General features: G+C 42.2%; 1 protein-coding gene across 3 annotated transcripts; it reads left to right on the top strand.

Annotated features, from left to right (window-relative positions):
- The first annotated feature begins 15720 nt into the window (after positions 1–15720).
- On the top strand, positions 15721–87824 carry LOC124019374 (gamma-aminobutyric acid receptor subunit gamma-2-like). Of its 3 annotated transcripts, none has more exons than XM_046334688.1 (10): positions 15722–16314; positions 23374–23516; positions 27404–27471; positions 38515–38735; positions 39351–39433; positions 41160–41297; positions 71734–71886; positions 77834–78039; positions 82780–82803; positions 85409–87824. In XM_046334688.1, exons 1-10 carry the CDS (start codon positions 16199–16201, stop codon positions 85688–85690), a joined length of 1434 nt encoding a protein of 477 aa, XP_046190644.1. In that variant the 5' UTR covers positions 15722–16198; the 3' UTR covers positions 85691–87824. The 3 variants fall into 3 exon arrangements, with proteins under 3 accessions (XP_046190646.1, XP_046190644.1, XP_046190645.1); XM_046334689.1 differs by having other exon boundaries at positions 15725–16314; positions 85412–87824; XM_046334690.1 differs by lacking the exon at positions 82780–82803 and having other exon boundaries at positions 15721–16314; positions 85412–87824.
- Positions 87825–136870: the final 49046 nt, after the last annotated feature.

The raw sequence follows: 136870 nt of genomic DNA, 5'->3' as shown, positions 1-136870 counted from the left end.
CCTTTGTGATCCGTTCCTGTTCCATCGGTTCCTTGTTTTGTATTCCATGCTGTAATTGCGTTTCGCCCTGTCCTGTCGTGTTTTTGCCGTGATTGTGTATCACCCTGTCCTGTCGTGTTTTGTGCCTTCTTCAGACGCTGCGTGTGAGCAGGTGTCTCAGTTGACTACGGCCTGCGCCTACCCGAAGCGACCTGCAGTCTGTGGCCGCTTCTCCAGTTGTTTTCCCTCTACTATCTAGAGGATTTCAGTTATTCGGTTTTGAGCATTAATAAACTCTGTTTCTGTTAAGTCGCGTTTGGGTCCTCCTTCATCTGCATAACAGAAGGAACCGATCAAAGAATGGACCCAGCGACTTCTGACGCTCGTTACACTGCCGTCGAGATCCAAGGAGCCATGCTCGGCAGACACGAGCAGGAATTGTCCGCTGCTCGCCAGGCCGTGGAAAACCTGGCTGCTCAGGTTTCCGACCTCTCTGGACAGTTCCAGAGTCTACGTCTCGTGCCACCTGTTACTTCCTGGCCTGCCGAGCCTCCAGAACCTAGGGTTAATAACCCACCTTGCTACTCCGGGCAGCCCACTGAGTGCCGCTCCTTTCTCACGCAGTGTGAGATTGTGTTCTCTCTCAACCCAACACATACTCTAGAGAGAGCTCGGGTTGCTTACGTCATCTCACTCCTCACTGGCCGGGCTCGAGAATGGGGCACAGCTATCTGGGAGGCAAGGGCTGTTTGCTCTAACGATTTCCAGAACTTTAAAGAGGAGATGATTCGGGTTTTTGACCGTTCAGTTTTTGGTGGGGAGGCTTCTAGGGCCCTGGCTTCCTTATGCCAAGGTGAACGGTCCATAACGGATTATTCCATTGAGTTTCGCACTCTTGCTGCCTCTAGTGAGTGGAACGAGCCGGCGCTGCTCGCTCGTTTTCTGGAGGGACTCCACGCTGTGGTTAAGGATGAGATTCTCTCCCGGGAGGTTCCTTCAGATGTGGACTCTTTGATTGCTCTCGCCATCCGCATAGAACGACGGGTAGATCTTCGTCACCGGGCTCGTGGAAGAGAGCTCGCATCAACGGTGTTTCCCTGCTCCGCATCGCAGCCATCTCCCCCTCTGGCTTTGAGACTGAGCCCATGCAGCTGGGAGGATTCGCATCTCGAATAAGGAGAGGGAACGGAGGATCACCAACCGCCTGTGCCTCTATTGTGGAGTTGCTGGACATTTCGTTAATTCATGTCCAGTAAAAGCCAGAGCTCATCTGTAAGCGGAGGGCTACAGGTGAGCGCAACTACTCAAGTCTCTCCATCAAAGTCCTGTACTACTTTGTCGGTCCACCTACGCTGGACCGGTTCGGGCGCTACATGTAGTGCCTTGATAGACTCTGGGGCTGAGGGTTGTTTCATGGACGAAGCATGGGTTCGAAACATGACATTCCTTTCAGAGAGTTAGATAAGCCTACGCCCATGTTCGCCTTAGATGGTAGTCATCTTCCCAGTATCAGATTTGAGACACTACCTTTAACCCTCACAGTATCTGGTAACCACAGTGAGACTATTTCTTTTTGATTTTCCGTTCACCGTTTACACCTGTTGTTTTGGGTCATCCCTGGCTAGTATGTCATAATCCTTCTATTAATTGGTCTAGTAATTCTATCCTATCCTGGAACGTTTCTTGTCATGTGAAGTGTTTAATGTCTGCCATCCCTCCCGTTTCTTCTGTCCCTACTTCTCAGGAGGAACCTGGCGATTTGACAGGAGTGCCGGAGGAATATCATGATCTGCGCACGGTCTTCAGTCGGTCCCGAGCCAACTCCCTTCCTCCTCACCGGTCGTATGATTGTAGTATTGATCTCCTTCCGGGGGACCACTCCTCCTCGAGGTAGACTATACTCTCTGTCGGCTCCCGAACGTAAGGCTCTCGAGGATTATTTGTCTGTGTCTCTTGACGCCGGTACCATAGTGCCTTCTTCCTCTCCGGCCGGGGCGGGGTTCTTTTTTGTTAAGAAGAAGGACGGTACTCTGCGCCCCTGCGTGGATTATCGAGGGCTGAATGACATAACGGTTAAGAATCGTTATCCGCTTCCCCTTATGTCATCAGCCTTCGAGATTCTGCAGGGAGCCAGGTGCTTTACTAAGTTGGACCTTCGTAACGCTTACCATCTCGTGCGCATCAGAGAGGGGGACGAGTGGAAAACGGCGTTTAATACTCCGTTAGGGCATTTTGAGTACCGGGTTCTGCCGTTCGGTCTCGCCAATGCGCCAGCTGTTTTTCAGGCATTAGTTAATGATGTTCTGAGAGACATGCTGAACATTTTCGTTTTTGTCTATCTTGACGATATCCTGATTTTTTCTCCGTCACTCGAGATTCATGTTCAGCACGTTCGACGTGTTCTACAGCGCCTTTTAGAGAATTGTCTCTATGTAAAGGCTGAGAAGTGCTCTTTTCATGTCTCCGCCGTTACTTTTCTCGGTTCCGTTATTTCCGCTGAAGGCATTCAGATGGATTCCGCTAAGGTCCAAGCTGTCAGTGATTGGCCCGTTCCAAGGTCACGTGTCGAGTTGCAGCGCTTTTTAGGTTTCGCTAATTTCTATCGGCGTTTCATTCGTAATTTCGGTCAAGTTGCTGCCCCTCTCACAGCTCTTACTTCTGTCAAGACGTGTTTTAAGTGGTCCGGTTCCGCCCAGGGAGCTTTTGATCTTCTAAAAGAACGTTTTACGTCCGCTCCTATCCTCGTTACTCCTGACGTCACTAGACAATTCATTGTCGAGGTTGACGCTTCAGAGGTAGGCGTGGGAGCCATTCTATCCCAGCGCTTCCAGTCTGACGATAAGGTTCATCCTTGCGCTTATTTTTCTCATCGCCTGTCGCCATCTGAGCGCAACTATGATGTGGGTAACCGTGAACTGCTCGCCATCCGCTTAGCCCTAGGCGAATGGCGACAGTGGTTGGAGGGGGCGACCGTTCCTTTTGTCGTTTGGACAGACCATAAGAACCTTGAGTACATCCGTTCTGCCAAACGACTTAATGCCCGTCAAGCTCGTTGGGCGTTGTTTTTCGCTCGTTTCGAGTTTGTGATTTCTTACCGTCCGGGTAGCAAGAACACCAAGCCTGATGCCTTATCCCGTCTGTTTAGTTCTTCTGTGGCTTCTACTGATCCCGAGGGGATTCTTCCTTATGGGCGTGTTGTCGGGTTAACAGTCTGGGGAATTGAAAGACAGGTTAAGCAAGCACTCACGCACACTGCGTCGCCGCGCTTGTCCTAGTAACCTCCTTTTCGTTCCTGTTTCCACTCGTCTGGCTGTTCTTCAGTGGGCTCACTCTGCCAAGTTAGCGGGTCATCCCGGTGTTCGAGGCACTCTTGCGTCTATTCGCCAGCGCTTTTGGTGGCCGACTCAGGAGCGTGACACGCGCCGTTTCGTGGCTGCCTGTTCGGACTGCGCGCAGACTAAGTCGGGTAACTCTCCTCCTGCCGGTCGTCTCAGACCGCTCCCCATTCCTTCTCGACCATGGTCTCACATTGCCTTAGACTTCATTACCGGTCTGCCTTTGTCTGCGGGGAAGACTGTGATTCTGACGGTTGTCGATAGGTTCTCTAAGGCGGCACATTTCATTCCCCTCGCTAAACTTCCTTCCGCTAAGGAGACGGCACAAATCATTATTGAGAATGTATTCAGAATTCATGGCCTCCCGTTAGACGCCGTTTCAGACAGAGGTCCGCAATTCACGTCACAGTTTTGGAGGGAGTTCTGTCGTTTGATTGGTGCGTCCGTCAGTCTCTCTTCCGGGTTTCATCCCCAGTCTAACGGTCAAGCAGAGGGCCAATCAGACGATTGGTCGCATACTACGCAGCCTTTCTTTCAGGAACCCTGCGTCTTGGGCAGAACAGCTCCCCTGGGCAGAATACGCTCACAATTCGCTTCCTTCGTCTGCTACCGGGTTATCTCCGTTTCAGAGTAGTCTGGGTTACCAGCCTCCTCTGTTCTCATCCCAGCTTGCCGAGTCCAGCGTTCCCTCCGCTCAAGCGTTTGTCCAACGTTGTGAGCGCACCTGGAGGAGGGTGAGGTCTGCACTTTGCCGTTACAGGGCACAGACGGTGAGAGCCGCCAATAAACGCAGGATTAAGAGTCCAAGGTATTGTTGCGGCCAGAGAGTGTGGCTTTCCACTCGCAACCTTCCTCTTACGACAGCTTCTCGTAAGTTGACTCCGCGGTTCATTGGTCCGTTCCGTGTCTCCCAGGTCGTCAATCCTGTCGCTGTGCGACTGCTTCTTCCGCGACATCTTCGTCGCGTCCATCCTGTCTTCCATGTCTCCTGTGTTAAGCCCTTTCTTCGCACCCCGTTCGTCTTCCCTCCCCCCTCCCGTCCTTGTCGAGAGCGCACCTATTTACAAGGTACATAAAATTATGGACATGCGTTCTCGGGGACGGGGTCACCAATACCTAGTGGATTGGGAGGGTTACGGTCCTGAGGAGAGGAGTTGGGTTCCGTCTCGGGACGTGCTGGACCGTTCGCTCATCGATGATTTCCTCCGTTGCCGCCAGGATTCCTCCTCGAGTGCGCCAGGAGGCGCTCGGTGAGTGGGGGTACTGTCATGTTTGTCATTTATTGTCATGTCTTGTCCCTGTGCTCCCCATGCTATTCGTTTCCCTCTGCTGGTCTTGTTTGGTTCTATCCCTCTCTCTCCCCCTCCCCTTTCACTCTCTCGCTCTCTCTTCTCTCTGTCGTTCCGTTCCTGCTCCCAGCTGTTCCTATTCCCCTAATCATCATTTAGTCTTCCCACACCTGTTCCCGATCCTTTCCCCTGATTAGACTCCCTATTTATTCCTTTGTGATCCGTTCCTGTTCCATCGGTTCCTTGTTTTGTATTCCATGCTGTAATTGCGTTTCGCCCTGTCCTGTCGTGTTTTTTGCCGTGATTGTGTATCACCCTGTCCTGTCGTGTTTTGTGCCTTCTTCAGACGCTGCGTGTGAGCAGGTGTCTCAGTTGACTACGGCCTGCGCCTACCCGAAGCGACCTGCAGTCTGTGGCCGCTTCTCCAGTTGTTTTCCCCTCTACTATCTAGAGGATTTCAGTTATTCGGTTTTGAGCATTAATAAACTCTGTTTCTGTTAAGTCGCGTTTGGGTCCTCCTTCATCTGCATAACAGTGTGCCCACAGATCAGCCATGTTGGTCATGCATGTCAATTTGGATAAATATTGCTGCAGAATTATTTCCCTGTTTGGAGACATGCCGTGTTTTTTTCGAAGATACTGTATTGCATCAGCTCAACCCAGGGACAGCAGTGATCTGCTGACCGTTTTGTGGTGTTCTGAACTTCTATGAAGGACACATTTTATTGTTATTAATTAAATGAGACACAAACAATTGCAGGCGCTACAAATTGAATTCCTTACTGTTATCTCAATGGCTTTGATGGCACATTCTGTCTTTGTACTGATTGTGGTAACATTTCAGGGCTAAATGACTGTATGATTGTCCCTCATGCATTTCCAGGCATTGGGCTCCATTTGTCATTAAGATCCAAAGCAGATGACAGTGAATGTGGCTAAATGTTCCCTGGCTATAAAAACTCAGTTACTGGCATGGGTCAAATTCATCCGCACTATTACATAAACATTAGGAAAGATCAGGGACTCATTATTTCATTTTGGTGTCATCCTACAGAATGGTGCGAAGGGTTGGAGATCATGGATTCACCAGCCAAGAGAAATCTAACTTTTCAATTATTTTTGATGGCAGGATGAGATGTGTGAACAGGAACAAACTGTTATCGTTTCTGGAATAAATAATAGTCATTTCCGAGAGCCTTCGATATCATCCTGCCCCACTGTCAGAGGGGGTCAAGAGGTTAGTGGAGGCATGGGAGAAGAGTGGGGAAAACTAAATAATTCACCATCACTTGGCAGAGAAATACCATCTCAGAGATTGCTGCTCCAAGAAACCTGAAATGAGTCACGCTGCTCTCGAGAACTACTCTGCTGTTTTGTCGTGAATAACAACTAGGCCATACATACATGGGCACCTCATGTTCACCTCAAGAAACAGAAACATAATTATTTGACTTTAAATCAAATCAAATCAAATTTATTTATATAGCCCTTCGTACATCAGCTGATATCTCAAAGTGCTGTACAGAAACCCAGCCTAAAACCCCAAACAGCAAGCAATGCAGGTGTTGAAGCACGGTGGCTAGGAAAAACTCCCTAGAAAGGCCAAAACCTAGGAAGAAACCTAGAGAGGAACCAGGCTATGTGGGGTGGCCAGTCCTCTTCTGGCTGTGCCGGGTGGAGATTATAACAGAACATGGCCAAGATGTTCAAATGTTCATAAATGACCAGCATGGTCGAATAATAGTAAGGCAGAACAGTTGAAACTGGAGCAGCAGCATGGCCAGGTGGACTGGGGACAGCAAGGAGTCATCATGTCAGGTAGTCCTGGGGCATGGTCCTAGGGCTCAGGTCCTCCGAGAGAGAGAAAGAAAGAAGGAGAGAATTAGAGAACGCACACTTAGATTCACACTGGACACCGAATAGGACAGGAGAAGTACTCCAGATATAACAAACTGACCCTAGCCCCCCCACACTCCATTGGTACTGCAGCATAAATACTGGAGGCTGAGACAGGAGGGGACAGGAGACACTGTGGCCCCATCCGAGGACACCCCCAGACAGGGCCAAACAGGAAGGATTTAGTTAGTTGATTAGAGACATTGACAGGGAAATGACCCTAAACCTCACTGGAACATGGCTAATTGTCTTCCATAGTAAACAGAAGTTGAAGTTATATTAATTATTTTGGGCTCTCGAACCTGAGAGCAGAAAGAGAGCAGAAATGACATTGTACTGCCAAAGTCACTGTTTTGTGTTGTTCTTGGGTATAGTTTCTATTTAAATCTGGTTTTTTTTCTATTAGGTCTAATTGGCCCAGTCTCAGTACTTGAATGAAGCAAATACTGTACGTGGATATGAAGTATCCACTCCACCCTCTCCGAGTTGGGCATCTCCGGCGCGGCCCACACTTGGATTGCGTCCTACCTGACAGGTCGCTCCTACCAGGTGGCGTGGCGAGAATCTGTCTCCTCACCACGCGCTCTCACCACTGGTGTCCCCCAGGGCTCTGTTCTAGGCCCTCTCCTATTCTCGCTATACACCAAGTCACTTGGCTCTGTCATAACCTCACATGGTCTCTCCTATCATTGCTATGCAGACGACACACAATTAATCTTCTCCTTTCCCCCTTCTGATGACCAGGTGGCGAATCGCATCTCTGCATGTCTGGCAGACATATCAGTGTGGATGACGGATCACCACCTCAAGCTGAACTTCGGCAAGACGGAGCTGCTCTTCCTCCCGGGGAAGGACTGCCCGTTCCATGATCTCGCCATCACGGTTGACAACTCCATTGTGTCCTTCTCCCAGAGCGCTAAGAACCTTGGCGTGATCCTGGACAACACCCTGTCGTTCTCAACTAACATCAAGGCGGTGGCCCGTTCCTGTAGGTTCATGCTCTACAACATCCGCAGAGTACGACCCTGCCTCACACAGGAAGCGGCGCAGGTCCTAATCCAGGCACTTGTCATCTCCCGTCTGGATTACTGCAACTCGCTGTTGGCTGGGCTCCCTGCCTGTGCCATTAAACCCCTACAACTCATCCAGAACGCCGCGCAGCCCGTCTGGTGTTCAACCTTCCCAAGTTCTCTCACGTCACCCCGCTCCTCCGCTCTCTCCACTGGCTTCCAGTTGAAGCTCGCATCCGCTATAAGACCATGGTGCTTGCCTACGGAGCTGTGAGGGGAACGGCACCTCAGTACCTCCAGGCTCTGATCAGGCCCTACACCCAAACAAGGGCACTGCGTTCATCCACCTCTGGCCTGCTCGCCTCCCTACCACTGAGGAAGTACAGTTCCCGCTCAGCCCAGTCAAAACTGTTCGCTGCACTGGCCCCCCAATGGTGGAACAAACTCCCTCACGACGCCAGGACAGCGGAGTCAATCACCACCTTCCGGAGACACCTGAAACCCCACCTCTTTAAGGAATACCTAGGATAGGATAAGTAATCCTTCTCACCCCCCCCCCTTTAAGATTTAGATGCACTATTGTAAAGTGACTGTTCTACTGGATGTCATAAGGTGAATGCACCAATTTGTAAGTCGCTCTGGATAAGAGCGTCTGCTAAACGATTTAAATGTAAATGTTAAATGTAAGTTATACCTCACATTTTCTCACTTGGTAAAGGAGTGTTGATCTTTGCAATAATCACGTATTCTTGGCAGGGGAAGTCATTTTTTTTCCAAATATCAACAGACTCCTATTTTTTACCATTTGATTAGTAACTCTTCTCATTTACATATTTATCCACATCAAACATATCTTGCTGCATGTGATGAAAGGGCAATTTAGTTCAGAGGATTATTTAGTATTATTTATGGAGGCGTAAATACTTTTGGATGACAATTCAAATAAAAGATTCATGCTGGCATCTTATTAGAAAATTAGATTGGCGTTTCATCAAGCAAACAGTTTAGTTTATGTTCCGTAATTTAGGAGAGAGTGTGGATAAAAACAAGAACAAGAGGAGTTGAAGATTTAAACTCGTAATCAGAGAAATCCATAGGGTGTCGAGGAGTTTGCAATCTGCCGGAGGATATGCTAATCTTGATTATACAGACCAGGAATGATCAGGAGGGAAAAAGCGCTTTGACGACATCCTGAAGCAACATCACTAAAGCAACATCCTAAAGCAACATCCTAAAGCAACATCCTAAAGTAGCTGAATCTTTTGACAACAGAATGACATGCTGTGTGTGTGTGTTGATATTACTTATACTGTATATCAGATTCCATCTTTGATTAATTAAGGGTTGGTGTAGGACTGAAAAGGCCTGCTATAGACACAGTTCTTTTTTTGTTTATAATACTCTAGTCTACGTTAACGTGGCTAATCACCTATTCCCCATCTGTAATTTCCTTTTGGGTATAGCTAAAAAGCCTCACATACAAGGCAATATTTATGATGTCTATTTGAATTGCTACCACCCTACAGAGATGCCCCGCACATAATATCTAAGCCGGAAGGAGAAACTCAACATGATCTACCTTTAGGGAGGAGAGATTATACCTGCTTAATTTAAGCAGCACAAATACTGTATCAGAGGAGCAATTAAATCATCCTGCTGACGTCTCACATAATCACAGCAAAGAAAGAGAGAGAGAGAGGTTAGAAATAGCGACGCAGGCGCCCCCACTGCTCACAGTCCAAAAGGAAGAGATGCCAGCCTTGCAGAAAGAGACATAACGTAGCTTTAGTGTGCTAACAAGATGTGCAATTTTTCATTCGACTCCAGTTTAGGAACTTTTTTGGTCATCAACCTCTCATGGCATGATTGTGTTCTTATGACTACAGTACTATCCTTGTTGTGATAGGCTACTTGGCAAATGACCTCGTGGCCTCAATTTTATAAATGAACAGTAAAAAATGATATTATATTATTTTGAAAATTGTGTGTTTATTTTACCTTTATTTAACTAGGCAAGTCAGTTAAGAACAAATTCTTATTTTCAATGGCGGCCTAGGAACAGTAGGTTAACTGACTTGTTCAGGGGCAGAACGACAAGATTTGTACCTTGTCAGCTTGGGGATTTGAACTTGCAACCTTTCGGTTACTAGTCCAGCTCGAACCACTAGGCTACCCTGCTGCCCCAGGGTTTATGTCAAATGGCTTTTATTTTATTTCAGTCTATAAAATGCAACATTAGGATGCAAACTCAAAATGGAATACATTTCACCTCTGAAATGTATATCTTATTTTTTTTAAGCCAATAACCATGTTTGTGAGGTGTATACTTTCATTTCAAAGTAGATCTGTTTAAGACTGTCAAGAAACACTCTGTGTGACCCTGATTCAGCCCACTGCAGTAAAAGGTTAAGTGTTAAATGTATCTGCATCACTATACTACAGATGTGTGTGATGTCAGCACACTCAGGTGGAGGAGATGCATTGAATTTATTTAGTTTGGATAGGTTGGACCAGAGCAATACATCAACCTAGATATAGGGTGGTGTAAATATACTTCCTGGGTATCATGATATGGGTTAACAGTCTTGGGAGCAGGTTTGTTTGTGTGGTCACTGCCAAACTACTCTAGGTGCAGAGACTTAAAACTGTAGCCCAGTTTGCTGTCTATGCCCTAAACAGGCAGACCTCTGTGTCAGAAAAACAAATGGAATATGTACTTTTTTCCTGATGGTTAGGAAACAAGTACATATTCCTCTTGATTTTATCTCAAATTTTAGTGCCTCCATTGTCGGCCCAAAAAACATAAATAGTAAAAAAACATAAATAACATAAAAAATGTGACATGTCGTGATCTGCAATTTTAAAGGCGGTTGATATGTTCAGAGATGAGTTTTCATAACCCGGACTGCTCAAATATTTTGAGGTAAACTCTGTCTGACAGACACTGCATGGTCTAGTATCTCTAATGGTCCCATAAGTCAATGTACATAAGAAAGCACTCACTGGAGACAAATATGTCTGCTCCTCTCTTACCAATGTTAATTCTGGCGTTACCCTACTTTTTAAAACAATGCTCTGACTTGAACAAACTTAGTTGTGTATACAGTGCTTTCGGAAAGAATTCAGACCCCTTTACTTTCCCCACATTTTGTTATTACAGCCTTATTCTAAAAGGGTTTGAATTCATTCACCAATCTACACACAATACCCCATAATTACAAAACGAAAACTGTTTTTTTAGACAATTATGCAAAAAATACCTTAGTTACATAAATATTCAGACCCTTTCCAATGAGACTCGAAATTGAGCTCAGGTGCATCCTGTTTCCATTGATCATCCTTGAGATGTTTCTATAACTTAGTTGGAGTCCATCTGTGGTAAATTCAATAGATTGGACATGATTTGGAAAGGCAAACACCTGTCTATATAAGGTCCCACAGTTGACTGTGCATGTTGGAGCAAAAACCAAGCCATGAGGTCGAAGCTCCGAGACAGGATTGTGTGCCACAGATCTGGGGAAGTTTACCTAAAATGTCTGCAGTATTGAAGGTCCCCAAGAACACAGTGGCCTCCATCGTTCTTAAATGGAAGAAGTTTGGAACCACCAAACTACAGAGTAAATGATTCAGAACCGATTACCCTCATTACAATGATCTAAGTATATCCGCCTGAAAGGCTAGTGGTGTAACCTAAGTGTGGCATCTTCGCAATGTATTCAAACTGCACAGTCTCCAAAATGGCAGCCTATCAAAGATGCATAAGAATCCCTTTAAAAGAATGCCCTTAAAAATACACGATACAAGAAAGATTTTTTTTTTTTGTAAATATTGGTGATGCACTTAACGCTATGACTGGTGTTCAAAGATGCACATTGAACAGGAACAAGAACCTAACACAACAATTTACCAATTCCTTCAGTTAATCTAGTCAATAGACTGTGAAGGGGTGGCGTAGCTAAGAGGAGGCTGAAATGTAAAGTGGTTGTTGCTGAGGTGCATATCCAGGTGAGTATTAGGGAGAGAGTACAGGGAGGCACTCTTCGGAGGGAGCCCAGGGAGAGAATCCAGGGAGGCAGTACAGCACAGGTGTATGCGTGACAGGACAGATGAATGCGTGTGGAGGGAGCATTTCCTGAATCTCTTTCACCATGCAACCTGCCTCTCTTAAAATCCTAAATAACCTGTGCTTGACTTGACTGAGTGCCCAGACAGTGTTATGAGGTAAATCCTATCTTGGTCCATCTTCAATGGTTATTGTGTATTGAGCAACTGCAGTTGGCCTGTTTAAACCACTACAATCACTCGTATTCATTGAAAGGACACAGTTACAGTTGTGTGCATTGATTTTCATACACATATACACACGTGCAGTGCTACCTAAAAGGTAGCTGTCAAAGTGCATAAGAGGTTACTTTACCCTAAATATTGAATGAATTAAAATGAGCAGCAATGACCGCTGGAAAATAAGCATCTAATCAACATCCAACCAAATCAATATCTCTGTACCATCTTTGGGGATTAGCAGTGACCTGAGCAGTGTCCATGACAGTACCAATGACATGGTGGCCTGCCTGGGAGTGTGATGCTGATGCATCAGTCCCTGGGGTACGTGCTATTATGGATGTTTTCAGATGAACAACAGACTATAGAGACTAGGTCCATTTGAGCAGTCAGCCAGGCTCACATTAGCATACTGGTGCCTTATTATCTTGCGTTTAATGATGACAAATAGAGAGGGCTCTGACGACCTCAGAACATGGAGGCTGGGTATGGGAAGGAGTGGTTGAGACTGTACTAATACTTTTTAGACAAAGACCACAGTGGAAGTGAGTTATGCCGTGGCTGATTCTACCGAAGCTGATAAAGAATTAAGCCTATCAGTGATCTGTACAAAGGATTTTTCCCCCACTATGCAATTTAAACAAATGTTCCTATTTATACATTCATGTATAAATAGGGCCCATGTAGATAATTAATTAATCCCTCTGATATATGAAAATGCAAACAATGTATGTGACCAACTATTGGAATTCGTGCTCCACCAGTATAGTACACAGATTAGTTGACAGAAAATTGACACAAAGCCCTAGAATCTGTAAGTAAATCCAGCAATCATTCCAAGCTGTTGTAAAGCTCTTTGTTCATCATGTCTGTCCATGTGAGGTGACCAGGAGAGCTGTGTCATTTATATAACACCGAACTAAACAAGAAGAGTTGAATTAATCTGCAGACAACTGATTGATAAAGCCCTCAACCTGGGTTGTGTACTCAGGTTGTGTAATCTGCCTCCCCTCAAGAAATAACATAAAATAATACACAGGCTCATACCGGTATTATCTGGTTCGTTCTGTTGTTCCAGGTGACATTAAATGCTTATGGACTTTACACCCACTAGTTGTAAATGTATTATAATTAGCCTCCAACAAAAGTTTTATTCTACACAGGTTCAAAGCTAAGTATAGACTTCTTCACTCTCCATTGGATGTCAGTGGGGTCATTGCGAGAATATAAAGTAACAACGACAGTAGGAGATGAATAATAATGCTGTCCTCTGTCTCCTTTGCCCTTGTAGATCAAACCAAGACCTCCCCTCTGCACATCGCGGAGCTCTTTCACTGTACCACATATCATCTACAAAGGCCTCTTTTTCCAGATGTAACTATGTATTTTGCCCCAAAAACAAATGGAACAATGAAGAATTATATTGGGGTTATGATATGTAAAAAGTCATTGAATAGAAACACAATGGAATGTTTAGGAACAAAACAGATCCAGTGACGCTATATGGCCGGCGTTGCTGGGGAACATGAGGCCTGCCTGAGACTAGATTCTGTATTTAATTAAATCCCAATTATTTTCCAGGTCAGTGCAAAAAGCACACGTTTGCAGGGTTATATAAACATGGGCATGTGAGGTTTTTGTTATCATCACTCCAAATGTAGTTCCTCATCAGTGTAGATATGTGGGTGGCGATGAGACTGAAAGGTCTAGCTTTTCCGCATGTCGCATGCAGTACATTGCTTGTGAATCTGATAACTTAAGCATCAGGTGTAGCTGAGAAATTGGGTTCGAAACCATTCATGTGGCGCTAAAATAATAGGACAGCATACTCTCTTTCTTTTCAATAAAGGTGCTTGTTGAAGATATTATTGTAGACCTGGTGAACCAGCATTCACATTTCCCACAGATAATTATATCACTCCAAGCTTCAATTGTTACAAACGAGTACATGGTTTTGATTATTAAACCAAGGCACCTCACTATCTATGCATGACACAGGAAGCTGGTAAGGCTAGCCATTCAATGGGATGAATTTTAACCACTGATTTGTCATTGCTAATATGCATATGGGTTGATGCAAGGAGACTGGATCCTGATGTGTATCTGAATGAAATAGTATTTACTATGCAACGTGGAATTGATACATGCAAACAGTTAATCACCGCTATCCTCATAGGACCCTCAGCGATGCGTGTCTGTTGTTGTGTATACGTGTGGGCTAAGTGTTCAGAGGGATTTTGGCAAGCATCCCATTAAAAGATGTAGACTACTGGATACATGTGTGCCTGTTGAATTCAGATGAGAAATGTTATATTTTTTGTGACAAAGATTTTCTGACAATGTTTGTTTTCAATTCAGCATATTTTCTTATTTGGAAACACTGAGCATGTTAGTGCTGGGCAAAAGTATTTGATTTGTGAAGGGAAAACATAAGACAAACCCTAGAACAGCACATGACATCAGGGTCAAATGGCATGTGTTGTCTCATGGTGTAGGCTATGAATTTGGTTGATTTAAATATATACCTTGTACTTTAATTGAAGCAATTTCCCATGGAATACATTCTAGAAATCTATGATACTGGATATGCTGCTTAGATGTGCCAATGTTCCACAAATTAATTTATGCATATAGTGTACTGTACATATTCTTCCAGGGAGCACAATGCTGCTTTAGATCAGAGCCAAAGTGGCAACGCTCAAAGGACTGCTAAGCACATGTGATGCCTTTGATGACATCACAAACTTGCAGACACTTCTCAAACACATTTTTAAAACTTTTGTTTTTTTGGGGGGGATCTTCCCCCAGGTGAGAGTAAATGGGGAATGACCATTTAGGTATATCTGTCTCCCATCAGATAATTTGTCAGACAAATGATATTATCTGATTTTATGTTATAGTAAATTACCCAAGGTGACCTCAGAATGAATTACAGCAAATAAGAATAAGAACATTAATCCCTGTGTTAAACACATTTGGAGACTCTAAAAGAGACCAGTGGACACCACAGTGTTCATACATTACAGCGAACAAGACAGTTGTTAAAATAGCACTGAGCTACAAACCTCCAAGACAAAATACACTATTTGAAAAAAGGGTTCCAAAAAGGTTATTTGGCTGTTCCCATAGGAAAACCCTTTTTGGTTCCAGGTAAAACCCTTTTTGGTTCTAATAAGAAGCATTTTGGGTTCAATGTAGAACATGGACTCCAAAAGGGTTCTACTTGGAACCAAAAGGGCTCTACTAGGAACCAACACGGGTTATTCAAGAGGGTTCTCATTAAGGGACAGCCTTCTGTAGCTCAGCTGGTAGAGCATGGCGCTTGTAACGCCAGGGTAGTGGTTTCGATCCCCGGGACCAGCCATACGTAGAATGTATGCACACATGACTGTAATCGCTTTGGATAAAAGCGTCTGCTAAATGGCATATGTTATAAGAACACTTTTAGGTTCGACATAGCACCTTTTTTTTCTAAATGTGTAACCTGTATCAAGCACCTTGACAACTAAAACGTGTCATACATTTTCTTACCTATGGAAATATACCCATTTGCCAAAAAACAATGTCGTAGTCTAGCTTCCATTTTGAAGATTAATAAAATAAAATAAAATCTTCATTTCACAACCATCGTAACGTAATTCTTGATAATAGGTTTGCAATCGCAAGCGGAAACCTGGGGGGGGGGGAGCTGTCCGGGGTGCTGAAAGCAAAACCGTAGGGGATCTGTACATGGTGGCAACTAGTCGCGTAGGCTATAGCCTAGATTACATTTTCAGCTCAGTGAAATACATATTGTGACCATTGTTTACTATGTGAAATATTTAGCTATAGCATACTTCTTACCGCCATATCAGCTGTTTGCTGGATCTATTTAGTACCACCCAATTGAATACACGTCTGTCGGACGCTCAAACCTGCCAAACCAACTCTCTCTCAACATTTTATGCGGCATTTCTAGTCTAGCAAAATAGCAACCAAAACGATTTAGGGTGCATATTTTAAGGATAGTAGCAAGCTAAGGTGTATGTTCATCTCTCCACATATCTGCTTCCGCGCGATGAAACCACGCATGTGTTGATCTGTGCTGCAGCAACGTGCATCCGTTCCTCTTTGACCCCAGAGTTAATCTGCATTCAGACTGACGATCCAATATATTTCTCAGATTTGGGATATTAGGGAATTCCGGAACCGTTGTATTTATGTAGTTTTTACTATTATTTCGTATGATCGGTCAAGCTTGCTTCGATTCAATCAGTTTTGTGACCGTTTTCCTCAACGCTGCAGCAGGGCTACATTTTCCCAAACCGAATGCTAACGCGAGCCGCTTATGCTATTCGCGTAATGTATCACCGTGAGGATAGACAGTAAATAAGGGGACCCGTCCATCTGCAATAAAGAGGAAAAGAAGATGGTGATAATGGCTCCTACAAATTTAGCATCTAAATGCTCGACAGCGATGGCGAATGCTTCCTTCCCTGTGAAGCTATTTCTCTGGGTGTTTTTATTCGCTCATCTTCCAACAAGGTAAGGCTTTTATTAAAATGCCGACACCAGATACATGTATGGCCGGTCGAATATGTTTTTTTTGCTTCCTAGAATGAGAGCCCAGCCCAGTTATTTCAACATGTTATGTTTTCTCGAATCTTCGTCTTATGCTTTCTCTCAGACACGATCATACACTGTCGCTTATTATAGGGGCTTGTTACAGAACCAGAACTCGTTTAGTTAGGCTACGTGTCAACCATTGTTTTCACACATTGTAACGATATGTTAACACGTTGGTTAGGTAGTGTTGACCCCGCCATACGAGTTCACTGTAATGTTTAACGTGATTCCAATAGTGCCGTTTTTTTCCACGGGTGTATTCGCTGTAGAAGGAATATAATCACGGTTCTGTGGGCTACCGGGCAATGCTATTCAGATCTGAATAATATTTAAAGCCATTACCATGGACAAATATGTATAAAATAGCATACCATATCTATATATTGAACAATTGTAAATGTAAGCTACTTTTTGCATGTACTGTATACCCTAATTGCACATGTGAAGACCTGGTGAAGGCATCGTCTATTGATGTATGTTCCTTATGTTCCAAGATCCAAAGCATCACCATTCCCAGCATGTTTTTAAGGTGATGGACTGTGACTACGACCACCCTGATGTCTTAACGTTTGAGAATATTATACTGATTCACTGCCAACTCCTGAATCTGTGGAAAGAAAATGCTCAGTTGACTTGTCACGGAAAGGCAGCCATTTGCACCAAGAGAATATGAACACTTGAGAAGGAAGCAGATGGTTTAAGGGCTCACATCGCTTCTGTCTTGTGTGCTCCTTGAGGGTGAGAAATGGAGGGTGATAGATCAGTGTTCATTCAATCACCATCGTGGAAAATGTGACCATGGAGCTCTCTGGCCCAGATTAAAATGTCTGCACTGTGTGCGCAATTGTATTCACACATATTTCGGCCTTTATTAACGTGATTCAACCCTAATTTAAAAGGATTCTGTGGTTAAGAGTTCCGAAATGTACAGTAGGATCTGTATATGCATATGGGTACTTTGGTTACGTCATATCACAGATCACATGAGCATGTTAATTAGATGCGTGACATGTAATGAACACCTTGGTTGCGGCTCATGTTTATCAAAGAAAGACACCGTAAAGATGCATTCTAGTTAGTAAATTCTAGGAGGAATACTTACATGATACATACATAGACACCTGTGAAAGAGAAACACTGTATTGGCTGTCAAGGCTAGGTACAACATAAGGTTTGGCCTGTCCCTACAAAAGGCATAGGGATTTTATTTTGACACATTTATTTGAAGGGTATAGTTGTCACTACAATTTCCTTACTAGCTATTTGAATTTCAATACTGAGTATGACCTATGAAACCACTGTGAGGAACAATAAGATATTCATAACAATAAGATAGTCATAACAATAACAAACTTCCACTCCAACTATTTGGTTTACAGTATACTGGGCCATGCTTCACGACCACCCATAGTTCACTGTTGGTAGCGTCGGCACCCAGGGGAAACAAATGCCCTCTGATGTAATCCCCAGGAAGTATCTGTAAACCCAGGAAGTGCCAAGGCCTTGCCAGCACGAAGTAGTGTCACAATGAGAGACTACCTGTAGCCTAGTGGCCCTCCCTTGGACCCCACCACACCCAGGCATTTTGTGTTGTGATGTCTCTGATTTCAAAAGGCCAATAGATCATCACAGGTCAGGTAATCTGTGTTGAGTGGATTATCACAATATGATTATTAAGCCATGCCCTGACAGTGCTGGATTAAGGTGGGCCCTAGGCCAGAGGCATAGAAAACAATAGGTGTATTAAGCTGTATCACATTGGTGTGCCTTATCAAATAAATGTGTCATGTTTGATACATTATGCAACCATTTCAGGCAATCACACTGTACCCACACCATGTACTAACTAGATGGTCAAGTCAGAGCTCCAGTACAGCAAAAACTCAGCATGGCGATACTGTCAAAATATCTATTGTTAATTTGCTCCTCTCAATGTGTCCTCTCGCTGTTTTATCTCACTTGACATAGTCAACAATGTTGGATGTATGTTGGACAGGTTGAATTGCCTTTTGTTAAAGATGACAACAATACACAACTACAGTATGGCATATGGAGGACATTTGTCAACGGGCTTATAGGAACCAAGGGCTTAAGTCAAGTAAGTCACTGTATGGGCATGCCAGAAGCAATGCCCTGGGTTGGAGCCCATGTTGCCCATTGGGTTAAACTGGCCCTGATCATATCATCTGTTGCTATTACACAACTTATATGGCAGACAAACTGCATCTATAGTGTGATCCCTCAGAATGTCTATGTTATAATGACCTACAGGTGTCTCACGTCTCTACAGGGCAAAACTTCAATGAAGTGGCTGGCTCTTTCTGTTTTCTTTGATGGGAGGAATTGGAGATAGAAAGGCCTGTAGGTTTGGCCATGCACATCTATTTATGTGCTTTGGGTATGTCTGCCTTATTTTCCGAACACATTTTTTACAATTGTTCACAACATATGAAGAGATTAATCTTCTCTCTCCCTGGTTGAAAGCATTTATATGTGAAGAATGTAATGTCATATATAGGTAATGTAATGTATAGGTAATGTCATGTAATATATAGGTAATGTCATGTAATATATAGGTAATGTCATGTAATGTATAGGTAATGTAATGTATAGGTAATGTCATGTAATATATAGGTAATGTCATGTAATATATAGGTAATGTCATGTAATGTATAGGTAATGTAATGTAATATATAGGTAATGTCATGTAATGTATATGTAATGTCATGTAATATATAGGTAATGTCATGTAATATATAGGTAATGTCATGTAATGTATAGGTAATGTAATGTAATATATAGGTAATGTCATGTAATGTATAGGTAATGTAATGTAATATATAGGTAATGTCATGTAATATATAGGTAATGTCATGTAATGTATAGGTAATGTCATGTAATATATAGGTAATGTCATGTAATATATAGGTAATGTCATGTAATATATAGGTAATGTCATGTAATATATAGGTAATGTCATGTAATATATAGGTAATGTCATGTAATATATAGGTAATGTCATGTAATGTATAGGTAAAACCTTTACTTCTCCGCCATGACTCAGAGTTTGTTCTCTCAGATACCCATGGGGGAAATGTGAGGACAATTTTAGATTCTGGGATACGACTGTGATTTGGGTCTCAGTATTGAACTGATAACACATGTAGCCAGGACCTTCCAGTCGGTATTACAATAATCCTGAAGTGGGACCCTATGGGTTTATATATGCTTTTACATTAGACACTTCATTTTTCTGATGCATAATATACCGCTGACTGTGAGGTATCTCAGGATGGTCACTGCTGTTTTAGCCTGCGGGTAGTGTTTTACAATGATCCTGAAAGACACTGAATAGGGCCTATTCTTAATCCTAAAAAGCAAGTTTATGTTCAAAGGGCACAGGGCATAAACCTACTGTAGTGGGTAAACTGAGGATGATACTGTGAAAAAGCATTTATATAACCTACTTCCTTAAATTCCCACCTGCATGACTCTTAATGTGTAGGGAATTACAGTAGGCCTACGTAGTCCCATCTTTCAATTGAACTGTTTTGTTTTAACCTATCAGCTTTCAGGCCTTCCAGGATTCTGCTATCACTTTCGTTTTGTTTCAGAATTCCCTGCATGTTATGGGAGGGCTTGCACATTATACCCGAACACTGTACTATTTCCACATACAAAAGTCTGTTAGTCACAATATTATCGCAGAAAACTGACCCATCACCGCAGTACAAAAATAAAAGCTTGCAATTTCAACCAATCGCCGCACATTTACAGCAGAACATGGTTCAATCAAGCGACTCGTCAACAAAACGTTTTCCTTCATCAACGCATTTTTTTGCGACAAATTGGACAAAACCATTGCATATCTCCATGCAAAAATGTCAGAATTGCTGCAGCAAAAACATTTTTGCCTGCAAATATCACAAAAAATCCCAGAGAAATCCTGGAGGGACTGAGCTTCAGTGTGTCAATCGTTGTCCCTGATTGAGAACCATACTTAGGTAGTGGTTTCACTTTTGAGTTGTGCGTGATTATTTCCTGTTTAGCGTTTATGTCATTCACCTTACGGGACTGTTTGTTTGTTATTTATTGTTTTGTTCAGTGTTCTAGTACTTAATTAAAAGCTATGCACACTTACCACGCTGCGCATTGGTCCTCCGATCCTTCCTACTACTCCTCTTCGTCAGTTCCCTCACAAACCTGTGTATAGGCCTTCTGGTCCCTTTTTCTTATCTGAACTGTTTATACAAATGAAACCAAGCGTCTTGTGCCTCTCAAATTGGCCTAATCTGCCCTAGGTTTTATATCATCATTGTTTATTTAGTTATCTAACCTTTATTTTTCCAGGTTAGTCTCATTGAGAACATCTCTTTTTCATTTTTTTTTATTGTTGGAAAAAAAATCCTCATGTTTCTAATTGGTCTGATTCCATTTAGTTAGGATCATCTGAGTCCACGAATATCGCTGCTGCAAGAGGTGAGCTAATCAGGGCAGGCCACCACAGGTCAGTTGATCTATCACTAATAGCTCTGTGTCCTCAGGACAGGGCACCGGGAGGGAAGCCATTTTACAAAATCTCTGCTAAACTGCAATCTCACTCTCCATGAAATGAACCAACATAGGCATTTTCACCTTGTTCCACCAGGGATATCCTAGTACCTTCACTATAGCAATAACACGGAAAGTGGTATGAGGACCTCCAGTAAGGCAGTTTGTGTTATTGTATTTCATTGTATTTCATTAAGATTGTGCTAGCTAGCATAATGAGTCTTCATTAGGTGTAATGATTGTAAGAATGGTGACTAGTGATTGCCTAGTGTCTTGTGTGTGGTTGGCTGCATGGGAAGAGAGTTCGGAGGGTCGTGCCAGCATTAGCCACAGTCACAAACACAGGGAAATGATAGCTTACGGAAATGTGACATACTATCAACAGGGAGGCAGGGATTTTTCAACATGATAATATTATGCTCAAGAGACCATTTCAAGTATACATCGAAATTACCACCGCCTTTTTTGTGACATTTGAAAGTATGATTTAGTCACTGATTTGGGTGTCTTAAATGTGTATTGGTATTTGATTCATTATTGGTTCTTGATAAACATTTAATCAGGCAGCATATTTAACAGAACTCAAGTAACCTGCATTTTCAAATACATCCTAAATGGTTTCACGAAGACCGTGTTTCACATGCTGACATTTGAGTTCTCTTTTCATCTGATAGCAGTTTTCACATGAGGTGCAACCACCGTAAAGGACAATTTAACCATTTGAGTATACAACAGGAAACAGCCCTCTTGTGGTTAGCTAGGTAGCTACAATAACATTAGTGCACTCCACTGCACTCCAGCATCACACTCTAGCTTGGACATATTGATGGGCCTCCCTTTACCAAATGAACCACTGATACTTCAAATCTGTCTGAGGTACATGCACAGATTTCTCTTTCACCCAGCCACTTCTGGAGGACTTCCATTGACAGCACAGAGTTCTGTTAAAACCCAGCAACAGCACCTGAACGCCATTGGCTCAACTCTGTAGTAGATTAAAACCCACAGATCTAAAATGTTCATTCTATTTCAACGTACATTCTAGTTCGATGATTTGAATCAGATCCATTTACAGTGTCCAAGATAGCCCAAAAAGTTCCAAGCCGTCCTGAGTCCATCTATGAAGTTTTAATGTGAGGGTGGTGACGCCATATAGGAATATTGAGCACTTAACGCTGCCTGAGGAAGACTGGTAGTCAAAACACGATATCCTGCACCATACCTAAGTGCATGAAAAAGCCATTAGAGAGATATGTGATGTGTGTCTTTTGTTTTTGCACCATGGAAACATTTTTTCCAAGCTCAAAAGCCTCTCTGCTCAAAGGGCTTCCGGTGGCTGGCTGTTCTCAAGGTTGTTTTATTATATATCCCTCAGATTCCATGGTTACTGAGTTGGGGTGAGCTCTGGAGCTGTGAGTTTTGATACAATCTATATCCTTCATATTCCATCCTATTGTGCCATTGGCAGTAACAACCTCCCAGAACCCACGATCTGTGTTTGTTAGGCTGATCACACACTTCATGGCAGTTTGTTGCCGTTAGCACTTCTAGATCAAGCTCATCTGTGGTGTACTCCAATGCACCATTATTAGCCTATGCATGTCTCCAGCCTCCGTTTCCCAGACCCATTGCAAAACACCTTTTTATTCTGCATGCAATTCAGTTAGCTGACTCTTGGCTGAGTGAAGCAAACGTTTCTGAGGATTGTTGAGACATCTTAATGCATTGAGATGTTTTACAGATGTGAGCCAAGTCACAAGACTGACCCTTCTGCTTGAGCACTGAAAAGAGTGCCGAAAACCAAATAATCCTTTTACAAAATCTCGCAAATGGAACACTGTCTGTACCTTGCATTTCTTCAGGGTTCTGGAAGGGTTTTGATAATGGAGTTATCTCTCCCCAAACTGGGTTTTTGGGGACTACGGGCACTCTTGGTTGTCTTTACAAAATCTCAGAAATGGAACAGCAGATCAAATTTTTGCTCCTTGCATTTATTCAATGTTTTTTGAAAGGGTTTTTGGTAACGGAACGTTCTCACGTCCAGTTTTTCTCACAACTGTGTTTTTGGGGACTATGGCACTATTCATTGCCGTCATCCTCAGTTCCAGCTGCGCTGTGGGACTGGTGTCAGTTTGTAAGGACGTTCATGTAGGGCAACACATAGAGATCAGTGGCGATCAGCAGGAGTTCTGCCCTTTTATCCCATTTCTGGCTTGTCCTTTGATTTCAACCAGAGGGAAGTGCACATTTATAAGAACAGAGCCTAAACGCATAGCAAGCTTAGCCTAGCGTGATGTCGTGGTCTTTGCTGTGCTGATGTTGTAGAAAGTTGATGATTTTCCCTCTTTTCATTTGACCTCGCTGCTTATAGTGCTGGTGGAAAAATAATTTATTCATATTTCCTCTGTTCCCATTTTCTCTCCTCAGCTCCATCCAGACTGAAAACGACGATGATGAAGTGACAAACAAAACTTGGGTGTTGACTCCCAAAGTGTACGAGAGCGATGTCACCAACATCCTAAACAGCCTACTAGATGGCTACGATAACAAACTGCGACCAGATATAGGAGGTAGGTGTCATATCAACGCACATTGATTGGCTGCTTCTGCTGCTATGGCCGCCCTCCCCGTTACCAATCTCCATTCTCATCAACATCGTCAACACAAGCTAATGAGGGAAGAACAGACACCATCATCACTGATAGCATCGTCAAAGACAGCCCTCTCATTTCAAAGAGCCTATTCAGACTACAGACCATAGGCCCACCACAGTATGACTCATGTAGCATTGTTATGCAGAGGCAGCGTCAGCTGTGAAACCTGGACGGGCTGGTAATGCATCATAGGCCTATTAGCATTGTCCGTCACTGCACTGCTGTGGGCCAAGTATAGAGCCAGTGAAGTAGCTTTCTCTCCCTTCACTTTGACTGGCAGCTGGGCTCAGCTTCCATGTTCAGACAGAGAATGCATATATACGGGTGTAAGATCTTAATTTTACCCGTATCGTCGCAGGAAAATTATTCTGCATCGACAGGATTTGAATGTTTAGTCCATAATGTTGCATGATCAGTGGTTAGGCTACTAGCTGACCAAAATTAGGCTACGAGAAAAGTGAAATAATGTGAATGTAACCGTGCGTTAGTGCAGGTGTTCAGTGAATTTGTGTATATCATTAAGCTCATCTGCATTTCCTGCGGTGCAGGAACATTCTCAGCAACAACAGAGTGATCAATTAAGATCCTACATCTGTAGCTGCAGTATATCTACACTCTTAGAAAAAAAGGGTTCCAAAAGGTTTCTTCGGCTGTCCCCATAGCAGAAACCGTTTTGGTTCCATGTAGAACCCTTTTTGGTTCAAGTTATAACCTTTTTGGGTTCCATGTAGAACCCTCTGTAGAAAGGGTGGATCCCAAAAGTGTTTTACCTGGAACCATAAAGGGTTATTCAAAGGGTGCCCTTAAAAGTTCTAGATAGCACTTTTGTGTACTGAGGCAGCCACCACCATCTTACCATCAAACATGATCTGATTTTGCACCCTGTCATGTTCTCCCATACTGTCAGAGTTACACAGATACAGTGGTGGAAAAAGTAACCCATTTTCATACTTAAGTACAAGTAAAGATACCTTAATAGAAAATGACTCAAGTAAAAGTGAAAGTCACCATTAAAATACTACTTGAGTAAAAGTACAAAATTATTTGATTTAAAATAATACACGTATCAAAAGTAAACGTATAAATCATTTCAAATTCCTTATGTTAAGCAAACAAACCAAACGGCACAATTTTCTTTTTTTTGTTTTATTTACGGCGAGCCAGGGGGAAATTTACAACAAAGCCTGTGTGTTTAGTGTGTCCGCCAGATCAGAGGCAGTTGGAATGCTAGCACATACCCATAGACTTCCAGTCATTGTGCTTACACTAGTTAGTCATTTCTCTAGCGCTAGTCAGCAACTTCCTTCAAACTGCACACGGAGACATAAAAATGGTCTCCACCAGTTCATCTGACTCTGGGGAAGTAGATAAAGGGCTTCATTGCCAAAATCCCGAAGTATCCCTTTAAGTACTTGAAACCACTTTACAGATACAGTGGGTTATAATTAGCTAACAACAACCAAGAGCGCTTTTTCTCCTCCAAGCACTGAACACTGGGATTTGGATTCATTGCAGATTGTGCCACAGTTCTTTTGAAGTCCATTTTGCAGCTCAGTCCATTTGAATGCTGCTGCAGTCTATGTATAGCAATAGAGCAAACAAGAGAGGTGGACTTGGAAAGACATTTTCCTTTCCTCGATTTATGATATCACAAGGGCACAGGCTGGATTGTCGTTATGGGTGAAAATAAATGGTGTAGTTCATAGAGTGCAGCTATAAACAAGATATAATATGGAGCCATCCTGGAGTGAAATGAAATCGGACATCCAAATGGGCGTACTGATAGTTTGCTTCATTTATTGTTTTGCTTTTCAGGCTTTACACGTCATTGCACCTTTGATGAGTATTCCCAGGATGTAGAAGTAGAAGTTTGTTTCTATAACCGCATTAATGTTATCATTCTAAAAAGTGGTGGGCAATGTCTTTTTTAAATTTAGTGTGCCACCATATTTTGAGTGTTTTTCAAAGACTCTCTCTTTCTCTATATATATATACACTGCTCAAAAAAATAAAAGGGAACACTAAAATAACACATCCAAGATCTGAATGAATGAAATCACACAAAAATTATCAATGGAAATCAAATGTATCAACCCATGGAGGTCTGGATTTGGAGTCACACTCAAAATTAAAGTGGAAAACGACACTACAGGCTGATCCAACTTTGATGTAATGTCCTTAAAACAAGTCAAAATGAGGCTCAGTAGTGTGTGTGGCCTCCACGTGCCTGTATGACAATGCCTGGGCATGCTCCTGATAAGGTGGCGGATGGTCTCCTGAGGGATCTCCTCCCAGACCTGGACTAAAGCATCCGCCGACTCCTGGACAGTCTGTGGTGCAACCACAGTGGATGGAGCGAGACATGATGTCCCAGATGTGCTCAATTGGATTCAGGTCTGGGGAACGGGCGGGCCAGTCCATAGCATCAATGCCTTCCTCTTGCAGGAACTGCTGACGCACTCCAGTCACATGAGGTCGAGCATTGTCTTGCATTAGGTGGAACCCAGCACCAACCGCACCAGCATATGGTCTCACAAGGGGTCTGAGGATCTCATCTCGGTACCTAATGGCAGTCAGGCTACCTCTGGCGAGCACATGGAGGGCTGTGCGGCCCCCCAAAGAATGCCACCCCACACCATGACTGACCGACCGCCAAACCGGTCATGCTGGAGGATGTTGCAGGCAGCAAAACGTTCTCCACAGAGTCTCCAGACTCTGTCACATCTGTCACATGCTCAGTGTGAACCTGCTTTCATCTGTGAAGAGCACAGGGCGCCAGTGGCAAATTTGCCAATTTTGATGTTCTCTGGCAAATGCCAAATGTCCTGCACGGTGTTGGGCTGTAAGCACAACCCCCACCTGTGGACGTCGGGTCCTCATACCACCCTCATGGAGTCTGTTTCTGACCGTTTGAGCAGACACATGCACATTTGTGGCCTGCTGGAGGTCATTTTGCAGGGCTCTGGCAGTGCTCCTCCTGCTCCTCCTTGCACAAAGGCGGAGGGAGCGGTCATGCTGATGGGTTGTTGCCCTCCTAGGGCCTCCTCCACGTCTCCTGATGTACTGGTCTGTCTCCTGGTAGCGCTGGACACTACGCTGACAGACACAGCAAACCTTCTTGCCACAGCTCGCATTGATGTGCCATCCTGGATAAGCTGCACTACCTAAGCCACTGGTGTGGGTTGTAGACTCCGTCTCATGCTACCACTAGAGTGAAAGCACCGCCAGCATTCAAAAGTGACCAAAACATCAGCCAGGAAGCATAGGAACTGAGAAGTGGTCTGTGGTCACCACATGCAGAACCACTCCTTTATTGGGGGTGTCTTGCTAATTGCCTATAATTTCCACCTGTCTATTCCATTTGCACAACAGCATGTGAAATGAATTGTTTAATTTCACAGAAGTGTGATTGAATTGGAGTTACATTGTGTTGTTTAAGTGTTCCCTTTATTTTTTGAGCAGTGTATATAAGAGAGTGAGAGTGAGAGTGAGAGAGAGAGAGAGAAGGTAGGTAAGTAGGTAGGTAGGTAGGTAGGTAGGTAGGTAGGTAGGTAGGTAGGTAGGTAGGTAGGTAGAGAGAGAGAGCATTCAGTTCAGGGTATGGTAAAGTTTATTTTCAGCACCATGGGCAGCTAACACCATACCATAATTTCACACTCATACACACTAACTGCTACAGCACCACAAGCTATATAGCCTTGGCGTAAGATAGACAGAAAGATAGACATCAACAACACCTAAACACAGAAAACCCGTATCGTTCATCGAATGTGCATCATTACACTTGTTTTTTCTTCTTTCAGTCAAACCAACCGTGATCCACACGGACATGTTTGTGAACAGTATCGGCCCAGTAAACGCTATCAATATGGTGAGTATACTCGTCCTCTCTCTCAAATTGCACTCTGATGCTACAGTAATATTTTATCTCGGTAGCTGGTGAATTGTTTTTTGTTTATCGTCTCATCATTGCACTTGTTCGGTACATTTGGTGTCATAGGTACATTTGAAGTTGTAATGTTGATTAATTGCGTTATGTAATGAATTACATAATTGTGTTGTCCGTGTGTTGCTTTCATGTCATGACATGAGGTGTGGCATCCGTCAAACTTGAGATAATATGTCCTCATTCCTGCTCAAGGTAATATCATGGCTTTTGTTGCATTTCCTTGGCTATGGTTGTCGGATAAACATATAGAATTAAATGGAGTAGGCCCATACAAACTTGACAGAATAAGCTATTTGTTGCTATTTGTACAGGCATTAAGCTGGGCAGTAAAAATAGGGCAGGATGGGTATGGCTTGAAGAGCTTGTACTCTAACTGAAATCCCTGCTGAGGATGATATTTCATTGTAATTCTGCACAACAATTCGGTGCGGCAGGGTAGCCTCCCCGAATTGGACTAGTAACCGGAAGGTTACTAGTAACCAGAAGGTGGCAAGTTCAAATCAGCGAGCTGACAAGGTACAAATCTGTCGTTCTGCCCCTGAACAGGCAGTTAACCCACAGTTCCTAGGCCGTCATTGAAAATAAGAATTTGTTCTAAACTGACTTGCCTAGTTAAATAAAGGTTAAATAAAAAAATAAAAAAACTCTCATCTCCATCATCGGCGAGCACCAAGCCACAGAAAGCCTTAACACAAGTGTCTCTTTTACTCTCATCACAGGGTTAAGAGACAGTCAATGTCTTGATCTCCTGTTAATCACCATGAGGCTGTGTATGTGTGCGTTGTGTGTTTGTCTGCATGTGAGCGTGCCTATGTGTGTGTGCATGCACATGCATGTGTGAAGACCACATTGATTACTGTACATTTAGAGGTAATCAGTGCTGTAGGTACGTTCACATTAAATCACATGGCTGTTGTTGAGGAAATTGTGGTGAGGATACAAGCTTTTCTAAAGAGAAGAGGATTATGGGTCAACTGATGATGCAGGCTTGTCTCAAAGCATGAACATAATGGTGAATAGTATGGTATGCACTAGGACTACTCACTCTGCCAGAGCTCTTAGGATCGTCCGTTTGGAGCAAGGCCTGCTTGGGTGGGTCGTCAGTTGAAATGTCCTGTGCAAAGATAGTTTCAAAGTTCTTGTTGTCATATGAATGCTTTCTTCCAGGTTCATTCTCGACAATGCAACAACAATAATAAATAATAAAATAAGAATATCAACATAAAGCAAATGGCTAGTAGAATAGACATTTTAGCACAAGTATAATTACAGGAAGACACCATTTATAGTCCAATATTTACACGTGTCAGGGAAGGGGGGATTGGGTGAAAAAGGTTTAAATTGTACAGTATTAGTAAGAGTAAATAAGAGTCTGGTGGCTGTAGTTGTGATGTGTGTGTAACATGCATGTATATATGGGTGTGTGCGTGAGTGAGTGCATGTGTGCTAAGGTGCAGGTGGTCAGTCCAGTTCAAGTGTTTAGCAGTCTGATGGCTTGTAGATAGAAACTGTCTCTCAGCCTGTTGGTATCAGACCTCATGCTCCAATATCATCTGATTGGTGGTAAGGGAGTGAAGAGCTCATGGCTGGGGTGTGTCGGGTCTTTGATGACGTTGGGGGACTTCCCAGCACACTGTTTCGAGTAGATGTCCTGAATGGGTTAGAACACAGCCCCAGTGATGTACAGGACCATCTTCACCACCCATACCAGACCGTGATGCAACCGGTCAGGACGCTCTCCATGGTGCAGCAGTAGTATTTGGAGAGGACCAGTGGCGGCATGCCAAATTTCTTCAGCTGTCTTAGGAAGTAGAGGCGCTGTTGCGCTATGAGAGAAAAATGACAAGATTGTTATAATCATTGAATAGCTACGACGAGTACTCTCTCACCTGTGTCTATGGGACTGAGTTGGGCCTCTGGGGGCTTGAGCTGACAATTGAGTTACAGCCTGCATTCCATAGACAAGATGTGATGGGTATAACCGAGATTGCGATAGCCTAGGAGCAGAACAATCCCTCATTGTTCCTATTCATTCTTGTATTTGGGAAACTAAACCGGATGGGGTTAAAACAACACCATGTGCAGATAAGCATGAGATGAACCCAAAGTGGCATATGATGCCCCATGATCTGCATGGGAGGGGTGGAACCAGCCATGACTAAGCATTCTTAGTGTCAGCTATATAAGAACCCGGATTCCTCTGTAAAGTTTAAGCTCTCTGCAACACACACTTTGGAGTGTGTGGTCGACCAGCTACATTATTGCAATAATTAATCAATATTAAATAAAGAGTACAGCAGAGGATGATTTTTTAAAGAATTGACAAAGTCTCAGTATACATGACGTTCCACGCCTTTGCCCTCTTGACAAAAGTGGTGGTGTTGTTGGTCCATGTTAAGTGGATGCAGAGGAACTTAAAACTGCTGACTCTCTCTACTGCAGTCCCGGATCGGGGCGTGTTCCCTCGTCTGCTTCCTGATGTCAACAATCAACTCCTTTGTTTAGCTGATGTTGAAGGAGAGGTTATTGTCCTGGCACCAAAAGCCACTTACCTCCCCCCTATAGGCTGACTCGTCGTTATTGGTTATCAGAACTACAACCATGTTGTCGTCAGCAACCTTGATGATGGAGTTAGCTTTGTGCAAAGCCACACAGTCATGGGTGAACAGGGAGTACAGCAGAGGGCTGAGGACACACCCCTGGGGGGCCCCTGTGTAAAGAGTTAGTGTGGAGGAGGTGTTTTTGCCAATCCTCACAGCCTGTTGTGTTCCCATCAGGAAGATCCAGTTGCAGTCCCAGGGGTCAGAGCTTGGTGTGGAGCTTAGACAGAAGAATAGTGTTACATGTCGAACTGTAGTCATTGAACAGCATTCTCACTTAGGTGTTCGTCTTCTCCAGATGTGTTAGGGCTGTGTGAATAGCAATGGAAATGGCATCGTCCATGGATCTGTTGGAGCAGTGGGCAAATTGGAGTGGGTCCAGTGTGCCTGGCATGCTGGCCCTGATGTGGGCCATGACCAGCCTATCAAAACACTTTATGGTGACAGCGGTAAGTGCGACGGGGCGATAGTCATTTAGGCATGTCACCTTGGTTTTATTGGGCACTGGAACAGGGGCAGGTTTAAGATGTCCGAGAAGACGCCAGCCAGCTGGTCATCACACACTTTGAAGATGCGGCAAAGGATACCATCTGGGCTGGAGGCTTTGTGAATATTTACTCTTTTGAGAGTGAAAGCACCTTGTTGTCCAGAGCAGTGAGAGTCTTCCTGGATTGCTCAATATTGTCTGCCTCAAAGAGAGCATAGAATGTGATAAACGTGTCTGGGAGGGAAGCTCTGGTGGGCACCACACAGCTGGGTTTGCCTTTGTAATCCGTGATAGCCTGTAGTCCTTGCCACATGCGTCGTGAGTCTGACTTGTCGGACATCGATTCAAGTTTGAGTTTGTATTTTTTTTTTTCATCTTTAATGGATTTGTTGAGCTCGTACCTGGTTGCCTTGTACATTTTGCGTGCCAGCGAGTCATCAGGGTTCGTTCTGCTGACATTGAATGCTGCCTTACGGGCTCTCAGCATGGTACGGATTTCTCTGTTCATCCAGGGTTTTTGGTTGGGGTATGTCCGGATTATTGCGAGTACAACATCATCAACACATTCCCTAATGAAGCCTGTGACTGATTATGTACTGTATATTCCTCAATGTTGGTAGATGAGTCCTGGGTGGATGAATCTTACAATTAGTATTCTCAAAACAGTCCTGCAGCATTGAGTCTGCCTTCTCCGTCCAGCATCTCACTATTCTTCGTGTTGGTGACTAATACTTGAGTTGCTACTTGTAGGCGGGGAATAGGAACAGAGAGACGTGACCTGATTGGCCAAATGGGGGTGGGGGATGGCTTTGTACACATCACGCATGTTTGCGTACACATGGTCCAGCACATTGTTTCCTCTCAAAGGGCAGGATACAGTTGGTGATACTTTGGAAACATTTGTTTTAAATTTGCTTGGTTAAAATCTCCCGTGGCAATAAAGACTGCTTCCAGGTTATACATCAATGTATAGTTCATGTACATGAATAATCAATTCATTTACTTACTGTTTCACCTTAGCCACGGAATCCCTTGTTTGATATGAGACGGACATATTTTTTAAGCTGTAGGCAGACGTTTTTCCAACCTAAGTGTCATATGGAATCTGGGCAAGCCCCTTGCCATTTGATTGACAGCCAGCAAGCAGCACCAGAAGCGGTGTGTTTTCCCTTTACGAGACAGACAGGCTACAGTATTCAACCTAATAACTATCAGTAGTTAAAACAGATATTTTCAAGAAAGAAACATGTCAGCCGAACAGGGAACGTAGAGGTTATGCATAATACACCACATTACCAAAAGTATGTTTGTCAAACATCTCTTCCCAAAATCATGGGCATTAATACGACTTTGGACCAACCATTTGCTGCTATAACAGCCTCTACTCTACTGGGCAGGCTTTCCAATAGATGTTGGAACATTGCTGCAGGGACTTGCTTCCATTCAGCCACAAGAGCATTAGTGAAGTCGGGCACTGATGTTGGGCGATTAGGCCTGGCTCGCAGTCGGCGTTCCAATTCATCCCAAAGGTGTTCGATGGGTTTGAGGTCAGGGCTCTTTGCAGGCCAGTCAAGTTCTTCCACACCAATCTCGACAAACCCTTTCTCTATGGACCTTGCTTTGTTCACGGGGGCATTGTCATGCTGAGACAGGAAAGGGCCTTCCGCAAACGGTTGACACAAATGTGGAACCACAGAATCGTCTACTGCCAATGTTTGTCGATGGAGATTGCATTGCTGTCTGCTCGATGTTATATACAGGTCAGCAATGGGTGTGGATGAAATATCTGAATTTGAAAGGGGTCCACATACTTTTGTATATATAGTCTATGTTTTCATTCCAAATGTAGAGTATTGTTAATGAACACATATATACATATTGACGTATATTTTATAACAACAATTGTTGCGTATAGAATGCTTCTTTGCTAAATAAAGTAGCTTATTCTTTAAAAAAAGAAATGCTACAAAGTATGTGATGTAGAAGTTATACTGATGTACAGGATCAGCAATGCAGGATGGACTGGATTGATTTCTGAGGCTTCATGTACAGTAGGCCTCAATATCCTGACTGTTTGATTACACTTGTTTTTTTAGACTGTGAAAGACCATTAGCTCTGAGACATAGATCAGGCTGGAGTGGAATAGGATGGACCCCCCTACTGTGTTGAGAGACAGAGGTGGGAAAGGGAGCAAATTTGAGCTCCCTCTTGGCAAGGCTCAAATGAAAAGGCATGAGAGCCATGTCATTGGCTTTGGGCTGTCTGTTGATTTATATATTTTTTCATATAGCCTATTGAATTGGCATACGTGTGTTTTGGGTAACAGAGTTGCTTTTTATCTCATTTATGACTCTTTGGTGTGGATTTTGGGCTTTATTGTTGGGCTAAGCTTTGTAGAAAATGTAATGCCGCTATGCCCTCTCACACACACACAAGTCCCCAGATTTTTCTCTACCCGCACATCACTTTTGAACCTCAGGGCTCTACCGTTCCATAAAACATAATGAAAAAAATAAAACTGTCAAATATTAATCAAATAAGATACCCCCTCTCTGCCCATCTCTATATTCTCTCTTTCGCTTTCCCTCTTTTTCTGCCTTTCTCTCTCTCCTTAAGCTCATCTCTCTCTCTCTCTCTCTCTCTCTCTCTCTCTCTCTCTCTCTCTCTCTCTCTCTCTCTCTCTCTCTCTCTCTCTCTCTCTCTCTCTCTCTCTCTCTCTCTCTCTCTCTCTCTCTCTCTCTCTCTCTCTCTCTCTCTCTCTCTCACTCAAACACACACACGACTACACACACACACACACACACACACACACACACACACACACACACACACACACACACACACACACACACACACACACACACACACACACACACACACACACACACACACACACACACACACACACACACACACACACACACACACACACACACACACACACACACACACACACACACACACACTGCTCTCCCCTTTCTTCAGTGCCCCTTTCTTCAGTAATACCCTTCATATACACTACATATTCACACCCCTTGATTTTATCCACATTTGGCTGTGTATGAATTTTAAATGGATACAATTTAGATTTTTTTGTCACAAGTTTACACATAATACTCCAAAAAGTCATAGTGAATTGTGATTTTAGAGTTTTTTTTTTTTTTTTTTTTTTACAAATTAACAAAAAATGAAAAGCTGAAATGTCTTGAGTCAATAAGTATGCAGGAGTAAAAATAGCTTAACCAGTCACGTAATATGTTGCGTGGACTCTGTGTGCAATATAGTGTTCAACATGATTTTTGAATGACTACCTCATCTCTGTACCCCACACATACAATTATCTGTAAGGTCCATCAGCCGAGCAGTGAATTTCAAACACAGATTCAACCACAAAGACAAGGGAAGTTTTCCAATGCCTCTCAAAGAAGGGCTCCTGTTGGTAGATGGGTTAAAAAAAGCAGACATTGAATATCCCTTTGAGCATGGGGAAGTTATAAATTACACTTTGGATTGTGTATCCGTACACCCAGTCACTACAAAGATACAGTCATCATTCCTAACCCAGTTGCCAGAGAGGAAGAAACCCTCTGAGGGACTTGACCATGAGGCCAAAGGTGACTTTAAAACAGTTACAGAGTTTAATGGCTGTGCTAAGAGAAAATTGAGGATGGATCAACAACATTGTAGTAACTCCACAATACTAACCTAAATTACAGAGTGAAAAGATGGAAGCCTGTGCAGAATGAAAATGTTCAAAAACATGCATGCAACAAGGCACCAAAGTAATACTACAACAAATGTGGCAAAGCAATTCACTTTTAGTCCTGAATAAAAACGTGTTATGTTTGGGGCACATCCAATACAATACATTACTGAGTACCACTCCATATTTTCAAGCATAGTGGTGGCTGCATCATGTTATGGGTATACTTATAATTGTTAAGGACTGGGGTGTATTCCAGGGTAAAACAAATCTATTGAATGGAGCTAAGCACAGGCAAAAAGAATCCTAGAGGAAAACTGGTACAATATACTTTCCACCAGACACTGGGAGATGAATTCACCTTTCAGCAGGACAACAATCTAAAACACTAGGCCAAATCAACACTGGAGTTTCTTACTCAGAAGACGGTGAATGTTGCTGAGTGGCCGAGTTACAGTTTTGACTTAAATCTGCCTGAAATTGGTTGTCTAGCAATGATCAACAACCAATATCACATTGCTTGAAGAATATTGAAAAGAATAACGGCAAATGTTGCAAAATCCAGGTGTGGAAAGCTCTTAGAGACTTACCCAGAAAGAAACACAGCTGTAATTGTTGCCAAAGGTGCTTCTAAAAAAAAGTATTGACACAGGGGTGTGAATACTTACGGTACCAGTCAAAAGTTTGGACACACCTACTTAATACAGCGTTTCTTTTTTTCATGTGTAAAGGCTCTACAACGCATCTTTTTAATGATTCATGAACACTTTCCTAAACCTAATAATCATATATTTTATGTACTAATTGGTGCTGAAACGGAGACGAATATGCATACAGTACCAGTCAAAAGTTTGAACACACCTACTCATTCAAGGGTTTTTCTTTTTCAAAATATTTTCTACATTGTAGAATAATAGTGAAGACATCAAAACTATGAAATAACACATATGGAATCCTGCAGTAACCAAAAAAAAGTCTTAGACAAATCAAAATATTTATATATAAATATAATATTTGAGATTCTTCAAAGAAGCCACCCTCTGCCTTGATGACAGCTTTGCACACTCTTGGCATTCTCTCAACCAGCTTCATGAGGTACTCACCTAGAAAGCATTTCAATTAACAGGCGCGCCTTGTTAAGTTAATTTGTGGAATTTCTTTCCTTCTTAATGCGTTTGAGCCAATCAGTAGTGTTGTGACAAGTTAGGGGTGGTATACAAAAGACAGCCTTATTTGGTAAAAGACCAAGTCCAGATTATGGCAAGAACAGCTCAAATAAGCAAAGAGAAATGACAGTCCATCATTACTTTAAGACATGAAGGTCAGTCAATACAGAACCTTTCAAGAACTTTTACATTTTCTTCAAGTGCACTTGCAAAAACCATCAAGTGCTATGATGTAGCTGGCTCTCATGAGGACCACCACAGGAAAGGAATACCCAGACCCTGCTGCAGAGGATACGTTCATTCGAGTTAACTGCACCTCAGTTTGCAGCTCAAAAGAAACCACTCCTAAAGGACACCAATAAGAAGAATAGACTTGTTTAGGCCAAGAAACACAAGCAATGGACATTCGGCCGGTGGAAATCTGTCCTTTTGTCTGATGAGTACGAATTAGAGATTTTTGGTTCTAGCTGCCGTGTCTTTGTGAGACGCAGAGTAGGTGAACAGATGATCTCAGCATGTGTGGTTCCCACCGGGAAGCATGGAGGAGGTAGTGTGATGGTGTGGTCGTGCTTTGCTGGTGACACTCTGTGATTTATTTAGAATTCGAGGCACACTTAACCAGCATGGCTACCACAGCATTCTGCAGCGATACGCCATCCCATCTGGTTTGTACTTAGTGGGACTATAATTTATTTTTCAACAGGACAATGACAAAAAACACACATCCAGGCGGTGTAAGGGCTATCTTACCAAGAAGGATGGAGTGCTGCATCAGATGACCTGGCCTCCACAGTCACCTGACCTCAACCCAATTGAGATGATTTGGGATGAGTTGGATCACAGAGTGAAGGAAAATTTGCCAACAGCTGCTCAGCATATGTAGGAACTTCTTCAAGACTGTTGGAAAAGCATTCCTCTTGAAGCTGCTTGAGAGAATGCCAAGTGTGTGCAAAACTGTCATCAAGGCAAAGGGTGGCTACTTTGAAGAATCTCATTTATAAAATAGATTTTTATTTGTTTAACACTTTTGCTTACTACATGATTCCATATGTGTTATTTCATAGTTTTGATGTCTTCACTATTTGTCTACAATGTCAAAATAAAGAAAAACCCTTGAATGAGTAGGTGTGTCCAAACGTTTGACTGGTCCTGTATGCACATTAGATATTTCTATAGATATGTTACATTTCCAAAATGCATGGGATATTATGGGATTTTGTGTGTAAATGGGTGATAACAGAAATCTGTTAAATCCATTTTTGAATTCAGGCTGTATCAAAACAAAATGTTGAATAAGTCAAAGGGTATGATTACTTTCTGAAGGCCCTGCATGGATGGAACTGACAAAATAAAGGAAACACTTGTGTAAATTAGGGATTCAATGTACATTGAAAGCAGGTGCTTCCACACAGGTATGGTTCCTGAGTTAATTAGGCAATTAACATCCCATCATGCTTAGGATCATGAAGAGTTCTCAGTGACTTTGAAAGAGGGGTCTCAAAGGAGCATAGGGGTGTTCAAGGGTGTGTGTGTGTGTGTGTGTGTGTGTGTGTGTGTGTGTGTGTGTGTGTGTGTGTGTGTGTGTGTGTGTGTGTGTGTGTGTGTGTGTGTGTGTGTGTGTGTGTGTGTGTGTGTGTGTGTGTGTGTGTGTGTGTGTGTGTGTGTGTGTGTCTCGGTCACCAGATCTCAACCCAATTGTGCATCTGAGACAGACTTTTTCCCCAAACATCAACAAAACATAAAATGATGGAATTTCTCATTGAAGAATGGTGTCGCATCCCTCCAATAGATTTCCAGACACGTGTAGAAACTATGCCAAGGCGCATTGATGCTGTCCTGGCAGCTTGTGGTGGCCCCAAGCCAGGAGGACGAGAATGAGGGGAGGAGGAGAGAGAAGGACTGGAGGAATTGTGAGAAGCGGACAAAGTTACCTGTATATACCAGCCCTGTTGAATGGGAGACACTGCAGAAAACACTTTTCAGGGAGGTTATGACGCTAGATAATGTTACTGCATTACAATGGAAAGTTAAGATCACTTTATTTGTCAATTGCACACAAGATCCAACCGAAATGTGACTTTCACTTTTAAACCAACCCCTCCGAAAGACACACACAGGTTTTGGAGAGATCCAGTGGGCTGGCACACTGGGCACCCAGGGAGCTGTTATTGTGGGGGGTTAAGCGCCTTACTCAAGGACACAACAGCAGGCAATGACTTCTAGGATTTGATTCCCTCTGGTTGCCAGCTCACTTCCCAACAGATTTTTTCCTGTCAGACTCAGAATTCGAACTGGCAAGCCTCCAGTTGCTGGCTCGCTAAGCTACCTGCCGCCCCAGGGAAGCCATTCTTTGCCCCGTTAAACATTTCAATTTCAGGTTGAGATGGTCCAGTTCAGCACCACTATTTCATCAGGACAAAGGACTCATGGCCTGAAAGGAAGCCATTTTTCTTAGAGAAAGTGCTCTTCCAACATATGGCAGGCAGCATTACGCTTCAATGTCGTTGTAAAACTGCCCTCAAAATAAACGGTTTTGGTGGAACCTGGAGAGTGATTTGTAGTAACAGTTCTGGATGACTCTCGTTCCTGTTCAGGGACTCTGGGCACTCTAGTTAAGGATCCCAGGGTGCTCAATGGTAATGTTTTTATTTCAACACAGACTTTAACATGTAGATAAAGGATGACTGTGGATGGAATTCATTCAAAACTGCCATAGTGATTGGCTTTGTGTCTTTTGGCACAAAGCCCAATAGTTTATGAACACGTAGTTCTTATTCTAGCTGCCGTTATTATCTTATTGCCTGTGCATGTAGTTCTTATTCTGAAATGGGATACATCTACCTGTGAGGATTGTCTACATTGTAGTAGCAGCAGGTTGTTACAGTAGCAAAAACATTCTCTGATCTCATTTGGCATTAGGAGAAATAACTACTGAGTAATACCGCAATGCCGGTTTGATTGAATCGAGCCTGTGTTGTTTGTTTTGTTTTTGTTTTTGTTTTCCGCAGGAGTACACCATCGACATCTTTTTTGCCCAGACGTGGTATGACCGGAGATTGAAGTTCAACAGTACCATGAAGGTCCTGCGTCTCAACAGCAACATGGTGGGCAAGATCTGGATCCCCGACACCTTCTTTCGCAACTCCAAGAAGGCCGACGCCCACTGGATCACCACGCCCAATCGCATGCTTCGGATCTGGAACGATGGACGGATACTCTACACACTGCGGTGAGATTTCCAATGAAGAATCAGTGATGGATGACCCTGACACAAATGAGGGAACAGAGACTGTTTCCAGTTGACTGTATCTGACAGGCGGTAGTTCTCTATCGGCACTGGTTGAGCTTTGGACCACGTTAATTATCCTAATTTGGTGCCCCCGGTTAAGGAAGGAGAGTAGCTTCAGCCTGGCAGTACTGATGTGGTCTAGTCTAGAGAATGCAGTGGTCTAGGATGAACGGTATCTACTATCTAGCTAGATAACTCTCTCTCTCATACTGTCTAATTAGTGGAGGAATTATGCTGGACTGTACTCCTCAACCCAGCTGTGATTGATGTTCTCCCAGAATGCAACCACAGTTCATTAATTCGTTAGGGAACTTCAACCTCACCAATGGCTAATTGTATCGTCCTAATGCTGAATAGAATGATACATGACAAAAGTGGTGGGATGAGTAATGTCATTATTGCCCATTTTGTCATTTAGAAGGTTTAATGAGTCTGACTTTCAAATCCACTGAATGATAGAAATCAGACAGGATTTGTTACAAAACAGAGGTATGTTTAGACGCTTTGTTGACAACCCCAACCAGCACAGTAAGTGGTGTGTCTTTCTGTTTGCAGGTTGACTATTGATGCCGAGTGCCAGCTTAAACTGAACAACTTTCCAATGGATGAGCACTCCTGTCCCCTGGAGTTTTCAAGCTGTGAGTCTGGCCATATGCTCTCCACTACCCCACCGTCTCGCTCACTCTCTCTCTTACTCACACACACTCTATATATCTCTCTGCATGGCGTCCACATGCCCGCTTCCAACTGCAACAGCAGTGGCAGCCAAGAACAAGCACCCTGCCATGCTGATGAAGACATCAGCACAGTGGACATGATGCTCCCATGTTTTTTCCCACCTTTTTACTATTGTGAGATAGGGGAAAAGGAAAGAGACAGCAGTACATTTTGAGAAGGGAGAAGCGATACGTTTTTACATTGACCTCCAAACCGTAGAAGTTTAGATCCAGTACAGTAGCAGTGGTGGAAAAATTATTCAATTGTTGTACTTGAGTAAAAGTAAAGATACCTTAATAGAAAATGACTCAAGTAAAAGTGAAAGTCACCCAGTAAAAAACTGCTTGAGTAAAAGTGTAAAAGTATTTGGTTTTAAATATACTTAAGTATCAAAAGTAAAAGTATAAATCATTTCTTATTCCTTATATCAAGTCAACCAGACGACACAATTTTCTTGTTTTTTACATTTATGTATAGCCAAGGGCACACTCCAAGGGCACACTCGGACATCATTTGCAAATGAAACATTTGTCTTTAGTGAGTCCGCCAGATCAGAGGCAGTGGGGATGACCAGGGATGTTCTCTTGATAAGTCTGTGAATTGGAACATTTCCCTGTGCTGCTAAGCATTCAACATGTAACAAGTACTTTTGGGTGTCAGGGAAAATGTATGGAGTAAAAAGTACATACTTTTCTTTAGGAATGTAGTGAAGTAAAAGTAAAAGTTGTCAAAAATATGAATGGTAAAGTACAGATACTCAAAAAAACAGCTTAAGTAGTACTTTAAAGTATTTTTACTTACGTACTTTACACCTCTATTCAGTAGCCAGGCAGGCAGGGTTGGTGAGACAGACCACAGCCAGAGAAATCAGTGTTCCTCATGAGGAGCTGGTGGGGATGGGGTTCGTGGTAATGAGCCTGTAAGTGAGCTACAGATGCACCATGGGACGGTCTTCGGAGAGAGAGAGAGAGAGAGAGGTTCCTAAATAGCTCCAGGGCAACAAGAAAGAGAAATGAGAGTTGAAGCCCTAAAAACAGAAGAGAAAAACACATTTAAAATTGATGAAAGCCACAGATGATTCCAGTGGCTGAAATCAGTTTGAAGTGCATTAGCTTCCCTCAGTTGCAGCACACGATGCAGCATATTTTCTTTCAGCACGCACTGAGAAAGAGTGCCACAACCATTTTGTAATGTATCCTGAAAGCATAGCCATGGAAGCATCTTTGGAAGGATAGAATGGCCTTAATGTGGACAGCAGATAAAGACTACAACCTTCAAACCTATGTGTTTAAAAATGTACAAACCCACTACAGCTTGCACTTGGGAAAGTTGAGATGCATTAAATCACCCCATGTAGCATGATGTAAGCATTGTTGTTTTCTTCTCTGGACAGAAATCAACAAAGACTTGACTCAAGGTCAGTCGCTATTAGTGTCCAGTCACTATTTAGGATTGCACCATATGATGTTACTGAATATTCATTGTCCACTGTACATTACAGTGGCCTTAAACCTAATAACCATTGGAGTGCTACAGAAGTACATAGTGTAACACATCACCTGTGCAACACATTTTAATATGGGATGAATGCAGTCATAGACCACCAGGTAGTAATGTCCAGAGCTAATGGTCAACCCCCCCGTTCAGATGGCTACCCCAGAGAGGAGATAGTGTACAAGTGGAAGAGGAGCTCCGTGGAGGTGGGAGACATCCGCTCCTGGAGGCTCTACCAGTTCTCCTTTGTTGGCCTGAGGAACACCTCCGAGATCGTCAGGACCGTGTCAGGTAATGGTCTCGTTCTTTTTCTCTTTCTCTTTCACTCTGTCTCTCTGAGCTTCCCTGTTCTGAATGTGCTGTGGTTTACTCAAGGAGCACCCCTTTCTGGCGCATGCAGCGTGCATGATATGTGCACCCTGGTGAATTACTAGGCACCGAGTATTTTAACAGAGGAAAACATACGCATTATTTGAGGAGACGATCTGATCCAGAGCGACTCACAGCAGTGATTGCATACATATTCGTATTCTGTTTGTGTTGGTCCCCCATGGGAATCAAACCCACGACGTTGGCTCTGCAAGTGCCACGCTCTACCTACTGAGCCACACAGGACATTTTGCATGCACACATTGTCTGTTGGCGCATTCCGTGAGAAACAAAGCAGGAAATGAATTAACCTGAGGAAAATGGCTCCTCGGCAGCTAAAGTTTACCAGATGCTGTTTTTAGTTGTTGAATGCTTGATATAAGTGGCGGTGTGTTAAGAGGCTTGTATAGAAATGCGTGGATTAGTTGGGTAGTCACTGTGATATTCTTTGGTGTACAGCCTGACAGGGAGCTTTACCTTTGGCCCACACAAAATGGATGACGAGTTTCCTCTAAAAGGCCAAACCTAAATAGTGACAGTCATGAAGATATAATGCCATTTTAGCAGTTATTTCCCCTAAATGGCAGCTACAGAAGAAGAAGTGATAACCAGAGGAAACTAAATCTGTTACAATTATCATGAAACATGGCAAGAGTCTTTTTGGCTTCTGGGGGGAGGGAATGGAAATGAAGAAAGATCTTAAAAAGATACTCCATTTATTTAGATGTTTCGCTTAAATGGATATTGATCACGCAGAATGGATCTATATTTCATCTGTTTAGGACTATCTCCCTGGCCTAAAGAAACAGACGTGATTGTATCAGACATGCTTTAGTAGAGCAATTAGGTCTTACATTTTCTCCAGATTACATCTCTGTATATTTAGGCAATTGTTGTTGTACTGAAAGGTACACATTTTGCTATGTTCTAACCCACTTCCGGTTAGTTTTCCATTTACTGCAAAGGGGACATGAAGTACGACTTTAACTACACATATGATTGTTAGGCCACACTCTTAGAAACCTAAAAGGGTTCTTCGGCTGTCCCCATAGGATAACCTTTTGAATAACCTTTTTTTTGGCTCAAAAAGGGTTCTCCTATGGGGACAGCCGAAGAACCCTTTTGGAAACCCTTTTTTCTAAGAGTGTACAGATGTCAGATGGCCTATTCATTTCTCAAAAACTCTGTGTCGTGGTCCTAACTAGTATTGTGAAAGATGAACTCAATGTCTTTGATGGCAACAGATCCAACTCCTTTTCGGCATGTAGCCGTTATCAGGGAGTTATGTTTGAGGTGCTCTTTTAAGTAGCCTGTATATCATGTCAACTATTGCATGTATAGATAGTGAAATGTAACCTGAACTGTTGAAAGTGTAAAGCGGTGTATGGAGGAGATAAACGGAATGGGCAGCCACAGTCATTCAGACCTGTCAGTGTCTGCACGCAGTGTGACAACCTGGCACACCTCATTTCCGTAGATTAAAAACAAATAATAAATGACAAAGCAGCGCTCTATATCTACCATGCGCAGCTGCTCCGACAGCTGTTGCCTTTTATATTCACATGCTAGCCTCAGATCCCTGGGATAACACTTTCTCTGAAGTCAGTGAACAAAACAGAGGTACGACACAATGTCTTGGAAAGTCACTCACTGTCGACGCAACCGAGAGGTAATTACATTGATTGGAAATAGTTTACTATAATCAGACTGATTTTACTTTCAAGCAATAGATGCTGTGCGGGGGAGTACTAAGTGGAAAGTATTTGTCTATTCTTTTGACATATTGGTTAGGTAAACAAAATAGGTGTTCTGTTACATAACAAGGGAAAGTGAATGCCCCTGTTGTAATGGTGTTGTCCATTGTGGAGTTTGCCTTTGTTTAAGATTCTGGAACACACCATCTGGTGAAAATTTATTCAGAGGTAGCAGAGGAGGGATCATGCCCTTGCACTCTGTATTTTAACTACCGTTCCATTTGTGCTGATATGGGAAATGTTGACCACTGGTAGGGCATTAGGTATATTGTACATTCAGTGCACATAGCTGGAGTTTTATTTTAAGTTTGGCCATAAGCACATAAAGGCATTAGAGTCACTTGATTAGCGTGATTTTTGAGTTCTATACCGGTTGTAAAATAGGTCAGTTAGGGGGAGCACAAGGACACAGAGAAACAAGATGTTTGTTTCCTACTAAGGTTTGCTTTATAAGGAGGCCGTGTCTGCTTTGATTTGGTGTTCATCCTCTGGCAATGTCAACAAACTTAGACCTTCACTATGTCACATCACATCAAGGCCCCCCGAGGGCCACCAGTCTACCTGCGGATCCCTACGTCCTCCTCAGACAGTGTCCTGATCTAGCCCCCTGCTGTTGTCCATTGCTGCTGACAACTAAGGAACTAGCTTTACATGGGCAAGCAGTCCGAGAGTGAGAACTAGACAACACACTAGAGGATTTGTCTGTAAGTCATTGCAGTGTCTGCCTCCATACTTGGGTAACCTTAGTAGTCACCGGGTTAAGCCGGGGGTCCGGTGCTGCTAAACAGGCTGTTTCAGAAATCAATGATGGAGAGGTGGGGGCGGGGGGGTGAGCAGGAAGAGAAAGTTGTTTGGGAGCAAGTTGTGTCAGACGTTGTTTTCTTCCATTTGATTTGTCCCTTGCCAAACACAAGCATTCATTTCTGAGCATTTGCGTTGACCCATTTAGTCCCATTGGTCACCATAGTGAGAGAACATGTTTTGTTGTACTTTACAGGCTCTTAGAGAAGATAAAGTTGTACTTATCAACAAACAAGTCCTATACTATGCATTATTAAGGTTGTCACAATCAAAAAGCTGCACTTTTACAGACTAATTTGGCACCGCACGTCACTATTCAACAGCTTAAAAAACAAATAAATTTGTTGACATTTAAAACATATTTTCTTCGTAAATACAATGTTTAAAGGGTCTAGTTTACATACGGGCCTTCATGTTCAATAGATTGAATCCATGATGCTTGTGGGACATGAAAATATAATTGTTGCCAATGGGAAAATACAGTGGCTCTAATTTATTATATACAGTATATTTAATCATAGCAGATTTTTCTTTTTTTTAATGTTGGGTTATACTTGATCAAGATGATGTTGTTGATGATTATACTATTATCCACTTGCCTTTACATTTGTTTATATCCGTGATTTAGACTGTAAAATGCCATATTTTGTTATTTGAGGGGGGAATTGGCCCATAATAGACCCATAAACTGATCTTGGGTAATAACTAAACACATATTTCATGTCAATAGGTTTCTTTAGTGTCTTTTGCACAATGTTAGATCTTGCTGAATTAGCCACAGGTGTAAACCTGGTTCGTATGGGTTTTGGGGGCTGAGATATGTAGATTGTAGATTGAGTTCAAGCACAGGCGCAGACTTTGTAGGTAAGTCACTTGGAGCTGAAATACAGGTGTAGACCTGATTTGTATGAATATTGGGGCTGAAATGCAAGAGTACTCCTATTTTTATGACAATTGAGGATGACATGTCACAGTTGACCTGTTTTTTTGTATATTTGTTGTATCAATATCGGGTTGGACATGCAAGTGTACACCTGGTCTGTAAGAATACTAGGGTAAACCTCTTCTATATGAGTGTGCCCATGGATTTACCTGGTTTATATGAGTAATGGGGTTTAGTGATACACAAGGCTCGTACAGGTAAAGGGTCTGGATGGATGTCTATTGCCCATGTTTGCGGTAGGAAAAAAGTGAATGGGGTTGGGACATGTGTTATACCACTGTGCTATGAGTTATCTATAAAATGATTAGCGTATACAGGTCGGAGGTCACAGGACTAAGATATGCAAATAACAGGATTAGGATGTGCAGCAAATAGCTGAATAGATTAATTGAAAAACCGTTGTTTAAACAGAGCCCGGGTTGGAGCTATACTCTCAACCGTAAAAAGAATCAGCCGCATTCGGCATGTTTCAATTTCCCATATTCCACTATCTCCCATCTATCTCTTTAAGATGAATCATAGTACGGTTTTAAACAGAGTAGCTGATGGTTAATTTGTTATGTATTTGTGTGTGTGTTTTTTTGGGGGGCGAGTGCTATTCTTAGAGTGACCTTTTAGATGCTGTGGCGTGCAGCTCTGTTGTCAGGGTGCGTCAGTCTGTGTGATTTAGCTGGAGTCAAAAAAGCCTCGGGACACATCATCATCCTCCTCCGATTATGGAGCCCCACAGTTTGCAGATGAAATCCGGAGGCATTGTGGATGAAAGGAAGTGGTCGGGTCGAAGGGTGAGGGACGAGGGACAGGCACAGCACACAGGGCATAACGCCGCCCGCCCGCCTGGTTAATGCGTCATTGTTCTCTCCCCTCTTTAGCCCTTCAGTTCCGCGATGGGGGCCCGGGAAAGAAACAAACAAAACCCAAATACCAACACGGGATGTTTTCTGAGGCAATCCCCACTTAGGGTGAAGAGACAAACCTTGTGGAAATATAGTGACTGTGGTGGGGAGAGGTTTGGGAATCATCCCAGGGGCACTGTGGTAATGGTCTCAGGTTCGATAGGAGTAATCAAAAGGAGATTAAGGAGAGAAGGTGCCAGGCTGTTAAAGAAGATGACTAAGAAGAAGTGAAAGCTCAAAGTTGCCCTTTCACAGGGCAGTGGAATGAATGAAGTAGAAATAAAATAACATATTCTTGCCAACAGATATTTCTACGTGGAACACAAGTGCATAAACTATACTTACAGTACATCTACACTATTTCAGGTTCTCCTTTCCAGATAAAAACATTTACTCAGCGATGGCAGTAATGTGCTTAGCACATTTATCTATTTAGCATATTTATTTGCCTTTAATCTGGTAAAAAATTACATACTGTATAAACATGTATGTATAAACATGGTGATATGAGTAATGTAAGATATGTAAACATTATTAAAGTGGCATTGTTTATAGTAACTAGTCATACATTTATTAAAGTGCTCAGTGATTGGGTGATTGGGTCTTAATGTAGGCAGCAGCCTCTTTGAGTTAGTGATTGCTGTTTAGCAGTCTGATGGCCTTGAGATTGAAAAACAGCTTTTATCTCTCGGTCCCAGCTTTGATGAACCTGTACTGACCTCGCCTGTACCCGGCCTGCACCTGAACTGACTTTCCACCTTCTCCACTGCTGTCCCTTCGATGTGGATAGGGGGGTGCTCCCTCTGCTGTTTCCTGAAGTCTATGATCATCTCCTTTGTTTTGTTGATGTTGAGTGAAAGTTTTTTTTCCTGACACCACACTCCATGTGCCCTCACCTGCTTCCTGTAGGGTGTCTCATCGTTGTTGGTGTTCAGGCCCACTACTGTCGTGTCATCTGCATACTTGGTGATTGAGTTGGAGGCGTGCATGGCCACACAGTCATGGGTGAACAGGGAGTACAGGAGAGGGCTGAGCACACACCCTTGTGGGTCCCCAGTGTTGAGGGTCAGTGAAATGGAGATGTTGGTTCCTACCTTCACCACTGTTATTCTTTCCCTTGATCCTGACTAGTCTCCCAGTCCCTGCCGCTGAAAAACATCACCACAGCATGATGCTGCAACCGCCATGCTTCACCGTAAGGGTGGTGCCAGGTTTCCTCCAGACGTGATGCTTGGCATTCAGGCCAACTATTTCAATCTTGGTTTCATCAGACCAGAGAATCGTGTTTCTTATGGTCTGAGAGTCCTTTAGGTGCCTTTTGGCAAACTTTAAGTGGGCTGTCATGCCTTTTACTGAGGAATGGCTTCCGTCAGGCCAGTCTACCATAAAGGCCTGATTGGTGCTGTAGACATGGTTGTCCTTCTGGAAGATTCTCCCATATCCCCAGAGGAATTCTAGAGCCATCAGGTTCTTTGTCACCTCCCTGACCAAGGCCCTTCTCCCCTGATAGCTCAGTTTGGCCGTTCGGCCAGCTCTAGGAAGAGTCTTGGTGGTTCCAAACTTCTTCAATTTAAGAATGATGTAGGCCACTGTGTTTTTGGGGACCTTCAATGCTGCAGAAATGTTTTGGTACCTATTCCCAGGTTTGTTCCTCAACACAATCTTGTCTCGGTGCTCTACCGACAATTCCTTCGACCTCATGACTTGGTTTTTCTCTGACATGCACTGTCAACATTGGGACCTTATATAGACAGGTGTGTGACTTTCCAAATCATGTCCAATCAATTTAATTTACCACAGGTGGACTCTCTAGGATGATCAATGGAAACAGGATGCACCTGAGCTCAATTTCGAGTCTCATAACAAAAGGTCTGAATACTTATGTAAATAAGATATTTATTTTTAAAATTTGCAATAAATTTACAAAAAAATTGAAATGCCTTTTTTTCGCTTCGTCATCATGGGGTATGGTGTGTAGTGTCACGTTCGTCGTAAAGAGGAGACCAAAGCTCAGCATCATGAGAATACATTTTTCTTTAATGAAAAGGAAGAACACTTAACAAACTTAACTTACAAAAACAACAAAACAAACGTGAAGCTATAATAAACCGAGTAATAATAATAATAATATATGCCATTTAGCAGACGCTTTTATCCTAAGCGACTTACAGTCATGTGTGCATACATTCTAAGAGTACAGACACAGGCAACTATACATAGACAATAACCCACAAAATACCCAGGGAATATGGCTACCTAAAAATGGTCCCCAAACAGAGACAACGATAACAGGACAAAAACACATATCACCCTCGTCACACCCTGACCTAACCAAAATAATAAAGAAAACAAAGAATACTAAGATCAGGGCGTGACATGTAGATTGCTGAGTAAATGTTTTATTTAACCCATTTTATAATAAGGCTGTAACATAACAAAATGTAGAAAAAGTCAAGGGGTCTGAATACTCTCCGAAGGCACTGTATGTTTTTTTATTTAATTGATGTAGTTCTGTTCTTGTCTATTAATGTTCTGTATTATGTCATGTTTCATGTTTTATGTGGACCCCAGGAAGAGTTGCTGCTGCTTTTGCAAAAGCTAATGGGGATCCTAATAAAATACCAATACCAAACTCATATTCATGATATAAATAAGCATGTTTTATTTTGTCTGGCTTGCCATTCCAAATAAAGTGAAAAAGGGAAGAGTTCTGAATACTTTCCGAATGTACTGCATAATCAATTTACCAAGGCGGAACAGCTGTGCTTCAAAAGGAGCAGGTCTCTGAACCTCTGTCTTCCTCCTTCCTCCTGGGTGATGCCAGTGATGAGAAGAGTAGATGAGTGGGAGTGGAGAAAATACCTCCCTATACATCCAGCTTGTCACAGTCTAATAAGCCTATAATTAACACCTGGACATTGATGCTCCTGATAAGCCAAAGAAGATTGAATTGGGAAAATAACCACTTTGTTTTCCTCACTATTGACTTACACCTGCATATTAGGAGCTCCTGTAGCGCCAGAGAGGGGGATATCGTGAAACAGAGAGTAAAGGGAATAGTGAAATAGAGAGAGAGTGGAACAGGGAGCGGGGGGGCTAGAGAGAAACAGACAAATTGAAATTTGAAATTCCGAACAGTTTTGACTTTCCACTGATTCTCTCCCTCATTTTCTGAAGTGTAACCGCAGCATCCTGCCTCGGCGCGAGTCAGAGAAGTAAACTAGGACACAGGAATACATTGAGCAGAAATGAAATCATTTGTGAGTGTGGGACATTTTGAGGCTGCGTGACAGTTGTTTGTTGCTGGCGCGAGATGGAGGCTGCGAGGCGAGATGGGTATAGTGTATAAACAGGCCAGGCTGTTAGGGAGCTGCTGGTTGGCCCGCTCCCCAGTGTCTTCTGGTGCAGTCTGCAAGGCAAGGCTGCCATGCTGCCATGCTGCCACATCCTTGCATATCATTATCTTAGCTGGGAGAGCTGCACTGGGGACCATCAGGGGGCTAGACTAGCCCAGCCAGCACACACTTTAATATCACTTCATGTAGCAAGGCTCATGCCACACAAACCTGAGATTACACATCTCTAAGCCATCATTTGGCTGATTCAGAAGTGAATAATGAAAGAAATATCAAACGGAACATGCAACAATTTCAACGATTTTACTGAAATAAATTCATTAGGCCATAATGACTGGTGAGGGGAGCAGCCATGGGGAGCCAGGCCCAGCCAATCAGAATGAGTCTTTCCCTACAAAAGGACAGAAATGCTCCTCAGTTTCATCAGCTGTCGAGTCGAGGTGGCTGGTCTCAGACGATTCTGCAGGTGAAGAAGCCAGATGTGGAGTTCTTGGGCTGGCGTGGTTACACGTGGTCTGAGGTTGTGAGGCCGTTTGGACTTACTGACAAATTCTCTGAAACAACAATGTTCCAATCCTATAATGCATAAGGTTACTTAGCTAGCTAAAGTTAATTGGCTATCATAGTAGCCAATTACGTTCACAAGTTTATTTGTACATATTTGTTTGTGCCGTTTACACAACGTTAGCTCTCACCTGACTGGTATAACGTTCCATTAGCTAGCTAATCAAAATAAAAACCCTTCATTGGCTAGTTGCCTTTATTTGCCTGTGCGTTAACTAGCAAGCTTTCAACTGACTACTGTTAGCGAGGTACATAAGCTATCTGCTAGGCTTTGTACAATCAAGTTAAGGTTAGCTACGGAAAATTAGCTACCTAGTTGATCAAAATATCTGTTTGCCTTTATTGATTCGCCTAAGCTTGAATACCACCATATAGCCAGATATTATCAGTAGCCTAGGTTTGTTCGCATACACTTCTTATGACTGGCAGTGGCATGGTTGTGCAAGCAGCTGTGTTGTTGCCGAGCACCCAACCCTTTGTTAGAGTTTCGGCTAAAAGAGATATTAGCATTTTCAGAAATGCTACAAAAAGGTAGCATATAGTTGGTTCTTAACGGACAGAAATGAGCATGTGAGAGCAATAAATTATACATTTAATAAAAATGTTGCACCTACAAACTTAGTAAATCTGCCATTTTATTTGTCCAATGGTCACTTTATGGATGCTATAGTCTCGTTTTAATCTGAAGTCTAGAATTTGAGCTGGGTAAGAGCAAGAAATACTTAATTGCTAATGACCCTGTGAAATCAATTGCTAATGACCCTGTTAACAAATACGGTATGTGGTTCTTGGTAACGGCTGAGCGGCGCATGAGGAGTGTGTTGTGTACCTCCAATCAAGTTGATTCGGATTTTTCATCGAGATTGGTGTAATATGGGTTTAGATATGGTGAAAGGAAGATTTTAATTTAACACTGAGCTTCATCCAATCCCTATAATTGATGCGACTATCTTCGCATCTTTAATTTTTCGATGTGGCTTGTTTAAAAGAGAACAGAATAATGTATCAAAAAACGAAATGTTGTTGAATGAATGAAAGCATCAAACCCAGTCACAAAATAACTATACTGCTTCAGAAAGAGTGTTCAAGACCTTGGCTCCTTGGATGCAGATTTCCAAATGCTCTGGATTTTGATCCCTCGTCCATTTGTTGACCACAAAGACCTTCAACGCATATTGATAAAGGTCCTCTTGGATCATATAGTCTTCAGCATCCTGATTGGTTAAAAAACAAAGTAAATGCACATAGGGAAAGCTACTAGATCCATGATATCTCAGATCACTACAACAAAGAATAATGATCAATCATTACATTGATTATTGAACTATTGTAATTCTATGTGAGTGGGCTGGAACAGGCCTTCTGTCGTTGAGGTCACTCACAGGAGGTTAGATTCAAAGTTTGTTTCTAGCATTCTCCCTCAAGGTCTTCACCTCCACCCCTGGATGCAGACACAACTAGCTACTTTCTCAAAGAAATAGCTAGCTAAGTAAAGAACAGAAATTACAATAATGCAGTGTTACCGCTAAAGAAATATACACTGAAAGCTAAATCAAATCAAATCAAATCAATTTATATAGCCCTTTGTACATCAGCTGATATCTCAAAGTGCTGTACAGAAACCCAGCCTAAAACCCCAAACAGCAAGCAATGCAGGTGTAGAAGCACGGTGGCTAGGAAAAACTCCCTAGAAAGGCCAAAACCTAGGAAGAAACCTAGAGAGGAACCAGGCTATGTGGGGTGGCCAGTTCTCTTCTGGCTGTGCCAGGTGGAGATTATAACAAAACATGGCCAAGATGTTCAAATGTTCATAAATGACCAGCATGGTCGAATAATAATAAGGCATAACAGTTGAAACTGGAGCAGCAGCACGGCCAGGTGGGCTGGGGACAGCAAGGAGTCATCATGTCAGGTAGTCCTGGGGCTTGGTCCTGGGGCTTGGTCCTAGGGCTCAGGTCCTCCGAGAGAGAGAAAGAAAGAGAGAATTAGAGAGAGCACACTTAAATTTATACAGGACACCGAATAGGACAGGAGAAGTACTCGAGATATAACAAACTGACCCTAGCCCCCGACACATAAACTACTGCAGCATAAATACTGGAGGCTGAGACAGGAGGGGTCAGGAGACACTGTGGCCCCATCCGAGGACACCCCCGGACAGGGCCAAACAGGAAGGATATAACCCCACCCACTTTGCCAAAGCAAAGCCCCCACACCACTAGAGGGATATCTTCAACCACCAACTTACCATCCAGAGACAAGGCTGAGTATAGCCCACAAAGATCTCAGCCACGGCACAACCCAAGGGGGGGCGCCATCCCAGACAGGATGACCACATCAGTGAATCAACCCACTCAGGTGACGCACCCCTTCCAGGGACGGTATGAGAGAGCCCCAGTAAGCCAGTGACTCAGCCCCTGTAATAGGGTTAGAGGCAGAGAATCCCAGTGGAAAGAGGGGAACCGGCCAGGCAGAGACAGCAAGGGCGGTTCGTTGCTCCAGAGCCTTTCCGTTCACCTTCCCACTCCTGGGCCAGACTACACTCAATCATATGACCCACTGAAGAGATGAGTCTTCAGTAAAGACTTAAAGGTTGAGACTCTGACATGGGTAGGCAGACCGTTCCATAAAAATGGAGCTCTATAGGAGAAAGCCCTGCCTCCAGCTGTTTGCTTAGAAATTCTAGGGACAATTAGGAGGCCTGTGTCTTGTGACCGTAGCGTACGTGTAGGTATGTACGGCAGGACCAAATCAGAGAGATAGGTAGGAGCAAGCCATGTAATGCTTTGTAGGTTAGCAGTAAAAACCTTGAAATCAGCCCTTGCTTTGACAGGAAGCCAGTGTAGGGAGGCTAGCACTGGAATAATATGATCAATTTTTTTGGTTCTAGTCAGGATTCTAGCAGCCGTATTTAGCACTAACTGAAGTTTATTTAGTGCTTTATCCGGGTAGCCGGAAAGTAGAGCATTGCAGTAGTCTAACCTAGAAGTGACAAAAGCATGGATTAATTTTTCTGCATCATTTTTGGACAGAAAGTTTCTGATTTTTTCAATGTTACGTAGATGGAAAAAAGCTGTCCTTGAAATGGTCTTGATATGTTCTTCAAAAGAGAGATCAGGGTCCAGAGTAATGCAGAGGTCCTTCACAGTTTTATTTGAGACGACTGTACAACCATTAAGATTAATTGTCAGATTCAACAGAAGATCTCTTTGTTTCTTGGGAGCTAGAACAAGCATCTCTGTTTTGTCCGAGTTTAAAAGTAGAAAGTTTGCAGCCATTCACTTACTTATATCTGAAACACATGCTTCTAGCGAAGGCAATTTTGGGGCTTCACCATTTTAATTTTACCTTTATTTAACCAGGCAAGTCAGTTAAGAACATATTCTTATTTTCAATGATGGCCTGGGAACAGTGGGTTAACTGCCTGTTCAGGGGCAGAACGACAGATTTGTACCTTGTCAGCTCGGGGGTTTGAACTCGCAACCTTCCGGTTACTAGTCCAACGCTCTAACCACTAGGCTACGCTGCCGCCCCATGTTTCATTGAAATGTACAGCTGTGTGTCATCCGCATAGCAGTGGAAGTAAACATTATGTTTTCGAATGGCATCCCCAAGAGGTAAAATATATAGTGAAAACAATAGTGGTCCTAAAACGGAACCTTGAGGAACACCGACATTTACAGTTGATTTGTCAGAGGACAAACCATTCACAGAGACAAACTGATATCTTTCCGACAGATAAGATCTAAACCAGGCCAGAACTTGTCCGTGTAGACCAATTTGGGTTTCCAATCTCTCCAAAAGAATGTGGTGATCGATGGTATCAAAAGCAGCACTAAGGTCTAGGAGCACGAGGACAGATGCAGAGCCTCAGTCTGATGCCATTAAAAGGTCATTTACCACCTTCACAAGTGCAGTCTCAGTGCTATGATGGGGTCTAAAATTAGACTGAAGCATTTCGTATACATTGTTTGTCTTCAGGAAGGCAGTGAGTTGCTGCGCAACAGCCTTTTCTAAAAATTTTGAGAGGAATGGAAGATTCGATATAGGCCGATAGTTTTTTATATTTTCTGGGTCAAGGTTTGGCTTTTTCAAGAGAGGCTTTATTACTGCCACTTTTAGTGAGTTTGGTACACATCCGGTGGATAGAGAGCCATTTATTATGTTCAACATAGGAGGGCCAAGCACAGGAAGCAGCTCTTTCTGTAGTTTAGTTGGAATAGGGTCCAGTATGCATTGTGTCAAGAGATATAGTACTAAAACACTTGAGCGTCTCTTGTTCCTAGGTCCTGGCAGAGTTGTGCAGACTCGAGACAACTGAGCTTTGAAGGAATACTCAGATTTAAAGAGGAGTCCATAATTTGCTTTCTAATAATCATGATCTTTTCTTCAAAGAAGTTCATTAATTTATCACTGCTAAAGTGAAAGCCATCCTCTCTTTTGGAATGCTGCTTTTTAGTTAGCTTCGCGACAGTATCAAAAATGAATTTCGGATTGTTCTTATTTTCCTCAATTAAGTTAGAAAAATAGGATGATCGAGCAGCAGTAAGGGCTCTCCGGTACAGCACGGTACTGTCTTTCCAAGCTAGTCGGAAGACTTCTAGTTTGGTGTGGCGCCATTTCCGTTCCAATTTTCTGGAAGCTTGCTTCAGAGCTCGGGTATTTTCTGTGTACCAGGGAGATAGTTTCTTATGAGAAATGTTTTTAGTTTTTAGGGGTGCAACTGCATCTAGGGTATTGCGCAAGGTTAAATTGCGTTCCTCAGTTTTTGTGATTTTTGTCCTCTGGCTTCCTTGGGTAGACAGAGTGAATCTGGAAGGACATCAAGGAATCTTTGTGTTGTCTGTGAAGTTATAGAATGACTTTTGATGTTCCTTGGTTGGGTTCTGAGCAGATTATTTGTTGCAATTGCAAACGTAATAAAATGGTGGTCTGATAGTCCAGGATTATGAGGAAAAACATTAATATCCACAACATTTATTCCATGGGACAAAACTAGGTCCAGAGTATGACTGTGACAGTGAATGGGTCCAGAGACATGTTGGACAAAACCCACTGAGTCGATGATGGCTCCGAAAGCCTTTTGGAGTGGGTCTGTGGACTTTTCCATGTGAATAATAAAGTCACCAAAGATTAGAATATTATCTGCTATGACTACAAGGTCCGATAGGAATTCAGGGAACTCAATGAGGAACGCTGTATATGGCCCAGGAGGCCTGTAAACAGTAGCTATAAAAAGTGATTGAGTAGGCTGCATAGATTTCATGACTAGAAGCTCAAAAGACGAAAACGTCTTTTTTTTTTTTGTAAATTGAAATTTGCTATCGTAAATGTTAGAAACACCTCCGCCTTTGCGGGATACACGGGGGATATGGTCACTAGTGTAGCCAGGAGGTGAGGCCTCATTTAACACAGTAAATTCATCAGGCTTAAGCCATGTTTCAGTCAGGCCAATCACATCAAGATTATAAGAGCGTATGCTAAATGACTTAAATGAAAATGTAAATGTAAATGATCAGTGATTAGTTAATTGACTATAATTGCCTTTGAAGTAAGGGATCTAACATTAAGTAGCCCTATTTTGAGATAATAATAATCGGTCCTTCTGTAGCTCAGTTGGTAGAGCATGGCGCTTGTAACGCCAGGGTAGTGGGTTCGATCCCTGGGACCACCCATACGTAGAATGTATGCACACATGACTGTAAGTCGCTTTGGATAAAAGCGTCTGCTAAATGGCATATATTATTATATTATCGAACCCACTACCCTGGCGTTACAAGCGCCATGCTCTACCAACTGAGCTACAGATGTGAGGTATCATGATCTCTTTCAATAATGACAGGAATGGAGGTGGTCTTCATCCTAGTGAGATTGCTAAGGCGAACACCGCCAAGATTAGTTTTGCCCAACCTGGGTTGAGGCACAGACACGGTCTCAATGGTGATAGCTGAGCTGACTACACTGACTGTGCTAGTGGCAGACGCCACTATGCTGGCAGGCTGGCTAACAGCCTGCTGCCTGGCCTGCACCCTATTTCATTGTGGAGCTAGAGGAGTTAGAGCCCTGTCTATGTTGGTAGATAAGATGAGAGCACCCCTCCAGCTAGGATGGAGTCCGTCACTCCTCAGCAGGTCAGGCTTGGTCCTGTTTGTGGGTGAGTCCCAGAAAGAGGGCCAATTATCTACAAAAATATATTTTGGGAGGGGCAGAAAACAGTTTTCAACCAGTGATTGAGTTGTGAGACTCTGCTGTAGAGCTCATCACTCCCCCTAACTGGGAGGGGGCCAGAGACAATTACTCGATGCCGACACATCTTTCTAGCTGATTTACACGCAGAAGCTATGTTGCGCTTGGTGATCTCTGACTGTTTCATCCTAACATCGTTGGTGCCGACGTGGATAACAATATCTCTATACTCTCTACACTCGCCAGTTTTAGCTTTAGCCAGCACCATCTTCAGATTAGCCTTAACGTCGGTAGCCCTGCCCCCTGGTAAACAGTGTATGATCGCTGGATGATTCGTTTTAAGTCAAATACGGCGGGTAATGGAGACGCCAATGACTAGAGTTTTCAATTTGTCAGAGCTAATGGTGGGAAGCTTCGGCGTCTCAGACCCCGTAACGGGAGGAGTAGAGACAAGAGAAGGCTCGGCCTCTGACTCCGACTCGCTGCTTAATGGGGAAAACCGGTTGAAAGTTTCTGTCGGCTGAATGAGCGACACCGGTTGAGCATTCCTACAGCATTTCCTTCCAGAAACCGTGAGAAAGTTGTCCGGCTGCGGGGACTGTGAGAGGGGATTTATACTACTATCTGTACTTACTGGTGGCACAGACGCTGTTTCATCCTTTCCTACACTGAAATTACCCTTGCCTAACGATTGCGTCTGAAGCTGGGCTTGCAGCACAGCTATCCTCGCCGTAAGGCGATCGTTCTCCTGTATATTATGAGTACAGCGACTGCAATTAGAAGGCATCATGTTAATGTTACTACATAGCTTCGGCTGTTGGAGGTCCTGACTAACCGTGTCCAGATAAAGCGTCCGGAGTGAAAAAGATGAGGGAAAAAACTAAAATATAAACGGTAATTAAAAAGTAATAACCGTAAAGTTGTCAGGTAGCAAAATAGGTTGGCAACAAAACGCACAGCAACACGCAAACAAGTCTGCAAGTTGTGACTAGACTAGATAACAATAGCAAACACATGCACGCATTCTTAAATACAAATAAAAGTGATTTTCTGAATGACTTCATGACATATAGCTACTTTAGCTCTCAACTATTAATTTAGCTAGCTAGCTAGTGTTTGTTAATCACTAAAGATGGTGGTGTACAATACCACCTGCTAGCTATATATACACCCATGCATTGTATAGGCAACAACAGTACATCTAATTAACTTTATTTATACAGTGATAATTGTACAAACAAATTGTAAAAGACACCTGTGTATTAAATGTATCAAAAACCCATGGACAGCTAACAACAACATAACCTAGGGCGAAATGGTAGCTAGCTAACCTTAGCAGTGCACCGTTAGATAAACATTTCATGAAAAGTAACCTTCTAAAATAGATATATTTAGCGTGGTTCATATATACACATGTAAATACACATAAAATGAGCCATCATTTGTAAAATAAAACGATGTAAGAGCTAAAACACCATTTTGTTTGCGTTTACTGAGCTAGCTAGCTTGGCTACGCTCATATGAATGGGAATGTCTGCCAAGTTTTTCACTCTGTCAAACATCTAATATATCTAAATATCGAAATGACATGAAAACTCACAGTTAGATTAACAAGTTATCTCTAGATTTTGAAATTTAAGAGTTGTCTTTTTTTCAATGGACTTCTCTTTCTATCTCTTTCCATGTGTGTGTGTGTGTGTGTGTGTGTGTGTGTGTGTGTGTGTGTGTGTGTGTGTGTGTGTGTGTGTGTGTGTGTGTGTGTGTGTGTGTGTGTGTGTGTGTGTGTGTGTGTGTGTGTGTGTGTGTGTCAGTGACCAGATCTCAACCCAATTGAACACTTATTGAAGATTCTGGAGCAGCGTCTGAGACAGCACCATCAACAAAATCTCAAATTACAGAATTCCTTGTGGAAGAATGGTGTCGCATCCGTCCAATAGAGTTCCAGACACTTGTAGAATCTATGCCAGGGCGCATTGATAAGGCGCATTCTGGCGGCTCTGGCAGTTCGTGGTGGCCCAATGCCCTATTAAGACAATTCATGTTGGTGTTTCCTATATTTTGGCAGTTACCTGTATATATTGTAGCAGTCCTCACTATATGGGCCACGTTGCAATTCCCACCAAGTGGGTTAACCCTATTGGTGTGATGCATAGGAATGTTTGCCCGTCAAGCCAGTGACCCGGGATCACATCCCTGCCCCGTCGTTCGCTACACTGGTGTCAGAAGTGGGATCGCGGTCATGAGGCATCGGAATGCATGGCCAGACATGTAAGAGGGCTCAGTAGTCAAAGCAAGTGGACTTGCTTTCCCTTTCGAAGGGGGCAGGTTAGCGATCCTTGCTATATGAGCCATGTTGCAATTTCCACCAAGTGGGTTAACCCTATTGGTTCCATGCATAAGGTGTTTTCACACCAGCGACTCGGGGTTCAACACCATAGTGCCCACAAAGCTGATCACTAAGCTAAGGACCATGGGACTAAACACCTCCCTTTGCTACTGGATCCTGGACTTCCTGACGGGTCGCCCCCAGGTGGTAAGGGTATGGCACCTGTTTGAACTTGTTATCAGTATAAAATACACCTGTCCACAACCTCAAACAGTCACACTCCAAACTCCACTATGGCCAAGACCAAAGAGCTGTCAAAGGACACCAGAAACAAAATTGTAGACCTGCACCAGGCTGGGAAGACTGAATCTGCAGTAGGTAAGCAGCTTGGTTTGAAGAACTGTGGGATTATTAGGAAATGGAAGACATACAAGACCACTGATAATCTCCCTCGATCTGGGGCTCCACGCAAGATCTCACCCTGTGGAGTCAAAATGATCACAGGAACGGTGAGCAAAAATCCCAGAACCACACGGGGGAACCAAGTGAATTACCTGCAGAGAGCTGGGACCAAAGTAACAAAGTCTACCATCGGTAACACACTACGCCGCCAGGGACTCAAATTCTGCAGTGCCAGACGTGTCCCCCTGATTAAGCCAGTACATGTCCAGGCCCGTCTGAAGTTTGCTTTGCTAGAGAGCATTTGGATGATCCAGAAGAAGATTGGGAGAATGTCATATGGTCAGATGAAACCAAAATATAACTTTTTTGGTAAAAACTCAACTCGTCGTGTTTGGAGGAAAAAGAATACTGAGTTGCATCCAAAGAACACCATACCTACTGTGAAGCATGGGGGTGGAAAGATCAGGCTTTGGGGCTGTTTTTCTGCAAAGGGATCAGGACGACTGATCCGTGTAAAGGAAAGAATGAATGGGGCCATGTATCGTGAGATTTTGAGTGAACACCTCCTTCCATCAGCAAGGGCATTGAAGATGAAACGTGGCTGGGTCTTTCAGCATGACAATGATCCCAAACACACCGCCCGGGCAACGAAGGAGTGGCTTCGTAAGAAGCATTTCAAGGTCCTGGTGTGGCCTAGCCAGTCTCCAGATCTCAACCCCATAGAAAATCTTTGGAGGGAGTTCAAAGTCCGTGTTGCCCAGCAACAGCCCAAAACATCACTGCTCTAGAGGAGATCTGCATGGAGGAATGGGCCAAAATACCAGCAACAGTGTGTGAAAATCTTATGAAGACTTACAGAAAATGTTTGACCTCTGTCATTGCAAACAAAGGGTATATAACAAAGTATTGAGATACACTTTTGTTATTGACCAAATACTTATTTTCCACCACAATTTGCAAATAAATTCATAAAAAATACTACAATGTCATTTTCTGGATTTTTTTTCTCATTTTGTCTGTCATAGTTGAAGTATCCATACCTATGATGAAAATTACAGGCCTCTCTCATCTTTTTAAGTGGGAGAACTTGCACAATTGGTGGCTGACTAAATACTTTTTTGCCCCACTGTATATAATTTCAAAGAAGAAAAATATATATATTTGACATTCAATTGAATACATGAAGTCCCACCAAAATGTCTGGAATCCATTCATTTTCTGTGTCTCGTTATTCAATAGTTCATGTACTATAATACTGTCAATATTTCATGGATTTTTAAAATAAAAAAATAGTTGAGTATCTTACTCCATTATGCAGCTGTTACATTTATCAGACCTATATTTTTGACCATTTATACATTTTTATGATCGTTGCTACTTAAATGTCCTCTCTCCACTCCTAACCCTACACTGTTGAGACAGCACAGCAGCCAGCTCGGTACCAGTATCCTCAGTACATTGAGTTTTAAGCTGCAAGAAGCAGTGCAGTCAAGGTAGGAGGAGAGGAGAGTTGTAGAGATAATTATCAATTTATCCAGGCAAACAAAGTCTATGAGAGCTTGGTAAATTGCCATCATATTCCCGAGGAGAGGAGTCCAGGGCTCCCCTTTTTGCTCTAAATCAAATCAAATGTATTTATATAGCCCTTCGTACATCAGCTGATATCTCAAAGTGCTGTACAGAAACCCAGCCTAAAACCCCAAAGAGTAAGCAATGCAGGTGTAGAAGCACTGCTCTAGCAGGGACATCATGCACCCACTGTTTTAGAGGGGCAGGAAGTATGTGAGGATGGAGGGGTGGGGGGGGGTTGAGCATTTTTCAAAGACCTGAAACAGCTTTTTTCTTGCAATCTAGAACCATAATCATCATGTCTCTTTTTCCTCAAAGTTTGTCTAAGCATATCTCTTTACCTTTTTAATTGTAATTTTTATTCATGTTGCACGTTGATTCTTTAAGAACTTCTAATCATTAGAAGTTTAGTAGAATTACCACACTGGTATATAGTATCATAACCGAATAATTACATTAATTTTAGTCAATAATTATGTACATATTTATTGTAATTTCAGTTTTGAAAAGAACAATCTAAATGCCTTTCAATCTCTGTATGAATTTCCATCAAATAAAATTGCTCGGTGGCTAGTATTACAGAGAAAAAACAAAAACCAGTTTGTTTTATTTATTCATCACGGAATCAATAGGCTCCATAGCTTGATCAAATCCAACGCTGTGAGTCTCACTCTATACTCTCTCTCTCCTCCTCCACTGACGATACTGCAGACACTCGAGCATCTAGCGTCCGGTATCTTTGTTTCCGTGAACTACTTACTCGGGAGAATGGATTATGATAAATCATGGGCTTAAAACAAAACAAAATGTATGTAGAACAGGGACAAATCTGAGGGGGTCACGTGCCTTAGTGCCCCCTATGGACACGACATAGCCCTCATAGCTCTCCAAGCTAATAAACAAGGAAATGATGAGGCAAGAGGAGACTTGCTGGTCTCACTAATGGCTGATTCGTTTATGACATCATTTAAAAAAAAAAGTTTACTACTAAAGAAAGTGTGCTCCGTACTACTGTGATATAGTATGTCATCTCTTCCTCACATTTCCGAGACTATACATTAGATGTCAGATCACTTAGACTGCAGGCAATGAGAGGATGACCTTTCTCTAAGATAGTGGTACCAGGAACATTCAATGTGAATCTCTGCGATATAATTCCACGACTACAGCTGAGCTGTCGTGTAAGCTATTTTGCACCTTTCCCATGTCCAAATGAAATGTGAAATATTCTCAGCTTGTAGGAGCTCCTCGAAAAAGCCCTCTAAATGTATTACTTTGTGAGGATGGATCCGTGCGTAGAGAAAATATTGCTATGACAACTAGAAAATGACAGCATGTGCAGTACAGTATGAGTCTGATTGAACAGACCCCATGCCTTCTGTTTTGGGTTTGGAAAGCCTGCCCTAATTGCACTGTGTGCTGCATACCTCTAAACTATAAGGGTGCATCTCCTTACTGGCGATGCTCCAGGTGTACCGCCAACCACCGCAATGGCTTGCCTTCACTAATTAGATCTTGTCTTTTTGAATTGCAGATGATCTTATTTTTCTTAGCACATCTGGGATTAGAGTTTGCTCATCAGCGCTCTGATTGTTCTGTGAAGGGGAAAAGTCTCCCCTAAACCAGTTCAAATGGGTAGCAAGCGGAGGAAGAAAAGGAAATAAATGTATTAGATATGGGCAGTGGGGACTGACTGGACTGGGAGTTAAAATTCAGATCTGGGTGGTTACGTAAACCCCAGATGTGGTCGTCCGATCCTGGACCTGAGACCATGGTGGTAATCTCTTTGAACAGCGGGCACACTATTCCCTGACTAAGACATGCTGTATAATCCTCCGCACATAGGCATTAATAAAGACCCTAGACAGACACTGTAACGGCTGTGTCCCCACTCCCCAGTGTATTGAGCTGCTCAACATCCCCTCTTATAGTGTGGCTGAGCCCACAGTCATGCTTACCATCTTTTCTCATAGACTGTGCACTGTGGTTATGCATACCGTCTCCTCTCATAGCCGACCCTTGACAGCGAGGCTGAGGCCCTAGCAAGACATCATGCCATCCTGTCACCAGATGCCTCTGACCGTGGGACGGCCAACATGTGCCGCAGGTCCAAGCCTGCCTGTCTCCATCATGCCAATTTATAGGGGGTGAGGGAGATTCTCCTGTGGCAGCAGCTTTTCTACTAGTCAGCAACCCAAGCTGGGATTACCATATCCCATCTCCTGAAAGCAGTCGCCCCGGCAATATGCAGCCAGCAACATTCCAGGGACTGATGTTTCAGCATTTCCTCCGCCCATCCAAAGACAATATTTCTTTCCATCTACAATAGGAAATTTAACTGCTTTTTTACCACAGTAATCTTGTTGCAGTGGGATCTCGGATGGTAGGAGTACGAGCAGAGCGAGGCCTGTGTTGTGTGTTTAATTCTATCTAGCAGTCCCAGAGGTTTTAACAGTGTGCCCTGAATGATCTTCCTTGCCAAAACATTATTGCATTCCATAAATCTTTACAGGAGACGATTACATCTGTGAGGTTTCTTACTAAATTGCCTGCATCAGGAAAATGTGCCGCTATACTAATACAAACACAGAAAGCAATATCTCAATATAAACAATGAGTTCGATTTTGAGTCATTGTTTAGGCAATATGGTGGATTTTTCACAGCATTATAATTTTTTCGAAATGTTTCTGTTTCATAGAAGAGGAAGAGGTCTATTTGAATAGAACAAAACAGAGCATCTCCAACCAATAGCCCACCAGTTAGGCTAACCACTAGACGAGGGAGAAATATTTTAACCCACATAGGCTAAATGAATCCAAGATCTACTGTATCTCAACCTGCACATGGAAGAGGCTTCATCTTCATTGGCATCATCCAACCAAAACCATTGAGCCGATTTCCAACCATCTTTAATGTTCCTGGATAAGGGCCTTGTATTTTCTTGCGTCAAAGAGAAGTAAAAGAAATATTATAAATATATTAGGTATAATCCCACCAGAAGAGTTGCCTGCCTGTGAGAAGGAAGCGTTGCTTCATGCATTCCCACGGTGTGAAGATTAAAGGAGGACAGGCATTTCTACACCTACGCCATTTGTTCCATTATCCTGTGTGCTGACAGATCAGATCTTCTGACAGAAAGAGAGGAGCTTTGAGGTGTGTGTGTGTGTGCGCGTGCGTGTGGGTGCGTGTGTGTTCGTGCAGACATTCGTGTGCACACGCTAGGCTGTCATTAGGGAGAAGCAGACAGGGCCCTTTGATGTCCTGGAGTGCACTGAGAAATGCATTGGGATGAGCCTGCAACTTCCCTCACAGAAGCTTTGTAGATTCTGTGGAGGGAGAGAGAGAGAGAGAGGGAGACCTATGCAGCACATGCCAAGGACACAATATTACATTTCACTAAATAATTTGGGAGGGCTATTTTTAGAGCTTTTACTGAAACACAGAAAAAAGAAAAGAGGAGAGCCAGGAATGGTGAGCCCGTGGGCCATGATAATGTGTGATGTGTCACTGCTGCCGTGCGCAGCCCCATCAAAACATGATTGGGTTGTGTTGATCAGTGGTGTGTGTATCAAACGTTACACCCTATGTACTTTGTTCATCACAATGTCTACTGCACTCATGCAATGCATAAATGGGATTAACCAGATACAGTTGAAGTCGGAAGTTTACACACACCTCTGCCAAATACATTTAAACTCAGTTTTTCACAATTCCTGACATTTAATCCTAGTAAAAATTCCCTGTCTTAGGTCAGTTAGGATCACCACTTTATTTTTATAATGTGACATTTCAGAATAATAGTAGAGAGAATTATTTATTTCAGCTTTAATTTCTTTCATCACATTCCCAGTGGGTCAGAAGTTTACATACACTCAATTAATATTTGGTAGCATTGCATTTAAATTGTTTAACTTGGGTCAAACGTTTTGGGTAGCCTTCCACAAGCTTCCGACAATAAAATGGGTGGATTTTGGCCCATTCCTCCTGACAGAGCTGGTGTAACTGAGTCAGGTTTGTAGGCCTCCTTGCTCGCACACACTTTTTCAGTTCTGCGGTTGAGTTCTGCAGACGGCCACTCCAATACCTTGACTTTGTTGTCCTTAAGCCATTTTGCCACAGCGTTGGAAGTTTGCTTGGGGTCATTGTCAATTTGGAAGAGCCATTTGCAACCAAGCTTTAACTTCCTGACTGATGTCTTGAGATGTTGCTTCAATATATCCACATAATTTTCCTCCTCATGATATCATCTATCTTTTGCACTAGTCCCTCCTGCAGTAAAGCAGCCCCAAAAAATGATGCTGCCACCCCGTGCTTTACGGTTGGGATGGTGTTCTTCAGCTTGCAAGCCTCCCCCTTTTCCTCCAAACATAACGATGGTCATTATGGCCAAACAGTTATATTTTTGTTTCATCAGACCAGAGAACATTTCTCAAAAATGTACAATCTTTGTCCCCATGTGCAGTTGCAAACCATAGTCTGGCTTTTTTTATGGTGGTTTTTGTGCAGTGGCTTCTTCCTTGCTGAGAGGCCTTTCAGGTTATGTCGATATAGGACTCGTTTTACTGTGGATATAGATACTTTTGTACCTGTTCCCTCCAGCATCTTCACAAGGTCCTTTGCTGTTGTTCTGGGATTGATATGCACTTTTCGCACCAAAGTACCTTCATCTCTAGGAGACAGAACGCGTCTCCTTCCTGAGCAGTATGACAGCTGCGTGGTCCCATGGTGTTTATACTTTCGTACTATTGTTTGTACAGATGAATCTGGTACCTTCAGGAATTTGGAAATTGCTCCCAAGGATGAACCAGACTTGTGGAGGTCTACAATTATTTTTCGGAGGTCTTGGCTTATTTCTTTTGATTTTCCCATATTGCCAAGCAAAGAGGCACTGTGTTTGAAGGTAGGCCTTGAAATACATCCACAGGTACACCTCCAATTAACTCAAATTTACATTTACATTTACATTTAAGTCATTTAGCAGACGCTCTTATCCAGAGCGACTTACAAATTGGTGCATTCACCTTATGACATCCAGTGGAACAGTCACTTTACAATAGTGCATCTAAATCTTAAAGGGGGGGGGTGAGAGGGAATACTTATCCTATCCTAGGTATTCCTTAAAGAGGTGGGGTTTCAGGTGTCTCCGGAAAGGTGGTGATTGACTCCGCTGTCCTGGCGTCGTGAGGGAGTTTGTTCCACCATTGGGGGCCAGAGCAGCGAACAGTTTTGACTGGGCTGAGCGGGAGCTGTACTTCCTCAGTGGTAGGGAGGCGAGCAGGCCAGAGGTGGATGAACGCAGTGCCCTTGTTTGGGTGTAGGGCCTGATCAGAGCCTGGAGGTACTGAGGTGCCGTTCCCCTCACAGCTCCGTAGGCAAGCACCATGGTCTTGTAGCGGATGCGAGCTTCAACTGGAAGCCAGTGGAGAGAACGGAGGAGCGGGGTGACGTGAGAGAACTTGGGAAGGTTGAACACCAGACGGGCTGCGGCGTTCTGGATGAGTTGAAGGGTTTAATGGCACAGGCAGGGAGCCCAGCCAACAGCGAGTTGCAGTAATCCAGACGGGAGATGACAAGTGCCTGGATTAGGACCTGCGCCGCTTCCTGTGTGAGGCAGGGTCGTACTCTGCGGATGTTGTAGAGCATGAACCTACAGGAACGGGCCACCGCCTTGATGTTGGTTGAGAACGACAGGGTGTTGTCCAGGATCACGCCAAGGTTCTTAGCGCTCTGGGAGGAGGACACAATGGAGTTGTCAACCGTGATGGCGAGATCATGGAACGGGCAGTCCTTCCCCGGGAGGAAGAGCAGCTCCGTCTTGCCGAGGTTCAGCTTGAGGTGGTGATCCGTCATCCACACTGATATGTCTGCCAGACATGCAGAGATGCGATTTGCCACCTGGTCATCAGAAGGGGGAAAGGAGAAGATTAGTTGTGTGTCGTCTGCATAGCAATGATAGGAGAGACCATGTGAGGTTATGACAGAGCCAAGTGACTTGGTGTATAGCGAGAATAGGAGAGGGCCTAGAACAGAGCCCTGGGGGACACCAGTGGTGAGAGCGCGTGATGAGGAGACAGATTCTCGCCACGCCACCTGGTAGGAGCGACCTGTCAGGTAGGACGCAATCCAAGCGTGGGCCGCGCCGGAGATGCCCAACTCGGAGAGGGTGGAGAGGAGGATCTGATGGTTCACAGTATCGAAGGCAGCCGATAGATCTAGAAGGATGAGAGCAGAGGAGAGAGAGTTAGCTTTAGCAGTGCGGAGCGCCTCCGTGATACAGAGGAGAGCAGTCTCAGTTGAATGACTAGTCTTGAAACCTGACTGATTTGGATCAAGAAGGTCATTCAGAGAGAGATAGTGGGAGAGCTGGCCAAGGACGGCACGTTCAAGAGTTTTGGAGAGAAAAGAAAGAAGGGATACTGGTCTGTAATTGTTGACATCGGAGGGATCGAGTGTAGGTTTTTTCAGAAGGGGTGCAACTCTCGCTCTCTTGAAGACGGAAGGGACGTAGCCAGCGGTCAGGGATGAGTTGATGAGCGAGGTGAGGTAAGGAAGAAGGTCTCCGGAAATGGTCTGGAGAAGAGAGGAGGGGATAGGGTCAAGCGGGCAGGTTGTTGGGCGGCCGGCCGTCACAAGATGCGAGATTTCATCTGGAGAGAGAGGGGAGAAAGAGGTCAGAGCACAGGGTAGGGCAGTGTGAGCAGAACCAGCGGTGTCGTTTGACTTAGCAAACGAGGATCGGATGTCGTCAACCTTCTTTTCAAAATGGTTGACGAAGTCGTCTGCAGAGAGGGAGGAGGGGGGGGGGGGGATTCAGGAGGGAGGAGAAGGTGGCAAAGAGCTTCCTAGGGTTAGAGGCAAATGCTTGGAATTTAGCGTGGTAGAAAGTGGCTTTAGCAGCAGAGACAGAGGAGGAAAATGTAGAGAGGAGGGAGTGAAAGGATGCCAGGTCCGCAGGGAGGCGAGTTTTCCTCCATTTCCGCTCGGCTGCCCGGAGCCCTGTTCTGTGAGCTCGCAATGAGTCATCGAGCCACGGAGCGGGAGGGGAGGACCGAGTCGGCCTGGAGGATAGGGGACATAGAGAGTCAAGGGATGCAGAGAGGGAGGAGAGGAGGGTTGAGGAGGCAGAATCATGAGATAGGTTGGAGAAGGTTTGAGCGGAGGGAAGAGATGATAGGATGGAAGAGGAGAGAGTAGCGGGGGAGAGAGAGCGAAGGTTGGGACGGCGCGATACCATCCGAGTAGGGGCAGTGTGGGAGGTGTTGGATGAGAGCGAGAGGGAAAAGGATACAAGGTAGTGGTCGGAGGGGAGTTGCAATGAGTTGCAATGAGGTTAGTGGAAGAACAGCATCTAGTAAAGATGAGGTCGAGCGTATTGCCTGCCTTGTGAGTAGGGGGGGAAGGTGAGAGGGTGAGGTCAAAAGAGGAGAGGAGTGGAAAGAAGGAGGCAGAGAGGAATGAGTCAAAGGTAGACGTGGGGAGGTTAAAGTCGCCCAGAACTGTGAGAGGTGAGCCGTCCTCAGGAAAGGAGCTTATCAAGGCATCAAGCTCATTGATGAACTCTCCGAGGGAACCTGGAGGGCGATAAATGATAAGGATGTTAAGCTTGAAAGGGCTGGTAACTGTGACAGCATGGAATTCAAAGGAGGCGATAGACAGATGGGTAAGGGGAGAAAGAGAGAATGACCACTTGGGAGAGATGAGGATCCCGGTGCCACCACCCCGCTGACCAGAATCTCTCGGGATGTGCGAGAACACGTGGGCGGACGAAGAGAGAGCAGTAGGAGTAGCAGTGTTGTCTGTGGTGATCCATGTTTCCGTTAGTGCCAAGAAGTCGAGGGACTGGAGGGAGGCATAGGCTGAGATGAACTCTGCCTTGTTGACCGCAGATCGGCAGTTCCAGAGGCTACCGGAGACCTGGAACTCCACGTGGGTCGTGCGCTCTGGGACCACCAGATTAGGGTGGCCGCGGCCACGCGGTGTGGAGCGTTTGTATGGTCTGTGCAGAGAGGAGAGAACAGGGATAAACAGACACATAGTTGACAGGCTACAGAAGAGGCTACGCTAATGCAAAGGAGATTGGAATGACAAGTGGACTACACGTCTCGAATGTTCAGAAAGTTAAGCTACGTAGCAAGAATCTTATTGACTAAAATGATTAAAATGATACAGTACTGCTGAAGTAGGCTAGCTGGCAGTGGGTGCGTTGTTGACACTACACTAATCAAGTCGTTCCGTTGAGTGTAATAGTTTCTGCAGTGCTGCTATTCGGGGGCTAGCTGGCTAGCTAGTAGTGTTGTTTACGTTACGTTGCGTTAAAAGAACGACAATAGCTGGCTAGCTAACCTAGAAAATCGCTCTAGACTACACAATTATCTTTGATACAAAGACGGCTATGTAGCTAGCTATGTAGCTAGCTGCGATCAAACAAATCAAACCGTTGTACTGTAATGAAATGAAATTAAAATGTGATACTACCTGTGAATGCGACCGGGTTGTTGAGTTCTATTCAGCTAGCAGAGTCTCCTACGTTAAGGACGACAAATAGTTGGCTAGCTAACCTCGGTAAATTAAGATACTCTCTCCACTGGCTTCCAGTTGAAGCTCGCATCCGCTACAAGACCATGGTGCTTGCCTACGGAGCTGTGAGGGGAACGGCACCTCAGTACCTCCAGGCTCTGATCAGGCCCTACACCCAAATAAGGGCACTGCGTTCATCCACCTCTGGCCTGCTCGCCTCCCTACCACTGAGGAAGTACAGTTCCCGCTCAGCCCAGTCAAAACTGTTCGCTGCTCTGGCTCCCCAATGGTGGAACAAACTCCCTCACGACGCCAGGACAGCGGAGTCGATCACCACCTTCCGGAGACACCTGAAACCCCACCTCTTTAAGGAATACCTAGGATAGGATAAATTAATCCTTCTCACCCCCCCCCCCCTTAAAATATTTAGATGCACTATTGTAAAGTGGCTGTTCCACTGGATGTCATAAGGTGAATGCACCAATTTGTAAGTCACTCTGGATAAGAGCGTCTGCTAAATGACTTAAATGTAAATGTAATAATCACTCTAAGACTACACACTCTAAACCTAAACAACACAATTATCTTGGAACGAAGATACGAAGACAGCAAAGACAGCTATGTAGCTAGCTAACACTACACTAATCAAGTCGTTCAGTTGAGTGTAATAGTTTCTCCAGTGCAGCTAATCAGTGGACGTTAGCTAGCTGGCTGGCTAGTGAAGACTACGTTAGGACGGCGAAATACGATAATTACGCAATTATCTTTGATACAAAGACGGCTATGTAGCTAGCTGAGAAGAAATTGCTAAGATTAGACAAATCAAACCGTTGTGCTATAATGAAATATAATGTATAATGAAATGTAATGAAATGTAATGAAAAAGTTATACTACCTGCGGGAGCGAAGTGCCGATGCGACCACTCGCTCAATTAGCCTATCAGAAGCTTCTACCATGTCATCATATTCTGGAATTTTCCAAGCTGTTTAAAGGCACAGTCAACTTAGTGTATGTAAACTTCTGACCCACTGGAATTGTAATAGAGTGAATTAGAAGTGAAATAATCAGTCCGTAAACAATTGTTGGAGAAATTACTTGTGTCACGTACAAAGTCGATGTCCTAACCGACTTGCCAAAACTATAGTTTGTTAACAAGAAATTTGTGGAGTGTTTGAAAGGAAGGTTTTCACGACTTCAACCGTATATCTAGCATTCGTATCTCCATTTTACCTCTCATTCATTTGCTAGCTCCACTCTTGTGTTGTCCATTGAAGGAATAATAATGTTTGCCGTGGTGAGAGATAATGGGGTTCTGAGCTACACAAATTAACAAGGTGATAAACAAGAAAGCTGACTGTTACATGACAACAGGAAGGCATTTTTGAATTGCTACTGATACATTAGCCTTGATCCCTAATGGAGGAGGTTGTCGATATCCTCACCTCAAGTCTCTATCAGGAGAGCACTGTTCTCTGTAATGACTGTAGGAAACACTGCCAGCGATGTTCTGTACTGTTGTGCAGTGGGGGTGTCTTGCACTAAAGGTAGTATTTGAGTCCGTTGGCGAAGCCCATCATTATAAATAGTGGAGGGTAATGCAATGTGGCTAGTCCACTGCTGACCAAGCTCAATAAATGTATTAACTGGCAGTTTCTCAGCTGCCAGGGGCTCTCTGTGCAACTTCCAGGCCTTAACTTATGTAATGTTAATAAAAAACAAATAGTGGACCCACAGACCCCTCAGATCATCCTTCATGTCTCTCTCTCCTCCTACCAACTGCCTCATCGGCAGAAAATAGCATGGAGATATGAGCGGTAATGGTGCTCGTTCTCCCTCTCTACCGCTGTACTCGGCTATCTAATGATGCCATCAGTGTGGAGGTGAGGAAAGGTGTAACCTGGGATTGATCACAAAGTCCTGATGTGTGCACACACAGATGTTGGTGTTTTGCAGAAATGGCAGACAACGTGTGTTTCTTTTTTTCTTTTTTTAAAACTCGTTAGATAAATTACCAGGTTGCCAAATTGCTTGGTGCTTTATTAATAAAGCCAGCTGTTCTCATTCCATCCGAGAAGCAGCGCTGCCCCACTCGCCGTGCAGAAAAGGGGCTAGGAGAGTATGCTCGATGCCTCACAGGCTTACGAGCACAAAACTATAGTAGGGGACAGGGGTGTTTCTGACACAGCTTACATCGTGGTTGTTAATCAATTAGTGTACAACATACGGTGAGCTCTCTGTAAACCTACACATGCAGGGTGAGCTGCTTGGCACTCTCGCGAACTTTGTAACTCCGTATAGCAGACAGAATTGAGCAGATCCCGGAAGGTGTAGGAGGCAGGGATACCCTGTGATAAGGGGAGATGTAGTCTTCAGGATGGATGTTGTGATGTTATGTGCAAATCAGATTTCCAGTATACGCAATACTAAAATCCCACATATTTACCTACCTACTACTGTTTATGTGTTGACTGTATGGCATTTATGTATTTCTCTATGGTGATTCAAGTTGTATTGACTGCATTGCCTTCCTGCATATTATCTTTACTGAACAAAATAATACATGCAAATGTAATAATTTCTAAGACTTCACTGAGCTACAGTTCATATAGGGAAATCAGTCAATTGAAGTTAATTCATTAGGCCCTAATCTATGAATGTCACATGACTGGGTAGAGGTGCAGCCATGGGTGGGCCTGGGAAGGCATAGGCCCAACCACTTGGCAGCCAGGACAACCCAATGGGGAGCCAGGCTTTATTACAGACATAAATACTCCTCAGCAGCACATACCCCCCCCCCCCCCCATCCCCCATCCCCCATACACATTGGCAAAGGACAAATGCTCACCAACAGGGATGAAAACACATTTGTGCATACCATTTGAGAGAAAGAAGCTTTTTGTCTGTATGGAAAATGTCTGGGACGTTATATTTCAGTTCTTGAAACATGGGACCAACACTTGTTGCGTTTATATTTTAGTTCAGTGTAATTTCCATATGGTGATTCAATGTTCTGCTTTCTCTCTTGTCGTCTCTCGTCTTTAGGAGACTACGTTGTTCTGACAGTCTTCTTCGACCTGAGCAGGAGGATGGGTTACTTCACCATTCAGACCTATATCCCCTGCACCCTCATCGTTGTCCTCTCCTGGGTCTCCTTTTGGATTAACAAGGATGCTGTACCTGCTAGAACATCCTTAGGTAACAACAAAGCAATACAAATCTCATCAATCGAATTCAAGATAAATAAACAGAGAATAAAAGAGTGATAATTCTGCCTCTCTCTTGTATTTAATCTCATCAGATTCACAATCAACCAACCTAGCCCCAAAACAAACATAGGTTTTTGCAGCTTTATCAGTGGAGTTCATTAGCAGTGTGGTACCTAATTAATCTCGGTCTCTCGTAAAATAGGACTTGTTGTGGTCCAGACCGACCTTTAGCGCCCAGAGAGGGCAGCTGCTTCAGTAACTAGTCCATCTTGATTCTATGAGCCCAGCCGTACGCATATGTTTTATGCAAAGCTCAGGGGAGATTCAGCCTCTATGTAAAAATGCAGGGGCCAAACTTTGCTTAAAGCAAAAGGGGGGATTTGTGAGGAGAATATGTGAGCTATTGAACCTGCTCCTGTCTCCGAAAGGGTGGCCATCTTCAGAGAACGTCGTCTTTTAGTTACATATTCCTTAGTTAGCTGCTTGTGCACCTCCAAGCCTCTCAACCCTGACCACAAGCACTCACACCAGGATCTTTGAAAGTTTTGCTGAATGTAAATCAATCCAGTTCACGGTGTAACATTTTTCTTCCGTTGAAGGAGAGGAGGACCAAAATGCAGCGTGGTTAGTGTTCAACATATTTAATAAGGACAATAAACATGAACACTACCAAATAACAAATGTGAAAACCAAAACAGTCCTATCTGGTGCAATAACACAATCACTCACAAAATACCCAAAGAACATGGCTGCCTAAATATGGTTCCCAATCAGAGACAACGCTAAACACCTGCCTCTAATTGAGAACCAATCTAGGCAACTATAGACTTCCATAAACACCTAGACTAGGTAACACCCCATAAACATACAAAACCCCTAGACCAGGAAAAACACATAAATCCACCATGTCACACCCTGACCTAACCAAAATAATAAAGAAAACAAAGATAACTACGGCCAGGGCGTGACACGCGGACATCCACTTCTTATCATAGAAGAGCTTTTTGACTTTTTAGAAACAATGTTATACCCTATTACTGTGAGAGGTTGATTTATTATTAAATGTACTGCCAGTGTCTATATCTTATATATATATATATATATATATAAGTTGCCTGCCAAAATGTAAATGGAGTCAAATAGCTTAATTTCCTTCCCAAAGATAACAGGGAGGTAAATGTTGGTTAGCTAGCTGGAAGGATTAATGGCTGTGACATAATTCTTAATCCTTCAGTGCCATCCAACCAAATATCACAATCACTCCAGGCACCCCTATGGATATTACAACATTAATCTTGAGGCATGATGATGTCTCTCGTTTTGAATAAAAAATAGCTAAATAACAACCAGATTAGCCTAAAGCCCTCATGATATATTAGAGTGGCTTGTTGAAGAGCTGGAGTGTGTGTTTGAGGCAGGGATGTTGGAAGATGTACACGATAAACACATATCTGTGCTCTCTTGTGTGCTTCGTTAAAGGGTTTCCCCCGATGAAGTATCTCCCTCAACATCATCATGCCTCTTACATGCACCAGATGGCTGGTGGTAAGGCATGGTATGAACATATTGGCTGAATTCGAAAGCATGGATATGTTGTGGATCATGCGAACCAAAACAGCTGGTCCCTATGCCATCCGTTATGGGAGACTACACGTCATACTGTGTCAATTGGTTGCAATTATACAGACAGTGCATTTCATAATCCTTTAGTTTCGTGTAATCCAGTACCCTAACCCTTTCCAGAATATTTTTTTCTGATCACTATACTAAATGATATTGTTTCATTGGGTTCCTTTTTATTTGGGGTATAAGTATGATATGGATTATGTGTCCAGATAAAGCACTTTGGAATGAAGTATGTAATGCATTTTAAAATAGCAAGCTCTAGTCATTTGCAGAGTGCAAACATTTGTTCAAACATTTGTTCAACCATCCCCACTGTATATCATGCATATTTTATTTTGTTCAACCAGTCTGAGATTCCTCCATTCTAATAATATCCTATGAGAAAACACATTTTTGTACAGAAAGTTTATTTAGAGTTTAGAGAAATAGTAGCTAAATCCTCAATAAACAAAGGCATACTCTCTCACAACTTTTCATGTTAGTCTTCTACATCTCCTACATTGTTTAATGCCTCCACTGCACAATATCCCCAAATCCTAGAATCCAACATCCCTAAAAATGTGACCAACATCCCTAAAAATGTAACCAACATCCCTAAAAATGTGACCGACCACCTCGATTAGGTGGTTGGTCACAGCTAGCTAGCTAAATAATGAAGTTAGCTAGCTAAACATAAACCATAATCCCAACCCCATAGCTACAGTACAAACTGAATGTCATAGCTAGCCACCATGCATGAAATGCTGTAGGATGATTCTGCAGGTAGCTAAAGCTAATCAAGTAGGTTCAATGTTAGTTAGCTAACATTAAGCTATAACTAGCAATGTAAATGGTTTTCTGAGATACTAATACAATTACTACTCAGATTATACGCGTAACATTAGCTTGCGAGACAAGCTAGCGAACAGTACGATTTAACTTGCAAAATAACAACTGCCTGACAAAATTAAGAATTTATAATATCTGAAAACTTTATGGCAGACTGGAACCACTTTAAGTAAGACGTCCTGTGTCTTTTCTGTTTAAATTGTAGCTAGCTTGTTTGGCCCTTTGTGTCAAGGCGGTGGCCCGTTCCTGTAGGTTCATGCTCTACAACATCCGCAGAGTACGACCCTGCCTCACACAGGAAGCGGCGCAGGTCCTAATCCAGGCACTTGTCATCTCCCGTCTGGATTACTGCAACTCGCTGTTGGCTGGGCTCCCTGCCTGTGCCATTAAACCCCTACAACTCATCTAGAACGCCGCAGCCCGTCTAGTGTTCAACCTTCCCAAGTTCTCTCACGTCACCCCGCTCCTCCGCTCTCTCCACTGGCTTCCAGTTGAAGCTCGCATCCGCTACAAGACCATGGTGCTTGCCTACGGAGCTGTGAGGGGAACGGCACCTCAGTACCTCCAGGCTCTGATCAGGCCCTACACCCAAATAAGGGCACTGCGTTCATCCACCTCTGGCCTGCTCGCCTCCCTACCACTGAGGAAGTACAGTTCCCGCTCAGCCCAGTCAAAACTGTTCGCTGCTCTGGCTCCCCAATGGTGGAACAAACTCCCTCACGACGCCAGGACAGCGGAGTCAATCACCACCTTCCGGAGACACCTGAAACCCCACCTCTTTAAGGAATACCTAGGATAGGATAAAGTAATCCTTCTCACCCCCCTTAAAATATTTAGATGCACTATTGTAAAGTCGCTGTTCCACTGGATGTCATAAGGTGAATGCACCAATTTGTAAGTCGCTCTGGATAAGAGCGTCTACTAAATGACTTAAATGTAAATGTAAGTCACTCCAGTTTACACTGACCGTGAGCAGAAAGTAGTCTATCACAACTTTCTCCTTTTCCCCATCTTTGACGATAGTGCCTGCTAAATTAAGTACAGTAATTTTGTTGAGAGTAGTAGTAACACCACCATGGCTAACATTATATCTTTAAAAAAATCAGCGGTAGCAAGGATTATCTACACATACTGAGCAGTTCATGTTAGACAGACGCGAGCTGCATGGTAGACTAATCCAAACCTATCACTCGGCATATCAAGCCTCCCGTTATCTCATCCAATAATGGCTGGCGGGAAGGTTCCTGACTTTTTCCGTGGCTAAACCAACTAGGCTTGTAAATTTAACAATTGTATTCGTATTTACAAATGGCATACACATTTGTTATTAAGGCACATAGAGAAATGCCTTCTTGAACATGTGAACTCCTATCTCAAGGCATTCAAACTGTTAAACAGCCATCACTAACACAGAGAGGCTGCTGCCTACGTACAGACTTGAAATCATTGGCCACTTTAATAATGGATCACTAGTCACTTCAATAATGCCACTTTAATACTGTTTACATATCTTGCATTACTCATCTCTGTATTTTTATACCATCTATTGCATCTTGCCTATGCCGCTCGGTCATTGCTATTTATATATGTATATATTCATATTCCATTCCTTTACTTAGATTTGTGTGTATTAAGTAGTTGTTGTGGAATTGTTAGATTACATGTTAGATATTGCTACACTGTCAGAACTAGAAGCACAAGCATTTCGCTACACTGGCGATAACATCTGATAATCATGTGTATGTGACCAAAACAATTTGATTTCTGCCAAAAAAACACATACTTAAAAAAAAAGTTTTAAAAAATTTAAAAAATAACTCTCCTGTGAAATTGTGACGTGTGACACAGTTGAAGTCGGAAGTTTACATACACCTTAGCCAAATACATTTAAACTCAGTTTTTCACAATTCCTGATGTTTAATCCTAGTAAAAATTCCCTGTCTTAGGTCAGTTAGGATCACCGATTTATTTTAAGAATGTAAAATGTCAGAATAATAGTAGAGAGAATGATTTATTTCAGCTTTTATTTCTTTCATCACATTCCCAGTGGGTCAAAGTTTGCATACACTCAATTAGTATTTGGTAACATTGCCTTTATATTGTTTAACTTGGGTCAAACATTTTGGGTAGCCTTTTACAAGCTTGCCCCAATAAATTGGGTGAATTTTGGCCCATTCCTCCTGACAGAGCTGGTGTAACTGAGTCAGGTTTGTAGGCTTCCTTGCTTGCACATGCTTTTTCAGTTCTGTCCACACATTTTCTATAGGATTGAGGTCAGGGCTTTGTGATGGCCAATCCAATACCTTGACTTTGTTGTCCTTAAGCCATTTTGCTTGGAGTCATTTTACATTTGGAAGACCCATTTGCAACCAAGCTTTAACTTCCTGACTGATGTCTTGAGATATTACTTCAATATATCCACATAATTCTCCTCATGGTGCCATCCTCACCTCATGGTGCCATCTGTTTTGTGAAGTGCACCAGTCCCTCCTGCACCCCAAAGCACCCCCACAACATGATGCTGCCACCCCGTGCTTTCACTATTGGTATGGTGTTCTTCAGCTTGCAATCCTCCCCCTTTTTCCTCCAAGCATAACGATGGTCATTATGGCCAAACAGCTCTATTTTTGTTTCATCAGACCGGAGGACATTTCTCCAAAAAGTACGATCTTCGTCTCCATGTGCAGTTGCAAACCATAGTCTGTCTTTTTTTATGGCGGTTTTGGTGCAGTGGCTTCTTCCTTGCTGAGCAGCCTTTCAGGTTATGTCGATATAGGACCTGTTTAACTGTGGATATAGATACATTTGTACCTGTTTCCTCCAGCATCTTCACAAGGTCCTTTGCTGTTGTTCTGGGATTAATTTGCACTTTTGCACCAAAGTACGTTCATCTCTAGGAGATAGAATGCGTCTCCTTCCTTAGCGGTATGATAGCTGCGTGGTCCCATGTTGTTTATACTTTCGTACTATTGTTTGTACAGATGAACGTGGTACCTTCAGGCATTTGAAAATTGCTCCCAAGGATGAACCAGACTTGTGGAGGTCTACAATTCTTTTTCTGAGGTCTTGGCTGATTTCTTTTGATTTTCCCATAATGTCAAGCAATACATCCACAGGTACGCCTCCAAATGACTCAAATGATGTCAATTAGCCTAGCATAAGCTTCTAAAGCCATTTTCTGGAATTTCCCAAGTTGTTTAAAGGCACAGTCAACTTAGTGTTTGTAAACACTAATTCTCACTGTAATTGTGATACATGCACAAAGTAGATATCCTAACCGACTTGCCAAAACTATAGTTTGTTAACAGGAAATTTGTGGATGGTTGAAAAACTAGTTTTTGTTTTAGTGTATGTAAACTTCCGACTTCAACTGTATGCCAACTGCTCAATTGTAGCTTCTTAAATAGGTCACAAATGATATATGTTACCATTTGCTGCTTTAACGTCTTTACCCTCATCTTGACCCTCTTGTCCATTGCCAGGCATTACCACTGTGCTGACCATGACTACGCTGAGTACCATAGCCAGGAAGTCGCTGCCTAAGGTCTCCTACGTGACGGCCATGGACCTCTTTGTGTCCGTGTGCTTCATCTTTGTTTTCGCCGCTCTGATAGAGTATGGAACACTGCACTACTTTGTGAGCAACAGGAAGCCAAGCACAAAAAAGGACAAGAAAAATAAAAACCCGGTGAGTGTTGTATATCCAAAACAAAGTAGGCCCACAAGTGGTAAATACAAAATTGTCAGATTTTCTGTCAGGGAATTTATAGTATATGTGTACATTTCTCCTCAAAGAATTTAACATTTGAGCTTAGAGTGTTTTCAGAGTTCTAACCTTATTTCCAGCCTCTGAAAGCTTTACCAATCACTCTCACTGTATTACTGTAATGTATAGCCAACTACTACTAGGTTCCCTTAAGGGAGAAGTCATTGTGAGTGCCTTGCAGTCTGCGTGAGAGGCACGGGATAGATTGAACCTGTACTTAATCTACACCACAGCTGTGCAGTTATAATTTAGACCTTTGTCACATGACCAGACGTTTTCTTAGGGGCTTCAAATCCCCACAACATCATGGTAGCTAAAGTGAAAGCACCTGAGTTAGCTAGCAAGGTACTTAACAGGCTGTGGGATGCTGCTGTTTCAGCTTCTTTGTAACTAAGATTTGCTTTTGGATATAAATGTGTGCAGGATGAATGAGTAATGATCTGGATGTTCTCACCGAGGTTGTTCTCACTGAGGTTCTTCACATGGTCTGCCAAGATGTGATGCAGAAGCCTTTGACTGAGCTCCTTTTGATCCTCATGAATAGTTAAGAATAAAAGAGGAAATCGAGGAAATAACATCCTTTAATTTCCCATAGGCTTTGGGTATAAGGGTCACTCAGTGAGGGTGATGTGTGCTACTTCCGGCGCCGACAGAGATGGCCGCCTCGCTTCGCGTTCCTAGGAAACTATGCAGTATTTAGTTGTTTATGTGTTATTTCTTACATTGTTACCTCAGGTAATCTTAGGTTTTATTACATACAGTCGGGAGGAACTATTGGATATAAGAGCAACGTCAACTCACCAACAGTACGACCAGGAATACGTCTTTCCGAAGCGGATCCTCTGTTTGGCCTACCACCCAAGACAATGGATCGGATCCCAGCTGGTGACCCAAAACAACGACGCCGTAGAAGGGGCAGACGGAGCGGTCTTCTGGTCAGGCTCCGTAGACGGGCACATCACGCACCGCTGCTGAGCATGCTACTCGCCAATGTCCAGTCTCTTGACAACAAGGTAGACAAAATCCGAGCAAGGATAGCATTCCAGAGAGACATCCGAGACTGTAACTATAAACCACATATCCTGAGGCTGCATTTATTGTAGCCGGGGATTTTAACAAAGCTAATTTGAAAACAAGGCTCCCCAAATTCTATCAGCATATCGATTGTGCTACCAGGCCTGGCCAAACCCTAGACCACTGTTATTCCAACTTCCGCGACACATATAAGGCCCTCCCTTCGGAAAAGCTGACTACCACTCCATTCTGTTGCTCCCAGCCTATAGACAGAAAGCTCCTGTGCTCAGGTCTGTTCAACGCTGGTCCGACCAATTGGATTCCACTCTTCAAGATTGCCGTAATGCGGAACATTTCCCAGTCCACGTGATCGAAGCAAACAACAACATTGACGAATACGCTGATTCGGTGTGCTAGTTTATTAACAAGTGCATTAGTGATGTTGTACCCACAGCGTCTATTAAAACATTCCCCAACCAGAAACCGTAGATTGATGGCAGCATTCACGCAAAACTGAACGTGCAATCCAGTGCTTTTAATCAGGGCAAGGTGACCGGAAACATGACTGAATACAAACAGTGTAGCTATTCCCTCCGCAAGGCAATCAAACAAGCTAAGCGTCAGTACAGAGACAAAATGGAGTCACAATTCAACGGCTCAGACATGAGAGGTATGTGGCAGGGTCTACCGTCAATCACGGACAATAGAAGAAAAACCAGCCCTGTCGCGGATCACGATGCCTTGCTCCCAGACAGACTAAACAACTTTTTTGCCCGCTTTGAGAACAATACAGTGCCACTGACACGGCCCGCTACCAAAACCTGCGGGCTCTCCTTCACTGTAGCCAACGTGAGTAAAACATTTAAACGTGTTAATCTTCGCACAGCTGCAGGCCGAGACGGCATCCCAGGACGCGTCCTCAGAGCATGCGCAGACCAGCTGGCTGGTGTGTTTACAGACATATTCAATCTGCTGTCCCCACATGCTTCAAGAGGGCCACCATTGTTCCAGTTCCCAAGAAAGCTAAGGTAACTGAGCTAAATGACTACCGCCCTGTAGCACTCACTTTTGCCATCATGAAGTGCTTTGAGAGACTAGTCAAGGACCATATCACCTCCACCCTACCTGACACCCCACAAGGGTGTGTTCACTGCCCTCTCCTGTACTCCCTGTTCACCCATGACTGCGTGGCCATGCACGCCTCCAACTCAATCATCAAGTTTGCAGATGGCAGTACAGTGGTAGGCTTGATTACCAACAACGACGAGACGGCCTACAGGGAGGAGGTGAGGGCCCTCGGAGTGTGGTGTCAGGAAAATAACCTCACACTCAATGTCAACAAAACAAAGGAGATGATCGTGGACTTCAGGAAACAGCAGAGGGAGCAGCCCCCTATCTTCATTGATGGGACATTAGTGAAGAGGGTGGAGAGTTAAGTTCCTCGGCGTACACATCACGGACAAACTGAAATGGTCCACCCACACAGACAGCGTGGTGAAGAAGGCGCAGCAATGCCTCTTCAACCTCAGAAGGCTGAAGGAATTCAGCTTGTCACCAAAAACACTCAAAGTTTTACAGATGCACAAATGAGAGCATTCTGTCTGGCTGTATCACCACCTGGTACGGCAGCTGCTCCACCCATAACCGGAAGGCTCTCCAGAGGGTAGTTAGGTCTGCACAACTCATCACCGGGGGCAAACTACCTGCCCTCCAGGATACCTACAGCACCAGATGTCACAGGAAGGCCAAAAAGTTAATCAAGGACAACAACCACCCGAGCCACTGTCTGTTCAACCCGCTATCATCCAGAAGGCGAGGTCAGTACGGGTGCATCAAAGTGGGGAACGAGAGACTGAAAAACAGCTTCTATCTCAAGGCCATCAAACTGTTAAACAGCCATCACTAACATTGAGTGGCTGCTGCCAACATACTGACTCAACTCCACCTACTTTAATAATGGAAAAATTGATGTAATCAATTTATCACTAGCCCCTTTATATAATATTTACATACCCTACATTACTCATCTCATATGTATATACTGTACACTATACCATCTACTGCATCTTGCCATCTTGATGTAATTAAATGTATCACTAGCCACTTTAAACAATGCTACTTTATACAATGTTCTCATACCCTACATTACTCATCTCATATGTATATACTGTACGCTATACCATCTACTGCATCTTGCCATCTTGATGTAATGTATCACGCGCCACTTTAAACAATGCCACTTCATATAATGTTCTCAAACCCACTACTCATCTCATATGTATATACTGTACTCTATACCATCTACTGCATCTTGCCATCTTGATGTAATGTATCACTAGCCACTTTAAACAATGCCGCTTCATAAGTTTTCATACCCTACATTACTCATCTCATATGTATATACTGTACGCTATACCATCTACTGCATCTTGCCATCTTGATGTAATGTATCACGCGCCACTTTAAACAATGCCACTTCATATAATGTTCTCAAACCCACTACTCATCTCATATGTATATACTGTACTCTATACCATCTACTGCATCTTGCCATCTTGATGTAATGTATCACTAGCCACTTTAAACAATGCCGCTTCATATGTTTTCATACCCTACATTACTCATCTCATATGTATATACTGTACGCTATACCATCTACTGCATCTTGCCATCTTGATGTAATGTATCACGCGCCACTTTAAACAATGCCACTTCATATAATGTTCTCAAACCCACTACTCATCTCATATGTATATACTGTACTCTATACCATCTACTGCATCTTGCCATCTTGATGTAATGTATCACTAGCCACTTTAAACAATGCCGCTTCATATGTTTTCATACCCTACATTACTCATCTCATATGTATATACTGTACTCTATACCATCTACTGCATCTTGCCTATGCCGTTCTGCCATCACTCATTTATATATTTTTATGTACATATTTGTATTCATTCCTTTACACTTGTGTGTGTATAAGGTAGTTGTTGTGAAATCTTTAGGTTATATTACCGTATGGTCGCTACACTTGCATTAACATCTGCTCACCCTGTGTATGTGACAAATACATTTGATTTCTAACCATTTTATGAAAAATAAAACATAATAATGTCCTATTTCATGTTTTGATGGTATTTGTTCAGATATCTGCATTATGCATGAGAACAACAGGTAATTCATAATCAATCTACTAAATGTATGCGCACTGGAACTGATTAGGTAATCTAAGGTTTTAAGTTAGATGGAGAAAGAGCGTATAACGCACTACAAATCCATATTCAATGTGTTTTATTTAGATACAAATGCCATTAACTGTACAAAAAAATGACATTGTCTTGTTTTGGTGTAACGGGTCAACCTTGAGCCTTACTAGGATCAATATCACCCCTAAACCATTGATGTCAAGTTTGTTTTTATCATGGATATAGCACATCTCTAAAGGTAGATTTGGCTGGAGATCAACCTGGTCTCCAGTGTGATGTGTCCTGTCATGCACCTTCCTCCTCCTGTATGTGTGTCTCTACAGTATACTATTCTCTTTCTACTTTTGATGTTCTCTATGTTTTTGTTTATTACATGTGTTCTTTTTTGTGTTGCTCTCTTTTAATTCCACATATTCTTTGTTTCCTGTTGGGACAAAAGCTCCTCCGGCTCTTTTCCTCAAAGGTATATTGCCTTCAGTTTCAACTATTGACTGCATGTGTCTGCTGCATTTTGCCTCTTTCTGGCCCCAGCTAGCACATTGCACTGCTACTTGTCTGTTTTAGATACCCTTTATTTACTTTTACCTCAGAATCTCTTCTGCAATACCATCAAATAAAGTGCTCACGGGAAAGTGCGGAGGCAGCCAGACGTACTTGCGTCGTGGCAATAATGCGCTCTTTCAACCAGTCCACACATGTCGCTAGTAAAAAGATGGCACGCAATGGTTTCATTCTGGCTTTTTTCCCCATTTCTTTCTGCCTCACACTGTGCAATTTTGACTGTAAACCGGTGGCATCTTTTTCTCCGCTATCATTTAACCTACCCATGTATTTGTGGGGCTTTTAACCTGACGCTTCCTATAGAGTCAGCAAAGCCTTAACAGACTGAAGTAGACAACCCCTACACTGTGCTAGGCCTCATTAGTAGTGATCGTCTTAACGGCTACACACGGGCGGCAGAGTAGACTCAGCCCCAGTAATCTTCATCCACTCACAGTGCAGAGGGTGCTACTGAAGAGCTATATTTAACACTCAAGTAAAGAAGATGGTGTGCTTTCAAAACCCGAATCACCCTTAATCTATGGTATGAAAGAACATTTCTTAATGGGGTCATTTGACTGAATTTAAATACCATTAGTCAGAGAATACTGTAAGTCAACATTTGAACCAGCCATTTATAGTGAAGGGCATTTTCTATAGATAGTTTAAATGGACAAAACAATCAACAACAAAAATGTACTACAGCTGACACGAAGCTTAGATTAAAGTGGTACGGATCCAGAGCAGATGCCTGTGTTTCCTTCAATCATTCCTCCCTAGAGGTTGTCTACTTTCATTCGGTTAAAGCTGCAATGCCACTGTTTTGTTTTGCAAACCCCCGGCCACGCTGCAGTATCTGTGTTTGTTACACTGCTTGAGCTAGCTCCTACCACACCCTTCCTTCTCCCGTGCAACGCCACTTTGAGACCCTGGGTCACATGACCTGATGCTGCTCCCTGCTGCAAATCCCCCGGCGGCTGTCAATCAATCAGGCAATATTGTGGAACCAGCCATGTATCGTTTTCAAAGGGACGACAACAACTCTTGTGTTCTAGTGCTGGGTAAATTTGAGCTGCAGGGAGCGAGTTAAAGTCAAATCAGTGTTTTGAGCTTTTATGATGACACATGCCTTAAACAGTTTACCCCAATGCTTATGGCATTTGAGAAGTGGTACTTGACACACATATGATTAATTTTATAAAGACCAAATATTCAGAAAGCAGTATGATTACCTAAACATAGTACTGGCACGGCATCACATGGTCTCCGTTCAGTCAGTAGCGACTCCATTCAGTTTATTTTAAGCGGGGCAATACATGTAGCTACGTCATTCTATTTCTAAGTGACTCATACAGAAAATATGATGCTGGGTCAGAGAAAGCTCATTCTTAAAGTTGATCATGAGAGTTTATTTTTATTTTATTTTTAAAGGTGGCGTGTTGTTTTGCGATAAAAGCCCATGAAAATGCCCTCTTTCAATGCTAATTGTGCCTCTTTTGACTGATGGAGCAAAGGACTCGCTGATGTCACTGACCTATTTTAGGAATCATCCGAAATAAAACGCTGTGCCCTGAAGTGGTGAGCAGGCTTAAATGGAAGTTGATTTAACCCATTTAGGGACAGGAAATGGAGGATGGAGGAACAGTGAGTCCCTGCTCAGGAGTCTTTCTTATCATACAGCTTAAATCATAAGCGATTTACAAAAAAGCGTCCGCTAAATGGCATATATTATTATTATTATTATTATATTCCGATTTCCTCCCTCTGAAATCCATACAAGGGCATCCACGTACAGAAGAAGAATTGGTCCCGCTTTATTTGAAGTGCATCTCATGAAGTCTTCTTAAAGCCTTCATATAGACTTCATAAGCACTACATAGATGTTTCACAAATAATCTATTAACAAATGTCATGCTCTATAAATATTCATAATGTGGCATACGTGTGTGACGTAACCGTACAGATATTTGTTCACATTTGCATGAAATACGGTTAGAGATGATTTGTGACCCATTTATGTAGCGCTTACGAAGCCTATTTAATTGCTTTATTGAAGCTTTCCTAATATTCACTTCAAATAGTGCAGGACTGATGTAATTTGAGTGAATCGTAATGCGAAAGGGGACTATGGTTTAGCTTTGGGACTAATGATAACCACGATACTCATGTTTTCCCATGATGTGCAACAGCAGAGCTTATAATGGGTTTCCCAGCACTAGCATCATCTTTCTGCTAAACAAAGCGAAACTTACACAATGTTTCTGACAGAAGCTAAACTTCTTTACCCTAAGGTGTAATTTGCCTTACGCGTTCCAAAGGGAATAGTCCATTGTCATCTTTAAGCCACTCTAATTAAATGCAGGTGCCACTGATATGTAAACATGTATTTGCTGACATGCTTAAAAAGAACCCATTGGCAAGTGAAGGTACAAATTACATTTTGTATACTAACATAAAGAGAGACTAAATTAGGTCCCCTGTGCTGCCTCTTAGACTCTAGTCGCTAACTGTGCTCTCTCTGTTATAAGCAGACACCTACGGTGGACATACGCCCTCGCTCAGCCACCGCCATCCAGATGAACAACGCCACCCACATGCAGGAGCGGGATGAGGAGTATGGCTACGAGTGCCTAGACGGCAAGGACTGCACCAGCTTCTTCTGCTGTTTCGAGGACTGCCGCTCCGGGGCTTGGCGGCACGGGCGGTTGCATATCCGTGTCGCCAAGATAGACTCGTACGCTCGCATCGGTTTCCCCACCGCTTTCGGTCTCTTTAACCTGGTTTACTGGATCTCCTATCTCTATCTCTAGATCCAGCGTGTAGCCAGACTTAGAATATATGTTCTGCTCCAACGTGACCATTTTTTTCAGAAGGGGACCCACTGAAATGTTTTCCTTTTGTTTCTGTTTGATTTTTCTATGTTTGTTAATTCATATTTCTCATAATTTCTTTATATGGTTGAAGCAAAAGTTGTAGCAAAACCATTAGGCATGCAGGGATCTGGAGTCCGATAGTGGGGACTACGACTGTGCTTTGGGTAAAGGCAAGAACCTAAGTTCACCGTAGTGATTCTGCAGGACTACATTTTCCAGATTCCCCTTGATCAGATAATTGGTTTACGTAGAAGGTAATCGCAGTCAGGGCCGCTTCAATGTTGTTGTTTTTTTGTATCTGCCCTTAGTCAGTATATTAGATCACAGTAAACATTTTCACGGTAAACAAACTTCATTCAAACTGAAAAAGTATCAAGGCATGTTTCCGATTTCTTGCATTAACAAGTCACGCATGCGCCGTAGGAGACAAACGGAAGATTTGACATCAGCTTATTTTCCCCATCTTTTAAAATATGCATTTACTTATATTGCTGTATTCCGTCCATCCAAAATACAAAATAAGCTAAATCTCAAGCACTTTAATAGCTATGTAGGTTGAACAGTAAGTATGATTTTCAATGATAATTTGATAGCTCGGTTTCTTTCATCTAACTGTGAAACTTTACTTTTACACAGTTAAACATGCATTTTTTGAATGTGTGGTCAGGAGCGCTAGAAAATACTGTTTATGGTCAATGCTCAACTGTACAGACACTGTATATATTTTATTATTATGTAGTGGTTTTCATTTATTTATTGCATGCACCTTTCAGGCCCAAAATCAACACATGTTTTAAAGGGGCAATCCACAGTTGTTACATCCATTTTACCGACACATAAATTAACGATATTCTCATTGATACTTGAAGTTATAAAGGCCTCATGAGCTTACTTCAACTGTCCTACCCCGTCCCAACCCGGCATATAAACTTGTTTTACTCCAATGCTTGTGAACATTGTAAATGTAAACAAACACTGTTTAGCCTCAAAATATGTTTAAATCCATCATTTAGATTTCGTGGATGGTCAGTCCTTGCATCAACAACCCTGTCTGTAAATTTAAGAGTGGTTACATTTCTTCAGGCCCATCCCTCAGCTTTTTGCAAAGACAGAGGTGGGGTATCTGTTTGTTATTGTTTAAACTGTGGATAGCCCCTTTAAGGTCTTCGATTGTTGGCTATGGATACAAAAAAAGAACACTGCTGATTATCCATCTGGATTCCGTCTTACTTTTTTAGGAAAAGTAGAAAATGAGACAAAGTCAGATTCTGTCTTATAAATTAACGTTAATCTCTACCAGTATGTATTACAAGAGGATCAATCCAGACCTTACAGGGAAAGCGTTGTTATATCAACTTTTATTAACTTGTAGACTGTCCTGAAAAACTCTTCCCTTTCAAACACTTTGCTATTGATGGCTATCTTCAATTGACACACAAGTGTGCTGGCTCCTTTGGGAAGTGTGTAGATAAGAAATAGGCATCAAAAACAAATGTATGGTTTTCTTACATCAAAACATATTTTCTTACATCAAAACATATTCTGCTCCCTTTCTCTACCCCACAACCACTTGGTGGAAGTGAATTTCATGCCAACACATCAAGCAGTGTTTTACTTCATTCAGCTGGCACAATTGAGTGTCTACAATGGAAGCGGCTGTAGTTCTGAATGCGTACACCCATCAAAATGCCAAAACTCTCAGCGACAGAAAACAAACTCCCATTTGTCATAAGACTGAACTGCATTACTTAGTCACCGCATTAAAACAGGATCCATTCCATCTGTCTCAATGGGTGGTTTAGAGGGACTTAAGGCAAAAACAAACCATTTAACTTGAGGAATATTGATGAACATGACAGCTCCGTGGAGAAGAAAGCATCTGCTTGTGACCCGACCAGATGCATAAGCCTTACTCTCTTTGAAGAGAAACACTGTGGAAATTACAATGATCTGACGCTGAAAATGTATTGGAAGATCTGGGAGAAGTTCAGGAATTTATTTTTTTTGGTTCATTTTACTTTTCTGTGTTTACAATGGATCATTAAATCATTCATGTGTCAATACACCATTACTCGTTTATAGTGTGGCACATTGTGAATGTCAACATAAGTACTCAAACTATTTGTGCTTCACATCATATGCTAATGGCACGCTTACAATGCAACTTATGGGGTACTTGTATACCCAAATCATGGCCAACCTGTTCCAAAAGAGTACCTTAGCTAAAGGCAGCCAGAGGATGTTAAAGCAGTGCTTTAATCTAGACCAGGGTTTCCCAAACACGGTCCCGGGGCCTCCCATGGGGGCACGTTTTGTTTTCTGCCCTAGCACTACACAGCTGATTTAAATAACTCATCATCAAGCTTTGATTATATGAATCGGCTGTGCAGTTTTCGGGCAAAAAAAAACAAAACTTGCCCCCCTGGGAGGACCCGGGACCAAGTTTGGGAAACCCTGATCAAAATGAATAAGTCATTTTACTGTACATATTGTAAATCACATGATATTGTGTACATAGTAGATCACAAAAGGAAACAAACACTTATCAAACTCTTCAATTTTTGAAAGGGGCAATGAAATGTTTCATTTTCTTCATGTATCCCCTTTCATTGATATCATTATTATCATTGCATTATGCTGGACTGTGTGGGATATTGTAGGGCAGGTGTATTCTACGAGGTCCGGAGCCTGTAGGTTTTCTGTTCTACCTGATAATTAATAGCACCCACTTGGTGTCCCAGGTCTAAATAAGTCCTTGATTAGAGGGAAACAATTAAAAAACTGGCTTTGAGGTCCAGAGTAGAGTTTGAGTGTTGTAGAGTATTTTTCAAGGAAATCGTCGTGTTTCCCTATTTAGAAAGCCCTCAACGAAACAGAGATGGAGAATGTCCTTTGTCAACAATATCATAGAGACATAATTTCGTTCTATAATGAATTTATCTTGTTGTTGTTGTATTTTCTATGTTGTGGTCTACATAGGCTCTAAAGACCAGTTATAGTCTGTTCACTGAAGGGTATGACTAAAAAGGTAGGTGGCGAAGTTACTTATTAACCAGCCTCAATTGACAATATCTTTTCAGACATTCAACTGTTATATTAGCTACTCCCTGAGGTACTGAACAGACGTGCTTCTCTAGTCTAAAGTGGCCGTCAGAGTTTCTGCATTAAATTGTAAAGTTTCTTAGCAACAACTGTACTACCCATTGTCAGTTGAATGAAGTGGAAAGTGAGTGGAATTTGAAGCTCTACCCCTTGTGCATTCACTAGTGGTCCTCTATTTTGTACCTGTTGCGAAGCTATCACTCAGTACAAGGTTTTGTCTTAAGGGTGTGTGTGTGTTTTTCTCTCACTTGAACAGAAAGGAATGGATTTTTTGGCAACTTGATAGTTTACTTCAGTTGAAATGGAGAGGAATGTAAGGGTGTGGAAGAACAACTTTAAGTGCCAAACTTTGACACAAATGTGATACATCCATTCAGAAACCCATAGTGTTCAATGATCTCTTATAGTCAAAATGAACTGTTATTTTGCGAAGTATGTGCGAAATTGGAGAAATGCGTTTTGTGTTCTTCGAGAAATAATATTTAACAGATATAATTTACTATTAACACATACATGAGACATTATTTGTATACCTTCATTTACCATTATTACATTTCACAGACGCTGTTATCCAGATCAACTTGCAGTAGTGAGTGTATACACTTTCTGTACTGGTCCCCTGTGGGAATTGAACCCACAACCCCTGGTGTTGCAAGTGCAATGCTCTACTAACTGAGCCATACGGAACATTATCTCATGGTCTATAGCTTATGAACAAATATCAAAGCACAAGGACCAAACGTGCATTAGCTTTATCTTAAAATGCCTCTGTCTCAGAGACACACTTTTCATCCATTCAAGTATAACCTTTGATAAAGAGAATGAGTTAGCATTTTTTTTTGTTTGTTTGAAAGAAAGGCTGAACGAGCACATTCAGAAAGTAGAGATGTTTTTAACTGTGAGAAAGTAGTTACTGAGGTATCAAGTGTATGTATGTGGTTTATAAATACCCAATGACCAACCAGTCATATTGAACGGTGCTGGCATACTAAATTTGATTATTTATATCAACTATTTAAATGTTGCTTTACTATACACAAAAAAACATTATATTGTATTTTTGTGATTTCTTTATTTTCTTATGTTAGTTTGCACACATATGGTACATACAGTATTACACATAGTTAAAGGTTTTGGAATTCTCCTGGTACTTTGAAGGAGATAATCATAAAAGATAGTGTGCACACGATGTATAGGTCAATCACAAATATGAATATATTTAACATTTAGTTCATGTGGTATTGCTCAGCTTATTTTAATTTGGCCTCCATCTATTCGACCGTCTCATGACCTAATTTAGGTTAGAGGAGGACAGAGCATTCAAAGATAAAAGAAGACAGATATATTTTATTTGGGGGAAACTACAAATAGGACCTATTTGAAGAGCACATGTAAATAATTTATATAGTTATATACTTTGTCAGACTGGAGAAAAAAAATATACCAGTCAAAAGTTTGGACACAGCGACTCATTCCAGTTGTTTCCCCACTATTTTCTACATTGTAGAATAATAGAGAAGACATCAAAACTATGAAATAACACACATGGAATCATGCATAAACAAAAATATATATATATATTTTATATTTGAGATTCTTCAAAGTAGGCACCCTTTGCCTTGATGACAGCTTTGCACACTTGGCATTCTCTCAACCAGCTTCATGAGGTAACCTGGAATGCATTTCAATTAACAGCTGTGCCTTGTTAAAGGTTAATTTGTGGAATTTCTTTCCTTCTTAATTTGTTTGAGCCATTCAGTTGTATTGTGACAAGGTAGGGGTGATATACAGAAGATAGCCCTATTTGGTAAAATACCAAGTCCATATTATAGCAAGAACAATTCAAATGAGCAAAGAAAAATGACAGTCCATCATTACATTAAAACATGAAGATCAGTCATTCCCGGAACATTTCATGAACTGTGAATGTTTCTTCAAGAACAGTCGCAAAAACCATCAAGCTCGATGATGAATCTGGCTCTCATGTGGACCGCCACAGGAAAGGAAGACCCAGAGTTACCTCTGCTGCAGAGGATTTCATTAGAGTTACCAGCCTCAAAAATTGCAGCCCAAATAAATGCTTCACAGCGTTCAAGTAAAAGACACATCTCAACTGTTCAGAGGAGATTGCGTGAATCAGGCCTTCATGGTCGAATTGCTGCAAAGAAACCACTACTAAAGGACACCAATAATAAGAAGAGACTTGCTTAGGCCAAGAAACACGAGCAATGGACATTAGACTGGTAGAAATCTGTCCTTTGGTCTAATAAATCCAAAGTTTTGATTCCAACCACAATGACTTTGTGAGATGTAGAGAAGGTGAACGGATGATCTCTGCATGTGTGGTTCCCAACATGAAGCATGGAGGAGAGGATTTGATGGTGTGGGGGTGCTTTGCTGGTGACAAAATCAGTCATTTATTTAGAATTCAAGGCACACTTAACCAGCATGGCTACAACAGCGTTCTGCAGAGATACGCCATCCCATCTGGTTTGCGCTTAAGTGGGACTATCATTTGTTTTTCAACAGGACAATGACCCAAAACACACCTCCAGGCTGTGTAAGGGCTATTTGACCAAGAAGGAGAGTGGTGGAGTGCTGCATCAGATGACCTGGCCTCCACAATCACCTAACCTCAACTCAATTGAGATGGTTTGGGATGAGACAGACCACAGAGTGAAGGAAAAGCAGCCAATAAGTGCTCAGCACATGTGGGAACTCCTTCAAGACTGTTGGAAAAGCATTCCAGGTGAAGCTGGTTGAGAGAATGCCAAGAGTGTGCAAAGCTGTCATCAAGGCAAAGGGTGGCTACTTTGAAAAATCTCAATTAAAAAAAATCTAATAGTTTAACAGTTATTTTGTTACTACATGATTCCATATGTGTAATCTCATAGTTGTGATGTCTTCACTATTATTCTACAATGTAGAAAATAGTAAAGATTAAGAAAAACCCTGGAGTGATATGTGTGTTCAAACTTTCAACTGTTACTGTATACAGTATACCACACCATAATTGCAGTACTGGGTACCTGGTTTCCAAAAACAAAATACATCTATTATGAATTCCATTCATATCTTAGTTGTTTGCCATCTCTGTATATTTATTGAGTATTGTACAAAAGGGACACTGATTAATTATTGTTAGGGTCTGCATAATATACTAAATGTACTGAAAAAATCCTTTTCATAAGGGAATTGCACACAGTTGTGAAATTTTGCAATAAAATGATTGCATTATCAATGTGTCTTGTTTGTCACATTTAATGACTTGTGTTATTCTACGGAATGGCATGCTATAACAAAACAAATGTGACCATACATCAAACATGACTAACATTTGCAGCTGATTTCCTCACGCTGTATAGGCCATCGAATACTTGTGAGAACAGGTTAAAACCCTTATTGAACTGCGATAAAGTGGTTCCTGAACAAAAGAAGATGCATATTTGGAGGCATGTGAACCATTTTTGGGGGTTTGCGAGTTGAGGTGTGTTTTTTTTTTTCCACCTTTATTTAACCAGGTAGGCTAGTTGAGAACAGGTTCTCATTTGCAACTGCGACCTGGCCAAGATAAAGCATAGCAGTGTGAACAGACAACACAGAGTTACACATGGAGTAAACAATTAACAAGTCAATAACACAGAGAAAAAAAGGGGAGTCTATATACAATGTGTGCAAAAGGCATGAGGAGGTAGGCGAATAATTACAATATTGCAGATTAACACTGGAGTGATAAATGATCATGTACAGGTAGAGATATTGGTGTGCAAAAGAGCAGAAAAGTAAATAAATAAAAACTGTGGGGATGAGGTAGGTGAAAATGGGTGTGCTATTTACCAATAGATTATGTACAGCTGCAGCGATCGGTTAGCTGCTCAGCTAGCTGATGTTTGAAGTTGGTGAGGGAGATAAAAGTCTCCAACTTCAGCGATTTTTGCAATTTGTTCCAGTCACAGGCAGCAGAGTACTGGAACGAAAGGCGGCCGAATGAGGTGTTGGCTTTAGGGATGATCAATGAGATACACCTGCTGGAGCGCGTGCTACGGATGGGTGTTGCCAAAGTGACCAGTGAGCTGAGATAAGGCGGAGCTTTGCCTAGCATGGCCTTGTAGATGACCTGAAGCCAGTGGGTCTGGCGACGAATATGTAGCGAGGGCCAGCCGACTAGAGCATACAAGTCGCAGTGGTGGGTAGTATAAGGTGCTTTAGTGACAAAACGGATGGCACTGTGATAAACTGCATCCAGTTTGCTGAGTAGAGTGTTGGAAGCAATTTTGTAGATGACGTCGCCGAAGTCAAGGATCGGTAGGATAGTCAGTTTTACTAGGGTAGGGTTGACTGTTCAGTGATGTAATGGGAGCATTAGCAGGAGCCCAGTGTTTGATGTGTTTCAGGGCAGCAGCGTGCTAGGCTGGCTGGTGCAGGGAGACCTCTGCTTTGGCACCTCATCCCCTGAGGTTGAGTCGCAGCTGCTGGGCCAGAGATGGCAGCGAATCCCCCTGGTTATTACGCAACGCACTATCAAAAGGTAGCCTTTCATCTGCAGCGGTACAAGCTCTTCTGAAGAAAAGCTGGAACTACAAGGGTCCACCATTAATAATGCAACACAGCCACTCATTTTTTAATTAACATTATTATCGTCTTGGTGCCAAACATTCTTCTATCTGGTCCATGGCAAGGTGAGGCAATATCCAGGATTTATTATGCTGCTGGAGTTACATTTCACTCTTACAGTACGTTGATTGAAGTGTGCATATCCCTGGAATGTTGTCATAAACTCACCCCTATAGGACTTGCTTTTCACCGGGATTGTAGCTTTCCATAAGCTTGGCAAGCCAAGATAGAGGTATAGATAGAGCAAAGTATTTCCAGGGACATAACAAAAGAGGGATTCTAGTGCAATGTAAGACATGCTGAACTTTAAAGAAGTTTGTCCAAAAAATAAATGTCTCTGATCCTACAGGCTACCTATAAAATACTATATGGGCCTGGAGAGTCAATAACACAGCATTTAGATTTATAGATTAAATTAAACATGGTTGATAGCTCCATTGAGCATGTTTTAGTCAAAGATGTTGCTTAATCTATGTCCAGGAAAAAGTCCACTAGACATAAGTTGTTTTGAGTAGATCCCTCCCAAAATTGGGGGGAAATCACCCTTTCCCACTAGCACTGACTTCGCTGATAAAAACTTTGTTTGAGGGAAAATGTACATGAAACGATTCAGATGTGTTGTTGTCTCAGCTAGCCATCTTAAGATGAATGCACTAATTGTAAGACGCTTTGGATAAGATCGTCTACTAAATGACTCAAATTAAATAAAAAGCAAATAATAAACCATTGCATGCATCCATGCAGACTAACAATAAAATACAATTCCTAAAGTGATGAGCAACCTAAGCAAAGGACCAGATTTGGTCAAATATTTTAGAGGAGAGAGAGAGAGAGAGAGAGAGAGAGAGAGAGAGAGAGAGAGAGAGAGAGAGAGAGAGAGAGAGAGAGAGAGAGAGAGAGAGAGAGAGAGAGAGAGAGAGAGAGATAGGAGAGAGAGAGAAGAGAGAGAGAGAGAGAGAGAGAGAGAGAGAGAGAGAGAGAGAGAGAGAGAGAGAGAGAGAGAGATAGAGAGAGAGAGAAGAGAGAGAGAGAGATAGGAGAGAGAGAGAGATAGAGAGAGATAGGAGAGAGAGAGAGAGAGATGAGAGAGAGAGAAGAGAGAGAGAGAGAGAGAGAGGAGAGAGAGAGAGAGAGAGAGGAGAGAGAGAGAGAGAGAGAGAGAGGAGAGAGAGAGAGAGAGAGAGAGAGAGAGAGAGAGAGAGACTCTCCCACATTGACTCTGTACCGGTACCCCCTGCATATTGCCACGCTATTGTTATTTACTGCTACTCTTTAATTATTTGTTATTCTTATCTCTTACATGTTTTGTGTTTTCCGAACGGTGACCTAACTTAGTTGATGATCCAGTACCGTCATTAACCATTTGTTTCAAACCACAGCTCTCGTCATATCTCATTAAAGTAGTTCTATTTGAATTATTAGGATCCTTCCAATTGATATAAAACTCACCCTCAATAAATATATCTCTTTTACTATCTGTGGCCTGGTCAAATCCAGTGCATAAGTCATCCAGATAGGATGACTAGAGCTAGGAGGTCTATACACACATCCAATATGGGTGCCTGGTGAGTTAGATGTTTATTTTTATTTATTTTACCTTTATTTTACTAGGTAAGTATGGGTGCCTGGTGAGTTAGATGTTTATTTTATTTATTTTACTAGGCAAGTCAGTTAAGAACAAATTCTTATCCTCAATGACGGCCTAGGAACAGTGGGTTAACTGCCTGTTCAGGGGCAGAACGACAGATTTGTACCTTGTCAGCTCAGGGATTCGAACTTGCAACCTTTCGGTTACTAGTCCAACGCTCTAACCACTAGGCTACCCTGCCGCCCCAGGGCATGTACTTGAGCCCATAGTGCATCTATTGACACACATTAAGGTCATCCCTCCTCTTAAAAGGTATATGATTCTGAATGCACAGTGCTACACCCCCACCATTCCTGTTCCTGTCCCTCCTCAGTAGACTATATCAATGAATGTTCATTTGCCCATTATTTACAGATGCATCCAAATGCGTTCCGGTTAAAGCTAAAATATGAATATCATTTATTTATTTTAAGTTAAAAACCTCATGTATTTTGTTAGGAAGGCTACATACATTGACCTGAGCTATATGCAGCCCTTTTCTTGTCAGGTGAAGATAAATAGATGATGTATTCGTTATAGTTGAAGTTGTCATGATACACTGCAACAAACAAACTCAGATTTGAAAACTGGATTAAAATAGCCAGGGAGTTACTCTAGAGTTCCGATACAGTTGGATGAACATAGCCAGGGGGTTGCTCTAGAGTCCTGATACAGTTGGATGAAAATAGCCAGGGAGTTACTCTAGAGCCCCGATTTGAAAACTGGGTTAAAGTAGCCAGGGAGTTACTCTAGAGTTCCGATACAGTTGGATGAAAATAGCCAGGGGGTTGCTCTAGAGTCCCGATACAGTTGGATGAAAATAGCCAGGGAGTTGCTCTAGAGTCCCGATACAGTTGGATGAAAATAGCCAGGGGGTTGCTCTAGAGTCCCGTTACAGTTGGATGAAAATAGCCAGGGGGTTGCTCTAGAGTCCCGATACAGTTGGATGAAAATAGCCAGGGAGTTACTCTAGAGTCCCGATACAGTTGGATGAAAATAGCCAGGGGGTTGCTCTAGAGTCCCGTTACAGTTGGATGAAAATAGCCAGGGAGTTACTCTAGAGTCCCGATTTGAAAACTGGATTAAAATAGCCAGGGAGTTACTCTAGAGTCCCGATACAGTTGGATGAAAATAGCCAGGGGGTTGCTCTAGAGTCCCGATACAGTTGGATGAAAATAGCCAGGGAGTTGCTCTAGAGTCCCGATACAGTTGCCCGTTGGTGTACATTTGATCCATCACCAAGGAGACTCGTTGGTTCAGGCAATGCTTTTCTTACAGGAAATGTTTTTTCAGTTTTTTCTCCTTTCATTGACCTCCGTGGGGAAGTGAAAATTCATTCAAAAATCAGTATTTCTGAGTTTTCTGCCCCCGCTCTTCACCACTTCTGTCAGTGTTCAAGGTGAATGGAATAAGGCGGAGTCAGGCGCAGGACACAGGTATGAGTAAAGCCACGATATTTACTCATATTCAACAATAATCCAACAAAGATAAACATCAACAATCCAGATCATGTACACGGAACCACTTGACAAAAACAATCACGCACAAAACAACAGGGGGAGCCAGAGGGTTAAATAAGGAACTCTGATTATGGAATGGTAACCAGGTGAGTATAATGAGGACAAAGCACAACAAAAATGAAACATGGATCGGTGGTGACTAGAAAGCCGGTGACGTCGACGTCTGAACGAACAAGGAGAGGGACCAACTTTGGCGGAAGTCGTGACAACTTCCTTTTGCTTAAAACGTTCAAAACATGCAATAATAGCCCAAATGCCTTACCCATTCTGTGGACTCTGGAGAAAGTGACATAACGCACGACATCTGTGAGCAGTTTCAGTTGAGTTGACATAAAATCTTGAACAGTGTTAGATATCAAGTTTGGCAAGTTTTTTCATTGATGGATTTCAACAAGTCAACATCTATATCAGTAAACCTCTCCACACGCGCCCACAGGCTTGGGGATGGTTTGATGCCATCACTGATACCGCTTGGCCACCTTGGCTTTGGTTTGTCTTGTTGATTGGATATGTTGTCTTTATTAACAGTGCTGGAATTCTCAGAATCCAGTGACTTGTTTCTTTGAGCTCATAAGTATCTCTCGTCGATGAATCGTTCGAGCTCTTCAATGGATTCTGAATCATCAAATCAAATTGTATTGGTCACATAATGTAAGAAATAATACATAAAAACAAAATACTGCACAGAACCATCCAGCGTGTTTGCATGCAGAGTAAAACAAAAAATAACAAAACAACGGATCTTTCCGGATCTATACAGGTCGTTGGTAGATACACCCATCAAATGATTGTGTACTCACTCCTGCCTGCTATATTGAAATATTTGCCGTAAACAATTAACCAAGTCTGAAAGACGTGTTTGACATGGACCGGAGCAGGCATGCAAGCCGAGGGTGATAGAGTGCCATGCTCCTCATTTAAAATGGTTCCCATTCTCTTTTTGCAAAGTTATAAGAAAACGGAAGTAATAGAAATATTAGAAAATAGAAGTAGGAGAATATTGTGAGCACTGCTCCAGATCACCACAAGAGAGAGAGTGAGGGGGAGGGGGACAGGGAGGACGGAGAGGGACCCGACTCAAACTAAACGGTCTATTGTATAGCAGAGCATGTGTCTAACTCCAAACCCCCACAACTGAATAGATACGAGCATAAATCATGACCACACCGCTTAAAAAAAACAGAGATGTGAGCTCTCCATGCAGAATCAGGCCGGTTCCACCCAACTAAATCAAGCAAAGTGGACTCACTTATCACCTGAAACTCCCACCAACTCCCAAGCACACAATCATTAGAAATAATTGCTAAACAAACCATAACACAACAGCGTTCAAGAGGAAATGCACTAATTTCAATAGCTAACACCATACTTTCAACAAGCTATTGTGCATGGTGCACAAGAGTAGCCAACACATTAACATTGTAATAATATGACAGTTTGTAACACAGCAAAAAAAATTATAATATTCATCCTCAAATAAAGAATATTAACCGCACGGCGCAGATGATTCAACTATTGCAATTACCATGCACGCCAGCAGTCGTAAAACAGTTAAGTTAGTTAAGAACAAATTCTTATTCACAATGACGACCTACCCTGGGACAATTGTGCGCCACATTATGGGACTCCCACAGCCCCTTTACTTTCAGTGCAGCAAACTCTCTCCAGAAGTTCAGTGAGGATCTCTGAATGATCCAATGTTGACCTAAATGACTAATGATGATAAATACAATCCACCTGTGTGTAATCAAGTCTCCGTATAAATGCACCTGCACTGTGATAGTCTCAGAGGTCCGTTAAAAGCGCAGAGAGCATCATGAAGAACAAGGAACACACCAGGCAGGTCCGAGATACTGTTGTGAAGAAGTTTAAAGCCGGATTTGGATACAAAAAGATTTCCCAAGCTTTAAACATCCCAAGGAGCACTGTGCAAGCGATAATATTGAAATGGAAGGAGTATCAGACCACTGCAAATCTACCAAGACCTGGCTGTCCCTCTAAACTTTCAGCTCATACAAGGAGAAGACTGATCAGAGATGCAGCCAAGAGGCACATGATCACTCTGGATGAACTGCAGAGATCTACAGCTGAGGTGGGAGACTCTGTCCATAGGACAACAATCAGTCGTATATTGCACAAATCTGGCCTTTATGGAAGAGTGGCAAGAAGAAAGCCATTTCTTAAAGATATCCATAAAAAGTGTTGTTTAAAGATTGCCACAAGCCACCTGGGAGACACACCAAACATGTGGAAGAAGGTGCTCTGGTCAGATGAAACCAAAATTGAACTTTTTGGCAACAATGCAAAACGTTATGTTTGGCATAAAAGCAACACAGCTCATCACCCTGAACACACCATCCCCACTGTCAAACATGGTGGTGGCAGCATCATGGTTTGGGCCTGCTTTTCTTCAGCAGGGACAGGGAAGATGGTTAAAATTGATGGGAAGATGGATGGAGCCAAATACAGGACCATTCTGGAAGAAACCCTGATGGAGTCTGCAAAAGACCTGAGACTGGGACGGAGATTTGTCTTCCAACAAGACAATGATCCAAAACATAAAGCAAAATCTACAATGTAATGGTTATAAAAAATAAACATATCCAGGTGTTAGAATGGCCAAGTCAAAGTCCAGACCTGAATCCAATCGAGAATCTGTGGAAAGAACTGAAAACTGCTGTTCACAAATGCTCTCCATCCAACCTCACTGAGCTCGAGCTGTTTTGCAAGGAGGAATGGGAAAATATTTCAGTCTCTCGATGTGCAAAACTGATAGAGACATACCCCAGGCGACTTACAGCTGTAATCGCAGCAAAAGGTGTCGCTACAAAGTATTAACTTAAGGGGGCTGAATAATTTTGCACGCCCAATTTTTCAGTTTTTGATTGGTTAAAAAAGTTTGAAATATCCAATAAATGTCATTCCACTTCATGACTGTGTCCCACTTGTTGTTGATTCATCACAAAAAAATACAGTTTTATATCTTTATGTTTGAAGCCTGAAATGTGGCAAAAGTTGCAAAGTTCAAGGGGGCCGAATACTTTCACAAGGCTCTGTATATATATATATATATATATATATATATATATATATATATATACAGTTGAAGTCGAAAGTTTACATACACCTTAGCCAAATACATTTAAACTCAGTTTTACACAATCCCTGACATTTAATCTTTGTAGAGATTCCCTGTCTTAGGTCAGTTAGGATCACCACTATATTTTAAGAATGTGAAATGTCAGAATAATAGGAGGGAGAATGATTTAATTCAGCTTTTATTTCTTTCATCACATTCCCAGTGGGTCAGAAGTTTACATACACTCACTTAGTATTTGGTAGCATTGCCTTTAAATTGTTTAACATGGGTCAAACGTGTTGGGTAGCCTTCCACATGCTTCCCACAATAAGTTGGGTGAATTTTGGCCCATTCCGCCTGACAGAGCTGGTGTATCTGAGTCAGGTTTGTAGGCCTCCTTGCTCGCACACGCTTTTTCAGTTCTGCCCACAACTTTTCCATAGGATGAGGTCAGGGCTTTGTGATGGCCACTCCAATACCTTGACTTTGTTGTCCTTAAGCCATTTTGACACAACTTTGGTATGCTTGGGGTCATTGTCCATTTGGAAGACTCATTTGCGACCAAGCTTTAACTTCCTGACTGATGTCTTGAGATGTTGCTCCAATATATCCACGTAATTTTCCTCCCTCATGATGCCATCTGTTTTGTGAAGTGCACCAGTAACTCCTGCAGCAAAGCACCTCCACAACATGATGCTGCCAGCCCCATCCTTCACGGTTGGTATGGTGTTCTTCGGCTTGCAAGCCTCCCCCTTTCTCCTCCAAACATAACGATGGTAATTACGGCCAAACAGTTCTATTTTTGTTTCATCAGACCGGAGAACATTTCTCCAAAAAGTACAACCTTTGTGCCCATGTGCAGTTATAAACCGTAGTCTGGCATCTTCATGGCAGTTTTGGAGCAGTGGCTTCTTCCCTGCTGAGCGGACCAAGTTTTGTCGATATAGGACTCGTTTTACTGTGGATATAGATACTTTTGTACCTGTTTCGTCCAGCATCTTCGTGAGGTCCTGTGCTGTTGTTCTGGGATTGATTTACACTTTTTGCACCAAAGTACGTTCATCGCATGGTCCCATGGTGTTTATACGTTCATACTATTGTTTGTACAGATGAACGTGGTACCTTCAGGCATTTGGAAATTGCTCCCAAGAAGTATCCAGATTATAGAGATTTTTCTGAGGTCTTGGCTGATTTCTTTTGATTTTCCCATGAGGTCCAGCAAAGAGGCACTGAGTTCGAAAGTTGGCCTTGAAATACATCCACAGGGACACCTCCAATTGACTCAAATGATGTCAATTAGCCTATCAGAAGCTTCTAAAGCCATGACATAATTTCCCACACTGGTTAAAGGCACAGTCAACTTAGTCAACATTGTCGAATAATAGTGAAGGAACTGTGAAATATCACAAATGGAATCACGTAGTAACGAGTAGAATCCTTTGGTGACAGCTTTGCACACTCTTGGCATTCTCTCAACCAGCTTCACGAGGAATGCTTTTCCAGCAGTCTTGAAGTAGTTCCCACATATGCTGAGCCCTTGTTGGCTGCTTTTCCTTCACTCTGTGGTCTGACTCATCCCATACCATCTCAGTTGGGTTTAGGTTGGGTGATTGTGGAGGTCAGGTCATCTGATGCAGTACTCCATCACTCTCCTTCTTTGTCAAATAGCCCTTACACAGCCTGCAGTTTTTTGGGGTCATTGTCCTGTTGAATAACAAATTATAGTCCCACTACTGGATGGGATGGCGTATCGCTGCAGTGTGCTGTGGTAGCCATGCTAGTTAAGTGTGCATTGAGTTCTAAATAAATCACTGACAGTGTCACCAGCAAAGCACCCCCCTCCCACCATCACACCTCCTCCTCCATGTGGGTGGTAACCACACATGTGGAGATCATCCGGTGGTTGGAACTAAAACATCTCTAATTTGGAAAGGAGAGGGACAGATTTCCATCGGTCTAATGTTAATTTCTCATGTTTCTTGGCCCATGCAACTCTCTTCTTATTATTGTTGTTCTTTCGTAGTGCTTTCTTTGCAGCTTTTCAACCACTGTTTCACGCAGTCTTTTCTGAACAGTTGATGTTGAGATGTGTCTGCTACTTAAAATCTGTGAAGCAACAGGGCCTGGCCTATGTTAAAATTGTTTTAAAAGTACAATGTTTTGTTTGGTGTTAAACTTGTGTTAAAAGATGCTTAAAATGATTACAAGACAAAAAAGTGAACGTGATTGTGTTGAAATGTGTTTGCTTTTAAAAATGTAGTGGTAACATTTAATTCAGTACATAAATGTGTAGGTTGCTTTACTTACTCAGTCCCGAGGCTCAATTTACCCTGGGGAAAGCCATGTTTTCACAATTTTGCTGTTTATATGAATTCTGATTATTTCCAGGGATACACAACATCGTGAAATATATTGTAGCTGGCACAAGGGTGTGGGGTTTCGACATCACCAAGCTCAAAAACCAAACACGCACAAGAAGCACAACTAGAATGAACATGGGAAATTTATTAGGGATATTTGCACACGGCGGGAATCCAGCAACCAGCTCACAACGGGTAAATGTACAGATAATTATCTCGCTTCTCACACTCTCCATAACACTTGTTTCCCTCTCGGTCCTCTCCCTCTTTGTGCAGCCTGCTTCCTCTTTTATCCCCATGCACTCAATGGCTTAACGAACCACCGGCTTGCCTCGATGGGGCAGGAAGTCAATATAAGGCTCGGGGGTGAAGCCAGCGGGCTGCAAGATATCTTTCTTCAATCATCACTCCCCTCACCTTTCCCCACCGTCTGCCACAATATGTAGATATCTTTGTTTGAAATAATACTATATTTCCCTTGACAGAGTGATGCTGAATCAACTTATACCACTCTCCCCTACGGTGCATTCGGAAAGTATTCAGACCCTTTGACTTTTTCCACATTTTGTTAAGTGACAGCCTTATTCTAAAATGGCAGTCCCATAGGATGGCGCACATTTGGCCCAGCATCGTCCGGGTTAGGGTTTGGCCGGGGTAGGCTGTCATTGTAAATAAGAATTAGTTCTTAACTGACTTGCCTAGTTAAATAAAGGTTAAATAAAAATAAATAAAAATATTATGAAACTTTGTAACTGCCTGAGAACCCATTTAGGTACAAGATCAAAGTCCACAAGATACTTTCCGAATGCCCTTGATTTCCCTCTAAATGTCTATTTTTGAAAGCAAACACATTTGGAAGTTCAAAGAGGAAACCTGTGGCGCTCTCCAGTTATTAAGCCTTTCATTTTTTTACATACTAATTGAACCTCTGGTGATTATGTTCACGAAAACAACATCAGTTTAATGGTAGGAGATAGGACGCACCAGCCACTCTAGCCACCATGCCATAGGCAGTGATCGTACATTATGATAAACACATGATAATAGATTGTTTCCTCCAGAAGACATGGTGCACAGTAGGTGAAGACACTTGAAGGGAGAGAGCCGTTAGTTCTTTTCTATTTATAGACCCACCTGACCCGAATCCAGATGGTAGAGTCCTCTGCTCATATACCATGAGAGCCAGGCGTGATGCTTTCTCACCTGTGAACAGAATTTTCCCAGTCTCCTAAAGCACTCAAGGGCCACAGAAGTTAAATGAACCTTAACTGAACAAAACTAACCCTGAGATCCGTGAGCTATTTAACTTTCCACTTTCATTGCAGTTTCCAAATGTTTTCCCAAAGTGTTTGCTCGTTGTTATTTGTTCATTTGATTATGATTAGTACCATACTGTGCAGCATGTGTTGCGATTAGGGCAGCAGTTAGCCTAGTGGTTTGAGCATTGGTGCCAGTAACCGAAACTTTGCTGGTTTGACTACCTGAGCAGGTGAAAGATCTTTCGATGTGCCCTTGAACAAGGCACTTAACCCTAATCATCTCCAGGGTTGCCATACTACATTGGCTGAACTTGTAAAAACATATTTGATGCAGTTAATATTGATGACATCAGCTGGTGTTTTGTTTTGAACTTGAATGTTTAGGCTTAGGGTGATAGTCAGAAAACAGTCGATGCTGCTTTCCCCTGCTGAATGACTTGGCCAATCCAAAGTTTGTCACATTGAGCAAAATCATAAAAATAAGATCCCATTAAACTTTGGAGTGAAAAATGGGATGTGGAATTCATGGATTTTTAAAAACCTTTATTTAAGTAGGCAAGTCAGTTAAGAACAAACTCTTATTTTCAATGATGGCCTTTCAATGGTGGGTTAACTGTCTTGTTGAGGGGCAGAACGACATTTCTTTTTTACCATGTCAGCTCGGGGATTCAATCTTGCAATATTTCAGTTCCTAGTCCAACGCTCTAACCACTAGGCTACTTGTCACCCCAATTAGGTAGCTGTCAACGGCACATACACCTGTTTGTATGTACGCATCTCAAACTTATGTTATTCCATCGTGCTTTTGGGGAAGTTCATAATTTATCCAGTTTAATATTTTATGAAAAATTTGTCCTCAAAAAGAACAGGATGGAAAGAGACCATGGAGGGGACTGACAACACAGCCTAGCAAGCATCAGCTGCCACCCCTCACGGAGAGACACTTGGGAGTTGCAGAGAGGCAGACTTTCTACCTCATTGGACTTGCTGTTTGGATGCCAAACATGCACATTTGAAATATTATATAATTCAAAGGCAAATAGCTGTGATAAACTTTGGATACGATTTCACGGTGGGTTGGTCTTGTGTATATTTATATCATGCTACTGTGGTGGCAGCTGACTTGACAAGTACACTACTATGTCCAAATAACTAACATCCACGTCTCATCATGTCCAGATCAAAACTACAGACCAGATGCCATCAACACTCCCATAGAAAGATGTGTGCAACATTGTCCATACAGTGCATGGATATCTTATTCTTTAAACAAGAAGCATCAACCTGTAAAGGGAGTCTACCTGCTATGTTTACTATGCAAAAAAAGAACAGTCTGTGAATTTTATGTGACATGGCGGGAAAAAAGTGTTTAAATATGGGAGGTGTGTGTGTTTGACTTCATTGCAACCTATATCCCCGAGCCATGAAAGGTGTTGAACAGGCATCATCAGATTCAGTTCACATGTCGAAAATAAATGAATGAAACCATATGTCAAATACATATGAAATGTCTATTCTGGTACCGCACACTTTTACAGTTCTTTGGTATGAGCATTGGTTTTACTTTGACACTTTGACACTTTGTGAAAGCTACATCCCTGGGAATAAATAATATAAAGCGGTGTTTCATTTTCTTCAGATCTGAAGGTCCACCCATTTTTCTGATATGCTGCTTACATAGAGATAGATAGAAGACTCATCTTTGTATCTGTGCCGTTATAGCGTCCATGACAACATGGGCAGCGGCATTAAGGCTATCTCCATTTTGAAGTAGTCCATTTTATTTTTCAGGATTGGCTGATCCCTCCTGATAAACTCGTTGGACATGACTAGAACAGGGTTACCAGGAGGGATCAGCCAACGATGTTGGAAGTCCCATCCAGTTGACTACATAGAAATGGTGGAAGCTCTCAATGGCGCTGCCTATGCTAAACACAGGCTTTAGGACACTAGAGGCCTCTATCATTCTCTATGGCTGCTTATTATGCAAATGTTTAATCCATAATCTGCCAGACTGCCAGCAGTGACTTCCTCACTATGACTGAACCTGGAGAAGTTAGAAGTTACAGAACACAAGCTCTGGATCAGTCAATGCTAAAGAGGTAATGTTATTACAGGACATTACATACAGTCAGGGTAATGTTAATTACTGCACACTACCAAAATGTTTTCCAATGAAAACTAGAGTTTCTTAGTGGACAAGTTCATAGTTCCTCCTTGTTTCGGTAAACATTTTTCTATTTGGTTGCTAGTGAAAATGACCCAGGTGGGAAGATCAATGCACTGTTTCTGTCTTCTTTCCTGTGAGAGCAAGCACTTCCAGTTGTGTCTGTCTTATTGTTATTTATAACTAATGAAATAAGACTCTCCAAACCTGGTCTGGGCTGCACATCATTTCATGCTCAGCATTGGGTGACTATTAAAGATAATCAAAGTTGGGAAAGGCAGGCAGACACCATTACCAACCGTTTCACATGTTGGGTTCCAGATGAACTATGGCAATGAGCTTTGGCAGGATTGATGGGGCGTGAGGCCAGGAGTGACAGAGCGCTTTTACACCCCTGTAGCACCCGCCCGGGCTCCCCGTCAAAGGGGAAATCAAATCTGCAGCACAGTGAAACGGCAAAGGACTGTGTTTACTGCCCATGCACCCGGGAATGGAGAGTAAACATAGGGCTGTATTCAATCCATAGTGCTAACGATCCACTTTATTGCGCGGTTGATAATTAAGGGCAATGTTCCCTCAGTAGTGGATACTGCATTCATGATAAATGCTGCATACCTCAGCTCAATCGGAAATTATCTTTACATTTTAGCTTGGACCTTCCTTGAAACTTCAACTATACGGATTTTAATCCAACCTCTAGTTACTAGCACCACAGCGATATCAGACAGGGCTGCATTGTTAACCTACTGTAGGTTCTAATCTATGCAGTCTGGATCCTGTAAGCAGCCATATCACACAGGCTGAGGAGATCCGCTAATGTATTCATACACATATTTTGTCATATCAAATCTTATTGCTCACATACACATGGTTAGCAGATGTCAATGCGAGTGTACCTGAGCCCTAGGACCATGCCCCAGGACTACCTGACATGATGACTCCTTGCTGTCCCCAGTCCACCTGGCCATGCTACTGCTCCAGTTTCAACTGTTCTGCCTTACTATTATTTGACCATGCTGGTCATTTATGAACATTTGAACATCTTGGCCATGTTCTGTTATAATCTCCACCCGGCACAGCCAGAAGAGGACTGGCCACCCCACATAGCCTGGATCCTCTAGGTTTCTTCCTAGGTTTTGGCCTTTCTAGGGAGTTTTTCCTAGCCACCGTGCTTCTACACCTGCATTGCTTGCTGTTTGGGGTTTTAGGCTGGGTTTCTGTACAGCACTTTGAGATATCAGCTGATGTACGAAGGGCTATATAAATACATTTGATTTGATTTGATTTGTGTAGCGAAATGCTTGTGCTTCTAGTTCCAACCATGCAGTAATATCTAACAAGCAATCTAACAATTTCACAACTACCTTATAAACACAAGTGTAAAGAAATAAGAATATGTACATATAAATATATGGAGGAGCGATGGCCGAACAGCATAGGCAAGATGCAGTAGATGGTAAAGAGTACAGTATATACATATGAGATGAGTAATGTAGGGTATGTAAACATTATATAAAGTGTCATTGTTTAAAGTGACGAGTGATACTTTTACTACATCCAATTATTAATTATTAAAGTGGCTAGAGATTTGAGTCTGTATGTTGGGAGCAGCCACTCAATGTTAGTGATGGCTGTTTAACATTCTGATGGCCTTGAGATAGAAGCTGTTTTTTAGTCTCTCGGTCCCAGCTTTGATGCACCTGTACTGACCTCGCCTTCTGAATGATAGTGGGGTGAACAGGCAGTGGCTCGGATGGTTGTTGTCCTTGATGATCTTTTTGGCCTTCCTGTGACATTGGGTGCTGTAGGTGTCCTGGAGGGCAGGTAGTTTGCCGCCGGTGATGAGTTGTGCAGACCTCACTACCCTCTGGAGAGCCTTGCGGTTGTGGCCGGAGCAGCTGCTGTACCAGGCGGTGATAGACCCCGACAGGATGCTCTCGATTGTGCATCTGTAAAGTTTGTGAGTGTTTTTGGTGACTAGCCAAATTTCTTCAGCCTCCTGAGGTTGAAGAGGGGCTGTTGCACCTTCTTCCTTACGTTGTCTGTGTAGGTGGACCATTTCAGTTAGCTGAGGAACTTAACACTTTCCACATTCTCCACCACTTTCCACCTTCTCCACTACCGTCGATGTGGATAGGGGGGTGCTCCCTCTGCCGTTTCCTGAAGTTCACGATCAATCCCTTTGTTTTGTTGACGTTGAGTGTGAGGTTATTTTCCTGACACCACACTCTGAGGGCCCTCACCTCCTCCCTGTAGGTTGTCTCGTTGTTGTTGGTAATCAATCCTACCACTGTAGTGTCGTCTGCAAACATGATGAATGAGTTGGAGGCGTGCATGGCCACGCAGTCATGGTTGTCTCGTTGTTGTTGGTAATCAAGCCTACCACTGTAGTGTCGTCTGCAAACATGATGAATGAGTTGGAGGCGTGCATGGCCACGCAGTCATGGTTGTCTCGTTGTTGTTGGTAATCAAGCCTACCACTGTAGTGTCGTCTGCAAACATGATGAATGAGTTGGAGGCGTGCATGGCCACGCAGTCATGGGTGTACAGGGAGTACAGGAGAGGACAGAGAGCACACCCTTGTGGGGCTCCAGTGTTGAGATGTTGTTTCCTACCCTCACCACCTGGGTGCGGCCCGTCAGAAAGTCCAGGACCCAATTGCATAGAGCGGGGTTGAGACCCAGGGTCTCGAGATTAATGACGAGTTTGGAGGGTACTATGGTATTAAATGCTGAGTTGTAGTCGATGAACAGCATTCTTTGTTATGCAGGTGAATGAGGACCCAAAAGCGACTTGGCGAAAACAGAGTCTTTAATCCAGTGTAAGGAAATAGCAATACTCCTAGACAAATCGGAGCGGTAAATAAAGTATAAAAAACAATTCCACTCGTAATCACGAGAACTGACTGGAGACTCGATAATAAACTGCAGGTTGCCTCGGGAAGGCACTTGACCGTAGCAGACTCAGACACCTGCTCACCACGCAGCATCTGAGGAAAACACGACATGACAGGGCGATACAAAGACACAGCACGGTGAACAATATACAAGGATCCGACAGGGCAGAAACGGAAAACAAGGGGAGAAATAGGGACTCTAATCAGGGGAAAAGATAGGGAACAGGTGTGGGAAGACTAAATGATTGATTAGGGGAATAGGAACAGCTGGGAGCAGGAACGGAACGATAGAGAGAAGAGAGAGAGGGAGGGAGAGAGAAAAAGGGGAACGAACCTAAAAAGACCAGCAGGGGGAAAACGAACAGAAGGAAAAGCAAAATGACAAGACAATATAAGACAAAACATGACATTCTTACATAGGCATTCCTCGCGTCCAGATGGGTTAGGGAAGTGTGCAGTGTGATTGCGATTGCGTCGTCTATGGACCTATTGGGGTGGTAAGCAAATTGGAGTGGGTCTAGGGTGTCAGGTAGAGTGGAGGTGATATGATCCTTGACTAGTTTCTCAAAGCACTTCATGATGACGGAAGTGAGTGCTGCCGGGCGATAGTCATTTAGCTCAGTTACCTTAGCTTTCTTGGGAACAGGAACAATGGTGGCCCTCTTGAAGTATGTGGGAACAGAAGACTGGGATAAGTATTGATTGAATATCTCTGTAAACACACCAGCCAGCTGGTCTGCGCATGCTCTGAGGATGCGGCTAGGGATGTTGTCTGGGCCAGCAGCTAACACATTTAAATGTTTTACTCACGTTGGCTGCAGTGTCTATTCGAGCAAAGAATTTGTTTAGCTTGTCTGGGAGCAAGACATCGAAGTCCGCGACGGGGCTGTAACACTTCTCCTGAGGTTACAGAAGGTCTAGTTATTGCAAATTATTAGCATACCAACAAAAGGCTAATAGGCCTAACTGGGGCTGTGTCCTCAGCATGTTGTTAGGTTTATAGCATTCTGGCATTCAATAGCCAGTGTAAAGGGTAAAGGTTCTTCTAGACTATGACCTCCAAAATAAATATATTTTCATATTTCACCGCATAACTATTCTGATGTGTAACAAACAAAATAATGTACTGTATATAACATTTTCAAGCTTGATGAAGATATAGATGTTTCAATACTGTATTTCCTTAGACCTTTCCAATACATACAAAGGCTTCGGAAGTATTCAGACCCCTTTACTGTTTCCACATTATGTTACAGCCTTATTCTAAAATCTATAAAATAGTTTTCCCCCTCATCAATCTACAAACAATACACCATAATGTTTTTTCTAAATGTTTGCTCATTTGTGACCCGTTTCAGGAAAGTAGAGGTATGCCGTGGGTCACTACTTCACATGAGAGCCATTTGAACATAAACTTTAAAAAAAAATCAAAATGTGTTTTTTTTTGGCAGAAATGCAATCTCGAACATATGAGCTTTCATGTGCCTTAAAAACAAACGTGTATGCCATCTGCAAATACGAATACAATTGTTAAGTTACGAGCCAAGTTGGTTTAGCCACAGAAAAAGTTGGCAACCTTCCCTCTAGCCATGATTGGCTGAGATAATAAGTAGGCTGGACATGCAGAGAGATGAGTTTGAATTGGTCTACCATATAGGACGCTTCTGTCTATTTGAACTGCTCAGTATTTGTAGATAATCCTGTATAAGGCATTTAAAAAATGTTTTATCACGTAGAAAAACTGCATAAGTATTGCTCTCCACTTTCAGAGGACCGAATTTTGAAATCAGTGGAATTCGAGTATGATATCTTAGGAGATGGATACACATCTGTCTCCAGATTACATCTTCAAACTAAAGGCAAACATGGCATCCGTGACAGGAGACGCATCAATCCATAATGTTTACGGCTAGGATACTCTAGCTAGCTACATTTTCAGATATTACACCAGACATAGCATTTTCCTTAATGGACAAAAAGCTCAATTTTTGTCTTATCTGACCAGAGAACCTTATTCCATATGGAGTCTCCCACATGCCTTTTGGCAAACACCAAACGTATTTGCTTATTTTCTTCTTTAAGCAATGTTTTTTTTCTGGTCACTCTTCCGTAAAGCTCAGCTCTGTGGAGTGTACGGCTGAAAGTGGTCCTATGGACAGATACTCCAATCTCCGCTCTGGAGCTTTGCAGCTCCTTAACTTTATTGGGTTAGGGGGCAGCATTTTCACGTCAGGATGAAAAGCGTGTCCAAAGTAATCTGCCTGCTACTCAGGCCCAGAAGCTATGATATGTATATTATTAGTAGATTTGGATAGAAAACGCTGTGACGTTTATAACCTGTTAGGGATGATGCGAATTTTCGCAGCTTTTTGTAAAAAATCGCGCAACATTTCAAAGTCCTGCTACTCATGCCAGGAATATAGTATATGCATATGATAAGTATGTGTGTATAGAAAACACTCTGAAGTCTCTAAAACTGGTTAAATCGTGTCTGTGGTTATAACAGAACTAGTTTAGGAGTAAAAATCCATGGGATTGTTCACCAAAAACAAAACAAAAATATTCATCTGCCAGTCAATGTATTGTTTAACCTCTTCAACCTATGGGGGCGCTATGTCATTATTGGATAAAAAAACGTTCCCGTTTTAAGCGCAATATTTTGTCACGAAAGGATGCTCGACTATGCATATAATTGGCAGCTTTGGAAAGGAAACACTCTGACGTTTTCAAAACTGATATTATCTGTGAGTGCCCCAGAAATGATGCTACAGGCAAAACCAAGATGTAACCTCAAACAGGAAATGAGCTGAATTTCTGAAGCTCTGTTTTACTATCGTCTCCTTATATGGCTGTGAATGTGCTGTGAACGAGCTTATGCTCTCTGCCGTTCGTCCAAGATGTCTGCAGCATTGTGACGTATTTGTAGGCATATCATTGGAAGATTGGCCATAAGAGACTACATTTGCCAGGGGTCCGACCGGTGTCCTTTGTCTAAATTGGTGCGTAATTCTCAGTGGCAATCATTTTACCATGCGATAACAGAGGGAGAAGCACACTTCCAAGAACGATACATCATTGAAGAGATATGTGAAAAACACCTTGAGGATTGGTTCTAAACAACGTTTGCCATGTTTCAGTTAATTTGGAAAAAAGTTCGGCGTTTGGATAACTGAATTTTCGTTTTTTTTTGGTAGCCAAACGTGACGCACCAAACGGAACGATTTCTCCTGCACAAAAAATATTTTTGGAAAAACTGAACATTTGCTATCTAACTCAGAGTCTCCTCATTGAAAACATCCGAAGTTCTTCAAAGGTAAATTATTTATTGAATGTTTTTGCTGGTTTTTGTGAAAATGTTGCCTGGTAATGCTAATGCTAAATGATAATGCTAAATGCTAACTCGAAATACTAAATGCTAGTTTTGCTATGGTAGAGAAGCATATTTTTGAAAATCTGAGATGACAGTGTTGTTAACAAAAGGCTAAGCATGAGAGCTAGCATATTGATTTAATTTCATTTGCGATTTTCATGAATAGTTAACGTTGCGTTATGGTAATGAGCTTGAGGCTGTAGTCATGATCCCGGATCCGGGTTGGCTCGACGCAAGAAGTTAAGGCGATGTTGCCAGTACTGGCATTTCATGGCTGGTTTATCCTTGGTGAGATGATGTATAGGCACTTCCTGTCTTGGGGCGCACCGGAGGATGTTATGAAAGTGAAAACATGGACGATGATTTCAAGACTTGCTGCTATCGAATACAGATTGCCCCATGATCAATTTGATAGATTATTAACGTTTATTAATACCTAAAGTTGGTTTACAAAAGTAGTTTGAAGTGATTTGTAAAAGTTTCTAGGCAACTTTTGTAATTTTAAAAAGTGACGTTGCGTCTTGTAAAGGTGAATTTTCCTGGATCAGACCGGCCTTCATAAAATGACATTTTGGCTATACAATGACGGATTTAAATCGGAGAAAAAAGACCCAATTGTGATGTTTATGGGACATATAGGAGTGCCAACAAAGAAGCTCGTCAAAGGTAATGAATGTTTTATATTTTATTTCTGTGTTTTGTATAGCGCCGGCTACCGCAAAATCTTTTGTTTAGGTCTCGTTCGGGTATTTTGGGGGTGCATGCTATCAGATAATAGCTTCTCATGCTTTCGCCGAAAAGCATTTTACAAATCTGACATGTTGGCTAGATTCACAACGAGTGTAGCTTTAATTGAGTACCTTGCATGTGTGTTTTAATGAAAGTTTGAGTTTTATCGAAAACTATAGGTGGCGCTCTGAAATTTCCGCTGATTTATGTTCCTGCACAGGAACTCAATTCCGCATCATCCCTAAGAGGTTTCTAAACTTGTTTGTATGATATCTGTGAGTATAACAGAACTTATTTGGCAGGCGAAACCCCGAGGACAAACCATTCAGACATTTGCTTTTGAGGTCACTCTTTTCAATGGGTTTTCTTCGGTAATCCAGATTTCCAGAGTTTCTTTTGATAAATGAAGAAGTAGCACTGTTCAGAACGAGGGTAGAGAGAAGTGTACTCTTTGTTAGAGGCGCGTGACCTAAAAGCTTTATACACTTTGTTTTCCTCCGGTATTAAACACAATTTATCCCGTGTTAAATTTGATCGATTATTTATGCAAAAAAAATTTAAAGTTGTATTAGGAAAGTGGTTTGAAATGTTTGGACAAAGATTACAGTTAATTTATGAGATATTTTGTAGTCATGTTGCGCGAGTTGAAACCGGTGTTTTTCTGGATGAAATGTGCCAAATAAATTGACATTTTGGATATATATCGATGGAATTAATCAAACAAAAGAACCATTTGTGATGTTTATGGGACATATTGGAGTGCCAACAGAAGAAGCTCGTCAAAGGTAAGGCATGAATTATATCATTATTTCTGCATCTTGTGACGCGCCTGGCGGGTTGAAATATGATTGTCTGTGTTTGTTTGCTGGGGTGCTGTACTCAGATAATATCATCGCTTGCTTTCGCCGTAAAGCCTTTTTGAAATCTGACACGTTGACTGAATTCACAACAAGTGTAGATTTAATTTGGTGTATTGCATGTGTGATTTCATGAAAGTTACATTTTTATAGTAATTAATTTGAATTTGGTGCTCTGCATTTTCACTGGATGTTGGCCAGGTGGGACACTAGCATATCCCACAGAAGTTAAAGGTTACCCTTGGTCACTTTTTTGCATCTCTGATTAATGCCCTCCTTGCCTGGTCCGTGGTTTTGGTGGGCGGCCCTCTTTTGGCAGGTTTGTTGTGGTGCCATATTCTTTTAAATCTTTTAATAATGGATTTAATGGTGCTCCGTGGGATGTTCAAAGTTTCTGATACTTTTTATAACCCAACGCTGACCTGTACTTCTCCACAATGTTGTCCCTGAGCTCTTTAGTCATTATGTTGTCGCTTGATTGGTGATGCCCCTTGCTTAGTGGCGTTGCAGACTGGGGCCTTTCAGAACAGGTGTAAATATACTGAGCTCGTGTGACAGATCATGTGACACTTAGATTGCACACAGGTGGACTTTATTTAACAAATAATGTGACTTCTGAAGGTAATTGGTTGCACCAGATCTTATTTTGGGGCTTCATAGCAAAGGGGGTGAATAGATATGAACGCACCACTTTTCCTTTTTGTATTTTCCCCAAAAATGTTAAACTAGTTTTTTTTCATTTTAAAACAATTTTTACATGAAATACAAATAAAAATTCATTCAAATGACAGGTTGTAACGCAACAAAATAGTAAAAACGCCAAGAGGGATGATTATTTTTACTGTAGAATGATAGACAGACAGACAGACAGATATATATAAAAAATATATACCGTTTTTTTTATTTTGTACTATTTTCTACATTGTAGAATAACAGGGAAGACATCAAAACTATGAAATAACAAATATGGAAACATGTAGTAAACGAAGAAGTCTTGAACAGATTCTTCAAATGGCCACCCTTTGCCTTGATGACAGATTTTCACACTCTTGGCATTCTCTCAACCAGCTTCACCTGGAATGCTTTTCCAACAGTCTTGAAGGAGTTCCCAAATATGCTGAGCACTTGTTTGCTGCTTTTCCTTCACTCTGCAGTCTGACTCACCCCAAACCATCTCAATTGAGTTGAGGTCAGGGGATTGTGGAGGACAGGTCATCTGATGCAGCACTCCATCACTCTCCTTATTGGTAAAATAGCCCTTACATAGCCTGGAGGTGTGTTGTGTCATTGTCCTGTTGAAAAACAAATGAGTCCCTCTAAGCCCAAACCAGATGGGATGGCGTATCGCTGCAGTATGCTGTTGTAGCCATGCAGGTTAAGTGTGCCTTGAATTCTAAATAAATCACAGACAGTGTCACCAGCAAAGGACCCCGACACCATAACACCTCCTCCATGCTTTACAGTGGGTAAAATAAAATAAAAATGACACACAAAATCTCCAATTTGAACTCCAGATCAAAGGACAAATTTCCATGGGTCTAATGTTAATTTATTGTGTTTCTTGGCCCGAGTAAGTGTCTTCTTATTATTGGTGTCCTTTAGTAGTGGTTTCTTTGCAGCAATCGACCATGAAGGCCTGATTCACACAGTCTCCTCTGAACAGTTCATGTTGAGATGTGTCTGTTACTTGAACTCTGTGAAGTATTTATTTGGGTCGCAATTTCTGAGGCTGGTAACTCTAATGAACTTATCCTCTGCAGCAGAGGTAACTCTGGGTCTTAATTTCCTATGGCGGTCCTCATGAGAGCCGGTTTCATCATAGAGCTTGACAGTTTTTCAGACTGCACTTGAAGAAACTTTCAAAGTTCTTGACATTTTCCATATTGACTGACCTTCATGTCTTAAAGTAATGATGGACTGTTGTTTCCCTTTGCTTATTTGAGCTGTTCTTGCCAAAATATAGACTTGGAATTTGACCAAATAGGGCTATCTTCTGTATACCACCCCTACCTTGCCACAACACAACTTATTGTCTCAAACGCATTAAGAAGGAAAGAAATTCCAAAAATCTGTTAATTGAAATGCATTCCAGGTGACTACCTCATGAAACTGGTTGAGATAATTCCAAGAGTTTTCAAAGCTGTCATCAAGGCAAAGGGTAGCTGCTTTGAAGAATCTCGAATGGAAACTATATTTAGATTTTTTTGAACACTTATTGGTTTTTACCATTCATAGTTTTGATGTCTTCACTGTTATTCTACAATGTTGAAAAATGCAAAAATAAATAAAATCCCTAGTAGGGTCATTGTCCTGTTGGAAGGTGAATCTTCGGCCCAGTCAGAGGTCCTGAGTGCTGTGGAGCAGGTTTTCATCAAATAACTCTTTGTACTTTGCTCTTTTCATCTTTTCCTTGATGCTGACTAGTCTCCTAGTCCTTGTCGCTGAAAAGCATCCCACAGCATGATGCTGCTACCATCATGTCTCACTGTATAGCTGGTGCCAGGTTTCCTCCAGACCTCACGCTTGGCATTCAGGCCAAAGAGTTCAATCTTTAGGTGCCTTTTGGCAAACTCCAAGTAAGCTGTCATGTGCCTTTTACTGAGAGGTGGCTTCCGTCTGGCTACTCTACTATATAGGCTTGATTGGTAGAGTGCTGCAGAGATGGTTGTCCTTCTGGAAGGTTCACTAATCTCCACAGAGGAACTCTGTCAGAGGGACCATCAGTTTTTAGGTCACCTCCCTGATCAAGGCCCTTCTGGCCCGATTGCTCAGTTTGGCAAGGCGGCCAGCTCTTGGAAGTCCTGGTGGTTCCAAACTTCTTCCATTTAAGAATGATGGAGGCCACTGTGTCCTATATTAGGCCCCACAGTTGACAGCGCATGTCAGAGCAAAAACCAAGCCCTGAGTATGAAGGAATTGTCCATAGAGCTCCAAGACAGGATTGTGTCGAGGGACAGATCTGGGGAAGGGTACCAACAAAAATCCTGCAGCATTAAAGCACCCCAAGAACAGGCATTTGTGTGCCTTTCCAAATCATGTCCAATCAATTGAATTTACCACAGATGGACTCCAAAGAAGTTCTGGAAACATCTTTAGGAAATAGGATGCACCTGAACTCAATTTCGAGTCTCATAGCAAAGGTTCTGAATACTTATGTTAATAAGGTATTTCTGTTTTTTATTTATAATATATTTGCAAAAATGTCTAAAAACCTGTTTTCACTTTGTCATTATGGGGTATTGTGTGTATTATTGCTGCTAAAAAAATATTTAGTACATTTTAGAATAAGGCTTTAATGTAACAAAATGTGGCAAAAGTTTGAATACTAAGGTACTTTATTTCACACTCCCTTTCGTCTACTTGAGCACTGTACACTCTTAGAAAAAAGGTGCTATCTAGAACCTAAAAGTATTCTTCAGTTTTCCCCATAGTACAATTCTTTGAAGAACACTTTTTGGTTCCAGGTACCCTTTACACATGGAACCCAAAAGAGTTCTACCTGGAACCAAAAAGGGTTCTCCTATGGGGACAGCTGAAGAACCCTTTGGAACCCTTCTTTCTACGAGTGTTATCAGCTAGTAGTTTGAAGGCCTTGTTACTTTTGAAAGGTTGTGAAATTCATGAAAGTTTTAAACCATGTCATCAACCCAAAACTTCATATAATTTCACACTTGAAGTGTCAAACCTTCATGAAATGTGATGTTCATTTGATTCATTCTGTAAAAAGGATTAAAGCTGTGTGATCCCAATCATATCTGACAGTGTGACAGCAAGTGTCAGCAAGTTGCATTAGTTTTTGGCTGATAGGCATACATACATACATAAAAGGGTATGACTCACAATCTCACATATAGCAGAGACATACTCCTCGATTGGAGATCCTTAGATAATATGTGTCTGTGATTTGATTATGAGCAAAAAGAAATGTCCGGACTCCAGGTTCACATTACATCTGAGCTCTGAGTTTCATCAGAACTGTTAATATGGTGGTTTTTCCACCACTGCCATCTTAAGTGCAGGTGACACATGACTCTGAAGCCTAGGGGGGCTCCCTCTCCTATCATTCACTCCCCCACCTCCAACAAAGCCATCCCCGCCAGCTGCCCCTCACAGGCCCATAACTGCAGAGACAGAGGAAAGCCCCCAGAGACATACACTAAATCCCCACCCACTGTCCACTTGAGGATAAACCACTGCTTTGAAAATGCACGTCCACAGAATTGGCCACTGTGGATGTTGCCCTTGCTGCTTTCTTGTACCACGTGAAAACAAGGGCCATGCGCTCTGTTGCTCCAACGCCATCGCTGTCTGCTTGTGCTGGACTGGAACTCTGCCCCGAGGCTAGGGTCCATGGTCGGGTGCTTTTATGTCTCCTTCACTGCCCGTCTGCTGCCCCCAGGACCTCTGAGTCACCCAGCTGACAGCTGAGTCACTTCTACAGGGTCCAGATAGTCTCCCAGAGAGGTGTGTGTGTGTGTCTGTGGATTTTGTGTTGTGTTTGTGTGCATGAGTATGTATGTGTGGGTGCGCGCGTGTGTGCGCATCACACGCATGTTATGGTTATTTTTACTTGACTAGCGTATGCATCTATATCAAATAAAATCGAATTATATTTGTCACATGCGCCAAATACAACAGGTGTAGAGCTGACAGTGAAATGCTTACTTACAAGCCCTTAACCAACAATGCCATTGTAAAAGTAACAAATAATCAAAGAGCAACAGTAAAATAACAATAGCGCGGCTATATTCAGGGGGTACCTGTACAGAGTCAATGTGCGGGGGCACCGGTTAGTCGAGGTAATTAAGGTAATATGTACATCTAGGTAAATTTATTAAAACTTCTTATGCACGAGATCCCGCTAATGGGATCTATATGACAACAGCCAGTGAAAGTGCAGGGCGCCAAATTCAAATAACAGAAATCTCATAATTAAAATTCCTCACACATACAAGTATTTCACACCATTTTAAAGATACACTTCTTGTTAATCACAAAAAGCAGAAATAGAGATAAATTAATCACTAAATTAATCACTTTGATGATCTTCATCAGATGACACTCATAAGACTTCATGTTACACAATACATGTACGTTTTGTTCTATAAAATTAATATTTATATAAAAGAATCTCAGTATACATTGACGCGTTATGTTCAGTAGTTCCAAAAACATCTGGTGATTTTGCAGAGAACCACATCAATTTACAGAAATGCTCATCATAAATGTTGATGAAAATACAACTGTTATACATGGAACTTTAGATAAACTTCGCCTGTAAAAACTTTTGAGGATCTGAAGACCATTGATCTGAAGACCATTGCCAAATCTGTTCAGTCTCCCGAGGAGGAATAGGTTTTGTCGTGCCCTCTTCACGACTTTATTGGTGTGCTTGGACCATGTTAGTTTGTTGGTGATTTGGACAGATCTCAACCTGCTTCACTACAGCCCCATAGATGAGAATGGGGGTGTACTCGGTCATCATTTTCTTGTTGTCCACAATCATCTCCCTTGTCTTGATTACGTTGAGGGAGAGGTTGTTGTCCTGCCACCACACGTCCAGGTCTCTGACCTCCTCCCTATAGGCTGTCTCATCGTTATCGGTGATCAGGCCTACCACTGTTGTGTCATCATCAAACTAAATGATGGTGTTGGAGTTGTGCCTGGCCATGCAGTCATGAGTGAACAGGGAGTACAGGAGGGGACTAAGCACGCACCCCTGAGGGGCCCCAGTGTTGAGGATCAGCGTGGCGGATGTGGTGTTACCTACCATGACCACCGGGGGGTGGCCCATTGTGAAAGTCCAGGATCTAGTTGCAGAGGTAGGTGGTTCGTCCCATGGTCCTTAGCTTAGTGATGAGCTTTGACGACACTATGGTGTTGAATGCTGAGCTGTAGTCAATGAATAGCATTCCCTCATAGGTGTTCCTTTTTCCCAGGTGGGAAAGGGCAGTGTGGAGTGCAGTAGAGATTGTATAATCTGTGGATCTGTTGGGGCGGTATGCAAATTGGTGTGGGTCTAAGGTTTCTGGGATAATGGTGTTGATGTGAGCCATGACCAGCCTTTCAAAGAACCTCATTGCTACAGACCTGAGTGCTACGGGTCGGTAGTCATTTAGGCAGGTTACCATATTGTTCTTGGGCACAGGGTCTATGGTCGTCTGCTTGAAACATATTGGTATTACAGACACAGACAGGGAGAGGTTGAAAATGTCAGTGAAGACACTTGACAGTTGGTCAGCTCATGCTCGAAGTACACGTCATGGTAAACCATCTGGCCCTGTGGCCGTGTGAATGTTGACCTGTTAATCCTCTTAAGGACCCGCCCCTTTTTAAAATTTTCTCCTAACATGACATACCCAAATCAAACTGTCTCTAGCTCAGGTCCTGAACCAAGGATATGCATTTTCTTGATACCATTTGAAAGGAAACACTTTCAAGTTTGAGGAAATGTGAAATTAATGTAGGAGAATATAAGATATTAGATCTGGTAAAATATTTAAGTTTTAGACTGAGCCAATGAACTATTGCATTTCTGTTCAAAATGTTGTATGAAGACTGCCCAAATGTGCCTAGTTGGTTTATTAATATGTTTTCAAGTTCATAACTGTGCACTCTCCTCAAACAAAATCATGGTATTATTTTACTGTCATAGCTACTCTAAATTGGACAGTGCAGTTAGATTAACAAGAATTTAAGCTTTCTGGGAAATGTTACTTGCAACCTCATGCTAATCGCATTAGACTACGTTAGCTCAACCATCCCACGAGGGACCCACCGATCCTGTAGAGGTTTTAAACAACCACAATGGAAAATTGATATGAAGTACTTGTAACTTTTCAAGCGTTGCTTTTAAAAGGAGGAATTGTGTTAATTGTGTTGGCCTGTAGCTACATGGTGATAAGTTGCAAAATCATATTTTTTTCTGATCAATGTTGGCCTTTGTTGTGTTTATTTGTTGTGTTTGTCAAACCAAATGACATTGTATAAAGAACCAACCAACACCTACCGTCAAACTTTTCAGCTAAGAGTACATCAATTATTTTTTGAACCAATATATTTTTTTCCATACATGACCAAACGACAACCTTGTTGAAAGGACCTTGCAGACTGAAATAAATGTTGTCATAGTCCCAAAAATCCATTCCATTTAGATTCAGAGAGAGAGGTTAAGTGGACCAGACAAAAGTGTAGGACAATACAGGGAAGATTAAAATGTGCTCCTTGCTCCCTCTGTCTGTCAGTCAATCCCCAAGGGTCCAGCAGACAGTGTCTGCAGCTGAGGCTCATGGTAGGAACAGAGAGGAGTGCTGTAGCGCTCCAATAAGCTTTCCATCACAGTGGTGTCATGGCAGACCTTCTTTCACAGCTCCCAAATAAGATCACAAACACATCAGACAGGTCTGAGTGCTCCTTCACCTTACACAGGCTCGCAGACAAGATGAAATCTCAAACCCACAAACAAGGTTACAAAGATAAAACTTGTACTTGACGTTTTTGTGTGTGGTGCAGGCTTTTAAAAACAAAGTTGTATTTTTCAGGCGAGAGTTATTACTGAGTCTGCAAAAATAATTAGGCCTTCATCCTTTCTTCTTTTCAGTATGTGTTTGCTTTATTTGATTTCTGTAGTTCTATTTTTATAGGTAGCGTAGCACTGCTTTGATTAATGTTTTCTTGTCTATACCTACTGTTTATTATAGCTATGCTCACAATCTAAAACGTCATGATACAAACCATCTTCCTATCTGGAACATAGCTGGGAGCTAGCTAACAAATAATAGAAACATATGTTTTCTCATGGCCACTTGTGGCTCACCAAGCAACAAAATACTTGTGTTGTTGTGTTGTCTGAGAGTAGCCTACATTATAGCTTACTGGGATTCTACATACAGCCATTTCATGGTGACATCATAGAATGCACAGCAGCTGTGGTGTCCATTGGTCCAAAGGAGACAGAAATGTAATGTGAAAGCAACATCTGTGCTGAAAGGTCAGGGTTGTGAACGGTCACTGCCTCATTTTGCCTCGGACATCAATGCACCTCATTTCACTCTGAAAAAGTGCAGTAAACTGAATAACGATGATATAATAAACTGAACCATGCTTGCGATATAGTTGACCGCAACAACTGGGAAGCCTTGAATTTCATTATGTGTTTGACATTTCCATCTACTGCATAGATAAACTCAAGGTACAGAGACATGTCTATATTTATAATCTACTCATATGTCCTCCTAAGTGTCCATGTATCCATCCAGTTATATATCTTACATGTATTTCATGGTCCTAATGAGGAACTTATGAGTTGCAATACAGGATCAGCATCTTTACATTTGTGTCGATAGCCTATCTAACAGAATCTCATCACTCAGTGATGAATGCATTAAAGGTCCATTGCAGCCATTTTTATCTCAATATCAAATAATTACTTGGTAACAAATATATATAAAGCACAGGAACATACATTTTTAAGACTGCACTGGGCCTATAATAATCTCCAAAAAGCCAGCAGCCAATGTACTGTACAGGAACTGTTGACATGTAGAGTGAAGTGAGAATAAATAGCATCAGTCCCTCTGACCTTTACCAGATGTCAAGAGTCCCTGCTCTGATATGACACTCTGACACTCACTCATGCAATGCACGAGTGATTGACCATGACATTTATGGCTGCATGTAAATTATTATGACAGCTTATGATAACCCTCACTCTATGACAATAACTTCAAGCCAAATGGGACCTGAGAGAGGAGAGAGGATACCCATGTGAGAATCCTTGACCTCCTTACTATTCACTCACCCCCCCCCCCCACATACACACACACACAGTCCAGACACAGCACACCCGGGAGCACACTACATGTATTTAAATCTTCCAGGAATTAGCCGTCCTGCAATCTGACTTGATGAAGACAGAAGAGGGGGAAGACATCTGGAGAGCAGGGCTTATATAACAATCAGATTCAGGGAGGGAGGGATGTATGGAGGACGGGCAGGCCATTCACCCCCTGCCTACTATGAGACGCTGCCTGTCTGCCCAGTCACTTCCATTCCTCTGCACAGAAAAGAGGGTTCCCCCAGGGTTCTTTGGGAGGGGTGAACCATAATGACCCACAGAACCCTTTGAGCCCTTCAATGGTTCTTTGCTGTTCACAAAAGGGTTATTTGCAACTTTAAGCGATAATTAAAATGTATAGGTAGAGGTATATTTAGGGGAGTGGTTTGTACACAGCTCTTTTTGTGCAACCGTGAGTGAGTCTGTCATTCCTGTCATCTAATGCTTTGTGTTATGAAATCACATATTATAAATGACCGTGCCAATAGTGGTGTCTTGTGAAAGACTAAAGTATGGTCTTCTAGAGTAACCAGAGTAAAAAAAAAAACCTGTATGGTTCTTAAGAAGGATCTACAAAGAACTGCCCTTAAGGAAAAACCACATGATTTCACATGCAAAACTGTCACGTTTTGCACATTATCATTTTATTTCACGTGAAATTCCACATGTGACATCATATGAAACCATGTATCTTTGGAACATTTCACACAATGATATTTCACATGACGTTTCACATGTGATCACATAGCCTTTCACATGTGGATTCAAATTTTCACTTGGGAATATTTTTCACAAGATTTCACAGCTGGTGCCCCGGAAACAAAAATGAGTTTTTAGGATACACACACAAACAGTGCCTGTAGTGTTTTCAATGTACAAACTTGACTGTGTATGTTTATTTACAGAGTAATTACTATTCAACATGTCCTCAAAAGCGATTTTAACTGACAACCTTGAATGACAGTGTTCTGATATTCCTGCTACACCAGCATGTCTGTGTCAGTGACTGAATTCACCACCTATGCATACACTTTGGACTTAATTAATGTAAACCTCAGCGTTGTTAGAAATACACTCAAGGAATTCTCTCATATTTATCATAGTGTTTCAGGAGTAACATTAACATAGAATAATATGCCCACCAACATTAAACAACTATACAGAAAACCCCTCATATTGCTGAAATAATTCATTTAGATCAATGATCGGAGAACAGTCAGATGAAGTGATAACTAAAATAGAAGTGCAGATGACAGAGTGCAGAGACGTATTATTGGTAATGAATGTGTAGAGGAATGCTGTAGACTTTGAGGTGCAGCAGAAAGATCAACATAAGCTCAGCATACCCCAAATCCAGATGTTGTCATTTCAAATCTCAGGTGGGGTCATGTTATTAAAAAGTCGGTACTAAGCGATCCTATCAAATGTAATCATATTGTCATTTATTAAAGATTTTTTTTTACACAATGTTAGCTGAACATCATACCACTTACTTTAAAAAATAATTGAATTCCCTTGAAATGTACGTGTCATTTGTAGTTTCACATGTGAACATTGCATTTTTCATGGTAATTGCATTTTCACATGTGAAATACTGCAGCTGTTTGCACATATTGAGCTGAAATTTGTGAAACCATATGTTCACATGTATTACATTCAGAGTTCACATGTTAACACCAACTTTTCACGAGGAGAAAAACATTCACATGTGAAAATCTAATTTGCACTTTCACATGGAAAAAACTTTTACATGGGAAAATCTAACTAACACGTGGAATAGCATTTTCACATGTGAAAATCGAATTTGCACTTTTCCATATGAAGATTGAATTTGCACTTTTACATTGAACGTTTTTCACGTGAAAATCGAGCTTTCACGTGTGGAATTGCATTTTGACAGGTGCCTTTTGTCACATTTATTTCACAAGATGATATTTTCACATTTGTAGTTTCATGTTATTACATTTTTTTCACATTAACTTCACATGAGATCACATCTGAAATTCATGTGGTTTATCTGTATGACCCACACATTTAAGCATACGCAAGATTGAAAAGGTTCTTTATAAAACCATTGTCCCTAAAGGTTCTATAAAGAACCATAAAAAGGGTTCTATATAGCCCGAAAAAGGGTTGTAACCGTTATGCTATGCAGTGGAACCTTTTTTTGTGCTATATAGGACCTTTTTGTTAGATATATATAGGTAGCCAAGCAGTAAAGAGTGTTGGGCCAGTAACTGAAAGGTCACTGGTTTGAATCACGAAGCCAAGGCACTTAAACCTAATCACTCAGGAAAAAAAGCCAGGAAAGTGTTCTTTAATAGCACCACAAAGGTTCCAATATGAACTGTATGAGCATGGTTCTTATGGAACCTTCAAAAATAGGTTATATTCAGAACCAAAAGAGATCCGCTATGGTTGAAAGCCAAATAACCCTTATTTGGCACTATATATAACCATTTGTTTTTAGTGTGTGGGACAGACTGATCCTGCATGGAGAACCCAAGCTGGGTTTCTTAACTTCACGCTATGTATAGCACATTGGAGTTGGGTTGCGACGACTCTGGGCAGAGTGTAACTACATTGAGTCGCTGTCAGACGACACGAGGAAACAGTTGGTGGTTGTTTTTGACAAAAGTTGTATTAAAAAGTATGTATTTCAGCAAACAAAGAAAGGCACGCAAGCTACAGAGGACAAACAAACAGTGGGCACAAGGCAAGGGTTTAAAACATTTACAAGTATGGACTGACAGCGACTCCATGTGGTGGGAGGTTCAGTCCGCCCACAGTCATCTCCGCTCAACTTCATTGATGTGATGTAAATGGTGGAGCTGAGAAAAGTTTGGCTAGGTGAACCCATGCACACTGACAATGACCGCTGTATTTGAAACCCTATTTATCTACTCATGTCAAATTCTAGGAATGACTTGGGTTCATAACAAAATGTAGACCCTGGTAATGACGACAAGATTAAAAGAAAAACAAACGTTTGACCCACATATACAAAACTCTAAACCACCTTTACTCCACACACAGAGACGAGTACAAAGCCCTCCCTCGCCCTCTTTTTGGCAAATCTGACCATAATTCTATCCTCCTGATTTCTGCTTACAAGGAAAAATTAAAGCAGGAAGCACCAGTGACTTGGTCAATAAAAAAATAGACATATGAAGCAGATGCTAAGCTACCGGACAATTTTGCTAGCAAAAACTGGAATATGTTCAGGGATTCTTCCGATGGCATTGAGGAGTACACCACATCAGTCACTGGCTTCATCAATAAGTGCATCGACGACGTCGCCCCCACAGCGACTGTACGTACAAACCCCAACCAGAAGCCATGGATTACAGGCAACATCCGCACTGAGCTAAAGGGTAGAGCTGCTACTTTCAAGGACTTTGAAAAAGTTACAAAAAAAGGCATGTGCTGTTTCTTGTCTTGCTGCACACGCTGGGCATCCTTCACATGTGATAGGCTAATATTGTCTGTCACCTACTGTATCAGACTATTCTTAATGTAATCTTTACATATACTAAACAATAGATGTGTGAAATTTGTTTTGATTTAGAATGGACCATTATCAGGCACCTATCTAGGGGCAGGGGAAGAAATATATGTCAAATATGCACTTAAATAGCGAATGGAGCACGCTTTTCCCGTGATTTATTTTCATGCCAGCCAGGTATGCTATACGCCTGTTGTAAAGTGAAGCAATGTGCTTAATATTAGGAAAGTTGAGAATAAAAATGGTAAGAATATAGTAAGCTGATGGGATCCTCCTCTTTTTAATAGAGGCCATCAAAACTCTGTTTTCTCACACAATTGCATAGCTCTCATGGGCTCTCGTGTAGTGTTTGATTTGATTTTTGATTATATTTGCATTGTTGTCATCGTAATTAGAGGGATAATAGAGTGCTGCATAATAGGCAGATAACAAGTTTGGTAGGCTGCTAATGACAGTGACTAAACGGTCATATGGAATTTTGACTGTGGTCATGACTTGTGACCACCGGTGTGACAAATACAATTAGATTTGATTTGATTAGAGAACATCCTGGCTCTGCTGTTGAACCATTCAGCGAGCTATTTAACCAAGGATGATCTTCACTATGGTAACTAAGCCATCTGCCATGTCTGAAATACAAACTAATGATCAAGGCAATCCTATATTTCAAATCTAGGCTACCTCTCCCATGTTAAGATAAAGCAGTTTTTTTCACTCTCATTTTTCAGTTGACCATGACTAAGTGGTGGTAATTAAGTCAGAGATGTTTACAAAAAGGTTTGTTGTCTAATCTGATGGAACTGACAGTATTAAATCTGTCTTAAATCTCATGAACTCTTTGGAGCTCTCATCAATTTTCCTGTCACATACTGCATCTTCCTCAGTGTCATTTCATTTAACTCTGTGGGAATGCACTGAACTCGTTTAAAAAAAGATCCCTTCCTGATACCATTATTATTTTATCAAACCCGTTATGCCTTACCACAATCTGGGATTTGAGATGTCTTGTGAAGGTAAAGTGTATTCACCTTCAGCCCTGGCGACCCTGTGGGACTGGCTTATCCTGTCTGTGGCTTATTATCAATACCCTTGCTAGACCTACTCCTGTTCCTGCTCTATGTGCTGCTGAGGTAGTGACGTGGTTCAAAATTCTGCTGGTGTCGAGCACAGTGTTGTTAAAATAATGATCATTAGCCAAGGTCAAAGGCCTTTTGGATGATCCGTCAGGACGCGTGCTGCTCTTAATACTGTTGGGAGAAAACAAAACATCTTACTGGCTTAACATGCTGGTTAATAGATTCCTGCAGTGGGGATTGCATGTTGAATAACACATTGGCTTTGTGAGAATAGTCACAAATGTCTGTTAGGATGGTTTACACATTGAGAGTACAATGTTGTTAAGTTTTATTCACTGGCTCATGTGTCACAGGTGTGGTATTCAAAGTCAGGGAAATACAGTGGGGTCGACAAATTGAAAGGAAAATGCGGGGGGCAGGGACAAAAGTACAGATTTTATTATATAATGTACACGGTTTTGAGAAAGATCATTTGAATGATATGTTATTGAGTTAATGTATTTATTGGTTCTCTTAATGCTGATAAGATAAATTAAATTGTAATTCATTTTATTGGCTATTTGTTTATGTTAAATTCTAAATGTACACATTTTAAGTTGTGACGTTAAATTTGGGGTGGGGTCGCCAGAAATTCTGCCCCCTCAAAAAAATATCTAGAAAAAAGTTCCCCAGAAAAACTTTACTTTTGCGTTCTATATTTGTATGTCAATGTTCCGTTAAGGGCTTCTAACTTCTGAGTGCACCTCTTTAATCTTGCTGTAGAACCCTGGAAGGGTGTTAGTGAAGGGCGGAGGGGAGGGGGGACATCTGAGGGAGATCTGAGGAGACAGTGGCCCTAGGACTGACGGCGCACCTGTCTTGGCCTGCTGCCAGATGAGAGCGAGGCTGTAGCTAGCTTTAGTAGAAGTGATGGGCGGCCTGCTCTGCCTGCTCCACCCTGCAAGATGGGAATATCGTTGGGTGAGAGGCGAGGGGGAAGTTCAATTCCGTCCAGGAGATCAAAGTTGGGGGCCGTTAACGATGTGCGCTGCCAGCTTCCACTGCGGTTGCTGCTGCTGACCCATCTAAAAGTTTAACTTGGGTAAGATAGATGACATTATTTACACATCCTTTGCTAGGGGCAGGCATGTTAGCAAACAGAACATCAATGCAGGGGCCACCGGTGCAGTCAGCTATGGCATCTCAATATCACAAGCAATTGACTTTGTGCATTGGCAAAGTACAACAGACACTGGTAATGTGGCCTAGTTTTCAGATAGAGGATCGAGCAGCTGTTTGCAGAGCCTAATAACTTTTATGAAGACACAACAATTCACGCATAGCACAATAAACACAACTAAATATAATAATATTTTGCATTCATATACTTAAGAGGTTAAGGAAAAGTCTGCTTGGTCTGTTGTGATCACTGCCAAGACCATACCGTTCATACATGTTTTCAATGGCAGTTTATGATATATACTGAAGAGTAAGTAATCAAATGATGTCTTCTTCCCCCACATCAGACATTTTCTGGATATAAGAACACAGATATGAAAATGAGCAGATCAAGCCATATGAAGGACGAAAGAGAGATCCTGGGCTCTATTCAATCATATCCGCTTCAATCGGATTCACATTAAGAGAAAAAAATCCCATGCAGCCTTGTTTACAAGTTCCAACACTGGAATGTGAGATGCAATCAAAACCTTGATTAGGCTGATAGAAATCCTCATTATTTTGTTGAATGATTTCCAATTTGGCCATCGTTTCTAAATAGCCTACACTTTCTCGTTCTAAACTTCTAATGTGAGTGGGACGGGTGTGGCTTCACGACAATGACCAAGAGCAGCTGCTCACCAATTGGACAGCTCCAACACAGTTACCCTAGTTACACAACATCAGCTATGTAGCTATGTAGGTGTCTCCGATTATCACTAGGCCTTCATTTGTCTTCTGCCTCAATAGTGAAAAATAACATTCTTAAGTCCCACATTTTCATATGATTATCACTGCATGAATAGATGGAGCATGAGGTGACACCTGATCAGAGCAGAAAGAAAAATGGATCTCATTCAAAGTAACAGTTTGTGCTTATATTATTACCAACGCCGTAAAGTTCCCCCTTCCTTTAACACGCAATTCTTCCCCTTCCCGAGTGCATTGCTAATCGGTGCATTGCTAATGATTTTTGTATGAAATAAAGACAACTGTCCCTACTTCTTTGTGTCTCACAGTTAAAGCCTCTACTCCTCCTAATGGTGTTTGTCCTGCATTAAACAAGGCATCCACCAGGGTTGAAAATATGTACAGTCAATTATGCTGCCTGCCAAGCCAGAAAGGGCTTCCACACTTCATTAGCAGAATTCTGTGAATGTGTTCAGTTAGATCATCCACGGTGCGGCTCTGAGTTCCAGTCGGTGGGTATTTTGTATTTGTGGAAGACAAGATCTTGACAAAATCAGGGGAGCTTTACCCCAAAATATCAGTTTCCTTTCAAGGTCATTGTCATTGCTGCTGTTTAAGAAGGACAAATCTCTATGGAACCATAAAGTGTAGGTGTCTGTAAAACAATTCCATAATCTACGTTGAACCCGTGCAACTTTGACAATACGGAATGTTCTTTCATGTACAGTAGTGTTAGTGAGAAAGCGCCTGTAGTCTTTTCCTCAAAGACGTGCCACCGAAATGTGCTTTTCACATAACACAAATGTACATCAACTTTTGTCAATTGGATCAACAGTGAACCATTTATAACATACGAGGAGAGAACTCATACTCACAGTCCTTGTGCGCCAGGGGACGTATGAGGTGGCAACAAAGGAGGTAGTATCTTATAACGCATTGGCCTTTTGGTAATCCGTTTTTTTTTTCCCCAGGCAAGATGGTAGTCTCCTGAGCGCCACACTTAAGGATTGAGCCAGGGGTAATTTCATGGTAAACTAATGACTCCTATGCCATTTAAACAACACTCTACAACCCTCTATGGACTGTAGGTTTATGTTCTGTCAATGGATACTTGATAAGCATAAGACACACCATAGTAGTCACAGGCAGTCAAGGGTGCATGTGGATATGGATGTGTGCGTACTAAAATCCACAATGATCCTAGGAAAGTTAAATGCAATTAATGGATCATCTACAGTCACAATAATTGAAATGAAAGTCATTGTTTGCAATTGAAGTAAAAGCAAAAGTGAATGAATAGATATGTACAGTATAATTATCTTGACTAGCTCCCCCTTTGTGATTACATAATTGGCTTTAATTGCTAAGCCTTAATTGGGAGGCGCTTGGTTTGGCACATACAGGGGGAGAACAGAAAAACACATTGCTGCCAGTTTCTCATAGCTTCAATCTTTTTATGCAGACGATCATGTAACTAACTCATTGAAATAATACGGCACAATATTGCCTTGATTTGTGAACATATGTTTGAAAAGTTCCTCCTCAGTGAGGGAGTCGTGACTTGCTTTGACACCCACATTTCACATTCACCACATCAGAATGGGGGCAGTAAGGTATCATCTTTAGTATCATCAAAAAGTACATTTACATTTTTTTTTAAACGAAATACACTTTGTGATGGTGCTGGAGATTATAACTTATTCACATTTTTTTCTAATGAGTACACACTATTGAATGTTTACTCGTCAATAAAGACGCCATACTGCAATGGCATGTAAGTATATTTTCAAGTTATAGATATTGAAAGTAAGAGGGTGTTAAGATAAACATAATCAGATAGGAGGTATAGAACAGAAAAGGAGTAGTTAGTCATATATAGTAGAAAAAAAAGCAGTGTTTTTATTTACATTGTCATCACTAGCTTTGTCCAACACTGACATTACTAAACACAACTAGAATCTCATCCTGTGACAGGAATGGTAGGAGAGTTAGTATTCCACACTTATTGCACGCACACAATTACACTTAGCTGGGTTGTGAAATGTGATGGTTAGAGTGAAAATCTACCAGAGAATAGAGCTCCAGGAGGATGGTTGGTGACCACTGCCCCTACACACTCTACAAATGCGTTTTAAAATAATCATACAGTCAATCACATAGAGAGCCATAGTCCCTACCCATTGACAGTTCCTACTAATCGGTTATATGGCATGGTTCAACCACTACACTCTATGAAAAAGTAATATATAGAACTTTTCTCCACATAGCAGAACAGTCTTGGGTCTCTACAGATGTAGGACCTTCATTTGAGACAGTTTACGACACAATGAAAATAATTCTGCAGCAACAAGAAATGTGAATTATTATGTGGATTATAATTAATTGACATTTTTTTGTAGGGGTTAATACATTTCTCATTAGGGCAAATCAAGTCTGACATTTTGAAGTGGAAATCAACTTTAGAAGCTCTTTTAAACCTCAAATACACTATGAGAATATTATCAGCAACAAGAGTGATCAAATTAGGATCCTACATATGTATAATACTCTTTTTCAGTCCAAGTAGTGGCTAAAGCATGCCTTTGCCAGACTTAGTAGGAATTGTCAATGGACAGGGGCTACTCGTCTATCTGTAATTGGCTGTATGACCAATAGAATACATTGGTAGTCATTACAGGTATCTGGCCTATAGGAGCTTTGACAATTGGTGCTGTGTCTGTCTGGGCCTTAGGAACAGATTGGTGCTGCAACCAGCGTAGTCTATCACCCTCTTACACCTTACCTTTTAATTATAGAATGTGGTGACATAAAAAATAGATATTGGTAAGTGGTAACCCAATCAACAGCCAAAGTGTACATTTATATTTATATTTATATTACAAAGCAGTCTGAAAGTAGATTGACAGTATGTCAATCTGAAGGAAGTATGGTTTGAAGCGACTGAAATGATTCAGATAAAGATATTGGGAAGTGAATAGAATATCACCAGTCAATAATGGTGTATGATCTTTTGTGTAGAAAATATAATAATTGACATGGCTTTCAATGATGTGGTGATGGTATGCTCTGCACCGTACTGTGACATTTTATTGATAGCGATCTATTGTTGCCTTGTAGTCAGTATACTACACAATCTCACTTGCTTTTGACCATACATAACTAGCTAACTCTCCAGTGCATGTCAACAATTTGACCGGGTGGGACAATGGTAGGGGATATCGAAATCAAAGATGAACTGTCATTGGTCTATTACAATCAGACCGCCGGGTGACATTATACGACGGCCAAAAACACCAACCCACCTGAACGTGCAAAAATTGCAGCCATTTAAAAAAAACTGCTCTTACACAAAAGGGCATTATCATAATTTTCAAGTGTTTCAAGTGTTATTTCAACCTCATAGTGTGGAAATATCATTATAAAGCAAGTAATAGACGTTTTAGACTTTACTGACCCTTTAAATCACGATCAGACGACTTTGTTGAATGGAGAACTTCGCAAGTTTTGCCTGTACATCTCCCCTACATCTTATCTGTAGCCACTGTTTTGAATGACCTTAGGCCCTTAGGCTCATGACTCGTAACCAGCATGATGCACAGTATGGTACTCCTCAAAGATGCAGGGCCCAGTTAACCAAAGGCATATTAAGGCTAAGTTAATCATTAGAACCATTGAGTTCAAAGGTTTTAATGAACTAAAAGCCTTAAGATGCTTTTGAGAACGCGGGCCCAGGTCTATTCAGTGGCATGGTGGTTCAATTAAGGTTTCTGGGCAACATTTGGGGTTGTGTGCACATGGCTCTGTATATCTTCTGGAGAGAGATGACGACAGATGACTTTGCATAATCACATAGGAAATGTGTGGCAGTAGAGTCTAAATTTACTTATGTGGAAATTAAAGCTGATAATGAGACACATGGAGGTAACAACGTGTCCTATACGTAACCTGCTGTTGACACATTTCGTGTCGCAAGAAGTAGATGTGTGTGAATGTCATGAAGAGAAGCACAAGCATGACATAAATGCTAATCGAATTCCAAAATTCTTTAGCTAATACTTTGAAGAGAACTGTTTGAAAATATGTTCAAAAACTATTTTTTTAAAGCCTCTGGATCGTACCGGACAGTTGGAGACAATGGAGAATGCACACCGAAAGATTTCCAATCACTCAAGAAAGCACAAGTTCAAGGATCAAAGGCAATTCATACAACAGATAGTCAACAAATAAATCAAAAGGAAGTTTGTTCTGTCTGTCCTATACCTGAAAGATATGACAAAGATCAGGAAACTATTATCATTATTTTTCTGGCAGGCACTACCTGAAAGATATGACAAAGATCAGGAAACTATTATCATTATTTTTCTGCCATGTATTTATCCCCTTATTTCAGGCACTTATCGGGTATCAAAATAAGACCCAAAATAAGACCCAGATGCAGAACCGTGTCGAAGTAACAATGTTTATTACAGCAACAGGGACAGATCAGGCAGAGGTCGATAATCTAGAGGTGGGGCAAAGGTACAGGACGGCAGGCAGGCTCAGGGTCAGGTCAGACAGAGGTCAGTAATCTAGAGGTGGGGCAAAGGTATAGGACGGCAGGCAGGCTCAGGGTCAGGCAGAGTGTTCAGGTGGGTGGGTACAGGGTCAGGGCAGGCAAGGGTCAAAAGCAAGAATGACGAGAAAAGGGAGACATTTTTTTAGACATATTTTTTATTTCACCTTTATTTAACCAGGCTAGTTGAGAACAAGTTCTCATTTACAACTGCGACCTGGCCAAGATAAAGCAAAGCAGTGCGACACAAACAACAACACAGTTACACATGGAATAAACAAGCGTACAGTCAATAACACAATATTAAAAAATAAAGTATATATACAGTGTGTGCAAATGGCCTGAGGAGTAGCCTTAGTAGCGAAGTAATTACAATTTAGCAAATTAACACTGGAGTGATAGATGTGCAGGTGATGATGTACAAGTAGAAATACTGGTGTGCAAAAGAGCAGATAACAAAATAAAAACAATATGGGGATGAGTTAGGTAGATTGGATCGGCTATTTACAGATGGACTATGTACAGCTGCAGCGATCGGTTAGCTGCTCAGATAGCTGATGTTTAAAGTTAGTGAGGGAAATATAAGTCCCCCAGCTTCAGCAAAGGAGGTGTTGGCTTTGGGGATGATCAGTGAGATATACCTGCTGGAGTGCGTGCTACGGGTGGGTGTTGTTATCGTGACCAGTGAGCTGAGATAAGGCGGAGCTTTACCTAGCATAGACTTATAGTTGACCTGGAGCCTCTAGGTCTAGCGACGAATAGGTAGTGAGGGCCAACCGACTAAAGCATACAGGTTGCAGTGGTGGGTGGTATATGGGGCTTTGGTGACAAAACGTACGGCACTGTGATAGACTGCATTCAGTTTGCTGAGTAGAGTGTTGGAGGCTATTTTGTAAATGACATCATTGAGGATCGGTAGGATAGTCAGTTTTACAAGGGTATGTTTGGCGGCCTGAGTAAAGGAGGCTTTGTTGCGAAAAAGGAAGCCAATTCTAGATTACATTTTGGATTGGAGATGTTTAATATGAGTCTGGAAGGAGAGTTTACAGTCTAGCCAGACACCTAGGTATTTCTAGTTGTCCACATATTCTAAGTCAGAACCATCCACAGTAGTGATGCAAGTCGGGTGGGTGGGTGCGGGCAGCGAACGGTTGAGAAGCAATTAGTTTTATTAGCGTTTAAGAGCAGTTGGAGGCCCCGGAAGGAGAGTTGTATGGCATTGAAGCTTGTTTGGAGGTTTGTTAACAACACTGTCATCTCAGATTTTCAAAATATGCTTTTGAACCATAGCTAAACAAGCATTTGTGTAAGAGTATTGATAGCCTAGCATAGCATTAAGCCTGGCATTCAGCATGCAACATCACAAAAACAAGAAAAGCATTCAAATAAAATCATTTACCTTTGAAGAACTTCAGATTTTTCAATGAGGAGACTCTCAGTTAGATAGCAAATGTTCAGTTTTTCCAAAAATCTTATTTGTGTAGGACAAATCGCTCCGTTTTGTTCATCACGTTTGGGTAAGAAAAAAAACGAAAATTAAGTCATTACAACGCAAACTTTTTTCTTTTTCCAAATTAATTCCATAATATCGACAGAAACATGGCAAACGTTGTTTAGAATCAATGCTCAATGTGTTTTACACATATCTATCGATGATAAATCATTCGTGGCAGTTTGGTTTCTCCTCTGAAGAAAATAAACGCGCATGGACCTGGAGATTACGCAATAATTTCGATGGAGGACACCGGGCGGACACCTGGTAAATGTAGTCTCTTATGATCAATCTTCCAATGATATGCCTACAAATACGTCACAATGCTGCAGACACCTTGGGGAAATGACAGAAAGTGCAGGCTCATTCCTGGCGCATTCACAGCCATATCAGGAGACATTGGAACACAGGGCATTCAAAATCTGGACCATTTCCTGTATGACATTTCATCTTGGTTTCGCCTGTAGCATTAGTTCTGGGTCACTCACAGATAATATATTTGCAGTTTTGGAAAAGTGAGAGTTTTTTCTTTCCAAAGCTGTCAATTACATGCATAGTCAAGCTTATTTTCGTGACAAAATATCTGGTTTAAAACGGGAACATTTTTTATCCAAAAATTAAAAGAGCGCCCCCTATCTCGAAGACGTTAACACAGTGTCCAAAGAAGGGCCAGATGTATACAGAATGGTGTCATCTGCGTAGAGGTGGATCAGGGAATCATCCGCAGCAAGAGCGACATCGTTGATATATACAGAAAAAAGAGTCGGCCTGAGAATTGAACACTGTGGCACCCCCATAGAGACTGCCAGAGGTCCGGGCAACAGGCCCTTTGATTTGACACACTGAACTCTGTCTGAGAAGTAGTTGGTGAACCAGGTGAGGCAGTCATTTGAGAAACCAAGGCTGTTGAGTCTGCCAATAAGAATGCGGCGATTGACAGAGTCGAAAGCCTTGGCCAGGTCGATGAAGACGGCTGCACAGTACTGTCTTTTGTCGATGGCGTTTATGATATCGTTTACTACCTTGAGCGTGGCTGAGGTGCACCCGTGACCAGCTCAGAAACCTGGATTGCATAGAGGAGAAGGTATGGTGGGATTCAAATTGGTTGGTTTATTAACTTGGCTTTTAAAGGCTTTAGAAATGCAGGGAAGGATGGATATAGGTCTACAACAGTTTGAGTCTAGAGAGTCACCCCTTTTGAAGAGGGGGATGGATGACCGTGGCAGCTTTCCAATCTTTGGGGATCTTGGACGCTACGAAAGAGGGGTTGAATAGGGGTGGATAATTTTAGAAAGAGAGGTTGCAGGTTGTCTAGCCCAGCTGATTTGTACGGGTCCAGGTTTTGCAGAACATTTGCTATCTGGATTTGAGTGAAGGAGAAGCTGGGGAGGCTTGGGCAAGTAGCTGTGGGGGATGCGGAGCTGTTTGCCGGGGTTGGGCTAGCTAGGAAAAGCAGTAGCCGACACAAAAACACTGACTGGCTTGACAAACCAGACGAACTGGCAACAGACAAACAGAGAACTCCGATATAAATACATAGGGGATAATGGGGAAGATGGGTGACATCTGGATGGGGGGTGGAGACAATCACAAAGACAGGTGAAACAGATCAGGGTGTGATACTAATGCTCTTCTCCCAGCTCCCAAGAAGTACTGCCAGCCCTCATTTATTTAGCTCTGTTATGGAGCAATCTGCTGTGCCTTTTGAGTGAGCATTCACCAGTGGTGACTTCACAATCTCACTCATCTCCCTCTGCTTCAAAGGCTGTTTTAAAGGGATGCTTGTGTGTGTGTCGTTTGTGTCGCATACTGCTCTTGTCCCTTTAAGTTTTCGTCTTTTACATGGAGTTTTGGAAGAACAAGACATGGCTTTGTTTCCGAGTGGAGTTGAAGTGTATTGACTGCAGATGCTCACAGATTATGTGGAGTATGGCTCATACATTTATGGCCATTCCCATAACAGGTATAAATACACAGGTATAAAGCAGGTATAATTACACATGAGATAATGGGGAAGATGGGCGACACCTGGAGGGGAGTGGAGACAATCACAAAGACAGGTGACACAGATCAGGGTGTGACAGCAACAAAAATATGAATGCAACATGTAAAGTGTTGGTCCTACGTTTCATGAGCAGAAATAAAAGATTCAGAAATCTTTCATACACACAAAAAGCTTATTTCTCTCA

This window comes from Oncorhynchus gorbuscha, unplaced genomic scaffold, assembly GCF_021184085.1.
Source record: "Oncorhynchus gorbuscha isolate QuinsamMale2020 ecotype Even-year unplaced genomic scaffold, OgorEven_v1.0 Un_scaffold_825, whole genome shotgun sequence".
In the NCBI taxonomy this organism is placed as follows: Eukaryota; Metazoa; Chordata; class Actinopteri; order Salmoniformes; family Salmonidae; genus Oncorhynchus; species Oncorhynchus gorbuscha.
Note: the sequence above shows the minus strand (reverse complement) of the source record. Positions and strands in the feature narration are given on the sequence as shown.

Excerpts from the sequence above, each read along its gene's own strand:
- LOC124019374 (XM_046334688.1), top strand. The coding sequence starts at position 16,199 with ATGGTGATAATGGCTCCTACAAATTTAGCATCTAAATGCTCGACAGCG. Across the intron at positions 39,434-41,159 it reads TCCCCTGGAGTTTTCAAGCT|ATGGCTACCCCAGAGAGGAG; the intron begins GTGAGTCTGGCC and ends CCCCCCGTTCAG. Across the intron at positions 71,887-77,833 it reads ACCTGCTAGAACATCCTTAG|GCATTACCACTGTGCTGACC; the intron begins GTAACAACAAAG and ends GTCCATTGCCAG.